Source organism: Dreissena polymorpha, chromosome 1 (genome assembly GCF_020536995.1).
Source record: "Dreissena polymorpha isolate Duluth1 chromosome 1, UMN_Dpol_1.0, whole genome shotgun sequence".
Classification (NCBI taxonomy): domain Eukaryota; kingdom Metazoa; phylum Mollusca; class Bivalvia; order Myida; family Dreissenidae; genus Dreissena; species Dreissena polymorpha.
Genome location: NC_068355.1, coordinates 5649824 through 5783158, shown reverse-complemented (window position 1 = coordinate 5783158; position 133335 = coordinate 5649824). Strand labels below are relative to the sequence as shown.

The 133335-nt window shown below is 36.1% G+C and overlaps 3 protein-coding genes and 1 long non-coding RNA gene across 6 annotated transcripts; 3 read left to right on the top strand and 1 right to left on the bottom strand.

Moving 5' to 3' along the window:
• Positions 1-2890: 2890 nt before the first annotated feature.
• Positions 2891-6189, top strand: LOC127869316 (uncharacterized). 2 transcript variants are annotated; one of them, XR_008044512.1, is made up of 4 exons: positions 2891-3198; positions 3646-3733; positions 3897-3966; positions 4948-6189. It is a non-coding gene; the product is annotated as an uncharacterized LOC127869316 (long non-coding RNA). The 2 variants fall into 2 exon arrangements; XR_008044511.1 differs by having other exon boundaries at positions 2891-3733.
• Positions 6190-24730: 18541 nt separating this feature from the next.
• Positions 24731-80113, top strand: LOC127869301 (GPI ethanolamine phosphate transferase 1-like). 2 transcript variants are annotated; one of them, XM_052411755.1, is made up of 27 exons: positions 24731-24911; positions 45993-46331; positions 53441-53562; positions 53821-53919; positions 54317-54420; positions 54914-55038; positions 57266-57396; positions 58028-58147; positions 58306-58346; positions 58570-58629; positions 60680-60828; positions 61294-61315; positions 61583-61719; positions 63965-64140; positions 64739-64811; positions 64920-65013; positions 65653-65745; positions 66268-66359; positions 67316-67363; positions 67701-67770; positions 72285-72393; positions 73515-73617; positions 73902-74148; positions 74551-74702; positions 77508-77583; positions 77790-77906; positions 78382-80113. In XM_052411755.1, the coding sequence occupies exons 2-27, from the start codon at positions 46102-46104 to the stop codon at positions 78523-78525; spliced, it is 2934 nt and encodes a 977-aa protein (XP_052267715.1). In that variant the 5' UTR covers positions 24731-24911; positions 45993-46101; the 3' UTR covers positions 78526-80113. The 2 variants fall into 2 exon arrangements, with proteins under 2 accessions (XP_052267715.1, XP_052267723.1); XM_052411763.1 differs by lacking the exon at positions 24731-24911 and adding an exon at positions 27601-27747.
• An 11170-nt stretch (positions 80114-91283) lies between these two features.
• LOC127864916 (TWiK family of potassium channels protein 18-like) lies at positions 91284-92937 on the bottom strand. The gene is made up of 2 exons (XM_052404806.1): positions 92289-92937; positions 91284-91943 (listed from the first exon to the last, which is right to left on the bottom strand). Exons 1-2 carry the CDS (start codon positions 92935-92937, stop codon positions 91336-91338), a joined length of 1257 nt encoding a protein of 418 aa, XP_052260766.1. The 3' UTR covers positions 91284-91335.
• A 33061-nt stretch (positions 92938-125998) lies between these two features.
• Positions 125999-129562, top strand: LOC127864915 (mucin-3A-like). The gene is made up of 2 exons (XM_052404805.1): positions 125999-126014; positions 128220-129562. Exons 1-2 carry the CDS (start codon positions 125999-126001, stop codon positions 129560-129562), a joined length of 1359 nt encoding a protein of 452 aa, XP_052260765.1.
• The last annotated feature ends 3773 nt before the right edge of the window (positions 129563-133335 follow it).

The following is a 133335-nucleotide window of genomic DNA, read 5'->3' as shown; positions in this document are numbered from 1 at the left end:
TTTCTTGCAGAAGGACTTCAAAAATTACAAAAAATAATAATGCATCCCATTATATAATTATCAATTATAGGAGTATGAAAATGTGATAAAATAATATGAGTGAAAGAAAAGGGGTGCATTAAAATCTGACATACCGGTACAACAAAGCCCTATTAAAAGCGAAGTGCATGACAGTATTTAAATGTTATGATCATTTTCTTTTAAATTGGATGATTTGTTTTTAAGGCGAATAACACTATAGATGAATCGTAACATACAACTGAAAAACACAACTTCACATGATGTAAATTAACCTGTGAATTCATGTATATTGAAATTTCTTTACTAGTGTATAAGAGTGACACATATCTCACATTTTATAATATATATCTTTATTGCTTTTTATTTTTCGTAAATATTATTTACCCCAGTAGTCATACGTAATTTCTTGTTTTCATGATGTCGTTTGTGCATGGCCGTAACATTCAATCTTCAAACGGAATGACGTAGTTTTAATTAACCGTTACCCGCTAATTACGTTTAATGATTATATGTACATTTACCAATTATTAAATACGTTTTGTTATAAATTACCAGTAAACAGGCTATTATCTTCACAGCGTACATTTTCTGTTAATATATACTGAACAAATTACTATATATTTTTTTACAGTATGTAGCATATCTAATTGAACAGTTAAACTTTGGCGGTATATTACTCAACCCCTAATAACTGCTCAATACTACTAGAAAGAGAAGACATGGTGGTATCATCAATTGTGTTTAATGACCAGACTTTCATATACCACCTGTGGTCAGGGACCTATTGTTTGTATAGGTCCCTGCTGTAGTTTATGACACTTTGCTGTTAGTTAAGTAGGGACAATATCTGATCAAAACGAGATAATCGGCTTGTGCCGAACAAAGGGGCAATCAAACGCTGGAATACAAAGGCTAACACGATTTTAAGATTGATGCAAACAATCAAATCAAACCAATTACATTAATTTATTTAATGTGTCAAAGTGTTAGTTTTCCAAGACAGACAGACAAGACTTTTTTTTCGTAATTTCCTTTTTTATTTCCATCGTCAACATAATATATTTCGTATATAACATATTATGTTTAAAAATACACAAAAGTATGTTGTCTTTTGTCCCGATATTAGTTATGGTACATAGCATCTATAAAGACTATGGATAGTGTGAAAAATATGTTTAAAACAGTGTCAATTTCGATATATATTATATTATATTATATTTTTAAGGGTATATACAATATATTTAATTTATTTTGTGTAGTCGCGATTAATTCCTCTTGTTAAATTATATTATTAAAAGGACACAAGAAAATCTATTTATGGTGTTGTTTTTTTCCTGTTTGCCTGTTTGCATTTAAAAATAAAATATTTTGCCAATAATACTACCGAGTTCATAATGTGTGCATTGATGTAAAAAGCTATGGTCAGATTACAGAATGGTATAATTGCAAAATTTAGTTGAATGTTTTGGATGACTTGTTTTAGTTGACTTGCACTATGTACCTCGTCAACATCACAGTCATGTGCTTGATATCGATACGCGCCATAAAACACATTTCAACAAACACGAGCATGAATAAATCAAATGTATATTGGGGTACATTAGATGAACAATTGGTAAATTACGTTATACGATTTAACAAATTTGATCTGATACTCAAAGATTCCTTTACACATAAACAAAGTGTTATTAGTTCAGACCCTGTTATTTAGTTGCAGCAATTGTACATACTTAATAACAGATGGATTATGGATTATCATAGTGGTAAGTTATTATATGCTGTGTGCATGGAATCGATCTATTTATTGTTTGTTTTAATTCTTATTTGTTTGAGTACAGTACAACAACTTTTGGGATGTTTAAATCTAAAATCTAAAAATGATCGTTTACATATCACAATATATTAAATAATGTATTTAATATAGATATAGTGCGTGAAAAAATATCATGCTCGATATCTTTCCTTTGATCGTGTCTTTCTTTTGCCTACCAGAGTAGCACGGATAAAAACACGCAGGTGCGCGTGACGTCACGCGTGAATTGGTCTATTGCAGAATCTCCACAAAACAGTGTTCTTTAAAAAAACAATTGTCAATCTTGATGTCCTACATTGTTGGTCATTCTGCTTTTCATTCCGGGAAATTATATTAGGATCACAATGCTGTTTCCTACATTCCACTTGAACTGATCGAGTCTTGCAAATATGCTACATGTGTGTATTATTTCGTTTTGTTATACCGCAAAACAGTTTACGGTATAAACAAACATGTATGATTATATGTACGTATATTCATTTATCAATATATAAATAAATACTGAACTGTCATGTTTATAACGAAAATGCTATGCTATATATAAAAATATCCTTTAACAATTGAAATCATGAAAAAATGTGCATGAAACAAAATAAGACCTTTATATTTTCACCAATCCGTATTCCAAACACGATGGCCATCTTGAGCATCGGCAAAAAAATTATTGCTGTCCGATGCAGAAAAATATGACTGGCAATCACTAAACTCTGTCTCATACATGTACAGTTACAGAAATGTATTCTTAATAACCTTAAAATTCCTTATTCATCCATTTTTAAAGTTGCGATAATTGTTACATCCCAAGCCCTATAATGCCGGTTCCTTATTATGGGGGGGGGGGGGGGTGGGGTGGGGGGGGGGGGCGAATGGACACGGGTCAAACCTACGTCACACCACAGGGTGCAGGATCACGTGACTTTGTTGGGTTCACAATTTAACTGTAATGGATGTAAACACAAAGGAAAGCGATGCTCTATTTCAAATCACTTCTTAGCACATTTTTATGCTCCCCAAAATAAAATGTCGGCGGAGCATATAGTTGCCAGTTTACTCCAGTCGGTCTATTTTTAACCTAGAAAAAATTGCAAAAGAATTGATTCCGTATGGGTCGTATTCTCCTATGTCTAATTAATACAAAGTGTTATTTTCAAGTCTCAACTCAATGGGGAAAGTGTTAAAATTAAACGCTAAAAATGGCGAAAAATGCGAATTTTTCTGATGTCAAATAAAGTACACCATACATGGTTTTCCAATAAATATGACGTCATAAAGTGACGTGCAACAGTACAACATGGCGGGCAAAGTCAGTTTGACAGTTCTGCTGATCGATGTGGTATCAACTGTGATTTAAGGTTATAAAGACGGTAAGTAGAAGTTTTGTATTTTAAGTGATGTGAATTGATATTTTTCAATATTGAGCAATACTTAATTGTGCCGATGTTTTAGAAGAAATCTAGTTGAAACAAGATTATAAGAAGGAGCCCTCTTCAAACACATGGCAACATGCAACACGTTATATATTGACTTATTGAGTTGTTTATACTTCTTTGTAGACTTTTATTTACATATAAAAGACAAATGGACAGTTGACACTTACCGAAATCATTGTAAATACATTTTTGGACAACCTGTAAACCGAATTCTGCACAATTGCTAAAAGTACGGAAGCCTGTTTTTGTCAAAATTCGCAAAATTTGTGAAAAATATTATTTCTTATTTTGTCCCTTTCATTCAATTTTTTATTTTAACACGTTTATTATGAACATGAAGTTGCTAAGCATTAAATATTTTCTATATTAACTCCATTTCAGGTCACGTTGATCAATGAAATACAGATTGCGGAAGAAATCAGTTACTCTTGTTTAATGTGGCTTGTTACCTGCAAATATCATTACTATGGTATGTTTACCCTCACATATCTTTAGAATGCAATCGGTAAGCTTTTGAAATTGTTGCAAACATTCTATAGAGAATAATGCAGTACAAAGGCAACAAGTTTTTGATATATAATGAATGAACTATAATGAGGCTAATATAAAGTAATAAACAACTTCTTTTCTAGGTTCATACATCGACGAGGGAAGTTGAAAGAAGGCAGTGGGGGCTGGTCATTGGGAATTTTTTAAGCAAAGGTAATGGTGCATTCACATGCATAGAATGTTTTTATTAAACTATTAAAATTTATGTTAACATCCTTAAAACGAATTGAATGTTCAAATTAATTTATTGAAAAAAAAAAAACACTTTTATTTACACTTTCTCTGAATGTGTAGGGATGTTAATCTGACGATTGGCACAAGTCCCTTTAAAGCATTTCATATACTGCGAAAACATTGAGTCCGATATATAAGGGTGTTACCAGAGGTCAAATATGTAGCATAAAGGTATGTCATATAGTGCTAAAATTAAATTATATGACGCACTGCAATTTGTAAATACATTATGTACCCCTATGATTTGAACTTTAAACATTTATCACAATAAGGCATACACATAGTCCAATAACATAACACATTTTTCAGAAAATAGTAAGAGCGCACAACTCGTTGATTGTCTATAACTCCTGTATACAATTATTACTTTGATGTACAGATTTTAATTTTGAAGCAAATATATATAGTTTCAAGTTTAAAAATCCCATTTCCTTTGTTTGATATTCTGTGTTGCCTTTTGTGAAGACGCAGTAGTGTATAAAGTATGTGACATGACCAAAAGTTCAAGTAGCTTTGGTCATCTTTATCATTCAGCATGGTATGTTATATTTACTGAATAGTCCATTTTAGGAATATGTCATGTATTGTAATAAGAAAAATGATAATTTAAAAAAATAATTATACTGCTAGTCAGTGAAATTTGGATTGCGTCTGTTCACAATTGGTTATCAACATTTTGCAACTCGTACCACCCAGGACGTACTTTATTATACTGAAGTATGCTATTATATAATAAACATATCTTTCAAAATCAAAAAGGACGCAGAAAATGAAACCAACACTGATTCAAAATACTTGGAGGCAACACAAATACTTATTTAACATTATTCTACTTCTGTTACAGTTGTATGTATTTAAAATATATTTATGCAATCAATTATTTCAGCATTTTTGTTGCAGGGCAATGTATGATGGATGACGGGCGAAAAGCAGAAGTTTAAGATCGGATGAGACGTTTGATATTAAGTGTGACTGCTTTTTCAACGCTAAATCGGACAAAAAGTTTAAGATCGGATGAGACGTTTGATATCAAGTGTGACTGCTTTTTCACGCCGACGCTAAATCGTATAAATCAGATATAAGGCGAGCAAATCAGACAAAGAAAGTAGGTGATATCAAGAAGAATGTCCTTGGACCAGAGTTATGCAACATGCTTCCGTTCATGCATGCATACACAGGTTGTGATGCGACTTCTATGATATATGGTATCAGCAAAGAAGCCGTACTGAAGCTTTCAGAACCAGTCCCAAGTTCAGACAGGTCATTGAGAAATTTAATGAAGAAGAACCAGACGTTAACAAGATAACAACTCGTAGAAAAGAGGCAATAATTCTTCTCAACAACGGTGATACTTGAGAAGGGCTCGATATCCTGAGATTCCGGAAGTTTACCAAGAAGGTTTGCACAACTTGTCAAGCAAAACGGCTGCCTTTCGCTTTCAATCACTGCGCACATACCTACAGACACAGATATGGCGTGGGAACAACACACTGGATGCAGTAGATTGGGGCTGGGATATATCCAACAACAAATTAATTCCAGTAAGGAAACATCTTCTGTCTGCTCCTGAACCTCAACTCAAAGTAATAAGCTGTAATTGCCAACAAAGTTGTGACTCACAACGATATACGTGCAGGAAACATGGACTTGATTGTTCACAAGGCTGTGGGAACTGTCGATGAAACTGTTCAAATTCCTCCGACGTCAATGATCATGACGAAATTGTGTCTGAGACCTGAACGTATTATATGTACGACCTGTATAAAGATTTAAAAAATGTAAAAGGATTCAATGCATTTATGAAAATATTTGAAAGCATTCAGTTTTTTCAATAACTATACACATCATTTATTGGCATGTTTCCGTAACAAATGGCATTGACACGTTATAATTGATGCAATATGTATATAAGTACAGAGTATAGATTTAAATAATTATATTTAGTCTTTAGAATGCAGTACGTTTAGTGTGCGCATATATATTTATTGTTTCAAATTAGACAATGCCAGATTTTCCAATGTGTTTATTTGATTGTGGATGTTTATTTTCTATAATACGTATCAAAATAGATCTGTATATGTGAAAAACTTTGAAATACAAAAATATACTTTAATCATTCATTTAATAAATGATTAAACTATACACATGGTTTTTCGACACAAATGAAAAAATTATGCGATAAACCATGAAATTGAGAAAATAGTGCGATAAACCATAAAATTAAGTATTATAAATATGATTATAAGTAACAGAATTAAAATTGCTTTAAAGTGCACGTTCAGGTTTTTTTCTAGCCATTTTGGGAAAAGGAGTCTGGTTAAATTGGGATTGTTTTAATTGATAAAAGTGGCAAATTTGGGACTTATTTATCAACAAAAAGAACTAAATTAAAGTTATATATTTTGTAGGATGTTTAAATAAAAAGTTGAGATCTGGAGTTAAGAAATCATAAGTCATAAGAGGCTTTTTTTGTTTTAGGAAAATGGTCTTTTATTGGGAAATTTTGGTCAGCTTTTTGGGAAAAAAACCCATAGATTTTATCAAAAATCGGCGGTAATTTTTAGCAAAAAAATCACTGTAAATATTTTTCAAGTTGTCTTGTGATTGATAGAACTGGAGCCGAAATTTTAATTTTCTTAAGAGAGAAAAAATTGCTCGCTTAATTAAAATTGTTACAATGTATTCAAACCAATTACTACAATACTATATCATATGTTTTCGCGACCCTACATATCCTTTTACTCTAACATGTTATTCTTATATACAGATAATGATTATCTTAAATGACATCAAATCAGTATATGCTTTTTAATTTCATATTGAACAAATCGAAAATATAGGCTTGGCAAAAATATGGTTTTCGCGAATTTGTGTACAGTTATTTTAATATGTATTTGATATAAAATGGGTGAAGTGAATATATGAAAAGGAATTTTAGTTAGATATAGTGGCTTATTTTTACTTAAATGAGATATCCCTGGGCTGCATAAATGTTTCTGGTTGCAATAAATGATCTTAGGTGAATGATTTTGAGAAAACAATTAATGGACACTGTTGAAAAGAAGAGGGTGGGGTAAATTGACCCTAGACATACGATAAATATAGTCAAAATAAAAAGAGAAGTCGACTTAAAGATCATCACCAGCATCTTGGCATATTTGTATGTCGAATATGCTTCAAAAACAATGAAAACTAATGCTTAATGACCAGATGCATTTCATATATGCATTTTTTGGTAAATTTCCACTGGTTTCAGCTGAAGTTCAAGGCATGTTGTTTCGTTACAAATTTGAGCACTTTCCGCCAAAGATAAATAATTTTAAACCTTTTCATGAGATTCCCCATATATTTAAACACTTAAAAACAAGCAAATCAATTCTTTTGCAATTTTTTCTACCTTTGGCCATTTTAAGGCTAGAATGACTGGAGTAGTTTGTCCTTCCTTCCTTCCTTGCTTCCTTACTTTCTTACTTCCGTCACACTTTTGTTACAGTTTCTCATAGCACCTTCAATACTTAACCGATCTCTTTCATATTTGGCATGTAGGTACCTTGCATGGACCTCTACCTTTTGATGAGGTTTGAGGTCACTGGGGTTATGGTCAAGGTCACTGAGGCTAATAATAGATTCTTCTGTCACACTTTTGTTACAGTTTCTCATAGAACCTTCAATACTTAACCGATCTCTTTCATATTTGGCATGTAGGTACCTTGCATGGACCTCTACCTTTTGATGAGATTTGAGGTCACTGGAGTCAAGGTCAAGGTCACTGAGGCTAATAATAGATTATTCCGTCACTCTTTTGTTACAGTTTCTCATAGCACCGTCAATACTTAACTTATCTCTTTCATATTTGGCATGTAGGTACCTTGCATGGACCTCTACCTTTTGATGAGGTTTGAGGTCACTGGGGTCAAGGTCACTGAGGCTGATAATAGATTTTTCCGTCACTCTTGTGTTACAGTTTCTCAAAGCACCTTCAATACTTAACCGATCTCTTTCATATTTGGCATGTATGTACCTTGCATGGACCTCTACCTTTTGGTGAGGTTTGAGGTCACTGGGGTCAAGGTCAAGGTCACTGAGGCTAATAATATATTTTTCCGTCGCTCTTTTGTTTAAGGTGGTTATTAACACAAAGATTTCAAAGCGCATCATCGGGGAGCATCCATCAGTTTCACTGATATTCTTGTTTCTTTAAAAAGTAAACTCTAGTGCATAAAAGACTTGTTTTTGTTTGCTGCTTCTGGCAATGTGGAATACATCAGAAATACCTGATCTAATAAGCCTTTGTTCTTGCCTCAAAATTCAATGTAGATCTATACTTAATTCATGTACACGGTATGCAGTATGCAACGTGATATTTTGGCACCAATTTCAGACGTATTCGAGCATTTATTCTTTAATCTCAAAATATCAGCCCAAAGTTCATGACAAACTAGTTTTATGCACTAAAGAATTTTGCAAATGTATTTCACTAATTTGAAAACTGTGCAAAAATAAAGGTCTGAAGGAAGTCGCGGCAGTTTTAATGCAAATTTTGCTCCACCTAGAATTTGAAAATGTTTGGTATTTAGGTAGAACCATCTGTTGTGGATAGAAAAATAACAGTAAAATCATGGGTCACCGATGTTGTTCATTTTTTATTCGCTCTTGAACAACAAGCATATTTCAGCACAAGAACATTTCACCAAAAAGGTAATAACATAAAAACTTGAGTAAATTAATGAGAAAAGTGTTGAAAACAACCTCTGTTTATCACAGAACATGTACTACTGATTTAATGTGACTGCAATTAACAAAAATAACATGAATCGATTGATTTTCATCAATTTTTAAACATAAACATAAACAACAGAATTTCACATATGAAAATAAACTTAAAACAAATATAAAAAGAAAACAATATGTCACCGAGGTCGTTTGTTCACAAAAGCGGTTTAATTGCATGTATTAAAATACCATTTAAAACACAGTGAAAACCATGTACATGGTGAAGGTCAAAACACATACTCGTACATATATTGATGTTTGCCAATTCAAAAGTAGATTTAAATGTAAATAAAAACACAGGTTATTTGTAACAAGATCAGTAAAAGTAGGTAAATACAGCATCCAACTAAAAAAAGAGGTAAACAAAACATTAAAGGGAAATATCGACGGTATAAGTTGTTATTCTTGACATGACTTGGTCAATGTTTTTATGTATGACAATGCAAAAGTAGATTTTAATTTAAGTGAAAACACAAATTATGTCTAGCAAGATCAAACAAATAAAAGTTTATACTGAAACAAACAAAAAAGGTAATTGAATACATTTAAAGGGGAATACCACATTGTCTTTTAAATTCTTGATATGACTTTACCATTTAATTGTTGTATGTAATGTATAAATGATGTGTATCGACGTCATTACATTAGTTTAATTAAGTATTCGATTAAAAACAATACGTATACAATACACTTAAAGGGGCATATCAACGGTTTTAATGGTTATTCTTGATATGACTTCACCAATTCACGGCATTATCGGCATATCATTTGTATGAATTAATGTGTCTTAACGCCGTACCATATTATTGGAATTGTTAGGTGTACGTTTGTGTACGATACAAATTCAATCCAACTATTGCATTTTTAGGAAAACGTTAAATACCTTGCCGCATATAGATTTCATGCCAATTTAACCAAATGGCTCGTGGGCTAACTGACGTACGGTCGGACAAAGCCATATCCCTCCGCCTTTAGAGGGGAATATTGACTAAGTCACCAGGCTCTTTTTTTCACAATAACGATTCAAAATGTAACTCGCAGTCAAACAATAAATACTTAGTTACAACACATCACGAATGAAAATGAACTTAATAAATAACTATCCGATTCTGTTTGCTCAATATAATGCGGGTTATTGTTCTGTCAAATGTTAGAAGAATATATCTTATTTAGAATCGAGCATCGATTACATACTTGTATTTTAAAGGCTGTTGTTTTCCCGTTCCAGAATACGGGCCTTATCAAATTCCCCAATGCTACACGTGATCCCATGTCTTGTCTTAAGAAATTAAACGTGTCACAAAAATAAAAAAAGGATTCCACTATATTTAGTTAGAAAGATTTAGATTGCATTGCATTCGTGTAATATGACGTTATGTGTGTAGTATAAATGGGTTGCAGGTGCGGTACCGGCGCACGCTCAATTACTTTGCTTACCGATTGACCAGCCTGTAAATGCCTTAGTGTACATCAATGTGTTTCCTTAAATCATTTGCTTACCAAAAATAAACACAATATTAGTATTTATCCAATCATATTGGTCAGAGAAAAATAAATTAAGCGCAAACAAGTATGCATGTATTATATACACGTGCGGCAAGATGCACCACCATCCACACATGGTTAAGAAGTATCAGAGCGTAGTGGGTGAATAATTTTAATTCATCAGATATTCTATGTAGTAAATTATCTCACACAACACTACATAAAAGTTGATACCTTAAGCCGTTGTTTGAGAAATTAAAGTTTTCCGATTTGTTTTTTTTAAAGCATAAAATGAAACTTGCATACCAATTTTGATGATATTCTTTATATAAAACACATATACTTTGATGGCATGTTTTAAATATATGATGATTCAATTATAAATTGCTTAATTTGAAGGAAAGAAGCTATCCGTCTTAAACAAGTCGTTCTTGCGTCACAAACATTTTCAGTTATAATGAAGAATTGACTGTTTTCCGTAATGTGATTCTTGTTGTTACAAAAACGCGATAAAAAAGGATTTTTAATAGTCGCAGGAATGATTGTCGATTCTTACTGTGTTATTTAGGGGCTGCACATTGTTTATCAATTTTCTAAACTTCATAGTACTTATTTCTTGTCATCATTCCCTTATTGAATATGCATCCCGTTTTTATTCGAATATCCGAAAAAGCACTTATTGCGCAACCGGTGTTACAGTCAAAACAAATTTGCGTAAATCTAAACTGCCGCGTACGTCCTTAATAATGGTGTGTTTACATTCTGTCCGGCTCTTGTGTAAACCTTTGAAACCCCCGTTGATCCTGCACCCTGACCAGTTTGAATGAAAATAGAGTACCGTTGATCTGCAGGTGTGAACATTCGCGATTTTGCCATCGATCGCGCTGATAACACCGTCATTAAATCATTTATGCCTAGTGGACTCTCCCATCCTTATAAATTGGATCAATTAATTTCCGAAATTATGGGTGTAATGGGTGTCTAGTATATTTATTTCTATATTTAGAACATTTAGAAATTCCTTTAAGCAAAAGCGCAGACCCTGATGAGACGCCGCATCATGCGGCGATTCATCTGGGTCTACGCTGTTTGCCAAGGAATACGGATAAAACCCCTCCCGGACAAAACCCTCCGTCATTTTCATAGGGGGCCGACAACCCTCCCATGAAAAAACGGAGGCGGACAAAAGCCCTCCCTTGAAAGCAATTAAACACTTGTAAAAAAATACCTATTGTGTATATTGTGTTTCCATGGGTGTGAAATTGAAAGAAAAAATGTATATCGATTAACTGTATACATACCGCTTTTCTGATGTGCATATACATATCCGTAATCCAATATAATAACAACATCAATTAAAACATAAAATGAGGCCATTTATAGACAAGTGAATTTAAACTTAGATTGAATGCAATACGATACAGAGCAACGTTTAATAGCGTCATAAGCGCATCCATGCAATCAAACTACTTACAGTACTGGTGTGACGATGCTTTTAAAAAGGATGGATATAAAAGCATCAATTTAAGTTTATCTACATCACCACAATTGTGTATGTGGGTACGAACATTTTGGATACGAGAAAAATGGGTACGAAAATTTTAGGTACAAAAATTATGACAAAAAATGGGTACGACAAAAAATTTGGTTACGAAAAAAATTGTGGGTAGGAAAAAAAAATTGGGTAAGACCAATATTTGGTACAAAAAAAATGGGTACGAAAAAAATTGGATACGAACAATTTTGGGTACGAAAAAAAATGGGGGTACGGGGAAGTAGTACCAGCGAAACTGGGAGGCGGGTTACATTCTCGATCAAATATAACAAGAAATATCTTTAAAAAGATATTCGACGTGTATTTTCTGTACCACTTATCTTTAAAAAACAGTTACAGTAAAACGTTTGTGGATTATAACTTTACGTTTCAGCAGATATATTCAAAACTTGACATGCTCTTTAATTACACCATGCTCTTTAATTTCACATGTATATCATACCAAACTTTATATTTCGTTGTTTCCTTTCATAAGTTAATGATGGTATGTGTACCGACGGCATTTCACATGCCCATGTGCATGAACATATAATTTTTCTCTTTTGATTATTGTATTTTCTCTAATTCAAAAAGCTTAGGCGTGTAAATTTGTTCGTTAAATACGGCATGATGATTCCCGAAAAGTAGGCAGGAGCACATAATCGTAAGAGCACTTGAATACATGAGTTCGCCCATGAACACATGGTAAGGTTAACAAAATCTCCGCGATATGACCTAATATGTGTTTAAAACAGCAAACAATATCCAAGAAACGAATGAATTATCAAACATAGTATGTGCACTGATGTGGATCTGTAATTTCTGTTTGAAATATTATTAAGGGGTGTTGCTGCAGTTTTGCTGATTTTTTTCCATCTAATAACTTTTGCTCAAAATTTTTATTCAAGTACTACATACAAATACTATATGAAAAATGAAATAAAAACATAGGGTCATCTGCCTTGTTTTGATTTTATTCACCATTATATAACATGTACTTTTTCATTAAAACTGAAAAATCTCTAATTGCATAAAAATGATTAATAACCTATGAAAATGGCAACATGTAGATATTATATAAGCTAATATATGTCATATACCATTTAATTAAACCACAAACAACCAAAAAAATGGAGAACACAAGTTAAATTTGAAGTAATTTAATTTTTAAAATGTTTATGTCACCCCAAAAAACATCAATTTTTTACTATTTTAACCACAAAAATGGAATAAAAAAAAGTTCTATCTAATAACTTTTTGCGAAACTGCTTAAATATATTCATCTACGTATTTTTATCATAAAACAAAAATAAAAAAGGGGGTCACCGTACTTTTAACAGAGATTATTTTGTTTAACTATCCCTACCGTCTGTGTCAAATTTCATACAATACAGCAATTAGGCGAAACCCAAGTACCGGTACATAGACTGTTAGAGATATGAAAAAAATTATATATAGTTTACAATCTTAATTGGGATCACAACGGCTTACTAAAAAACAACAACACTAATACAATATTTAATCACAAACATAAGACCATACAGTATCAAACTCGACCTTAATCATCAGTAACAGGGACTTGTTGACAGATTTCGGCATGCTTTAAAGTTTCTGATTAAATACTTTAAATTGATTAATGTAAACAACAGGACTAAAGAGCTCAGGGAAAAAAAAAAGAAAAAAAAGAAAAAAAAGAATTAAAAAAAGTTAACCGCACCTGGGATCGAACCACTGAGTACCTATTATGAACCTTCTCGGTCATTAATTTGTGATGATTCTGATAACAAAATTATTGGGTTGTGATAATAGCATCAGTGTTGCTATAAATATATCCTCGGTTAAATAAACTGCCGCAACACCCCTTAAATATGCAAAATGAGAAAGCGCGCAAAAGAGCGAATTTCATAGATGTCGTGTGTGTGTATTTGAGATTTATTTACAGGTCGTCCAGCGTCTTCTCGACTACAGATGTATCGACCTGCCCCTGTGACCCTTCAGGGGAGAAAATAAGGTCATATTATACATCATAGCACGATGGCCAATGAGACCTTAATGTGACTAGATGCTTTTTTTTTTTTTTTTTTTTTTTTTTTTTTAATGGATTATGTAGTGGTTTGCCTTTTATCAAAATGGTTTTTGTAGTATTCCTATTATCTCTAGAGTATCATTATCCTTATTGGCATTAATGTTAATTCCTTAAAGTTTGTGTGTGGTGTTTGTGCTCTCCGCCCCAAGAGGTGTTAGTGGGGGTTCGAGCGGGATACAGAGGGCGCCCCGATTCCAGAGGCGCCCCTGGTTCTTTTAAGTGCCCGGTGTACAGCACCGATACACTGCACCCCCGTTTAACGTCCCTCGCGGAGGACTTGTTAGTACATAAACATTAGTACAGATATTACTCTATTGCCCTGTGTCTTGGTGTAAATTCACATGGGCTCTCTCTGTTGTGCTGTTGGATATTGTCAGGTGTTTAATGGTGTTGCAAGGGTCAGAATAGTTTTGAAGTTTAATATAGTAGAAAAGGGGCTGCGTTTGTGTGGTTGGACCGAGATGACTGATTGGTTGTTGGTGGTACAGGGAGGACAATATCTGGTTCTACACTTTCTTTCTTTGGGAGACAATTTTCACGCGCCTTTTTTTGTTTTTGAGAGAGAGAGAGAGAGCGCGCACGTTCTTCTTCCTGTTTATATTGCTAGTGGTTACACAGATGGTTATTATATGTATTAGTGCATTTTGTTCAGGAGGGAATAGATCTGGGATGTTAATGCTGACCATCCCTCTAATTCGATCTGATCCTCATAGTGACAAGGGTAATACGTGCAGGTTAGCAATACAAGGTTTACAATTCAACGTCAAACGTAACAAGGCACAGGCATGCAAGGAAAAAACTTACACTACTCTACAAGAAAACATCACCGTCGCTACAGTAGGGGAAACAACAACAACAAATACCGTCACCATTCTCTTTTTATTTTTATTTTTGTCATGTTGGGTATGTCATGTCAACGGGGCCAGAGTGCACTGATGTCATGTCAACGGAGCCAGAGTGCACGGGCGAGAGATATCTCTTCAGGCGCGCCCTCTGGCCCAGCCGACACGCTCTACTCAACATGTTTAAGTCTTGTACATATGGGAAAAATGTTAACTAATCACATTTAATTACAACAATATTTACACCTATAGGGGTTGCACTGTGGGTAAATTTGCCCACGTACGCACTTACTGCGTCTTCCGATCCTGCGTGGAAGTATGTTGTCTGTGTCCCCTACCTTCGTCGTTGTTGCTGATTACAGCTTAAGAGAAGGAAAGCGAGGGTCTCGCGGAACCCTGGGTTTTGTTACCTAGAGCGCTATTTGGTTGTAAAAGAAGGCTTAGAGCTTATCCATAGTGGTCGAAAGGGGCCAAGTGACATATGTATTGGGGGGGGGGGGGACGTACCCTTCCGTCGTTTTAGTATTATTAGTCTTTATCTATTTATTTATTGGTGTAATTTTCCTATATATCATAAAGCGCAGACGAGGAAACCGCGAACGTTCGTTATAGACAGCTCCCTCATCTTTGCCTTGTTTATAGTATTGTTTATTTATGTATTGACGTCAACAAGGTGTTATTGGACACTGCATTGTAATGTACTACCAATCCAAAGTACATTTGGACCCCAAATACAATTATAGGTTCTCGGCGTGCACATTACATGCAGTGTTTCTATATCTATTTATTTGTTGATGCAATTTTCCTCTTGTCATAAGTCATTATTAATTGGAATCTTTAAAATTACATATATCATGGATTGTTTTACGGTACAGTTTTAGAACCAAATTAATTAATAATAGTATATAAGTTCGAGCCGGGCCCAGACGAGTGGCCATATGGACAACACCGGAGTGACCATCGTCCGAGACCCACCCGTCATTAGTACATAAAGTTGCCATTATTGATCTGAGTTTTTATTTATTTATTTATTTTAATTTTCCTATAGGGCCGGGATAATAGGGTTAGGTTCAGTTCGGGCCCAGACGAGTGGCCATATGGTGCACACCGAAGTGACCATCGTCCGAGTCCCGCCCGTCATTAGTACATAAGATTGCTATTATTAATTTGAATAAATGAAGCAGTATATAACTGACGGTATGTGTTGTTATTTCTATCTACCGCTAATAGTCCAACGGAATATTATATTTTATCTACGTAGCCCGTGTCGCGCAAAAATTTAAACACGTGCAGTCGCACAACAGGAGCGATTCCGCTTGGAGGCATCAACAGTGAGTCGCGATTAATGATAAGTGGGTTTTTGTATGCCGCTATTACCCCTGCACTTAGTTCTAGTCTCTGTTCAGCGTGTTTAGGGCATATAAAGAAAAGATGTTCAAACGTGTTATGAATGTTGCACTGGGGGCAGAGGACAGTTTTGTAATAGTCGCCGTGCAATCTAGTCACCCTTAGGCGCATGCGCGAGTAAGCCCTGTCCTCCCTTTTAATGGGGCTATAGATGTTAATCTTATGGCTAGGGTTGGTTAATATCGGTAAATTATGATCGGCGCAGTAAATTGACCATTTGTGATCCTGTTCATTATACCCTTTTTGGTTTATGATTGCAATTAGTTCGCGCGCGCTAGGCTTTAAATCAGAGGGTAGACCTTCATGGGAACCTATTCTGGCAAGTTGGTCAGCGTGTTCGTTACCCGGAATGCCTACGTGACTCGGGATCCATACGAATTGGAGAGTGATATTGTTGTTTGCTAGTTTTGTGATTCCCTTTAATGTTGCACATATAAGGTCGGGACGCGTTTTCGATGATCCTGCATTAAGTGCTTGTAAGGCGCTGAGAGAATCGGTTAATATCGCGTAGTTTGGGCGTTCGTGGGTTTCAAGTTCATTAAGCCACTTTATGGCGCTGTTTATTATAGCTAGTTCGCAAGCAAATATAGACAGTTCTTTATTGTATTTTACCTTGCACTGATGTATAATGACATTTTTGGGTTGATACACTACAAAAGCCGCGCCTGCTATTTCAAGTTCCTCATTTTTGCTACCGTCAGTGAAAATCTGGGTGTAATCCACATATTTATCTGTTACATAGTTTTGAGCTATAGAGCCACTGTTTGGGTCGTGGTCGGATTTTTTAATTAATGTTGTTAGATGTAAGTCAATATTTGGTTTTGATAGATTTCTTAAGCTAAAGTATGTAGGTTCCTGAGTTTTAATGTCAATAGTCTCATAATATTTGCCTAGCTCGAGCACGTTCTGCGCGTACGGGAGACCACTCTTCTTTTTCCTTTTTTGGTAGGCCGGGTCTTCAGTAACCCTAAGGTTAATTGGGAGGTGTGGTCCCATAGCTGGCGTGCGCGCGCGGTATTTTAGTTGGTTAATTTGCCTTTGTTGACCCAGTTCTATCATTCCACATTCAGCGTGCAGCAGAACGGTGCTTGTAGATTTACGTGTACCAGTTATAATTTTAAGTGCCGTATTTTGGATTACTTGTAATTTATTGAGTAATGTTTCACTGGCTGAATTGTACGCAATGCTTCCGTAGTTTATTTTTGCCCAGATAGTGGCTTTATAAATACGCATAAGGGCTTTTTTATCCGTACCCCAGTTGTTTCTTTGGATGCATTTTAGAAAGTTGAGGTCCTTTTGGCAGCGTACAACTAGTTTAAGGATGTGGTCTTTCCATGTTAAATATTTGTCAAATGTCATACCCAAAAAAGTAATGTTGTCAAGAAGCGGAAGAGGAGCACCACATAGAGTAAGTTGTGGGGGGTTAGGGGTTTTCTTAGATCGAGTTGCTTTACGTGCATTGGCCGCTACTTTTTGTGCACTGGCAGGGAATAAGATTGCTTGGGTTTTTGTGGGATTTATTTGGAAGCCATACGATGCGCTCCAGTTTTCTATTGCAGTTAGGGCTTTTTGGATTTTAGTAATTGCTAGATTCGGTGATTTAGATGTGGTCCATATTGCACTATCGTCTACAAAAAGTGATAAATTGATTAGATCAGTGTTATTTTGTGAATTATGTGCCTTAATTTCTCTGTCTAGGGTGTTCATAGTCACGGAAAATAATATTGGAGATAGGACACTACCTTGGGGACAGCCGTTTATAGTCTCAACTGATTCTGATGTCGCGTCATGCAGTCTCACTTTTATTTTACGCGTTGTAAGAAAAGCTGCAAGCCAGTTGAGCATTTTACCCTCTATTCCTAACGTATTAAGTGTTTTAATGGCGTTTTCGTTCCATAGTTTATCGAATGCGGCTGTGAGGTCTAAAAATACGGCTGCTACGGTTTGACCGAGATTTTGGGCTCTTTTAATATCAGCTTCAAGGCGTACTAAATGATCTTCGCAAGAGTGGTTAGATCTACAGCCCGATTGGACTTCTGAGATTTTGTTATGTTTTTCTAGATACGCGCAGAGTCTCGGTTTTATCATTTTCTGCATTAGTTTGGTGAACGTAGAGGTTAAAGAGATCGGCCGATATGAGGCTGGAGAGTCTTTAGGCTTATTGATTTTAAGGATCGGAACTATTGTGGCCTCGTGCCATTCATCAGGAAGAGTACCTTCAGACCATGATTTATTATAAAGGGCAAGTAATTCTTGTTTCCCCGAGAGTGGAAGTTGTTTAAGTATCTTATAATGGATGTAATCGTCGCCCGGCGCGCCGTTTTTGCATGTAAGGAGAGCTGATTCGAGCTCGAACAGGCTAAAAGGAGCATTGTACTTGTGAGTTTTTTCCTCGGTAAGAGATTGTAACCAGACAGGAAATTCATTTTTTGTTTTTATTTTCTTTGCAATAAACGTTTCAGAGTATCCTTCGTCACTGCTTACTTTTTGATAATGTTGTACCAGGGCAGAAGCTTTATCAGCGTTAGATACAAGAACTTCGTTGTTAACCCGAAAGATAGGTGTATTAGTAGGGGGTCTGCCTTGCATGCGCTTAACTTGATCCCATAGATCTTTGCTAGTTGTTTTATGTGAGAGATTATTACAGAATTCGTTCCAGCTTTCTAATTTTGCCTTTTTTAATACTTGTTTAGCACTTTTGCGGGCTTCCCTATATTTGTCATACTTAGGTCCGGTTCTGATTCGGATACATTTTCTCCTACATTTTTCACGATATTTAATGGCGTCTGTGCATTCTTGATTCCACCATGGTACAGACCGTTTGAATTTTTTAGGTGTTTTGCTTACAGGGATTGAGTTATCAAGCGCAGTTTTAAGTTTTGTTATATAGGATTTAAAGTAAGAGTTGGTGTCAGTATTATCTACATTAGGAAGGAACTCATTATTACACTGAGTTTTAAAGTTGTTCCATTGTTCAGGTGTGGCTTTGTGTATTTTCCATTTGTGTTGTGTGGACGGAAGGGTATTCTCTATTCTTGTCTTAATGTTTATTATGATTGGAAGATGGTCACTTCCAAACGAGTCGTCAATGACATTGAAATCGCTTATAGCTTGAAGATGGGCTGAGGTAAGAGCTAGATCGATCGCGCTGTCGGGTTGATCTTCGCGATCAGACAATCTCGTTATTTGACCGTCGTTAAGGAAGTTTATGCTGTTATTGTTAATTAATTTTAGGAGATTTTCAGAGTTATCGTCGCATCGTGGATCACCCTCGGGGTTCCAGCAGGGGTGTTTTAGATTGAAATCGCCAACAATAATATTATTCTTTCTATGTTCAACTGAATGGAAAATTTTTGCATAATTTTTACACGTATTATCTTTAGTTTGAGCATATACGCATTGAATGCGGAATGATTGGTGCTTAGTCAAGTACAGTGTGAGGGCACACGATTCAATAGGGCAATCTTGATCAATGTTTATTTTAGTAAATGAAAGGCCCGATTTTACATATATTGCTACCCCAGTGCCTATAAGTTTTTCTCTTTGTTCACCTCGCACAGGTTCTTGATATCCTTTTAAATGAACTTGTCTGTGATTACTTTTGTAGTTCGTTTCCTGGAGACATACTACATGCACTTCGTTGTTATTAACATAATTTTGAAGCTCGTACATTTTTGCATTTGAGTTATGAGTAACCCCTCGGGCGTTCCACGACATAATTGTAAGACTGTTTATATTATGAGTATGAACTGTCGCAGACATTTGGGGTTTGGTGTGTTAAATTGACCTAACGTACGGGCTTGAGGCTACTGGATTAACTTAATATATTCCGTACGCGTGGCGAAAGAAGACCGGAAGCGGCGGTGCAATCGCGTGTCCTTTGCGGAGGCTATGTCGCATGATCGGGGTCGAGCTGTTACGGGCCATGCGTAGCCGGTTTCTATGTATATTGAAGGGAGAATACGCGGGGTGGTCGGATATCCTGTGTCGTTGCTGATGATGGCGTTGTTGCCTAGGTTGTTGCCTTGTTTGTTGCGGTGATGGTATAGGATTGAGCATTTTTTTAGGGTGATCTGAAGTTTGTGAGCTGGAGGGTAGCTTATGCTGTTGTTGTTGCTGATGGCGGAATGTATGTTCAACATTGTTTGTGGCTACATTATTTGTGGTTGATGTTGATGCCGGTTGTTCGGGCGGAGTAGGAGTGGTATGCTCAATATTATATTGCGCCTCATTTTCGGGGAATTTGTTTTTGAGTATGGACAAAATTTCTGTTTCAGATTTACCAACTAACTGTTTAGCTATTTGGGCAAGATTGGGTCGCTTATTTATAGCTTGAAGGTTATTGATGTATTGATTGGTAACCTTTAAGTTTTTGCTGTTGATAGTAGATTGGTATTTGAGATAGATCGGACACCCCTTATACGCCGCGCTGTGCCCGCCGCCACAGTTTGCGCATTTCCTAGCGTGCCTGGTATTGCACGATGCGTGCGAATGATTCCCCGCGCAATGTGGGCACTTCGCGTTATTGTTACAAACATTGGACGCATGGCCGAACATCTGGCATTTAAAGCATCGAAGAGTTGCTAGGAGCGCGGGCTTAACATTGTGGCCTAGTATATTTGTTGGGGCGTTTTCCGTCTTGAATGTGACCGTAATGACATTGTTTTTAAGACCACTATGGACTGCTTCTACATTGGATTTGTTTTTTAGATCGTTTTTTAATTTGTCTATATCCGCGTTTTTGGGAACCTGGATGACACCCCTTGCAAGTTTAGTTTGAGCAATTAGCTTGAAGTCAAATCTATCAAAGGAGAAATGTTTAGCTTGGTTGAGTGCGTCGTCCCTAATTTTGAAGAGGAGACCAGCTTTGGACTCTTTTAGGGGTCTTACTCTCTCAGATCCTAGCAGTTTGATAAAGGCTTCCCCTATTGCCTTAGCCTTCTCTCGCGGGAAGATCACCGCGACAGTGGTAAGGCAAAAGGTAAGCCATATTGCCGGGGCTTGTTTATGGGTTTGGGAGCATGATGGCCCGTTGGCAGGGGGAGTAGTCTGCTTCGTGGTCGATGGGGTTTTGGACATATTGTCATTAATTGTCTGGGGAGTCACGGTTACAGGGACGATTGGGGTTATTGAGGTGTCATCGGTAATACGCGTCGCTGAATACGGAGCGCAAGACTCGGAATCAATTGAGATGTCCCCGGGGCGGAACATTGCGCGCTTGATTTTAGGGGTTTCCGTCATTGAGGTTTCCTTACTGGAGAACGACCTCTTCATTCTCCTGAGAACTTTCTTAAATGGCCCGGACATAGTAATGATAGGAAGTGCGGTAAGGTTTGATTTAGAAAAATACGTGTACGGTAGTCGTTTTTCTTAAGTTTATCTTAATTATTATTTCCCTTGTAAAATCTCAGTCTTGTTTTCCTTAAGCTGTTTGTATGTAATGGAATGAAGCAATTGGGTACTTATGTTTGCGATTTCGCCGCTCGCGCAGTGTTTGGATTTAAGTTGATTGAGGAAAATTCTTTGTTCTTTACGTGCGAGTAGTTAATTATCTATCAATTATTTGCGGTTCGATAGGGACTTCGCGAGTAGTCTAGTAGGTCTTAATTGAGAACTAAATTGGGCCCTTTTGATCTGTTACTTAGTACAGCGGTAATTAGTAGTAAATAGATGGTCCCTGTTTTCGCGTTCTAGTTAGTTTATTTTCAGTTATTAGCGGGTTGATGAATGATTCGCGAGTAGTCGAATAGTAAATGGTATCTACTTCTAATTGGTCTTAGCCTAATAGGGGTCTTTGGGCGCTTAATTGGTAGTCCGATAATTGGTAGTAAACAGAGGGTCCCTGTTTTCGCGACAATTGCAAATTGCAAGTGTTAATTGTTACGCGATCTCTAATCTTAATGAGCGTAGGTTTTTATACTGTAAAGGGTCTTTTTTCATTACACTTAAAGCGCTTATTCTGTATCTTATTTTCTTATCAAGTAGCTTTTCTTGGAAAATTATTGTATGCTGATTAACTGAATACAATATTGAATTGATATAAAACCATGTATTATACTGTTTTCTTTTGTTTAAACTTTAAAAGCACACTCTAATGAAAAACTATTGAAATTGGCGTGATTATCTTTTAAATGTTAAATTGGCTAGATTCTTTATGTCAGATAATTTCACAGTGCTATTACATTAAAGACATTAAAATACTAATCGATTACTATCTTTCGCGTTCTTTTTTTAAAGGATATTACCAAAGATATATAAACTATGTCTTGCTGTTATCAATTAAAATGATCACAGGTAATCTAAACCGAGGAAAGAATTTTATAATATTAAAGTCACTTTTTTTTTCTTTTTTTTTTTTTTTTTTTTTTTTTTTTTTTTTTAGAAAAGGTTGGCGTACTACGCTATAGACTTACTACTTTTCCGTAGCCCTTCTTTTTCCCTGATTCTACCGATTTTATCCACACAATTATCACTTAAATATCACCTTTCCTTTTAACACTGGAGCACTTGCTTTTAAATTAAACACTTAGATTTAATTATATCCCATTAATTAATTAGATAATTTTCCTTCTTGCACTGAAGCACTTTAACGCTAATTACGTTTTTATTTAACTCCACTATTCGCCTTCAAATAGAAGATCTTATTAGACCCTAAATTTGATTTATTATTTCCAAATTAATTTTACTATTAATCCAATTTTATTTTATTAATCCAATATTTCCAAGATAATCCGCTTAATTTCACGACCTAACCTAACGAAACGAAAATGCCGAGGTGCGAAGAATACGTCCGAACACCGCGAGATGAGCGACACGAATGTCATAGATGTCGTACGGCTATTATGCTGTATATATACTATACTCGCAATAACGTTTACAATTGGTTACAGGTCGAACCTCAAAGACCTCGTGAAGAGGCCGGTAGGACCTGTAAATAAACTCTGATTCAAAAAAAAAAAGTTTACAATTGGCAGGTTAAAAATAATTCGTTATCTTCACACTCATGATCACGTTTAACGTTTATTATACACGTTTTCAGTCGCAATTTATTTACAGAATCACAACAAATGTCAAATACAATACAAAAAATGCATACTTGTCTCATTGATCTATAAACATATAATGGATTGAATATAACTGATTAAAAATTAACGTTTTTAAATTATTATTAAATCTTTTTCCCAGAATATGCTGTCCTATTTATAGCTGGGCTTCCTTTACCTTTATCAATGAAAATCAGCGAGGTATGCCGATTAGAAAAATCGAGCTATCTCAATCAGACTAACTCGGTCTTTTACATAGGTTGCCATTGTGAAGAATTTTTTCATGGCATTATATTTTCTCTCTGATAGGCGTTTCTTGTTTGATTTAATTATTTTTAATTTGTTTAGCAGTCACATAAACAACCAAGCTATGTAATATGGAATTTTTACACCCATTATTGCTGCTTCTTCCTGTATTTGCGCGATGATTATCTGAGATATTAACTCTATGATTCTACATTCTCAAATCTTTTCTATAAAGAAGGAATGTAGTTGACAATTGTTAATAGTTTTATTTGATCGTTCGTCAAAAAGTTGTAATTCTGTTACTCTTGTATCTTCAATGCAATTGAGTAATTAAATAGTAATTAAATTGAATGCGTTTTAATTCCCTTTTATTATTGTTTAATTTGAGTTACAATGCTATGACGTTAAATTTTATTTACACTTGAATGTATTATGAATATTGCTGGGCCAAGTGTGAGGTTGAGCGCTCTATAACCAGGTTTAAACCCCCAATGCTTTGCATTGACCGTTCCAAGGCGGTGACCCCAGCTTTATTCATATTTTGTGTTTATGTTGGTTTGTATTGTGCTGTATTGTGCTGTTTTGTACTGTTTGGGCAATCGGTCACTTGCCTTAAATAAAGGACCAACTAATTGTTTTTAATGAAAATTCAATACTGCTCCAGCAGCTGGAGTTTCACTTCTTTATATATATGATAACTTTGACGAGCTGCTTCGCAGCATCGTCAAAAAACGTGCTTCCCAGTGACTTCCTGAAAACCTTGCAAAAATGAAAGTGAAATTCTGTTAACATTTAACAATGCGTTTGCATGTAACTAAATTGTCTTAGAAATGACATTCGGAAATGACTGATTTCGGATTAAAAATGTATAAATAATCGTTGGTACTTGAACTCGTGGCTCAGATTTCGCGGGAGGGCTTTTGTCCGCCCCTGTTTTTTCATGGGAGGGTTTTTGTCCGGCCCCGTTTTTTCATGGTAGAGTTGTTGTCCGGCCCCTATAAAACTGACATTCGTTTGCCAAGGCCATTTTTCTAGACGCTAGGCATACATGGGTTAAATCAGATTTATGTGCGAAAATGTTTATGTTCACTAAATTTGAGATATAAAATTAAGGATTTTAAAAAGCATTTCTCCTTAAACTTTAACAGAAACTTGTGTATGATTCCAATTCATAACAGTTATAGATCGATTGAACTTTGAAGGGAGTTAAATAAGTGAGTGACTCGATAAATGCTATCCACTAGTTACTGCTCCTATATGTTGAGAGGCTAACCAGTTAACCATGACGAACACTGTGCTTTATGGCTATTGATAAATGGTCTTAAGATCATGTTTCATGTATAGTGTTGCCGTACATAGAATGAATTGGCATTTATCACTCAATCTTGGCTTAAACACGTGTAAGCATGTTCCGTTGATCCTATAAGTTTTGGATTTATTGCTGACAGGTAAATGATTTCTTTATTTGAATTCACTGTACAAAATGAAGGTGTTAATCGATTTGTTTACACAACTAGTTACCGGTAACCATCTATGATATGTCCGTGTCACAGGGGTGTTTTATATGATCAACTAAGTCCTGGCGTAGGTTCTTACTTATATTTATCCGTATAAAACGGGCCTATAAAGATATATCATCTAGTTAGAAATATATAAAAACAATCTAACATAAACACACAATACAAAGTTTATACATAACAATATCACAATAAAACTTAATGGGACGCGCTGCGGAAAACAATACATATATATTAATAATAGAAAGTATAAAGAATAATATAAAATAGCTTACCACAGTGTCCGATTATTTAATAATAATAAATCATAACTCTTCTTTATAGGTAATATAAAGAGTACTAGATTTCTAACTTGTGTAAGTTCTGAAGGGTTGTGAGAGACGAAGGAATTTGGCGGGGAAGGAAGAAAAGGGTGAACGAACAACCCAATAGGAACCTTTCTCTCAATCTTTCTTTCATTCAAACATAAAACATAAAGAACAATTGGACGAATACGGTAAACAGTGCTCACACGAAAGCAAGTGCAGCAGTTGGATAGCCTCGGTCGCCTTCGTAGATATACATTCGTGTGAAGTTTATTTAATCTACGGCTAGAAATACCCTGAATATTTAAAACGCACACGCATTGTATCAAGTAAACGTATCTGCGAAACATTGCGAAATAACATGTCAAAAAGAAATGAACAATATCAGTTGATGCTGTTAAGTGCCACATTCATCAGCTTAGTACTGGATTGTGTTAACAACCAAGTGAAGTTACTGCAATAGACAATAGATTTTGATTAATTGATTTATTCGTGTATATAATCAAGCTCAGTTTTTCATAATAACCTGTTTTTCACAATAACCTGACATGGGAAATTTTTAGAATTAATAAACATGTTAGAGTAAAAGACGCACCACACCACAGTGCATCATTTCGACTTACTTTTGTTGTTGTTTCCGCTATGGTTTGAAAAGTAACATAAATTACATTAAGTTCATATTTCAATAAAGACAAAATTGAAATGACCATCGTGAAAATAATTTAAAAGTATTATACATGTAGTAGAAGATCGGTAGGTTTAATTTCCAATAAAGATTTACAAGACGTTCGAAATTTACTTTTCATATTAACATATTAAATTTTTACATATTTTTACTAAAAAGTCTATTATGTTTTGTATAGTTTTAACCCATTTATGCATGATGCGGCGTCTCATCTAGGTCTGCGCTGTTTGCTTAAAGGAATTTCTGTAAGAAATATTCTAAATATAGAAATAAATGTACTAGACATCCATAATTTTGGAAATAAATTGATCCAATTTAGAAAGATGGGAGACTCCACTGCGCCTAAATGGGTTAACTTATTGCAATAGCACGCTGGCCTACACCGGGATTCGAACCCGGGGAGAACACGCTAGTTCATAATGTATAATGTTTATTAGCTCACCTGAGCACAACGTGCTCATGGTGAGCTTTTGTGGTCGCCTTTTGTCCGCCGTGCGTCGTCCGTTGTGCGGCGTCAATATTTGCCTTGTTAACTCTCTAGAGGCCACATTTTTTTGTCCAATCTTCATGAAATTTGGTCAGAAGATTGGTCTCAATGATATCTATGATGAGTTCGAAAATGGTTACGTTTGCTTGAAAAACATGGCTGCCAAGGGGCGGGGCATTTTTCCTTATTCCATTTTTTCCTAGTAAAATCTTGTTAACACTATAGAGGCCACATTTACTGTCCAATCTTCATGAAACTTGGTCAGAACATTCATCTCAATAATATCTTGGACGAGTTAAAAAATGATGCCGGTTGGTTGAAAAACATGGCTGCCAGGGGCGGGGCATTTTTCCTTATATGGCTATAGTAAAACCTTGTTAACACTATAGGGGCCACATTTATTTTCCGATCTTCATGAAACTTGGTCAGAAGATTTGTCCCATTAATATCTTGTTATCTCAGATGAGCGACTTTGGGCATTTCAGGCCCTCTTGTTAATATTTTCGCAGTATGTTTTAATCGCTTATATGTTTACTAATTAATGATGTGTGTATTATGTGCGAAGTGTGTGTGGTTTGTTAATTTTGCACCAAGGTGTTTTAGTGTATGTACTTGCTAAGAGTTTTAGTTAATATGTCCACATTCACCAAGACATGCATGTTAAGGGACGATATCCGTCTTTCACGCAGTAATGTTAATTTGTTAACAATATTAATTGTGGCATCAATCATATTTCCCGAGACGAATTGTTTGAGCGATAGCGATCAATACTGATAAAAGAGATAAGTGAAAAATCGTGTAAAATAAATGACTTCTTAAGAATTTGAAAAGCGTTTACCATGATTCTGATATTGGCCCATAGCGATTTCCACGATTAACCCGCTGTCGGTGTCTATACTGACAATTGACCCGTTCATTTAGTTGTTATTTTACTGAGCGATTACCCAATATCTCCCATACCCAATCACGATCTTAGATAAAAATAGCAAGAGTAACAATACAAAACATTACAAATGCAACCCCCCTCCCCCCACAAAAAAAAACAACAACAACAACAGCACAGCAACTACCTACATGATCAAGCAAACGATTTGTTAGTTTAAGACACATGTAGTTGTCAAGCTTTCTATCGCTTTGGTAAATGTTGATATAAACTTGTTGAATTCTATTGTGTGGGAGTTGACTCGAAACGTCATGTAATCACAAAATAAGAATTTGAAAGGAGATACCTGGAATACTAAAAACATTTAAGGAGTTGAAGTTAGCATTTTAATTTGAAATTCGTAAAAGGTTAGTGAGCTTATTCAATTAATTTCTCTTATATAAGCTTCGAAGTTAAGCAATCTTTGAAATATCTGTCGAACGATTTATAAATACAAATGTAATAAATTGTTGTCGGTTTATGTAATGTTAACTGAATTTCCGCTCTTAAAGTTGAGCAGCTCTCATGAGCACAAATTCCTGTTTGGGCTATTTGTAGGAAACCCCTTAGTGTCGTCATGACGATTTATTATTTGGCACATAATCATGTTCAACAATGTTTCTTTTGCTATTCAAGTATCTTTTTTAACGAATATTCGGGTGAAAAATAGTACGACAGAAACTAAATCCACGACACGTCCACAAAATAGTGGTGTTCAAAACAGTCAATATTGCAGGTTTTGGACGGTTTATTTACATCAATCAATAGCTGATGCATTTAACCCTTTGCATGCTGGGAAATTTGTCGTCTGCTAAAATGTCGTCTGCAGAATTTCTAAAATTAGTATTTTCTTCGATTTTTTTCCAAAGAATACTATCAGAACAGCAAACAGTTTGGATCCTGATGAGACGCCACGTTCTGTGGCGTCTCATCTGGATCCAAACTGTTTGCAAAGGCCTTTAAAATTCGGTTCCCGCACTGAAAGGGTTAACTAAGTGATTGTTTATACATGGCTGTCGGAGTTAACCGTCTCTGACACGGGTATTGAATTTTCGCGATCGATTTTATGGATGTATTATATTTGTCAATTATATTCCAATCTATGCTGTCTGATTTATTACAAAAAAGATGATTGCAAGCTATGCGACTTCTAGTCGGTTTAATTGTTTTGGAATTGAACATTGAAACCAAATATGTACGTAAGTAGATGAACACCTTATTAACATATCTATTTGCCGATGGTTATCAGTTCATGGTAACTGTCAACATGTCCGTTTTTTTCGTTTTCTAAAAGCATTATGGCGATTTTGCAATAACCTCCCGACAATTTGCAATATCTTTTCGCTTTGTCAATCCCCGTCTTTATATATACATTAGTAACAGTTGTTGGTGTCGACTTCGATGTACGAGTTTTTAAGCGCAAGGGCAGACAGCAGACATGTGGTCCATACCTGCTGTTCTTTAACACAATACATATATATTTTATATGAATTTAATGTAGCTCACGAATTTAATTTACACTGGGTTACCTAGGACGGGGCGAATCCAAATAAGACTAAATTATATAATAACATTCTTTTTAGCTCAACTGAGCACAACGTGCTCATGTGAGCTTTTGTGATCGCTTTTTGTTCGTTGTCCGTCGTGCGGCGTCAACATTTGCCTTGTTAACTCTCCAGAGGCCTCATTTATTGTCCAATCTTCATGAAATTTGGTCAGAAGATTGGTCTCAATGATATCTTGGATGATTTAGAAAATGGTTACGTTCTCTTGAAAAACATTACTGCCAAGGGGCGGGGCATTTTTCCTTATCTGGCTGTATATGGCTATAGTAAAATCTTGTTAACACTCTAGAGGCCACATTTATTGTCTTATCTTCATGAAACTTGGTCAGAAGATTTATCCCAATAATATCTTGGACGAGGTCGAAAATGATGCCGGTTGGTTGAAAAACATGGTCGCCAGGAGGCGGGGCATTTTTCCTAATATGGCTACAGAAAACCTTGTTGACACTCTAGAGGCCACATTTATTTTCCGATCTTCATGAAACTTGCTCAGAAGATTTGTCCCAATGATATCTTGGATGAGTTCAGAAATGGTAACCTTTGCTTGAAAAACATGGCTTGCAAGGGGCGGGGCCTTTTCCTTATATGGCTATATATAGCTATAGTAAAATCTTGTTTACACTCTAGAGGCCACATTTATCGTTCAGTCTTCATGAAACTTGGTCAGAAGATTCATCCCAATAATATCTTGGACGAGTTAGAAAATGATGCCGGTTGGTTGAAAAACATGGCCGCCAGGGGGCGGGGCATTTTTCCTTATATTGCTATGGTAAAGCCTTGTTAACACTCTAGAGGCCACATTTATTTTCCGATCTTTATAAAACTTGGTCAGAAGATTTGTCCCAATGCTATCTTGGATGAGTTTGAAAATGGTAAACTTTGCTTGGAAAACATGGCTGCCAAAGGGCGGGCATTTTTACTTACATGGCTATATATGGCTATAATACAATCTTGTTAACACTCTAGATGCCACATTTATTGTCCAATCTTCATGAAACTTGGTCAAAAGATTCATCCCAATAATATCTTGGACGTGTTCAGAATGATGCCCTTTGGTTGAAAAAAAACATGGCCGCCAGAGGGCGGGGCATTTTTCCTTATATGGCTTAAGTAAAACCTTGTTTACACTCTAGATGCCACATTTTTTTGTCCAATCTTCATGAAATATGGTGAGAAGATTTGTCTTATTGATATCATGGATGAGTTCGAAAATGGTTACGTTTGCTTCAAAAACATGGCTGCCAAGGGGCGGGGCATTTTCTTTATATTGCTATATATGGCTATAGTAAAATCTTGTTAACACTCTAGAGTCTAGAGGCCACATTTATAGTCCGATCTTCATGAAACTCGGTCAGAAGAATCATCCCAATAATATCTTGGACGAGGTCAAAAATGATGCCGGTTGGTTGAAAAACATGGCCACCTTGGGGGGCGGGGCATTTTTCCTTATATGGCTATATTAAAACTTTGTTAACACTCTAGGGGTCACATTTATTTTCCGATCATCATGAAATTTGGTCAGAAGATTAGTCTCAATGATATCTTGGATGAGTTCGAAAATAATTATGTTTGCTTGAAAAAAAATGGCTTCCAAGGGGCGGGGCATTTTTCCTTATATGGCTTTAGTAAAATCTTGTTAACACTCTAGAGGCCACATTATCTGTCAGATCTTCATGAAACTTGGTCGGAAGATTCATGCCGATCATATCTTGGAAGAATTTAAAAAAATGCCGGTTGGTTGAAAAACATGGCTGCTAGGGGGCGGGGCATTTTTCCATATGTGGCTATAGTCAAACCTTGTTTACACTCTAGGGGCCACATTTATTTTCCGATCATCATGAAATTTGGTCAGAAGATTAGTCTCAATGATATCTTGGATGAGTTCGAAAATAATTATGTTTGCTTGAAAATAAATGGCTTCCAAGGGGCGGGGCATTTTTCCTTATATGGATGGCTATAGTAAAATCTTGTTAACACTCTAGAGGCCACATTATCTGTCCGATCTTCATGAAACTTGGTCGGAAGATTCATGCCGATCATATCTTGGAAGAATTTTAAAAAATGCCGGTTGGTTGAAAAACATGGCTGCTAGGGGGCGGGGCATTTTTCCATATGTGGCTATAGTCAAACCTTGTTTACACTCTAGGGGCCACATTTATTTTCTGATTTTCATGAAACTTGGTCAGAAGATTTGTCCCAATAATATTATGTTATCTCAGGTGAGCGACTTTGGGCCTTTCAGGCCCTCTTGTTTATATTATGTAAAATATTACAGGTCTTGGATGGTTTGCATGTATAACATTTAGTCAATAGCTAACTAGTGGACTGTTTTACATGGCTATCGGTGTTAACCATCTCTGGCAATGGTACTTTAAAACGGGAATTCCAATTGTATAGGACTAATTTTTCAATGTATTTGTGATATTTTTGCTACTTGTTTAACTTTATACAACTTATTTATGCCACTGCAAAGTTAAGTAATTATTATTTTATTTTTTTCACAGACAACAGACAGTTTATTCAGAATTGTACAACAAATGTATACGTTATTTTCTTTCAAAAAATACGAAAAACAACAAAATATTATATAACATAAACAGTCAATTGAAAATATAAACTTAAATAAACACAATACTAGTATATGACAATAACACGTAATTGCTATCAAGGGGTGATGAACTCGTTTAAACAGCATTATTTGGGATCGTATTTCTTTTAACTAAAGCGTCATTGATGTATCTGCATTCATAATAAGTTATTAATATATCACATGAATCTTATACTAGTAACTTATGAAATTTATATACAGATGGTTTAATAGAATATTTACGGCTTACATATTTTTCTTAGATCAGTAGGGGCCGTCCAACAGAGTTTGGCATGTATTGAAGCTTGTCATTAAATGCTTTAAATGCTTTATATTGATAAATTTAAACATTTGAGCTAAAAATCTCATGTACAAAAAAAACAAGAATAAAAATTTTAAAAAAGGAAAAAAAGTAAACCACAACAGGGCTCGAACCACTGACCCCTGGAGTCCTGGAGTAAAATGGCTCCCGCCTAGACCACTCAACCATCCACGCTCATGTCTTGAGCGGATAGCTGTATAAGCAATCCTCGTAGTTACCCAAAATATCGTTTGACGGCCCCTTTAACAGCGGCATACAAATAAAATTGTATTCGAATTCTAAATCAACGTCATTACAACATTATAAATAAAATTAAAATAATTTCGTGGAATGGTGTTGAAGTACGTTCCTCGGGGCTACATAGAAGCATTAGAAATATAAGTCGACCGTGTATAAATTCATTTCCAAACAAGATGTGTTTGTGAAACACTATGTCCCCGTATATGACATTTGACTTTGAAGGATGACCTTGACCCTTCACCACTCAAAATGTGCAGCTCCATGAGATACTCATGCATGTCAAATATAAAATTGCTAGCTTCAATATTGCAGAAGTGACATTACATGAGCAATTTTGACCCATTTTATAGCTCATCTATTTTCTGAAAAAAAAATGAGCTATTGTCATCACCTTGGCGTCGGCGTTTGCGTCGGAGTCGGCGTCCGGTTAAGTTTTGCGTTTAGGTTCACTTTTCTCAGAAAGTATCAATGCTATTGCATTCAAACTTGGTACACTTACTTACAATCATGAGGGGACTGGGCAGGCAAAGTTAGATAACTCTGGCGTGCATTTTGACAGAATTATGTGCCCTTTTTATACTTAGAAAATTGAAAATTTTGGTTAAGTTTTGCGTTTAGGTCCACTTTTCTCAGAAAGTATCAATGCTATTGCATTCAAACTTGGTACACTTACTTACTATCATGAGGGGACTGGGCAGGCAAAGTTAGATAACTCTGGCGTGCATTTTGACAGAATTATGTGCCCTTTTTATACTTAAAAAATTTAAAATTTTGGTTAAGTTTTGTGTTTAGGTCCATTTTATTCCTGAAGTATCGAAGCTATTGCTTTCATACTTGCAACACTTACTAACTATCATAAGGGGACTGTGCAGGCAAAGTACTGTAACTCTGACTGGCATTTTGACAGAATTATGTGCCCTTTTTATACATAGAAAATTGAATTTGGTTAAGTTTTGTGTTTAGGTCCACTTTATTCCTACAGTATCAAAGCTATTGCTTTCATACTTGCAACACTTATTAACTATCATAAGGGGACTGTGCAGGCAAAGTTATGTAACTCTGACTGGCATTTGGATGGAATTGTGGGCCCTTTATACTTAGAAAATTGAAAATTTGGTTAAGTTTTGTGTTTTGGTCCACTTTACCCCTAAAGTATCATAGATATTGGTTTCATACACTCGCAAACTATCATAAGGGTACAGTAAAAGGACAAGTTGCATAACTCTGGTTGTCATTTTTACGGAATTATGGCCCTTTTTTGACATAGCTACTTTGAATATATGGCTAAATTTTGTGTTTCGATCCACTTTACTTCTTAAGTATCAAGGCTATTGCTTTCAAACTTCAAATACTTTCATGCTATCATGAGGTTACTGTACCTGGTAAGTTGAATTTTACCTTGACCTTTGAATGACATTGACTCTCAAGGTCAAATTATTAAATTTTGCTAAAATTGCCATTACTTCTTTATTTATGATTAGATTTGATTGATACTTTGACAAAATACCACAATAGACTCCACCCAAACCATCCCCCGTGCCCCCCCCCCCGGAATCCCCCCCCTATTTTTTTTTTAAGATTATCTTACAAATTACCACCACACCCTCACACTATTATTTTATGTTTGAAATACCGTCCAACCACCAACCACCATCGCACCCAAGTATCCCTCCCCCCGTTTTTTTTGCATTTTTTTCGCATTTTTGGAAGATAATGTAATAAATGTCCACACACCCACACTATACACCCCTCTACAAATCACCCCTCCCTCCTTTGTGATTGAAAATGAGAGTCCCTTCACCTTTAAAAAGAAAATAGATGAGCGGTCTGCACCCGCAAGGCGGTGCTCTTGTTTACCTTGAAGGATGACCTTGACCTTTCACCACTCAAAATGTGCAGCTCCATGAGATACACATGCATGCCAAATATCAAGTAGCTATCTTCAATATTGCAAAAGAACTCATAAAATGAGCGATTTTGGCCACATATATTTGACCTCTGACCTTGAAGGATGACCTTGACCTTGACCTTTCACCACTCAAAATGTGCAGCTCCATGAGATACACATGCATGCCAAATATCACGTTGCTATCTTGAATATTGAAATATTGCAAAAGTGTACATTAAATGAGCAATTTTGACCCATATATTTGACCGTTGACCTTGAAGGATGACCTTTACCTTACACCACTCAAAAGGGTGTAGCTCCATGAGATATATATGCATGCCAAATATCAAGTTGCTATCTTCAATATTGCAAAAGTTATTTCAAATGTTTAAGTTGGCGCAAACCAACCAACCAACCAACAGACCAACAGACAGGGCAAAAACAATATGTCCCCCACTACTATAGTGGGGACATAAATCAAAGTACTGGCAGTACTGGTGTGACGATGCTTTTGAAGAGGATGGATATAAAACATCAATTTAAGTTTATCTATATCACCACAATTGTGTATGTTGATACGAACATTTGGGTACGATAAAAAATTTGGGTAAGAAAATTTTGGGTACGAAAAAAAATTTGGTACGAAAAAAAATTGCGTACGAAACATTTTTGGTACGAAAAAAAGTTTTGAGTTTGTTGCCTTGTTTGAGTCTATACCCGCCTAGGCTGCACCCAGTGTGTGTATTTGTGTTTTTCCAAGGTAATGAGTTACGTCCGCGCTGAGGCTGCATAATGTTGGGACCCGGAGTGTGTCCAGCACTCCTACCTAATAAGATTATATTGACGACAGTTGGGGCGAATTTTGAATGATAGCTGCAATTTCCAGCTATTTGTTTGTACTGAAATACTTTTTATTTTTTATATGGTCAAATGCTGCTGGGGGGATGAGATTTTCCGGAAAAAAACAACTGTCAGGAATGGTGACCACAAAAGATACAAAATTTAACATTGCGCCGGGAGCGGGAATCGAACCGGTGTCGTAAAGGTGAAAAAGCGAACATCGTTACCACTGCGCTAGCGGGACGGACAATTATGCAAAGAAATGTTGTTTTATCTAGATATATCATAGCAGTGCAGCGTTTACAATTTGCAGGTTCGAATTCGTTCGCATTCTTTAGTTTTGTGATCACGTAAAAAGTTAATTTTACATGTTTTTATTCGCAATTTATTTACTAAATCGAGAACAAATATTGCAATTTCCAGCTATTTGTTTTGTACTGAAATACTTTTTAATTTTTTATATGATCAAATGCTGCGGGGGGGGGGGGGGTGAGATTTTCCGAAAAAAACAACTGTCAGGAATGGTGACCACAAAACATACAAAATATAACATTGCGCCGGGAGCGGGAATCGAACCGGTGTCGTAAAGGTGAAAAAGCGAACGTCCTTACCACTGCGCTAGCGGGACGGACAAGGCCGCATACAAATGTTGTTTTATCTATATATATCATAGCAGTGCAGCGTTTACAATTTGCAGGTTCGAAATCGTTCGCATTCTTTAGTTTTGTGATCACGTAAAAAGTTAATTTTACATGTTTTTATTCGCAATTTATTAACTAAATCGAGAACAAATATCAAACAAAATAGAGAAAATATATAGTTGTTTCATTGGTCCATAAAAATAAAATGGATGTAAAATTACTAATTTGAAATTAACGTTCTGATACACTTATTGAATCTGTTTCCCCACGATATGCTGTTCTATTAATATTTACCTTTATCAACACGAACGACAACTCTGCTAGGAAAATGTTATCAATGAAAATCAACGAGCAATCTCCTACGCAGTGGCGAATGCCAAGGGAAGTAACTGAAAAATCGAGTTATCTCAATCTCGGTCTTTTACATAGGTTGCCATTGTGAAGATTTTTTTTACTGGTTATCAAACCTTGGACGCTGCTGTTCCAGCATCGTCAAAAAGGCGACGCCAGTGATTAACCGCTGTGTAGATCGAAAATCTATACTGGACCGCGTGCTGGTTTTATAATAGGCGTTCTACATTTTAGCTTAGGATCAAAATTTAAAACAGCAGTAGTTACGTGACGAATTTCGGAATATCCCATAATATCGTTGTAAATAATAAGGCAAAAACAATGTGATATATGACCGGTTTGTCAGCTTGTTTAAACCGTCCTGAAAGTATCATTAGTTTTATATCTTGTCGTTAACCATTCCGATTTTTGCGCCTGTTAATAAAGTAGATAAAACAGCTACAAATAAACAGTTGTAACTATGTAAAATAACACGCCCATGACGGTTATGTAAGTCAACTTTTTAAGGCGTGCTGTATTCTAAATACATAAAACTCGAAAAACATATTAGACTCGCTCTGAGAAAACGGAGCGTAATGCATGTGCGAAATGTGTCGTCCCAGAATATCCTGTGAATCCTGCACATTCTAATCAGGTACGACTCTTTCCCCATTTTCTGTATTTGTAGTTAAAAGGAAGTATTTTCTTTTTTTTCTTTTTTTTATTCAATATAATACATACAATGTATACATGTATACGATCATACAACAAAGTGATTGTACAAAGCAATAAAGTTCAGACATCTTATACAAGATATGCTTATATATATACTTTTCTTAGTTTCCTTAAGATTAAAAAAAATAAAAAATGGGTTAATATGTTTTTTCTTTGGTTGTTTGTGATAAGTGTTTTTTTAAAGAGAAAAGAAAAGAACAACAGAAGAATAGTTTTGAAAAATTACGAGTTGTATAAAGTGGGAAGAAAACATATTGGACTTGTGTGTTTTGTTGTATATTCACAATGATGTTATAAGATTGAAAAAAATACACAAAAATATTTTAGAAAGATAAGCGGGGCTTATGTCATGGTCCTGTGTCCGTCGTGTGTGCGTACGTGCGTGCGTGCGTCCGTTCGTTAACTTTTTCTTTAAACATCTTCTTCTCCTAAACTACTGGTCCATTTCTGATTAAATTTGTCATGAATGTTCATGTGGTGAACCTCTTTCAAATTTGTTCAAATTATACCCCTGGGGTCAAATTTGACCCTGCCCCGGGGGGTCAAAAATTGAAAATTTGCTTATATAAGGCCTATTTTGTGCAAACTTTAAAAATCTTCTTGTCCATAACCATTGGGCCTAGGGCTTCCAAATTAAGTATGTAGTGACATCTTATAGTCCTCTACCAAGTTTGTTCAAATTATGCCCCTGGGGTCAAAATTGACCCTGCCCCGGGGGGGGGGGTCAAAAAATTGAAAATTTGATTATATAAGGCCTATTTTGTGCAAACTTTAAAAATCTTCTTGTCCATAACCATTTGGCCTAGGGCTACCAAATTTGCTATGTAGTGACAGCTTATAGTCCTCTACCAAGTTTGTTCAAATTATGCCCCTGGGGTTAAATTTAACCTGCCCCGGGGGTCAAAAAATTGAAAATTTGCTTATATAAGGCCTATTTTGTGCAAACTTTAAAAATCTTCTTGTCCATAACCATTGGGCGTAGGGCTACCAAATTTAGTATGTAGTGACATTTTATAGTCCTCTACCAAGTTTTGTTCAAATTATGCCCCTGGGGTCAAATTTGACCCTGCCCCGGGGGTTAAAAAATTGAAAATTTGCTTATATGAGGCTTATGTTGTGCAAACTTTAAAAATCTTCTTGTCCATAACCATTGGGCCTAGGGCTACCAAATTTGCTATGTAGTGACATCTTATAGTCCTCTACAAAGTTTGTTCAAATTATGCCCCTGGGGTCAAATTTGACCCTGCCCCGGGGGTTTAAAAATTGAAAATTTGCTTATATAAGGCCTATTTTGTGCAAACATTAAAAAATCTTCTTGTCCATAACCATTGGGCCTAGGGCTACCCAATTTGCTATGTAGTGACATCTTATAGTCCTCTACCAAGTTTGTTCAAATTATTCCCCTGGGGTCAAATTTGACCCTGCCCCGGGGGGGTTAAAAAATTGAAAATTTGCTTATATAAGGCCTATTTTGTGCAAACTTTAAAAATTTTGTTGTCCATAACCATTGGGTCTAGGGCTACCAAATTTGCTATGTAGTGACTTCTTATAGTCCTCTATCAAGTTTGTTCAAATTATGATCCCGGAGTCAAATTTGACCCTGCCCCGGGGGGTCAAAAAATTGAACATTTGCTTATATAAGGCCTATTTTGTGAAAACTTTAAAAATCTAACTGTCCATAACCATTTGGCCAAGGGCTACAAAATTTGGTATGCAGTGACATCTTATAGTTCTCTATCAAGTTTGTTCAAATTATGCCGAGCTGGGGTCAAATTTGACCCTGCCTCGGGGGGTCAAACAATAGAAAATTTGCTTATATAAGGCCTATTTTGTGAAAACTTTAAAAATCTTTACTTCCATAACCATTGGGCCTAGGGCTTCCAAATTTGGTATGTAGTGACATCTAATAGTCCTCTACCAAGTTTGTTCAAATTATGCCCCTGGGGTCAAATTTGACCCTGCCCTGGGGGGTCAAAAAATTGAAAATTTGCTTATAAAAGGCCTATTTTGTGCAAACTTTAAAAAATCTTCTTGTCCATAACCGTATGGCATAGGGCTACCAAATTTGGTATGTAATGACATCTTATAGTCCTCTACCAAGTTTGTTCAAATTATGCCCCTGGGATCAAATTTGACCGTTCCCCAGGGGTCACAAAATTGAACATATGCTTATATAAGGCCCATTTTGTGCAAACTAAAAAAATTCTACTGTCCATAACCATTGGGCCTATTTCTACCAAATTCGGTAGGTAGTGACATATAATAGTTCTCTACTTAATGACATCTTATAGTCCTCTACCATGTTTGTTCAAATTATGCCCCTGGGAACAAATTTGACCTTGCCCCATGGGTCACAAAAATGAACATATGCTTAAATAAGGCCTATTGTGTGCAAACTTTAAAAATCTTCTTGTTCTTAATTATAGAGCCTAGGGCTACTAAATTTGGTATGTAGTGATATCTAATAGTCCTCTACCGAATTTGTTCAAATTATTCCCCTTGGCTCAAATTTGACCTGGCCCCGGGGCTCACAAAACTGAACATATGACGTTTACCAGTGGAGATTACTGCGGCCGTTTGGCTGTGACCAACAACAACATCAACATCTTGAAAACATGAGATAAAACCCTGTCATATAGTGCCATTTTAGGTCAGATGGTGACTGCTTACAAAGGCATTGAAGTAAGAACATGTGTTATGAATGTTTTTCTTACAAACTGAAAAAAGTCGGGTTTTATTTAAATATGTCGAAAGTGAATATATATTCGGATGAAAATATTTTGGATGACATGTTAATTTCATGTCTTTTTTGTAGTGTTTAAACCAGTTTAATAATATGTTATTGATTTTAAAAACACAACTTCCATGAACATAATTATTTCAAGAAAAGTCAATATATGATACTGCACGGTAAACTCAAACTTTGTATCCAAGAGAAAGTGTTGAAATTAATGAAGTGCAATGTTCTTAACTATGGTATATGCTGCTTTTTAATAACTTATGATTCATTGTTCCATTTGTGAATCGTGACTCATGTATTGTGGATATGATTGTCAATTTTTCAACAATCCATATATATTTCTGACCATTTTATACTTTTCTTAATATAAGTTATGAATTGATCTTAGAAGTCAAATGTATTACCTAATTAAATACATTTATAAATATAAAGAAATAATCTTTAGATTATCATAATATTCTCAGGCTGTTGGTCTTAGGGATGTGTGGGTTGATGAGCAATTTCTCCTTTTGTCACAATGATTTCTACCCTACCTGATCATTTCCTTCATATTCCATTTTAATTTAATTGACGTCTGCAACCTCTTTCAAATTGGGAAAGTCCAAAATGTGTCGTTTGGTAAAGGGTTAAGGCATTTTGATTCCTATGGGTCTTGTGAATCTGTTTCAAATCAAATGCGTAGATTTGATCTTCAGCATCTAAAAATATGTGACATAGAAAGATCGACAATATCTTTTGGAGAGATAAATGTACCTACGTTATAAGCAAAGGACCTGTGCAACAATTCCCGGGCTTTTAAGTCTGTTTAGTTAACACGGTAGTAACTTTTTCCACGTATAAAAATGCTCACCCTTCCAACTTTAAACCACCAGTGGGACGAGGGAAAGAAAGAAAAAGTCACATGCTTGAGTACATTTCAACCCATGCGCATTGCACGTTTTTTTCGCAAAGAAAAAACAGTGGAGCGATACAGGGCCATTATGGCCCTCTTGTTCTAATCGGCATACTTCGCTGATTATCATTCATAAAGGTATAGGAAGCTCAGCTATAAATAGGACAGCATATTCTGGGAAAAAGATGTAATAATAGTTTGAAAACGTTAATTTTAAATCAGCTATATTCAATCTATTACATGTTTATAGATCAATGAAACAACTATGCAATTTCTGTATTGTATTTGACATTTGTCGAAATTCAGCAAATAAATTGCGAATTAAAACGTGTATTACTGTAAACGTATAGAAATTCGTCGGTATGAAATTTCGTGGTTTAATATCAATAAATTCGTTGACACGTAATTTCGTGGATTTCAAATTTTTTGGGAATACTGACCGTCATAATAATTAAACTTTTATTAAAATAAACAGAGTAATAACGAATCATAATCTGCTAATCTGTGTTGACAGCAAGACTTTGGGTTAATGTGCACTGAAGCATGAAAGTGTTGCCGAATGCCAATAATTGTCGAAAAGATCGATAAAACGGCGCACATGTGGGTCCCTGCTCGCTAATTGCCATCAATGTTGTTTTGACAATATGTGCAATTCTCAGCGCAATCGGTCTCTAAGTAGTAACAATTAAGTAATAAGGTCCCCAAAATACACGTGTGAAAACCGTTATATCTCTTTAAACTTTAATAGGCACTTATTAACATATGTGATAAATCTGCAAACTGTTAATTTGACGACGTCACGTAAAAAAGTATTATTACCCAGACACTTATCAAGAAAACAACATATTGTATTAACTAGCATATCTAAATCAATCAATGTCTCTTTCAAAATGGTTGAAACGGAAACAGTTCAGACATGTTCCCCTACTATAGCAGGATTGCCCGACCTTGCAAAGGCTCAGTCTATGCCTGAAGCATTATTGACACAGGTCGCTAACGATTCAGTGGAAGAAAACATTTTCAATTCGGAAATATTTTAATTAATCAAGAAATTGTGTAATGTGACCTACTGAAGTGAAGTAATTATTACAAAAAACAAATATCTCGGATAACCGAAAACAAAAGAAAATGTCGGAAATGACATTCGGAAATGACCGATTTCGGCTAAAAGAATGTATAAATAATCGTTGGTACTTGAATTCTTGGTCAAGTGGACCAACGAAATCCACGAAAATTCGTACCACACGAAATTTAATGGTTTTACAGTATTAACTTTCAACGCGATCATGAGTGTAAAGAAAACGAATTATTTCGAACATGCCATTTGTAAACGTGTAGCGACTATGGTATATAAACAACATAATAGCAGTAACACATCTGTGAAACTCGCACTTATGCGTGCTTTCTCATTTTGCATATTTAATAAACTTTTCAAACAGAAATTACAGAGCCACATCAGTGCTCATACTATGTTTGGTAATTCATTCGTATGTTGGGTATTGTTTGCTGTTATAAACACATACTAGGTCATATCGCGGAGATTTAGTTAACCTTACCATGTGTTCATGGGCGAACTCACGTATTCAAGTGCTCTTCGACTATGTGCTCATACCTCCTTTCGGGAATCATCATGAAATTATTGCCATACTTACAAAACAAACAAGTCTAAGCTTATTGAATTAGAGAAAACAATAATCAAAAGAGAAAAAATTATATTTCATGCACATGGGCATGTGAAATCACGTCCGTACACATAGCATCATTATCTTAGGAAAGGAAACAACGAAATATAAAGTTTGGTATGATATACATGTGAAATTAAAGAGCATGGTGTAATTAAAGAGCATGTCAAGTTTTGAATTTATATGCTGAAACGTAATGTTATAACCCACAAACGTTTTACTGTAACAGAACGTTTTCAAAGATAAGTGGTACAGAAAATACACGTCGATTATCTTTTTAAAGATATTTCTTGTTATATTTGATCGAGAATGTAACCCGCCTCCCGGGTTTCGTGAAATGGATCAAGCTCCCCACGGGTACTACTTCCCCGTACCCCAATTTTTGTTCGTACCCTACATTTTTCGTACCAAATTTTTTCCGTACCCAATTTTATTTCGTACCTAAATTTTTGCTCGTAACCAAATTTTGTTTCGTACCCAATTGTTTTTGTTACCCAATATTTTTTTCGTATCCAAATCTTTTTTCGTAGGCATTTTTTTGGCATTATTTTTGTATCAAAAATTTTCGTACCCAATTATTTTTCTACCGAAAATTTTCGTACTCACACAATTGTGGTGGTGTAGATAAACTTAAATAGATGCTTTTATACCAATCCTTTCCAAAAGCATCGTCACACCAGTACTGTCAGAACTTTGATTGTTCGAAGATTTTTAACGTGTCATTACTGAGGGCTATTTCTTTCTCAATCTGGATTTTTAGTTTAAGACTATGGACAAAACAATTAAAATTTGGTACTTGTTTTTTGTACTTCATGTTAAAAATAAAATATTTCATCAATATAAGAATAAAATTCATAATATTATTATAGTCTATTGATTTCAATGCAAATGTCCAGATGCAAAATAAGCACTGGGGAGCTTATATCCGACCTGTCATTTCTACTGGGGGGCAATTGTCCATATTTTTTTTTTTCATTGGGGGGGGGGGGGTTTGTCCTGTGGGGCTTATGTCTGGATTCCGTGTGTAGTACTTCAGAAAATTATTTGAAGGTATTCCGTATATGTAGCATATATCATCAAAAGAGTAGAAATCCTTAATTTTGTAGTCATATCATTGGTCGACATATCTAATGCTCTGTTCAAACCAATCTTTATAGAAAAACGTCTTATTGTTTGAAGTTATGTCTTTATTGTTCCATAAAATAGTTTTACTGCTGGTTTGGGTTTTTTTAGGTTATGAGTGACATCACTCCATGCTGATAGAACATCAGATAGAAATACGTTTTCGTTTGCAATTTCATGTAAGATAGTATTGCTGATGTTACATTCAAAGAGTAAGGAGTCGCCATATTTTTTTAGGATTTTCTGATAGAATATTTTCCATGTACTCGTATTGGTAATATCTAGGTATCTTTTAACCCAGCTGCACGTGATTGCATTCAAGAATGAGTCAATGTTCGTTAATTGGATACTTCCATTTTCTACAGATTGAATTAACTGAGTTCGTTTTATTTTATCAGGCTTACCGTCCCATATACAATTAAATATTGCTGATTTTATATTGTAAATAACTTCATTTGGTGGATTTGGGAGAACTTTAAATACATAAATTAATTAAGAAGTGCAAACGTTTTCAATTCTGTGTTTTTTTCCGATTAGTGTAAGTTTACGGTGATGCCAGGATTTTAAGCAGTTTTTAAAATTCTGTAATTTAGGTAGTATGTTTTTAAGAACTGTATCCTTTTCATTATATGTGAAAGTAATTCTTAACGTTGTGGCTTCATCGGATGTCCAATTAAATTTAATTTCTTTTTTATATTGGACATTATTTTGTTTTAATTTACCTACTCGTAGCACAGTACATTTACCAGTGTTTAGTTTAAGACCCGATGTCATTCCGTAAAGGGTTAACGACTCTATTAGGTTATGGAAAGAATCGTAATTGTCGTTTAAAAAATAAGTTGCATCGTCAGCAAATTTATAGGGACTGTTTGATTTCTTCGTCCGGTTCTAGTGATATGCCTTTTATGTGTATATTTGATTGGATGTGTTGTGATAGATACTCGATGCAAATAATAAATAGCGATGATGAGAGTTGACATCCTTGTCTAATCCCTCGTTCGATGTTAACACTGTTTGAAAAGAAGCCATTGTTAATGATTATACTGTTAATATCGGTATAGAATAGTTTGACCCATTGAATGAGACTTTCACCAAAGTTCATATTTTCTAAGCAAGAGAACATAAATGAATGATCAAGCGAATCGAATGCCTTTTCAAAGTCTGCAAAGAATATTAGACCAGGATTATTTGAATTGTTGAAATAGTTTATGCATTCTCGGATAAGACGAATGTTTTCACAATGTAACGTCCTTTTATGAAACCAGATTGAGATTTTGAAATGATTGATGGTAATATTTTTTTTAATCTGTTTGCTATACTTTTAGTTGCAATTTTATAATCATTGTTTAGTAAACTAATTGGGCGCTAGTTCGATAAGGATTCTAAGTTTTTTCCAGGTTTTGGAATGAGTGATATTATACCTTGTTTTTGAAGCGTAGTTAGGTTTTCATTATTATATGAATAGTTTAGTGAATTAATTAAATGTGTTTTGAACTTTTGATATTATTCCAAAATATTTTATAAAACTCAATGGTGATGCCATCAGATCCTGGACTTTTGTTATTTTGCATTTCTTTTAGTGCTTATCCACATTCATATTCATTTAGTAATCCGTCACACAATAGTTTTTCTTCTTGATTTAAAGAGTGATGTGTATTTTTAAAAAGGGTGTTATTTTCAACGTTTTTTCGTTTATAGAGGGTTTCAATAAATAGACGTTGTTCTTCTAGTATTTGAGTTCTGTTTGTTATATCTTTGCCATTGACTACAAATTTGTGTACAATTTTTTGTTCTCTTCTACGCTTTTCAATGTTTGCGAAGGATTTTGTATTTTTTTCATTGTGTTCAACATGCTGTGCACGCGCTCTTAGTATTATTCCATTGAGATGTGTATGATAGATTCCATCTAATATTTGTATTTTAATGTTATTTCATTTTCAATGTCGGTGGTATCATTTGTGTTTTTTTGATGCAATTGTTTTTCAAGTGTTTCAATGGTTTTGATGGTTTCAGTTTCAAGTTTGTGTGTTTCTTTTTGTTTAAATGATGTGTATGTAATTGTTGTGTTACGTATAATTCCTTTAATTACTTCCAAAAAGGTGTTTGGGTTTGCATCTTTATTATTTTGAACTGTATTTAATATTTCTTGTTTTATATGTGTTTGATATTGTGTATCTAATAAGATGCTGTTATTAATTTTAAAGTATCCTGTCCTCTTTCAGGTTGTATATTGTGTAGTTAAAGTTCAACTAGAGAGTGGTCAGTCATAAATCCTGGTTTTATGTTACATGTGTCAATAATGTTGCAAAGAGACTCAGATATTAAAAAATAGTCTAATCTTCAAAATATTGTTGGTTTGTGTTTGAGTGCCAGGTGAATTTGATTTCGTTTGGATATATTGTACGCCAGTAGCCAATTGTATAAATCTGGATATCTCTTATCCAGCGGATAACTTTTGGTTATCTTCAATTTTATGATAGGATAACCAAAAGTTATCCGCTGGATAAGAGTTATCCAGATTTATACAATTGGCTACTGATGTCTATCATATTGTAGTTTTCAATTATGTTATTTAAAATGTTTCTATTTTTAGGATGAGTATAAAGGTTTCCCTTCTTTTTATCTAATAATGGGTTAAAAACAGTATTGAAGTCACCACCGACTATAATGTTTTTATCTTGGTTATTGATTATAAAGGATTGAAATGTTTCGTAAAATTAAGTAATTATTTATATACTTGAAAAAGCATGCAATGTGTTGAGATGTTTTCTGAATACAAGCGTCCCGATTTAACCCATTTATGCCTAGCGTCTAGAAAAAAGGCCTTGGCAAACAGCGTAGACCCAGATCTGGGTCTGCGCTGTTTGCTTTAAGGAATTTCTGTTAGAAATATTCTAAATATATTAATAAATATACTAGACATCCCTAATTTTGGAAATAAATTGATCCAATGTAGAAGGATGGGAGAGTCCACTAGGCATAAATGGGTTAAAAGGGCCCCTCCACGAGATATCATGTTCTGCTGGCAGGGTTCAGCATTGGTGTACACAACATTGACAAAGAAAACACCTAGAAGAGTGCGAGTGCGCGCGGACGCTGAAAATTTGACATTTAGTGTGAGTAGACAAAAAGGGACAGATGGCGGCAGCGTGGGTTTACATTTCCGCAGGCCTTCTTATTCACGGGCTTTTGATGATCAGCATCTTTGACATCTATTTCGTCGTTCCTGTACTTCCGGTGAAAGAGTCCCGGAGTTCTCCACTCCCGCCGCCAGCGAAGCGCGTCGTGTTTATAGTCGCCGACGGACTGCGAGCGGACAAGATGTTAATGCTCCTTCCTGATGGATCCACTCCGGCTCCCTTCATAAGGTAAGAGTATCTGTTTGTGTATAAAGAAGCAGTGAATGCAACTTGTGCACGCTGTAGCTGATTTGGGATGCAATTTCCAAGGGTTAGTTTCTTTTTTGGTGAAAACTCCAAGAAATTTCCTGATGGGATTTTTGGCTACAGCTATATAATAAGTAATAACTACACGCTCAGAACAAATAGAAAAATAAGATAAGAATATCTACATATAAATATGTTTTAGATATGTATGTATGCTTTAACAGATGTTCATCCATGTGAGTTTAGGATTAAGTTCCTTTTTACGGCTCGACGTGAAAGCGTGACTACCGTTAATGGCGGGTGTAGACGTGTTTTTTGTGTCTAGTCTCATAAAATTGATAATGTGATTTAACTCATATCCTCTCAGGTCTATAAAGTGATATGTGTTATTAATAGTGCTAGCAGATCGTGTCAGTGCAAAAAAAAAAATTATGTGGACATTATGGTAAGGATAGTCCTAACTTTTCTTCAAACATAAAACAACAACTATGTTGTGCGATGTGCGAGAAGCGCATTTATTGTGGCAACATGTGCGCAGAGCTTGAATACAAACTCGAATTTTGTAAAGCAAGTACAAAACTTCTAATCTATACTTACACGTATAATTCATGCGCATATTTGTAGTTTGTGCATAAGTGTATGCTAAGGCAAAATATGTAGTAAATTTTTAGTAAATTTTGACTGGTTTAAACTTACAAACTAAAAAATGACTAGTCTAAAATTGAACCGCATTGCCACAAAGTAATTTTCTTTTACGATTAACTACATATTAAACCTTATATATTCATCACATGAATGGTAGTCGCCCACGATTGACTGCCTTTACTTTTTCTGGTGGGAACACCCAACCAAGGAAGAAACATGTGGACCGCTAGTAGCCATGCAGTTTGTCCATTCTTCAGAATATAGGAATGGCGGCCTTTATCAAATAACATCGTAAAATCATAAATCATATGTATAGGCATACACATAATCCTGTTTACAACAACAACAACAACAACATGAATTTGATGATGCCACGTTGACGACTTCGCTTGAACTGAATTCGAACTTACCATATTGGCTACGGCATATTTGCGGGAGCAATGTAATGGGGTCTTTGTCCACTTCCGGGAACCAAATCATACCTTTTTTGCTCACTTCCGGGAGGCATCTTACGGAATCTATGTCCAAGTCCGGGAACCAAAGCATACAATTTTTGCTCACATCCGGGAGCAATCTACTGGTCTCTATGTCCACGTCCGGGGACCACAGCATACAATTTTTTTTCACATCCGGAAGGAATCTACTGGGCTCTATGTCCACTTCCGGGGACCATAGCATACTCTCTCTGCTCACTTCCGGGAGCAATCTTCTGGTCTCTTTGTCCTCCTTCGGGAACAATAGCACACAATTTCCGCTCACTTCCGGGAGGAATCTACTCGGCTCTATGTCCCCATCCGGGGACCATAGAATACTCTTTCTGCTTACTCTCGGGAGCGATAACAAACCTTTTCTCAGAGACCGTGCGTCCATACCTTTACACTGTTCGTCAAGTGCATTAAACAAATTGCAGTTTAATTTTCTCTTTTATTTCCATGAAAACCGTAGATTTGACTATCATTTTGCCTATCTACATGAAAGCTACAACTTTCTTTAAAACCTCCATAACCTGTGGTACTTGAATCAGCAAATACATTAAACAAACACACTTGATTGTGTTTGAAATATTTTTCACTGCTATTTGATTGCCTAGCGTTTTCTTTTTAGAACATAAGTTCGGAAATAGCTTGCTTTGTCACTATTAAGGGAGCTCTCCAACTAGCTCTGGCATTTACGCAATTGAATAAATGTTTTGTTAGCAACCTAACTTTATTACATTCAACACTCTGACAGGATATTATCTGCCCTACAATACTAGTTACGAATCTTATAGGTACTACTTTTTTCTCTATTTTGATGAATTTGATAGATCATCGCATTAATACTTTTTCTAGTCTAGCTACTCTGTTTTCAGTTATGAAAAACTGATTTTATGCATATCGAGCACATGTCCGAGCCATCATTCCATCTGAGAAGAAATCCAAATACATTTTTCTTCGGCCAATTAACTTCCAAACTCATCGAGTCACTTGCATATAATGCTTTTTTTTATTCTACATTGTCATGTATACAAGCATCCAAAACCATAACTATGTAAAGTCCTTTTGACGTAAGGATTGATACTACAACACTTTCTCAAGAAAAATATCGAGTATCGCTTCGTGTGTCTAGTGTCGCGGTCTGAAATTAGACCGCGATACACGAGATTCGGATAATATGGGCGATATTTGAAAATAAGATATCGTGCGTCGCCGCGACTGTCAAGAAAAAGATCAAGTATCGCTTCGTGTGTCTAGTGTCGCCCTTTGACGCGACTCTAGACACACGAAGCGATACTTGATCTTTTTCTTGACATTCGTGGCGATACTTGATATTTTTCTTGACAGTCGCGGCGATACTTGATCTTTTTCTTGACAGTCGCGGCGACGCACGATATATTTAACACGATATATCCCCTTTTTGGCTACCTACACAATGGCGATATATCGTGTTAAATATATCGTGTTTTATAGAATGATGCGGACCCTTACTTCGTTTCTGAAGGGCTGCTAGTTTCGGATTGTCAAAGTATATACAGTAATTCATAACGAATTGGTATGACAATACACTGTTCAATACTTCATTGCTTCCTTATACGGACTCTACATGTCTTTTTGTAGGGGCTGTGCAGCTGAAGTTTGTAATACCATATACAATACTGATAGTCTTTTTCGTTATTTTTTTATGCATTGCATAATCAATCCCTTATAGATCTAAGAATGTATTTTCGAACGGCATTATAACCCATTTATGCCTAGTGGACTCTCCCATCCTTCTACATTGGATCAATTTATTTCCTAAATTAGGGATGTCTAGTATATTTATTTTTATATTTAGAATATTTCTTACAGAAATTTCTTTAAGCAAACAGCGTAGACCCTAATGAGACGCCACATCATGCGGCGTCTCATCTGGGTCTACGCTGTTTGCCAAGACCTTTTTTCTAGACGCTGGGCATAAATGGGTTAATGGATACAACTCTTCTAGAACATATCCTTTCCGTCTATTCATGCGAACAGTTTTGTAAGCTTTTTAGCTCACCTGATTGCTCAGGTGAGTTTTTCTGACCGGTCTTTGTCCGTCGTACGTCCGTCCGTCCGTCCGTAAACATTTGCTCGTAAATACTCTAGAGGCCACATTTCTTGTCCCATTTTCATGAAACTTGGTCAAAAGCTTTGCCCCAATGAAATCTCGGCCGAGTTCGAAACTGGGTTGTGCCGGGTCAAAAACTAGGTCACTAGGTAAAAACAACAACCTTGTTAACACTGTAGAAGTCACATTTCATGTCCAATCTTTATTTAACTTTGTCAAAATGTTTGTCTTAATGATATCTTGGTTGAGTTCAAAAGTGGTTCCGATCCGTTGAAAAACATGACCGCCAGTGGGCGGAGCAGTTTTCCTAATTTGGCTATAGAGAAACCTTGTTAACACTCTAGAAGTCACAATTTTTGCCCAATCATCATGAAAGTTGATCAAAACATCGGTTCAATTGATGTCTCGGACGAGTTCGAAAATGGTCGAGATCGGTGAAAAAACATGGCCGCCATTTTTCTCTATATGTATATAATGGCAGTTTTCCCTATTTGGCTATAGAGAAACCTTAAAAACACTATAGAAGTCACCATTTTTGCCCAATCATCATGACAGTTGGTCTAAACATTGGTTTTACTGATATCTCGGGCGAGTTTGAAAATGGTCGGGATTGGTGAAAAAATATGGCTGCCAGTGGGCGGGGCATTTTTCTCTATATGTATATAGTGAAAACATGTGAACACAGTAGAAGTCACATTTTGGCCCAATTTTCATGAAATTTGCTCAGAACATTTGTTTCCTTGTTTCCAAAAATGGCTCCGGTCAGTTGAATAACATGGCTGCTGGGATGGGGGGAGTTTTCTCATTATGCCCCCCCCCCCTTTCGAAGCAGAGGGGGTATATTGTTTTGTACATGTCGGTCCGTCCGTCCACCAGATTGTTTCCGGATGATAACTCAAGAGCGCTCATGCCAAGGATCATGAAACGTCATGGGTACATTGATCATGACTCGCAGATGACTCCTATTGATTTTTAGATCACTAGGTCAAAGGTCAAGGTCACGGTGACTCGAAATAGTAAAATGGTTTCCGGATGATAACTCAAGAACACTTATGCCTAGGATCATGAAACTTCATAGATATATTGATCATTACTCGCAGATGACCCCTATTTATTTTCAGGTCACTAGGTCAAAGGTCAAGGTCACGGTGACCCAAAGCAGTCAAATGGTTTCCGGGTGATAACTCAAGAACGCTTATACCTAGGATCATGAAACTTCATAGCTACATCGATCATGACTCGCTGATAACCCCTATTGATTTTCGGGTCACTAGATCAAAGGTCAAGGTCACGTTGACCCGAAATAGTAAAATGGTTTCTGGATGATAACTCAAGAACGCTTATGCCTAGGATCACGAAACTTCATAGGTACAATGATCAAGACTCGCAGATGACCCCTATTGATTTTCAGGTCACTAGGTCAAAGGTCAAGGTAACGGTGACCTGAAATAGTAAAATGGTTTCTGGATGATAACTCAAGAACGCTTATACCTAGGGTCATGAAACTTCATAGGTATATTGATTATGACTCGCAGATGACCCCTATTGATTATCAGGTCACTAGGTCAAAGGTCAAGGTCACAGTGCCAAATAACGTATTCACACAATGGCTGTCAAGATCACGGTGACTCAACTTAGAAAAATGGTTTCTGGATGATAACTCAAGAATGCTTACGCCTAGGATCATGAAAAATCAAAGGTATATTGATCATGACTCGCAGATGAAATAATGATGAAACTTGACCAGGATGTTTGTCTGGACAATATCTAGGTCAAGTTTGACATTTGGTAAAGATTGAAAGAGCCGACTTCTCTCAGGTGAGCGAACTAGGGCCATCTTGGCCCTCTTGTTTGTAATCATGTGTATGTCTGAATTGTAAGTTTGTCCTAAACTGTTGTCTAGCATATTGTAAACAACTGTAATATCTTTATAACAGCAGTCGACACCAAATTTATGTCTGAACGGAAGGTTCGTATTACATAGGTGTACTGTATGTTTGATAACACATGTCTTTCTTTTAAATATATGCCAGTTGTGCATTGCCAATAATAATAAATGTGGTTTATAATTATTGAAACTTTTAGGAACAAAAGTCTGGTCATTTAATTCTATATGCTGTTGATAATGCTGTTGTATGTTTGTACAACACATAATTACTGTCGCTTTTTACTATTCACTTTGTACCAAAATCTGTTTTCTATAGCTTTTTACCACGTTGTATTCTCAGTATTCCTATCATGTACTCAAAACATGTGCAGTAACTCGCATACATGAATTTACTTATGCCTTTAATCACATATTTGGGCTTCTCAAGAAGCAGCACTAACGAATTATGTTGCGTGTCCGACCTTTTTGCATTATGCCTAACACTCTCATCTACGTTTTCTCTATTTACATGTATAAGTTTCTTGTATTTCGTGATGAAGGATTTGTTGATGATTCCAAGCTGCCTTTACCTTTATCAATGGCCCTGGGGTGGGTAATGTGGACATGGATGGTCGAGATAGACCGTGTATTCATAAGAAATATTCAGTACTAATTTGATGTCAATTTGTGAGATATGAGCATATGTGCGATGGTGCGCTATTTGGAATTTTGATCAGACCCCTGGGCCAAAAGTTAGTATCATGTGCGTCGCATGTTGTTCGTAAAATTATTTTTTTAAACCCATTTTACCCATTTATTTACCCATAACTTTTGACCCAGTGGTCAGTTAAAAATTCCGTCGCCGTCACCGTCGCACATATGCTCATAACTACCATGTGTGTAAGTTTCAAGGTTTTAGTGCTAATCGTGTAGGAGGAGAAAGTGGCCCAACGGCGGGACAGAAAGATGGAAACCAATACAATACATGTATTTAAAAAGCGTGGGGATAATAAACTGGGAACCGCTGCAAGATCGACGCGATACACACCAACAATTTTTTTTTCTATATAAAAATGCAAAACTCACTTAGCCCTCAGTACTTTTCCGATCTGGTACCCCAACATGTAGAATCTATTTCAATTTATAATTTTCGAAAGGGAACGTTTTACGCACAACCGAATGCAAGTCAATCCATTATTAAAATTCCTTCCTTCCCACCGATATCCGCCAATGGAACACTTTACCAGATGATGTTAAAAATAGTGATTCGCTGAGCATATTTAAATCTTAGCTGAACAGAAGATAAGCTAAAACTCCATCACATTATTACGCAGGTAAACGTTATCATCAATTGTCTCACGCGCGGCTAAGAACAACATTAAACGCGCTAAATGAACATCTGAATGTAGCAATACCATGTCTCTGTGCTCGTGCGGTGCTATTGAATTTAACAACCACTTATTTTTCATATGTCCATGTTTTATAGAAATTCCCCATGTATTAATTAACAACATTTACAGTATAACTATTGATATTAAGCTCGATACACTTCTTTTTGAAAGTAGGTATCTCGACAAAAGTGATAATTCCTAAATATGTGTATATGTCCAACAATATACTTACTAATCCAGGCGCTTTTCTTAAAAATCTGCTGCTGACTAAGTTACGACTTACTGCAGCCTAATGTTCAAGTCTTTGCATGAACAATCATCCTTCGTAATCAATGTTTTCTTTCTACCCTTTTTATATGTATTATGTATAATTTGTTTATATGTATTATGTATAATTTTTATTTCTGGCACATTCAATAAAAATATGTCATAAAGCACACCCATGTAATGTATTGCGTAAATGCTACGGCAAGGAGAGAATCTATATAAACATTATTTCTTTCGTTTTAATCCTTTTGCTATAATGTTTGTATTGTTCATGATTAAACTAAACTACCGAACAGTACACAGTTCTTAGTCCATCTCTCGCTGGAAGTAATTCTTCTTGTGTTTTTGTGCAGGTCCATCTGCGAGGAGACTGGTTCCTGGGGCTTGTCGTTCGCTGGCATCCCGTCGGCAACCAGGCCTGGACACGTCGCAATGACAGCCGGGTTCTTCGAGGATCCTACATCCGTTGGGAAAGGTAGAATGGATTACTTCGCATTGATTTGTTTCATCGATGAATTTCTAGAAGATCAACTTTATTCCATACCATGTTCGTGCACATTGCGTTTAGTATGCCCCAGTTTTGATTAAAAAAAGAGTCTAAATACATGTATTTAGAAATGAGGATAAACACACTTGATCGACTAGTATTTATCGTATTATAATCTTCATATAAATAATTAACCTCCCTTTTGTGCGGGATTACACAACATAAGTTGTTCAATTTATTGTACAGATATCGGCGGAGGATCTATAGATTTCGACACAGTGTTCGCCGAAACTAAGTACACTTGGACTTGGGACACCCCGAAATTCCTGGACCATGTAGCATTAGGTGAGATTAACAGTTTTCCTGGAAACCAGTACAGATTTCGTTGTAACTAATATTAATAAGTATGTTTGGTTCAGACGGCTCTGTCTGCCTTTGAGGTATAAACACTATAATCAAATCAACGCGCGACAGGGTACTCGATAATTTAAAACGAAAAGCCTCAATTTAAGACGTTGCGCAACGTTTGAAAACTTGATCGTCGAATTGTCGCGCTTATATTTGAGTCAGTGTTGTCGTTTGTAGGCTCAAAGTATACGCCATTAGTCCTGTAAAATACGCCATGAGTCCTGTATGATGATGCCACTTCGTAGATTTCAGTGAATATTAAGTTTCCCGGGTTCAAACGCACGTATTACGCAAAGACTGGAACTTGAAAATGTATCCAATACTCGCTTTCCAGATCACCCTGATCGGATCTTCTCTAAGCAGTTCCCGGGGGAGCGGAAGTACCTGGCCGGAATCAACCCGAAAGACATGGACAGCTGGGTGCTCGATGAAGTGTCGGTATGGTTTTGATTTGGCATCAGGGACGTGGATATTTCATATATAATATGCAAATAAATACTAACAGTACTTATGATAACATATTAAATAATGAACGTACATTTTCTTTAACATTATTTGTATATTTGCTTATAAAAGCCATGTATTCAATCCAATATATAGTTATTCAAAACCAGTCACCGTTTGAGCTGCAATTATTCATCCGACCGGTCGACAATGGAATACCAATGACCCGACTCCAGTATCAAGAATAGACCAGCAAATTTCTGTCCTATCACCTTTTTATTCATTGATATTATATAAATTATATATATTTTAATAATCCCATTTAAAGAAATCGTTACAGCACTTAATATTGTACATTTATTATTATGCACTAATTCATTCAAAATCAGAAACTGACTCAGAACAATTTAAAAAGTGTCAAAACTGACATAAACGATAAATTACTAGTAAGCCTCCTTTTTCCGACTCCACGCCTCTTCTCGTTTAGAAATTCCTGAAACGTGCGGAGACGGACGACACTCTGCAGGGGAAGATACGTCAGGACCGCGTGCTGTTCTTCCTGCACCTCGGCGGCATCGACCACGCCGGATACATCGTGCGGCCCCAGTCACCGTACGATCTAATCGAAACGCGCTCAGTTAAAACGGGGCTTTATGTGTGTGCGTGAAGTGTCGCACCGCACAGGCTAATCAGGACCGACATTCTCTGCATAGGCTGAATTTTCATTAAAAAATTAAGATTAAACGAATGATTTTACAAAAGAAGAACGTGTCGCCCTTGATTTACCTGTGTGCAACGCAAAAGCTTATCTGGAACGACACTTTCCGACATGCAATACGAGCTGTTTTCATCGAGCGCGACTCAATAATGCTTATCATACGACCACACTCACTATGGCAATTAACTTAAACCGAATAGCAGGCCCCATCCCCTTCCATTTGTATTGTGAATGGAAAATACAAAATTCAACTCATGCATTGTATTGGTTATTGACAGTTAGTATTAACACAATATTGCACTACAATTGGAAACTGAGCGTACATTTTAGCTCAAAGCCAATGCAAACAATACTTGAACATTGATGATAAACTAGTTGAGTTAATGGATTCTATCTTGTTTATAGTACTATTCAATCAAACATTAATGTTTCTGTATAATTATAACATTGCCTCCACACTAGTGAGACACGAGGTTTACTTACAGTCGCCTAATTCTGTCATTCAAGCGTTCAGATACATAAAGTATTAATGAAAAACTTTGTTTTGGCATGTGCATTTTTCAATAATTGTATACCAGTTTCACGCAAAGACAAAATCATTCCTTTTTTAATAAGAAAGCTGTTAGAAAAATAATTATCAGGAAACATTAATTATGCCGCGGCGAAATGGATATTGTGTCCGCATAGCGAGCGGGTGGATACGCGTCCCCACTTTTGAAGCGTTCTTTAGATCTCTCGAAAAACACAGGGAACGTACTCGATAATCTTTTAAAAAGCATTAGGTTTTTGAGGCTAAAATGATTGACGGTTATTGGTGATTCTACTGCATTGTCTAAGACCACACCGAATCAAAATCAAGGTCATGGGAAAAAATCGCGCTATTGATTGAAATTTCAAATGATTATTAATATTATTTTTTTTGTTTACGTTTAAAGTCCGCACTCATGAAAACGTATGGTAATATTTGATAGGCGCAGACTAATTGTACGTGCTAACTGCGAGCTTTCAGCATGAGAATATTTAATGGTGGGATTTATAGTGCTATGTACTCTTTAAAAAGGTTATTTATCAATGACATTTATAAATCTATCAAATGCACCTTTATAATTTGACAAAATATAATAAAGGACGAGGAAGATATGCAAAAGATTGCAAAGCAGGTTATTTACAATCTCACGATAAATACAGGTAATTGAACCGAGACGATCGGGCGGTGTAGAACGTGGGTAGGTATGATTTCATATTTTATGCAGTAGGAAATGGAGAAACGCGATATAAATTTCATTTTATTTAAAATTCATTATTCTTGGGCGGATGGGGGCTCTTATACCAGGAAAACATACAGTTAATTAAAAAAAAACAGTTTGGCTAGTATGAATATTTAGGAGCACAGCTGCGCATTGGCATATTGCATGCCTCTCAGTCATAAAGGCGTTTCAACATTTCCACGTGCAAACCCCCCAGATTAAACCATACCTACCACATGTGCTTAAGCGTCTGATCGTAGTAGTCAAATGATCAGATTTACCATTTTAACTCAGCTTTACCCATAACTCATATATTCAAACTGTAAAGTTTTGCTTTGTAAATCTTCTAGTGTAGACATGCTGACCAATATTTTACCCTTTGTCATATATTTCTTGAGCATTGTTTGACACATTTGAATGGCACCTTCTAAATTGGATCAATTTATTTCCAAAATTAGGGGCGACTAGTATATTTATTTCTATATTTAGAAAATACACATAGAAATTCATTTAAGAAAACAGCGCAGACCCTGATGAGACGCCGCATCATGCAGCGTCTCATCAGGGTCTACGCTGTTTGCCAAGGCCTTTTTTCTAGACGCTAGGCATAAATGGGTTAATGTAGATTTACATGTATACAATGAAATATAATTTCAGTTATCCGTGCACGATATTCTTAAAATAATATTATATTAATTTTGTATTATTTTACTATGCACATTGGAACGTTTTCTGTAACCGATGTTTGCTATGCGTGTACGTCCTTCTCGTACGGCATATTTTAATAGCGTTGCTAAAGTCCTAATTTTTGTCACCAAAGTCAACGGGTCGTATTTGGCAAACTTCTAGTAAAGCTGTTTACTTCTTGTTACAGGGAGTATCTACGTCACGTGACCTTCATTGACAACGGCATTAAGAAGACTGTGAAGCTGTTTGAAGACTTCTTCAATAATGACGGCCAGACAGCTTACATCTTTACGTCCGACCACGGCATGACAGACTGGGGTAGGAACAAACGGGCTGGCAGGAGGCGGGAGTAGCATACACATACTTGCCTTTGCCGTCCATCTGGGTTTAGAAGAGACAACCGTTGATATAGAAATTCAATACAAGCTGAAAGAGTCGTCCCAGATAAGCATGTTCCGGCTAATCTGGGACTACTCTTAACACGCATGTATTAATCCTAATTTTGCCAGATCGCTGCTACTTTGGAAAACCGCCATTGTGGTGGCAACTCATCTTTACCAGTTCGAATGTTCACTGCTGGACAAACCACATTGATACAATGATCAATAAGGGGGAATTGTGGCTGAAAGCATTCATCCTTACAACATTATATTAGGATTTTTTCTTATTTTGAATCCATAGATATATTGCAATTTTTATATAAAATTGTCATCAATGTCAATCACCGGTCGCATAATTAAATGTACACTTACTTGTGTTTAATAACACCATATATTCAAGTAAATTAAACAACCTCATTTAACCACGAAGCTAAATGTTTGAATTTCAAAAAGAAATGTTAGAATTAAGTAGTTTATTATAAAGTTGTTATGATATAATGACATCTGTCTCACATGTTATTAAGAAACTAGTAATAGAAGCTGTGAAACAACGTAACTTATCTGTGCAGGTGCGCATGGAGATGGTTCCCTGGACGAGGTACAGTGTCCTCTGGTCGTCTGGGGTGCTGGAATACAGAAGGCAAAGCCAGAAACCAGACTTAACTCCTTCAAAGACAAAATATCACAAGGTAAACTAACACGTGTGATATTGTTACGAACATACACTATTTGTAGTAAAATAAATACTAATCTAAGTTTCATGTGTATTTATGGAGTCCATGTAAGTATATGTTAACAATTTTATAGTCATTATTGACTTTAAAATAATGTCAATTTCCACTTTCAGACTGGGGCCTGGATAAGTGGGCAAGGAAAGATATTGATCAGGTAAAACAAATGACGTAAAATATTGCCCAACCACAAGACGTTGTTTACTGAGCTGTGTATATATGTGTTATTAATACAAGTCTTTATAAAAACAACAATTAGTAGTAACTATGTTGACATTCATAGTTTATATGTGTGACTTTTCAGTTTACATTAACCAAGAAGCACATAATAACAACACAATAACTTGATATGATTAACAACATGATTGTTTATGTTTCAGCGGAGCATGGCGCCTCTGATGGCCGCCCTCCTCGGAGTTCCGTATCCTAAGAACGCTGTGGTATGTAACAATGTCGGATCAGTTATCACCAATGAACGAGTGAACTAGGGACGCTCATTACGTAAATACTTTCGTATCTGAATGTATCATATGGTATCACTGTCAAATTTGTGATATATCTCTGTTTTAATATCGACTAAAATAAAATGTACGATTAAAACAAGATTATATGATTAATCTGTTCACAACCGGAATCGCACTTGCGGTGGCACGTTCATGTCCCGTTTTTTAGCTCGACCATTATATATGATATATATATATAGTCGAGCTATCCTACTCACCCTGGCGTCGGCGTTCCCGTTACCGTGAGCGTTGGAGTGTTAAAATTTGCGTACCACCTCAAATATTTCCTTGACATATTGCTTTTATATTTTGCATACTTCTTTACCAACATGACCCCAACCTGTAAACAAGAGCAGACAACTGTATCAAGTATTTCGTAAGAATAATGGCCCTTTTTCACTTAATATATGCATATTATTGATAAATCGATGTTAAAGTTTGCGTACAACCTCAAATATTTTCTATGTCCCTTGATATATTGCTTTCATATTTTGCATACTTCTTAACCAACATGACCCCAATCTATAAACAGGAGCAGACAACTGTAACAAGCATTTTGTAAGAATTATGGCCCTTTTCCCACGTAGAATATGCATATTATTGATAAATCTATGTTAAAGTTTGCGTACCACCTCGAATATTTTTTATAAACACTGTCATATTGCTTTTATATTTTGCATACTTCTTTACCAACATGACCACAATCTATAAACAAGAGCAGACAACTGTACCAATCATTTTGTAAAAATTATGTTCCCTTTTTATTCTTATAAATATTGGGTAAGTTTTGTGTTTAGGCTCACTTTATTCCTAAAGTATCAAAGCTATTGCTTTCATACTTGCAACACTTACTAACTATCATAAGAGGTCTGTGCAGGCAAAGTTATGTAACCCTGACTGGCATTTTGACAGAATTATGGCCCCTTTTATACTTAGATAATTTAACATTTGGTTAAGTTTTGTGTTTGGGTCCATTTTACTCATAAAGTTTCATAGCTATTACTTTCAGACTTGGAAAAAACGCTAACTATCGTAAGGAGACTGTACAGGGCAAGTTGCTTAACTCTGGTTGGTATTTGAACGGAATGATGGTCCTTTTTTGTCTAAGTAACTTTGAATATTTTGTTAAATGTTGTGTTTAGATCCACTTTACTTCTTAAGTATCAAGGCTATTGCTTTCAAACTTCAAATACTTTCTATCTATCATGAGGGTACTGTACATGGCAAGTTAAATTTGACCTTGACCTTTGAATGACATTGACTCTCAAGGTCAAATTAATAAATTTTAATTTAATTGCCAAAACTTCTTTATTTATGATCAGATTTGATTCATACTTTGACATGACAACACTTACCTGACATACCACAATGGACTTCACCCAAACCATCCCCCACGCCCCACCTCAGAATCCCCCCCCCCCCAAATAAAAGAGAAGATTTTTTAATTTTTTTTCCTTTATTTTTATTTTTGAAAGATCATCTTATAAATGATCATACCCCCACATTTTACCCCCCTCTCCACCCCACCCCACATTATAACCTCCTCTCCACCCCCCCCCCACATTATACCCCCTCTCCGTCCCTACCCCCACCCCCTTCCAAAAAGATTGTTTTCTTTGAAACATGGTAAAAAAAATCCACAAATATTTATTTACTTTATTTTTGAAGGATTTTCAAACCATCCCACCCAAGCTATTGCTATAAAACTTGAAATACAATCTTATTAGTTTGTTTAATGTCTTTACAAATGTTCAAGAGATAGTGGAAAATATACATGAACTCAGAATCGTCTATAAAGTAAAACTTCTTTAAAACATAACTGATCAATATGTTTCAATTATGGTCCTCTTCGACTTAGAAAATGACTATATTACCTTGACCTTATTGAATATGAACAATTTCCCCATGATGGCTTACGTTATACTGTCAAGCACTCGAATAGTCGAGCGCGCTGTCCTCTGACAGCTCTTGTTCCGTTTCCTCCCAGATGCCCGTACCCGATGAGTACTTGGATGTATCGGAGGAACAGAGGGCTCATATCCGGTATGCCAATCTGCTGCAGCTGCTGGACAACTTCCGGCTCACAGAGGAAAACGTCTTCCATGGGGTGCTTGCCTTCGACTTCCGCAAATACAGGTACACGTGTACTAGTAACACAGAGGGGTATATGATTCAGACACGTGGACTAAACAAACCCATACAATGATTTATAAATTAGTAAGCTTTTGGTTTTGCCTCCTTTATACTACTATGGCAAACCTTACATGTATTCTAGAAGCAGATCGGCTCATGAAATAAAAGTAATCTGGCGATTTGATATCTGTTTCGTAAAATAATACATGTATTTTGCAATTTTATAGAATTCTACTATTTTATTTCCCTTTGTTTAGCATTTGCCATTTAAAATAATTAATGACATCTCTTTTGCGAATATTCTTTTGTTCTGACAGACAATCGAGATTAGAAATTTCTTGAAGCCATAATATTTTACATGTCCATACATTTATCATCTTTAATAATGATTTAAAAAAAATTGACGCTGTTGTGTTATGTTCATGATACCTTGTCATATCTTATTTTATTGTTCTTGTTTCTTTGTAGAAAACTGTCAAAAGACATAACTGTAAGTATGGCAATGCTACTTTAGGTATGATGACCGAAAGCATACGTTTTTAACTACATGTTATTAAAGAATTAATAATTTGAGAAACATTTCATATTGAGCAGATTTAGGTACATACATAAACATGGATTATATTTAACTTGATTTTAACTGTTTTTTTTTTCAATACAGACCAAATACATCAGCAACTATTTTTACTATACACGTAATGTAAATTTCACCATTGAAATACTGGTAATGCATGTATTTATATGTGTATGTCCGTAGGACTCCATCAAGACGGACATAGAGGCATTGATATTCCGCAAGGACTTTCAGCAGGCCATCTCTATGACTCGTGAGAAGATTGAGCTAGTAGTGGAGGGCCTTCGACACTACCAGCATTACAACACCAACACCCTCTGGTAAGTACTCCAGCGTTATACACATCGATATTTGCTTCAACACGATGCTGGAAGTACCCACACGGCACAGCATTGTACACATCAAAGTATTACCCAACATTTTATGAAGAACGTAGCCAAATAGTGCACATTCAAGTATGTTCCAACATTTTGTGTATCTTTTTTTGCTTTTTGCGCAATATTGTAATCAGGACATTTTATTGCATTTTATTTGTATGCTCCCCAAATTATTTTTTTTTTGGGGGGGGGGGGCATATAGTCGCCGCTTTGTCTGTCCGTGCGTGTGTCTGTCCGTGCACAATTTTTGTCCGGGCTATTTTTCAGCAATTAATGACCGGAATTCAATTAAACTTTATGGGAAGCTTCACAACAAAGAGGAGATGCGCATATTATCAGCCGGTTCTGGTCGGATTTTACACAGAGTTATGGCCCTTTGAAATTTTCCATTAACTGTACATATGGTGCGATTCTTGTCCGGGCGTTTTCTCAGCAACTAATGACCGGAATTCAATGAAACTTCATGCAAAATGAGATATGCATATTATCAGCCAGTTCTGGTCGGATGATTTTTCACAGAGTTATAGCCCTTTGAAATTTTCCATTAACTGTTCATATGGTGCAATTCTTGTCCGGGCTATTTCTAAGCAATTACTGACCGAAATTCAATTAAACTTTATGAGAAGCTTCACTACCAAGAGGAGATGTGCATATTATGATTATCAGCCGGTTCTGGTCGGATGATTTTACACAGAGTTATGGCCCTTTGAAATTTTCCATTTACTGTATATATAGTGCAATTCTTGTCCGGGCTATTTCTCTTTTGGGGGGAGCATATAGTCGCCGCTTCGTCTGTCCGTGCGTGTGTCAGTCCGTGCACAATTTTTGTCCGGGCTATTTCTAAGCAATTACTGACCGGAATTCAATTAAACTTTATGGGAAGCTTCACTACGAAGAGGAGATGTGCATATTATGATTATCAGCCGGTTCTGGTCGGATGATTTTACACAGAGTTATGGCCCTTTGAAATTTTCCATTAACTGTACATATGGTGCGATTCTTGTCCGGGCGTTTTCTCAGCAACTAATGACCGGAATTCAATGAAACTTCATGCAAAATGAGATATGCATATTATCAGCCAGTTCTGGTCGGATGATTTTTCACAGAGTTATAGCCCTTTGAAATTTTCCATTAACTGTTCATATGGTGCAATTCTTGTCCGGGCTATTTCTCAGCAATTAATGACCGGAATTCAGTGAAACTTTATGAGAAGCTTCACTACCAAAAGGAGATGTGCATATTATCAGCCAGTTCTGGTCGGATGATTTTTCACAGAGTTATAGCCATTTGAAATTTTCCATTAACTGTACATATAGTGCAATTCTTGTCCTGGCTATTTCTCAGCAACTAATGACCGGAATTCAATGAAACTTTATGGGAAGCTTCACTACCAAAAGGAGATGTGCATATTATCAGCCGGTTCTCGTCGGATGATTTTTCACAGAGGTATGGCCCTTTGAAATTTTCCATTGTACATATAGTGCAATTCTTGTCCTAGCTATTTCTCAGCAACTTATTACGGGAATTCAATGAAACTTTTTGGGAAGCTTCACTACCAACAGGAGATGTGCATATTATCAGCCGGTTATGGTCGGATGATTTTTCACAGAGTTATGGCTCTTTGAAATTTTCTATAAACTGTACATATAGTGCAATTCTTGTCCGGGCTATTTCTCCCCAACTACTGACTGGAATTTAATGAAGCTTTATGGGAAGCTTAACTACCTTGAGGAGATGCGCATGTTATTTGTGTGTTCTGGTTAGATGATTTATTTAGAGAGTTATGGCCCTTTGAAATTTTTAAGTTGCTAAACCATCCATCGTATTATTTTGTCCAAATTTATGCCCCTCAAGACGTTTCCTTTTATCTGAATATAAAGTGCAATATTGTGACGAAAAAAACCTTTGGGAAGCGTCACCCGTCTTCGACGGTTTCTTGTTTCAGTTGGAACGTTTTCATCCCGCAAACAAGATTTTAAAGTCTGTTCAGCATTATGTTTTACAGATTTTCCAGCGATTAATTGCATGGGTTACTGTAAAAACATTATTACCTTGAACATTTCATACATGCAGAATCTATTAAATGACCTGTGTATATTTCAATCTTCTTTCTCTAGATATTTTCATTGAGATCAAATACTCATGTTAAGTGCCTCTCTCAATGCTGTGGATGCCCACCTATGCTCAGGTACTCTGTGTCGGCTAGTATGGTGGGCTGGGTCGTGCTACTGGTGCTGGTGCTTCTGCAGTCGCAGATACACTGGGAGGAATCGTCCACCCGCAGTCCACTCGTACAGAACACGAAGCACATCATCCGACAGTGTGCCGCCGCCCTCGTGGCCTTTCAGCTCATCTTCCTGTATTGTAGGTCGCATTATTGAATAGTTGTTATATTTTTATACATCTAAGACTTCCTTTAAAGGAAAAATGCCACGACATTGCAAAGAAACGGCCTTGATTTGCCTGATAGGTTAGTTTGGGAAAATAGTTTTCGCACATTCATGAAACTCAGTTTTTACAGTGGAAGGCTGTAGTGTGTTCTCTAGGTCGCTATCTATAATTATTTTGTATAATATGTCTACGTCTGTATTTTACATTTTAGTGTTACGTAGATATCATTGTTTCCTTCTTAAAAAATACCGAAGGCTTACTGTGTGCTATGTCTGTAATGTATTTTTACTAAACACCATCTGAACACTGGTAGAAATTGAACATTTTTCCTCAAATACCTTTTTTGTACATAAAGTCATGTTTATACATTTTATAGAAAATATTACTATGTTGTATTTTGGTTTTAATAAAACATTTGATACTAAATAAGAAAACCTTTGGTTCCAAATAAATCTCACATTATTTTTTGTGAATTGTATAATAAACATGTTTGTTGTTGAAACAACTGTTGAGTAAATGATCATGTTCAACCCTGACAAGATAATATAAACACTGACATTCAATGTTTCAGCACAATCCACAAGAATCACCCATTGTTTACAGTACATTCTACCTGTTCCAATTTGGACCGAGGCAATTTTAAAGTAAGTTCTTGTTCTTGTTCCTCACGAATTCCTTGCACACAACATTTAGGATTGTGTCCATTGTGTACACTTGTTTTGCTATTTTCTAAATCTCGTGTGCGCTCACAGGTGGTACGAGATAGGTGATATTCGTCCTGTGCTGAGACAGCAGGCGGAACTGGCAGGTGTGGCGGCGCTGTCCTTCATTACCGTCATCTTAACGGTAGGTGTCGGTTTCTTGGTATATAAAAGAATGCAGATTTGTATCATAAACAATATTGCTATTGTCAAATATTTAAATAGTTAATTATTGTCATAGTACAATCCCATGTTAAGCTCAGTGATTGCATGTATGTCAATGCACACGTGTTGCTAGTCGGCTTGTTCTCTCTGATCACGAGACAATATACTTTTTTAATTTCTTCTAAGAACTTTGCATGTTTTGGTCACTCATTACCTCTTATTCAATTAATCAAACCTCACGAAAGCATCACAATTAATGCGACGTCTTAAAACATCTTTCACAGCAGCCATAGACTTCATCGTAAGATGCATGTTTTCCTGAATCGTTATTTAAGAAATATTTACATTTGTATCGTGTTCTATTGTTGAATATGCGGAGCTGGGTTAAGAGTTGTGTGAAATAAGTCGCGAAGTCGGTAGCTCTTATTTATAGTTTGGCATAAACGACAAAGAGTTGAAAATTGATAAAAAATGATGCATGTTGTACGAAGATGTACACATTTATTAGATTTTTAAATGATTATATAGAGCTTGTTTATACTCAATTGACACGATACCTTTGTTAATTTGCTGTGCTCAGCAATTGTGTTTATACGTGTGCGGTGTATATGTCTGACAGACGTATGGCCTGCACTACCGGTCCGTCCTGGCATGCTGCATGTTTGGGTTTGCTGCATGGACCCTCAAGGGTAACACCGCACGGCTTCACAAGGTAATCGCTCGTACCTTAGTTGGCATGGGTACATCGGCAGATCTGTTCTGACTTAAGTTTGCATGACTAGAATTAGTCATTGAAATTTCACAAAAGATGCTATATCAACATAATTCATGCACATCAAAATGTATTGGAACTTAAAGCCCCCCCCCCCTTCCAAAATGGTAATATTGGTGTCCCATTTTCCCAAATTCGAACTGTTCTTTTCTAGTTTATGCAAATGTTTGAATTATTGCATAATGTAGCAAATCATGTATAACAATCCAATGCCTTTCACTTCTCTTTAAATTGTTACTTGTGTAATTTGTAACATCAAACTGCGGCTACAGTTGCATGACGAATGTTTTGAGATATTTATAATCTTGAAATTTCAGAAAATTATCATGTATACTTGCTTATTTTTTAAAGATATTTTTTATCTGTGTATTTAGAACGTCTATAAGTGTTGATGATGATGCACATAAATATTAAACACTACCATCCATATAGTACTCATAAATACTGGCTCTGTGGTTTTAGGGTCTGTGGATGCAGTGGGTTGGGTCGATAGCGCTAATGTCTCTACTGGTCGCGAGGCCCGTCGGCATCAGGGACCTTAACTATGAGCTTGTGTGAGTAGATTACCAGCACAACAATCCTTGTAGTCTTCCTTTACAACTTTGCCTGCCTTTATATGCCCCTACCACAGAACAGAATATTAAGTTAACAAATACATTCAACTCAGTTTGTTACACTTTATGGAATGATGAAAACACCAACAAATATTGTTACATGTAAAAGTGTGTTGTTATGTAAATACTGCTGGTAATGAATATATTAATTCAGTTATAAAATTTCCATGTTGATAATTTGCTTAACCCATTTATGCCTAGCGTCTAGAAAAAAGGCCTTGGAAAACAGCGTAGACCCAGATGAGACGCCGCATCACGGGTCTGCGCTGTTTGCTTAAAGGAATTTCTCTAAGAAGTATTCTAAATATAGAAATAATTATACTAGACATCCCTAATTTTGGAAATAAATTGATCCAATTCCGAAGGATGGGAGAGTCCACTAGGCATAAATGGGTTAATAATATAAAATAAATTCCCTATCTAGTAAGTCAACTTCTGTGGTAATCAAACCTTAAACAGGAAACTATCAAACATTGCCGGGTCGTATGCATTTTGTCTTAATCATTTATAATGTCATTTGAATGCATGTCTTATTAACATCTTTCAGGGTTATTTTTGCTAAAATTTTCATTTTTCATGCATATGCTATTTTAATTATTTTATTTCTTTCTGTGTTTGTTTAATATATATTCACGTACGCCTTTTGATTCATGTATTATTTTAATGGTATGTCTTTCAGAAAATCGTTTAGTACAGAGATGTTGTTTACATTTTCCAAAATAAAATTTTGCATGTATGTCACTGAATTCGTATATAAGTTCATGGGTGTAACGTTATCTTTTATATTAACAGTTAACAAAATATATAGTTTGTCGTAAAATTAAGGTTTATTTTCTACAATGGAAATTCTACTCCAAGAATTGTATATGGACGTTGTTCTGATTGGATATTTCCAGGCTGTTCAGCGGTCTGCTCGCTATTGCAGTTGCCATGGTGCTCAGGGTGTAAGTACAAACCTCTGTTTCTATGGTAACTGCAATTCTCATATTGATAAACATTTACATGCATTCCATTACTATTAATTCTTAACTGTATATAAATCTACTCATGTTAAATATCAGTATGTCTCTAGATGATGCTCTTTATTGCATATTCTGTCAATCTACATGTAGTTAACATTCATGCATGAATAAAATAATAACTTGAACAGTTAAACAATGTTGAAACTGGATGATGACAAAAGTTTTACCATAATTAAGGCTTACCACACTCCTCGCAAAGTAAATTAGTATATATACTAGTATATAATACAAAGTTTATACGTTGTTTCTTGCTCTTTAGGAAAGTGCCCGATATGACAGTGAAAGCAAGAAGATTGAAAAACATCGCAAGTAAATTCACAATTATACAGGTACTGAAAGTAAATTTACATTTTGTTTTAAGTTCTGAAAGTATGTTCATGCTCCCGGTAGGGTGGCATATAGAAGTCGCACTGTCTGTTCGTATGTGCGACTGCGTCCGGTATTCTGTTGTCCAAAGTTTTTTTTATGCAACGCTTTAAGATATTGAGTTGATTTTGGGTATGTGAGTCCAACGACATGGCCCTCAGATGAAGTGTAAAATTCGTTCCGGTCCGTTGATTTTTGACGAAGATACGGGCCTTTGACTGATCTGAATGTTTGCCAAGGGAAGAAAGATGCTTTAAAGGGAGATAATTATGGTATAAAATAGGTAGGTACAGGTCATTTTTGACAGGGGAAGTTATATTTTTCCTATTTTCCATATAGGAGTCGCACTGTCGGTCTGTCCGTCCGTCCGTCTGGTATTCTGTTATCCGGAGGTTTTTTACGCAACCCTTTAAGATAAGGAGCTGATTTTCGGAATGTGTGTCTACCTTAATGACCTACATGAAGTTTACAATTCGTTCCGGTAGGTAAATTTTTGACGAAGATACTGGCCTGCGACTGATCTAAATGTTTGCTAAAGAAAGTAATAAGCTTTAAAGGGACATAATTTTAAGCTCGGCGTTTTCGGAGAAAACCCGAGGTATTGTCATAGCCAGCTCGTCGTGTCGTCCGCCGTCCGTCGGCGTCGTGCTAAAACCTTGACATTTTGCTCTAAAATCAAAGTGCGTCCAACTACAATTTTGAAACTTCATATGTAGATGCACATTGATGAGTTCTACACGCCACACACATTTTGTGGTCACTAGGTCAAAGGTCAAGGTCACTGTGACCTCTAAACATTATTCTGACAAGCTTTCATTTATTAAAAACTGCACACGCAGCCGAGCGTTCGCACCCGTTATGCGGTGCTCTTGTTATTATTTGTGTATATCATTTGGCAGGTTCAATGTTATTTTTGACAAGGAAATTAATTTTTTAACAAGATAATCCAAGGTATGAACTTCTATGAATAGATTTAGTTACGGCATGGAGATTTGAGACAAAAGTGGATACATATATTTGCTCTATGATAACCGTTTTTCCGATGACGCTCAGAAATTGAGCTGATTTTTGGCACGTCAGTCTAACTTTAAGATATACACATGAAGACTGAAATTCGTTCCGGCCCTTTAATATTTGGCGAAGTTATGGGCCTTGGACTTTAATCTTTTATTTACTATAACCGTTTTCCGGAGGGGTTTTCCGCAAAGCTTTCAGATATGGTGCTGATTTTTGGTATGTGAGTCTACCTATAAGACCCTCATATGAAGTTTGAAATTCGTTTCGATCCATTGATTTTTTTCGAAGTTACTGGCATTGGACTAAGAAGTAATCTGTGCTATAACCTTTTTCCGGATTTCTTTTTACGCAAAGCGTTCATATATTGAGCTGATTTTTGACGATGCTGGAACAGCAGCATCCAAGGTTTGATAACCAGTAAAAAAATTCTTCACAATTGCGACCTATGTAAAATACCGAGCCAGTCCGATTGAGATAACTCGATTTTTCAGTTACTTCCCTTGGCATTCGCCACTGCGTAGGAGATTGCTCGTTAATTTTCATTGATAACATTCTCCTAGCAGAGTTGTCGTTCGTGTTGATAAAGGTAAATATTAATAGAACAGCATGTCCTGGGGAAACAGATTCAATAAGTGTATCAGAACGTTAATTTCAAATTAGTAATTTTACATCCATTTTATTTTTATAGACCAATGAAACAACTATACATTTTCTCTATTTTGTTTGATATTTGTGCTCGATTTAGTAAATAAATTGCGAATAAAAACATGTAAAATTAACTTTTTACGTGATCACAAAACTAAAGAATGCGAACGATTTCGAACTTGCAAATTGTAAACACTGCACTGCTATGATATATATAGATAAAACAACATTCCATTGCGTAATAGTCCGTCCCGCTAGCGCAGTGGTAAGGACGTTCGCTTTTTCACCTTAACAACACCGGTTCGATTCCCGCTCCCGGCGCAATGTTATATTTTGTATCTTTTGTGGTCACCATTCCTGACAGTTGTATTTTCCGGAAAATCTCATCCCCCCCCCCCCGCAGCATTTGACCATACAAAAAATTAAAAAGTATTTCAGTACAAAACAAATAGCTGGAAATTGCATCTATCATTCAAAATTCGTCTCAACTGTCGTCAATCTAATCTTATTAGGTAGGAGTGCTGGACACACTCCGGGTCCCAACATTATGCAGCCTCAGCGCGGAGGTAACTCATTACCTTGGAAAAACACGAATACACACACTGGGTGCAGCCTAGGCGCGTATAGACTCAAACAAGGCTACAAACTCAAGTGCGGGCACAATCATTTAAAATTTACATATTGAATACGATATTCTAACAGAAATTACACAACCACCTAAGTGTACATACCATGTTTGATATTTCGTTCGATTGTTAGATTTCAGCATATACATGTATAAGGTCATTTCGCTATTAGTTAACTTATCCATATTTTCGTGGGCGAACTCGGATAGTCAAGTGCTCATACGATTGAGCTCACATGGTCCGGCTATGTGCTCATACCTACTTTCGAGAATCATCATGAATGTATTACCATACTTAATGAACAAGAATGTGACGCGCCTCCCAGTTTCGCTCAATGGATCAAGTTACCCACGGGTACTACTTCCCCGTACCCCCAAACTTTTTTTCGTACCGAATTTTTTTTCGTTCCCAAAATTGTCGTACCCAAATTTTTTATCGTACCCAAATGGTTGTATCAACATACACAATTGTGGTGATATAGATAAACTTATATTGATGTTTTATATCCATCCTCTTCAAAAGCATCGTAACACCAGTACTGCCAGTAAGTTGATTGGTATTTGAGTCTACCTATACGACTTAGAAATGAAGTGTTTGCTTCTTTTCGGTCCAGTGATTTTGGCTAACTTATGGGCCTTGTTTCCTTTAAAATAGCGACTGTGGGACTTTAAAGGGGGCATTGTGTTTCACAAACGCAGCTCTTGTTCCAATTGTACAAGAACTAAAAGTAACTTTGCTCTGTGAAGAGTATATCGAAACTACATGCATGAACATTTAAATCATACAAATATTTAATATTTCATACAATAAACACTGCTATGTGTTTGTGACTTAATATTATTTAGTCCAAAATCTTACAGCTTACATGCATTTTCTGCGAAAATGACAGTAGCACACACTTGAACGTATACGTGAGTTTTCTAATATTATCTGCCCTCTCTAAACAGCTGATTAAACAGCCTGGGTAACTAACTGAATATGCTTCCAAAATACTTTTATGCATTATCAATATCGTCAACACGTTTGACAATGGCACAACACTCAACCGTTTTTTTTAGAGTGTAATTTCATTACCAAATCAAACCTCCAATAAACGTTTGATTATTGCATGCAAACATTTCAGTTTCCCTTGTTGTCGGACGTTGTGTTACCCTTGCCGTTGAAGCGTGGTACAACCATGCATTTTCATTTGAAGTCCCCACGGTTGTCTTACTAATTTCTGTCTGTCTTTTCGAATCCCGATCCTGCGATAACTAAAATATATCTTATGCTGGGTTGATGAAATGTGGTTTATGGATAAAGGGCTTTATAACAAATATGCATGTAATTTCAGTACTTTTTGTGTCAGACAAATTTTGCGGAATTTTTCACAGAAATAAGCGATGAATGTCTGAAAAAAATGGGATCGGCAATACATGTATGTCAAAAAGTATTTTATCTAGGCTTTGTAAAAACTGTAATATAAAATCTAGATAGTACTTCAACCCAAAAAGTACTGAAGCAAGGTGTAGGATACTCAGTGTGTTGACAGAGGGTCGAATGGGGTATAGAAACATTATTTGAACATTGATATGGTTATAGAATTAAATGAACACTCTCCAAAAAAAGCTGGATCCTGCATCAACTCAATAATGACTTCAGTTAGGTTGAAAACAATTATGCACGTTGATAGAGAGCCTAATGGGGAGTGTTTTTAAATACAAAAAAGGCGGTTACTATGGTTATAATAATATCTAAAGTAATAACTTTAATCTGGATCCTGCGACAACTAAATTTTTTATAAGCTAGGTTGATTTGAAACTGGGTTCGTGGAAAGAGGGCCACATGAGCAATGTTAACGTTATCTCAGATTTTTCTTCACACCAAACGTGTCTTTATTATGATGACATTAAAAATTGAAAACCAAACGTGTGATACTAGCATAACTTAAAAGTACTCATGCTAGATAAATGGAACTAATGGACATGGTTGTCTAACCCTGACAACATTCATCACTTAGGACAATGCTTTCTTTATCTGACAAAGCTCTTGTTGTTTATATTGATTTGCATTTTGACACCCAGAAGAAAGCATTCAAGCATCATAAACATCATTAATTTTTCCAACATATGTATCCTGTGTTGTTGTTTCTTTTCCATGACACATACAAACAAACTTCTTTTACTGAACTGGACATGTTCTATTTTCAGATCAGCATTATGTGTCTGTCTACTGTGGTGCTGTATTACACCGCGCACCTCACCTCGCAGGATATCCGGACACCGCTCCTCAACCAGGTCACCAGCTGGGCCATATTCAGTGAGTGCGCCGTTGTCAGACGATCACGCGCACTGATCATGTGACCATTTGAGTCGCGTTCTGAGGAAACTGGGCATAATACATGTGCGTAAAGTGTCGTCCCAGATTAGCCTGTGCAGTGCGCACAGGCTAATCAGGGACGACACTTTCCGCCTAAACTTGATTTTGCTAAGAAAAGACTTCAATTAAACGAAAAATGTCATAAAAGCAGAAAGTGTCGTCCCTGATTAGCCAGTGCGACTGCATTATCCCCAGTTTTCTCAGAACGTGACCCATTCAATCCTTCACCACTTAGATACGCACTTAGAAGTCCTGTAGAAAATCAAATTCAATCTTAGTCCTTTCTTAATATATTCAAGTTTGATAGGTTTTATTTCAAACACTAAAATACGGATGAGAAGCAAACAGCATAAAACCTGCTTTTTATGCTGTTTGCTCACAGCCATTTTTACTTTGCTTCTGAGTGGGAAAGCGTTTAGCGCGCATTAATACTTTTAATAACGTAACGGAACACTATAATGGTTTTGACTTTGTTATTAAATTATACTATTCATGATAACTTGTTGAGTGTTTATAAAATATAGGTTAGTTTATAAATCTTAATAATCTTTATAGGAACTAACAAGTCAGTAATAATCTGGAATGCAAAATAAGTTAAACCAATATTGTTGCTCTGATTGTCTGATAAAAAAGAGAAATATTTTATTTAATTGGAGCAGCGAACTTTATTGAACCACATATTTGTTCCCAAATGTTGTTTTAATTTGAAATTCATCATTGGTGTATTAATTATTATATATATATATATATATATATATATATATATATATATATATATATATATATATATATATATATATATATATTTATATATATATAATAATTAATATATATGTTATTGTATATTGTGTATTTAGATGCATTAATATATATTTATTTATTTATGCAACTTAGTATTTTATTTACATAGCTATAAATCAATAGCATTTATTGGTTACATTCACATAATGATTTCGCCCCAAACTATGAGAACATGTCGATATCCCTTACCCACTAATGTCCAGATTAATAACAATGAAACCCATCTCTCAGTGTCGCTGTTAGCCCATGTCTGGTTTCAGTTGTGTCCCTGGTGGAGCCCCTGATTGTGAACACGGACGTACAGAGCCGTCTCGTGACCATCTCTCTCGCCTTCATCTCGCCATACATCCTCCTCTCCATTGGATATCCTTTGGCAAATAACTAAAGTTTAAATTTGTTTAAAACAATTTATATTAATTTGCGTTTTGAAAAGGTAACCAAGGTATGTAACATACGTAGTGCCAAGTGTTGTTTCATGGTGAAGCTTGCTTTTTGTCCAGCGCGATTTTACTTTTAGCCTTGTAATCTATTTATATTCACGGTCTACTCATTTCTACCCTTTCTGTGTCTTGATCAAAATAAATAGAACGGTATGTAAGGAAGTGTCATATAAACGACCGCGTTGCCCTTAACAATCCGGTGTCCACCTGGGAGACGATCTACTACATCATTCTGGTCTGGAACGCCTGGCTGCTCATTGAGGTGGAGCGTAACCTCACCAAGTCCCAGCCAATCTTCCTGCCCCGGTCCGGCCCTGACTCCAAGCCCAACCGGGTGCCGGGCAAGGCCATCTCGACCGGAGGCAAGGGGGCGGTGAACGGACACAGCTCCGTCAAGCAGCACAAACACACGCGCTCCAACGACATCCTTATAATGGAGCCTACAGTCACTGAGGCAAGAATACATAGCGGGGCTAGTCTAGAAAAGTTCTCTGTATCAGTACATCTGCTCTGCATGATATAACTGAGCCTATATTTAATGTGAAAATTATACATATTGATCATGTCTTATATAAATCATATAGGCAGTTTACAATTTCCTAAGCAAATTTATCAAAATAAGTACTAGACAAACTTTAACGAAGTCACTGACGAAGTATACATGTATTACTATTGTGATCCGGCTTGATTCCAACTGTAACTGGTATGTTAAACACAGAGAATACGCCCCAAAATTGCATTAAAAAGTTGACAATTTATAAAAGCAAATAAAACTGATCACTTTTATAATATTGAAAGAAAAACTTGAATACCTTCATACACTTTGTTCCCGCTGTAACTGCACTCATTATTTCAGTGGATGAGTCTGGACTTCAGTCCGGCCGCAAGCGAGTCTGAGATGCAGTGTAAGCGCAAGGTCACATCAGGCGACATAAGGCGCGCGCTCTTTTTCTTCACATTCTCCATCGCAAACGTCATGGGCACCGGGAACATCTGTAGCGTTGCAAGGTAAGCACTTGTAGTGTGCGGCACATGTGAGGTACATTCATTATCCCGCACCACTCCTGTATATGTGTGTTCATGTTTATTATACCCCCACAAACGAAGTTTAGGGGGATATATAGGAGTGAACTTGTCGGTCGGTCTGTCTGTCGGTCCGTATTAAGTGTCCGCTCTCTAATTCAAGTAGTTTTCATCCGATCTTCACCAAACTTGGCCAGAAGTTGTTTCTACATGATGTCTTGGCCAAGTTCGAACATGGGCCTTGCCGGGTCAAAAACTCGGTCACGGGGTCACTTAGTGCGTTTTAAACATTCAGCATGTTGTCCGCTCTCTAATTCAAGTAGTTTTCATCCGATCTTCACCAAACTTGGTCAGAAGTTGTATCTAGATGATCTTAAGGCCAAGTTTGAACATGGGCCTTGCCGGGTCAAAAACTAGGTCACGGGGTCACTTAGTGCGTTTTTTAACATTCAGCATGGTGTCCTCTTTCTTATTCAAGAAGTTTTCATCTGATCTTCACCAAACTTAATCAGAAGATTTATTTAGATGATCTGAAGGCCAAGTTCGAACATGGGCCATGCCAGATCAAAAACTAGGTCACAGGGTCATTTAGTGCATTTTACACATTGATCATGGTGGCCGCTCTCTATTTCAAGTAGTTTAAATCCAATCTTCACCACACTTGGTCAGAAGTAACTAGATGATGTGTAGGTCAAGTTCGAACATGGGTCATGCCGGGTCAAAAACTAGGTCACGGGGTCACTTAGTGTGTTTTAAACCTCACCATGTTGCCCGCTCTCTAATTCAAGTAGTTTTTATCCAATCTTCACCAAAATTGGTCAGAAGTTGTATCTTGATAATGTCTAGGGCACGTTTGAATATGGGTCATGCCATGTCAAAAACAAGGTCACGGGGTCACTTAGTGCGTTTTAAACATCATAATGTTGTCCGCTCTTTTATTCAAGTAGTTTTCATCCAATCTTCACCAAACTTGGTCAGAAGTTGTATCTAGATGATGTCTAGGTCAAGTTTGAATATGGGTCATGCCGGGTCAAAAACTAGGTCACGGGGTATCTTAGTGCGTTTTAAACCTCACCATGTTGTCCGCTCTCTAATTCAAGTAGTTTTCATACAATCCTCACCAAACTTGGTCACAAGTTTTATCTAAATGATCTCTAGGACAAGTTTTAACATGGGCCATTCTGGGCCTAAAACTAGGTCACGGGGTCACTTAGTTTAACATTCAGCATGGTGTCCGCTCTCTAATTCAAGTAGTTTATATCCGATCTACACCAAACTTGGTCAGAAGTTTTATGGAGATGATCTTACGGCCAAGTTAGAACATGGGCCTTTCTGGGTCAAAAACTAGGTCAAGGGGTCACTTTGTGCGTTTTAAAAAATGAGCATGGTGTGCGCTGTTTTTTGTGAAGACGACATGCAAAATATTATGTGTTAATGCAGCATGTGGATTCGTCACGTCTGTGACAAAGCTCGAGATTGTTTTCAAGTCATTGTTTGAATTATATTTTGAATGAATTTTATTAAGGGCATTTATTTTATTTCATTTGTTACCAGTTCTTCCTTGTGTACTTTTGGATTACGCTTTAACCCGAATAAACCCTGTCGGAGTTGACATTTGAATTGAATTTTAAACTAGCAGGAAATTTTTACCCAGCCTTTGGAGACTATTGAGTCACTAAGCTGAGCGTCTTAACTTTCTAGCAATGTGTTATATGCAACAGGGATTATGGATCCTATCGTCGGTTTTTAAATCAGATAACCCAACATAAAAAAGCTTTGAATATTGTGTCTGATTTATTTGACATTTAAAATAAAGCCATAGATCAAGAAAGGAGAGTTGGGGCATTTCATCATTAGGACACACCATAAGCTTCAGTTAATTAGTCTGGATCGAGTACAGGCATTCATTTACTTTTAGCGATTTATGGGAATTTATGTTCACCGGAAGTGAAATGATTTGACATGGTGTTTTAACTACAGAAAAAAGGACTGCGATGTTTGCATGCGTATTTATAACAGCAGTGCAACTTCTTACTGATAAAAGTTAAGATTAATCTGTCATTATTGCTGGGAAATTATCATTAAGTATGACTGGTAAGTTTAACGAATTACGAAATTTATATTTGAAGACAAATTCAAATTTTATGAATGAGTTAAATTTACTAGTAATAATATTACCCTCTTCCTCGTCTGTAATTTATATTCAGGGATTTTTAAAATTGTTTTCACATTTTCAGTAATACTGTTCTAGCTCACAGGTGGTTAGCGTGTGGCTATGATATTAATTAGTGAAAACATCATTTTGAATGATAAATAATCATATTATAACGAAAAATTAACTTTTCTGAAAAAAAATATTTCACTATCAAATATATATATATTTGATAGTGAAATTATTTTTTCCAGAAAAGTTAATTTTTCGTTATAATATGATTATTTATCATTCAAAATGATGTTTTCACTAATTAATATCATAGCCACACGCTACCCACCTGTGTTCTAGCTCGTGCATATTCGCTCTGAAAGTGTTCAGGCACACGCCTGCTGATGTAAGTCTGTTCAATATTTAAGCCCTTATGAGAGTCTGAGCTTAGTCCCAGACATAAAATCCTGAATGTAAACAAGGAATGGCTGGTTAGTTTAACTTATTCAAATTTATGGATTTCTGTCTCAAATCCCGGTCATGGCTTATAGCTGTACTTACAAATATCTGTGTGTATGCGAGTGGTATAATTTGTAATTATATTGTAATTTTCAAGTGTAACTACAATCACAATTTTATACCTGCAGTTTTGACGTACAGGACGTGTTCTGCTTCATCACGATATCCGACCCCCCAAAGATGGGACCTCTCATGGTGTTTAAGGTGCATGTCAATTTTACAACAGTATTGCATTTTCTTCTTTTAATAAATTAGCAGACTCGGCGCAAACTAGTATGCCAGACGCATCTTTTCAAGTCTTTGGTACTTAAAAGATTACTACAATTGAAAACGAAACTGTCACTAGATTGTTAGTATGCTTATTATGAAACAAATGATGCTTACTTTTACAGCTATGGTATGTATTTCAGCTGATGATGCCCGGGCTGGTTATGGGCTGCTTCCTGCGGGTGGTCAACATGGTGACCTTTACATCCATCAAGAACTGCAGCATTCTCATCATGATGAACCTCTGTGTATTCAGTATTGTAAGTGACTCGCGTGTGTTCTTTTGTTTATTACCGGTATATGAGCTGCGTCGTTCGAAAATGGGTCTAAACCAAACACGGCCAGCTGCGTCGTGCGAAAATGGGTCTAAACCAAATACGACCAGCTGCGTCGTGCGAAAATGGGTCTTAACCGTAGACGACCAGCTGCGTCGTGCGAAAATGGGTCTGAACCATAGACGACCAGCTGCGTCGTGCGAAAATGGGTTTAAACCATATACGACCAGCTGCGTCGTGCGAAAATGGGTCTAAACCAAATACGACCAGCTGCGTCGTGCGAAAATGGGTCTGAACCATAGACGACCAGCTGCGTCGTGCGAAAATGGGTTTAAACCAAATACGACCAGCTGCGTCGTGCGAAAATGGGTCTAAACCATATACGACCAGCGTAGCTCTAGACCAGCCTCTACAGTTTGAGTGATGTTTCTCTTTTAATGAATGCCTGTTTTGTGTGCAGGTAAACTTCGTCTGGGTGACGGATGTTGGTAACTGGACCACCATAGGAGAGAGCGTCAGTCATCACGTGATCGGTCAGTGTATCTGCATGTTCTGTTGCCTTCAGTTCGGAATCGTCCATCTCATCACGTCCGTGAAAGTTTAGATGCTACCTGTCGCCATATTTATGCACTTTTGTAATAATATTATGCCATATTGTTTTTAAATAAGTTATTTACTTGCTTGGTAATTTGATTTGTAGTCACTATGCATTTTTTACAAGTTTTCCTTTGGGTACCCTGCTTCCCGCCGGGAGTTTAATACCCCGCCAAAATTGTATATCTTCCAGTAGCAACTAAGACATTTCAGCGCTAGCTGAAAATTTAACCCGACTTCCCGATGCCTAATACGTTAAACCATTTTTGTCTAGCGTCAAGAAAAAAGGCCTTGGCAAACAGCGAGGACCCATAAGAGGCGCCGCATGATGCGGCGTCTCATCAGGGTCTGCGCTGTTTGCTTAAAGGAATTTCGGTAAGAAATATTCTAAATATAGAAATAAATATACTAGACATCCCTAATTTTGGAAATAAATTGATCCAATTTAGAAGGATGGAAGAGTCCACTGGGCGTAAATGGGTTAAGCAAGTAAGGGTGCTGGGACACACTCCTCAGATAATACAGCCTTTGCTGTTGTTAAAAAGAAACAATCTGCGTTATATTTTTCTTCAAGCAAGCTTTGATTAAGTTCAATCCTTCTTCGTTATTTTGCAACTATGCGTAATTTATGACCTGTATTACTGTTTCAATTATACAGATTAACAAAGCCCATTTTTGTCCCCTACCGTTTTCACTGGAGGGGACTTATGGTTTGCGCTCTGTGCGTCTGTCTGTGAGTCGGTCTGTATGTCACACTTTTCTGGATCCTGCGATAACTTTAAAAGTTCTTCATATTTTTTCATGAAACTTAAAACATGTTTAGATGGCAATATGGAGATTATGCACGTCTTTTCATTTTGTTCCTTCGTCAAGAATTCTGGTTGCTATGGCAACAAATATAAAAAAAATATAAAAATCTGACAATGGTGGAGCCGGTAGGGGACATATATTGCTTGGCATTAGTCTTGTTCAATTGATGTTTTTACTTAAATACGTGCATGTGTGCTCAACTGCAAAAATGTTTCTATTTTATATTGGTTAATAGTTGTATAATGTACGATCCACGGGGAGATACATCCGAAATGTGGTCGTCTCTTTGACTGCATGATGACTAACTTAAAAGTCTGAATGGTCATATACGTTGATGTCTGAATGGTCATATAAGTTGATATTAAGTCTGCAATAAGACACACCTCTGCATAAAATGAACGATATGCATGTGCAACCATATCAACACATGGAAATTAACTTGTGTTTGAAAAAATATACAACCTTAAAGAATGTATTAAACAACAAAATATATTTTTCATTTTAAACATTAAGAGAAATTGTTTCCGGCTTTGGCCCACAGAAAGCTATGTTAGGAGATTCTTAAGTTTTACGTTTTTGGAAGACTGTTTCGAAATTTTATGATAACTACAACATGTTTTTATTTCTGTATCGTTTTATGATTGGCAAAGTATTGTTTGCCATAATTATTTGAAGAAGAAACATGTAGTAACTTTTCAAAATAGGAAGGGTTAGAAAAATATATTCGTTCTAGATTTATTTGTTCTTGATAAATAAACATTCTTCTTTGACCGGCAGTGGAACTTAAACTAATGTGTGTGTGTTTTTCATTACCATGTGTCCCTCCTTCGTCGTCGGTAAACTTTACTTTCACACACACGCCACAGAGATCACGTGATTTATATAGAGTTCTTTAGCTACATAATCACTAAATCGATGAAACCCCATGGCACGGAGCTTTTATATTCGGCATGTTAGCATCTCCAAGTGGTCTTCTACAATGTTTGTTCAAATGATGCCCTAGTGGGCAAAACTGACCAATCCTTGGGATCATAAAATTTATCAGAAAAATCACTGTTCAAAATCGTCTTTTAAAAAACAACAAATCCGAGAGCTTTGATATTTGGTATATAACATCTTATAGTTTTATTTTACCCAATAGGTTAAAACCATACACAATTTCACATTTTTACTACAAAACTTTTAACAAAATTAAATCTTTCCTCTCTGGAACCGCAAACCCCAAATGTGTATGTAATATCGTATAATGGAACTCTTCAAGGTTTGTTCAAATGATGCTTTGAAATTGAAACTTGGTTTATATGGTAAATATAAACGTTCGGAGCAATGTTACGCTTTTGCACGGCAGATGAGCGATCTAGAACCATATTGGCCCCCTTGTTCTAAATAGCCACCATTGCGGTTTTGTTTGTCAGTGTAAGGCGTAATGTTACTTTGTAATTGCCCGATAATACAAGAATCAGTGCATGTAAATTTAGAGGAAAGGAGTCAATAAAAAATAGTTTGATGTCATAATAATTGAAAAAGTGATACTAGTAATTTATACAATAAGTCAGCAATCGTTAAAATTATTCAGATTTTACATTTAGGAAAATAAAACCGCAAGACGTGAAGAAAATCTTGAATAAAAAGTAAATAATTTTGAGTTCATGTTTCAGAAAAATAATCCCCTGTGAGTTGCCTAGGAAAAGCTGTGAATTACATTTTAAATGTCGGCTGTTATCCTGTGGACCTTCGTGATACGTGTGTTATAGGCGTTGTTTCATTGAGCTTCTTTCTCGATCAGATCATAAAATGGTCGTTAAATAGCTATAACTTTAAAACGTGTTAATAGTGAGTTAAGCAAGTTCAGATACTGGTTTACAGAAAAGATCGAGTCAATTCACGGCGTTATGTTTCTGTATATTACAGTCAAAGGGATTGCGATGATAGAGTAAGATTTTTTGTGCGTGTTTGCGTTTTGGCTGCTGTTCACCGACTGTTCCGTTTTGAACTTAGTTCAGAGTATCATGAAGTATGTAACGTTAGGCATGTTGTATTGTCCACATGCTTTTTTATTGGAAGCTTTGCCATGTTTGAGGTTGCTCAGATGTCGTTGCAATCCTTTAAAAGCTGAAGATTGCGTAAATCACGTGAATGGTATGCCAATTTTCTTTATATTTGCTTTCTTTACGTCCATGTTCAAATAGGAGATTACAACTAATTCATTTTGATGTCGATTTCACTTTCATCTACCAGCGTAAAATAGCCCGTTATGTGTCGATAGGATGCGCGTTTTTTATTGCCATGTACAAGCGGCATGAATGCAGTGCTTACAAATCGGTGTAACAAGATCAAGATTCGGGAACACAAAATACGGAACCGATACACTGAGCAGTTTTGAGAGTTTGTTTTCGTTAAATTTATTACCATGTATTAAATGGGCATATGTTCATTTGTTTTACGTAAAACACTATTAGCTTGTCGCGATATGTATTAGCGAAAGGTAGTTGTTCGCTTGTGAACATTTAAGGTTAATACCACCTTTTCAAGCCAGATTTCTTAAGTTCTGAACACCTGATAACTCACTCAAAAATCGAGAACCCGCATTCGCGCCGAAAAACAGTTCGCTGTGCTGCGAAAGAGTATACTTTACTTAACATTTTTGCATCATGAAAGAAGTCCACTGCGTGTGACGTCAAACTCGCGTATCATCATTGTGTACACATAGGTCTAACTGATCTGTGTACTAACGCGCAAGGAATTTTGGGTAGCACTTCTTTTACAAGTGAAAAGTAAAAGCGAAAGTAAGTCAAGTAATCGTGCTTCTGAAAATCGCTATCAGTCTTACTAGAGATTCAAAATCGCATTTTAACATATTAAATAACATTTCTTTAAACATCATTCCTTTTTAAACATATATTAAACACCGTTTTTCTCATTATAAAAAAATATTCATTCCTGCGCAGACCTATTTTGGCGGAAGCACAAATCCCCAAATCAGGGGAATGTGATGCGTCCTAGCATAGAGGTGACAATAACGTAGTGACGTCACCATCTATGTATAGAATGCGCGTAACATAGATCTCCTTAAAGGTCACATGGACAGGTCAGCTAATAGATGCATACGCGGAGACGCAGCGGAAGCTCTAAATGACAAGACAGGACAAATATGTATTCACACTTGCACAGTGTACAGCGTCTAAATACTAGATATCTCACAATCAATTATGTCACAGAGATAAACATAGTAATAATATAAACATTAGCAGCATCGTATACGGTTACAAAATACTAGGTAAAATACTTGTTCTATATGGAAGATAACTATTTGAAGTTAAGTTACAACATTAGAAATAATATTTCTTACAATAATGATCTCGAAAATACACAAATACACGCGCGAAGCACAGCAGCTGAGGCTATTAAAACTGTTTTATTTTTAAATGAATATAAATTCGTTTTCATTATTGTTTCATAATGATAAGTAATACGCTATTAATTGAGGCAAATCCTGATAATCGGAAATAAACTGCCCATATTCGCTTAAACTCATAACACACATTTCATGCGGTGAATATGCGACAAACAAGTGACAAAAACAACAACAATTTAAACCTGTTTTCTTAATGTAATTTTTTTAAAACTTATTTTCCTAACTTTATTTTGAAGTCAGGATATTATATCTAAGCGTTTCCGCTCGCCGAAATCGCCTATTCGGGATTTTCGTAACTAAGAAGTTGTCTCCCATTCGGGTAGGTATCACGAGTATCCCGGGTTAAAAAGCGGTCCGTCTAAAATGCATATATGACTCATATCCGCGGATATGACCGAAAAGTGCGGATATAGACGAATATTAGCAATATTGAAACTTTTTCTGCAATGTTTATTTCAATGTTTAATGAAAAATACACAATATGTATTAAATATGCAAGGTAATAAACTCTTATATTTGATTGTTACTATATATTATAGTTATTGGTACGTAAAAATATGCACGTTATTTTATTTATTCAAATGAACACAGGTAATCGTAGTGCTACATTTAAATGTTTCAAGAATGATTATAACCATTATAGTTGCGCTGTTATTGAAAAGCAATGCATGTCCCGGTAAATTTTTAGATTTTTCGTTAATATTTCAACAGTTCATATCCAATATCCCGATAAGTTAAATACGAAGCCTATATGTTTAAGATTAATATTACAGCTGTTACAATCACTTATAAAACATAATATTTACAGTAGCCTCTTTCACTGTTTATTTGACCTGACTTTAAATATTACTTTTTATACTGAATGAAAATAATTTTGACTAGTCCTCAAATCCCCCCACCCCCATGTAGTTATGTAAAATTTGTTATTAAATAGTCCATGTTATGCATTTTATCCTTTTAAAGTGGGTGCCATATTTAAAGACAATACTATATTTTGAGTTCAGTAAACCCTTTCCCCATCAGAAGTAAACTGAAAAAGCGTTTCTATTAAAGATTTTAATTTTCACTTTTCTTTTAAGGAACTACGAACTCATCAAAAAGAGTTTATAACTATAAGGGATAAATCAAAATAAGGTACACCTATCCTCGCATGATCTCTAATGTTCATTATTTGTTCTCGTCATGTTGATTCTTAATTTCCAAAAATGGCCTTGTGAAGGAATGCAAATAGAGAAATCATATATCATTGCCTTGATTTTCGCGTGAGATTTTTTTATTTAACTTTTTATCTTTATATACATTTATTGATGTTTTATGAAGAACATTTTATCATTAATGTATTCATTGCTATAAAAGTTTTCTTATTCTACAGAAATAACTTACTTTGTGTGTTAATTAAGCCTTATTACAAAAACCTTTATTTTTCAGTATCTCATATTTAAAAATTTAAAGAAAAAATAAATGTTCAATATTAATTAACCACTGTTTTTTAAATCAATTTTTTTAATCTAGCAAGCCTTATTTGTATGTATATATCACACCAATCTGTTCAGTTATCATTTTGATTAGAAACCACTTGATGTTTGTAAGAATTTTGATAAAATTCTTCATATAAATTATATAATTGATTAAGATACTATAGAATATTTAATATTTGCAAAATTAGACATTGATACAACTTGTATAATTTTGCTTATTTTTTTTTACCAAATATTGTTATTTCAAAACAAAATCTGACATGTATGTATTCTAAACCAAAAAAACGAGACATTTGTAATGGAATGATAAACACTAGGCAATAGAAAATAAATAACTAGATTTTCATCCAAATTTTGGGGAAAGTTAGGGCGGTTGGGTGTGTTTATTTTTTTATTTTTCATTTTATGTGTCGGACATATTATTAATTATAAGTAATGAAATGTTCATGAATTTGTTGGTTTATATGCATAATGCTTACATGTATGTATGTATGTATGTATGTATTATGTAAAATTATATAGAATAAAAGAAATACATTATCAAAATTTGACTAGATCTATTGTGCTTTATTTTACCCTTTATATATAATGTTAAACTTTTTCTGACAAAAATCAGATAAATACCTCATGTTTATCCAAATATGTCTTACATTTGGTGGCTGAATTCATATGAATGGATGAAACTATAGGGGAAAGTTGGTTCCTTTTTCCTAGTTCCTTATTCCTTATTCGAATAAGGAATAAGGAACTGTTCCTTATTCCTTATTCACGCGTTACATATTTGTTTTAGTGTTTTAAAGAAAAATAATTTAATTATTTCTGATGTAAATAAAAACAAATTAACTAGAATACATTTACGTTATGTATTACGTTACATATTCACGTTTCTTCGTTGCGCTTGCATAGGATTTCTTGTATAAGCCGAACCGATATTTTCTAATTCGAATACTAACTTCACACCAACAAAACCTTAAGCATATACTATTATTTTACATGTATGTAATATAAAAGCGAAATATTGTACATTTAAACATGTTTGCCTTTATTTATAATCCAGTTCCTTATTCGTGGCTGAATAAGGAAAAAGGAACTGGTTCCTTATTCCTTTTTCAAGCCGAATAAGGAACTGGTATTTTCTTACTTAAAACATCAATGAAATTGATCCAAATTTAACCACATATAAATGAACATATTATTTATATATTGGTTGCACATGTAAAATACTAATATATTTCTACTAAGTTTTAAGTGATGATAATCCAGTACCATATTCAGTTTGAATAAGGAATAAGGATCTGGTTCCTTATTCCTTATTCAATTCGAATAAGGAAATGGCATTTTCATACTTAATAAAATATTAAAATGAACCAAAGAGACCAATAAATCAATGAAAATCGTTGTAAATTTTTTGCAGCACATCTCTATTAAGTTTCATTTATTCGTCCTTATTCGTATTCACACTGAATAAGGAACCGTGTTATTGTTTAATAAAACTAGGTAGAAATATATTGTAATTCATATTTTTAACTACGAACCTACGCATAACATGATTTTCATTGACATTTAGTGTTCTTTGGTTAATGTTTGTTTTTGTTTGAGTAAGGCAATACCATTTCCTTATTATGGTCTTCATAATAATTGTTTTCAGGTCTCTTTGGTTCATCTTAATAGTTTGTTAAGTATGAAAATGCCAGTTCCTTATTCGATTTGAACAAGGAATAAGGAACGAGTTCCTTATTCCTTTTTCAATTCGAATAAGGAACTAGGTTATCATTAAATGAAACATAGTAGAGATGTACTGCAATTAATTGTTTGATACCCAACATAAATTAACAATGATTGTCATTGATTAATTGGTCTCTTTGGTTCATTTAATATCGTTTGTTAAGTATGAAAATGCCAGTTCCTTATTCGATTTGAATAAGGAATAAGGAACCAGTTCGCTATTCCTTCTTCAATCCGAATAAGGAACTAGGTCGTGATTAAATGAAAGTTTAACATAGTAGAGATGAACTGCAATTCATGTTTTGCCCCAAACTGAATTTACAATTATTTTCATTGATTTATTAGTCTCATTTGTTCATTTTAATAGCTTGGTTATTATGAAAATGTCAATTCCTTATTCGATTTGAATAAGGAATAAGCAACCAGTTCCTTATCCTTTTTCAATCCGAATAAGGAAATAGGTTATCATTATATGAAACATAGTAGAGATGTACTGCAATTAATGTTTGTTGATACCCAACCTAAATTTACAATGACTTTCATTGATTTATTGGTCTCTTTGGTTCTTTTTAATAGTTTGTATAGTATGAAAATGGCAGTTCCTTATTCGATTTGAGTAAGGAATAATTAACCAGTTCTTTATTCCTTTTTTAATCCGAATAAGGAACAAGGTTATCAATACATTAAACATAGTTGAGATGTACTGCAATTAATGTTGTTGATACCCAACCTAAATGTACAATTATTTTCATTGATTTATTGGTCTCTTTGGTTCATTTTAATAGTTTGTTTAGTATGAAAAAGCCAGGCTCTTATTCGATTTGAATAAGGAACCAGTGCTTTATTCCTCATTCGCACTGTTTTTCCTTATTCAGCCTCGAATAAGGAACTGGATTATAAATAATAAAAAAAACACATGTTTAAATGTACAAGTTTGATATTTGTTTATCACATACATGTAAAATAATTGTATATTATTTAGGTTGTGTTGATGTGAAGTTAGTTTTCGAATTAGAAAATATCGGTTCGGTTTATACAAGAAATCCTACGCAAGCGCGAAGAAGAAACATAAATATGTAACGTAATACATTAAGTAAATGTATTTTGTTTTAATTTACCTCAGAAATGTTTGCATTATTGTTCTTTAAAACCTCATAACAAATATGTTACGCGTGAATAAGGAATAAGGAACAGTTCCTTATTCCTTATTCGAATAAGGAATAAGGAACTAGGAAAAAGGAACCAACTTATCACCCATAGGGGAAACGCATATTTTCATTAACCCTTTGAACATGATGTGGACAATATGGATTATGACTACAAAACATGCTACCTGTCTGGTACTTACAAATGGAAATGTAAGGCAAAGGCGACATGGATATTTTCTGGAAGTGGCTGTCTTAATGTACGCTGCTTTCTTTCATGTTTTGGTACTACTTTGCGCTGAGGTAAATTTTCAGTAGGAATTTTGTTTCGGTCAACAGAGTTTGGACCGATTCCGTCTCGAAAGTGGTCGGAACAAACGCGAGTATACGCCGTTGGAAACCATTTTTTCCGGCTAATTGCTATCATCCATTCTTTTCTTGTACATGAGTCTTTAGGCAATTTATGTAATGTTACTTTTTTGAAAATTTACCGATTATACCGCTAAAATTGTGGCATTTAACGATGGAACAGTAGTATTTCTCCATTGTTTTCCTTAACACCGGAAGTAGGTATACCTACCCGCACGAACGACACCTCTGTCAAGACGGAATTACGAAAATCGGTACACGTTGTTTAAGAGTTTAACTAAAGATTTTCGCTGGGATAATGACGTCATTTCGTCAAAAAAATGTCGTCATTTCACAGTTAAAAGTGAAAATTATCGATAATTTTCACTGTTAATTTTCACTGTTTGAAACCGTTAAATTATCAGTTTTCATTCACTGATATTTCTCAATATACCACCGGAAATCATAAAATAAATAGTAACAATCAAACATAAGATATTTTGACCTTGCATAAAGTTATTATAGCACTACAAATATAGAGCCTTTATTGGATAAACCACATTCGTCGATTTTATCATATTCGCGCATTTGAAATCATCATTTATTTGCAAATGAAAAATACCACTTGAAACAGTGACATTTCAGACAATATTTACTGCATTCATAACATTCAGTATATTTAAATAAATTCAACATTTTGTGTTAAAATAAAAATATAACCAGGTAAAAGTAACATCATTAATTACTTGTCGTCTGGCGATAATCGGTCCAAAAATACTTTACTATTTTCTAAAGCATATTGTATATCTAAATACTAAAGTTTTGAGACGACATCAATAATAATAATATATTCAGTATATTATATAAACATTATGTAAACGTATAAAACAAAACATATGTGGTGTCGGCGTGGTTATATTGTATATGGTGTGTAGCCCTAAAACAATCTTCTGGCACTTCGTCATGTTCGCGGATATGAATTAAGAGTTGGAAAAAGAAATGTCTATTAAATTGTTATATTTTGAGACAATACTAACATATTTAACACATATTGTGTATTTTTTTATATTAAACATTGCAGAAAAAGTGTCGATTTTGCCTGTATTCGTCCATCCGCAGATATGAGTCATATACGCATTTTAGACGGACCGCTTTTTACCCGGGATACTCGTGATACCTACTCGAATGGGAGACAACTTCTTAGTTACGAAAATCCCGAATTGCGATTGATTCTTTCAGCTTGCGTTTAAAGTTGCAAATGTAAAAATGAATTGGAGTTTGTAAAATAAATCAAGGTTTCTCTATAAATGTATCAGTATTCCCTACTTTAAAAGAGCACTCGGTCCCTTCTTCTACGCGCAATCGCCATTTTCAATATAAATAATCAACTGATAGGAGAAAGCTTGACGTGCGTATCGAATATTAAAGCCACATTACACAGTCATGTGTGCTGACACAGAAGCGTCACGTGAAATTCTCAGATAACTTTCTAGGCGAGCAATTGAACCCGTATGGTGGGTAAGTTGTGAAAACAATAACCTTTACAAACTTTACGCGAAGGCACATTAATTCCAGTCCATGAATAGTCCATCATGTCTTTTATAAAACTGATTAACTTATTAAAACCGGTTTTCTATCACCATGTGATATTAGTTGCTGCTTCAAGTCCCTGAGTACGCATCTACATGGTATACCATTCACTATACATGGCGTTGTGGAGAGTAGAGGAGCTACACGTTACTGTCAGTACATGAAAATGAATAAAAAGAAATGTAAATAAATTAAATGAAGCATTTATTTCAGGCGAAAATATTTAATATTTGTAATGAAGTTTCCTTGAGAATTTAATACAATACTTGTTGATATCAATACATTATACGTCTAATATGTTTGTAAAAGATATTTTATTGTTTAAACTAAGCTTAATGTTTGTTGTCACAAGTGGATCCGAGTTTGTTTTTTTAATCCTGTATTAAATTATGTGAGATTGTAAATCAATGTCATTTTCCTACTTGATGATCTTGCAAAACATCACTGTAGACAATTAAAAGTAAATTACATTGGTGTTTGCATTTTCGCGGCCGTCCGATTGGCCTAGGTTAAAGTCGAACTTCATGCCCAGTGACAGAAGTATAAAATACAACCGAAGAGCGAACAACGGTAGTGCCTTCAACTCTTTTTTCTACTGGTGATGTCTGTGTTTTAAAACATTATAATAGTAAGTATATTGCTTATATAGTTACAGCGCGTAGTAACATGCCGGCACACAGGTACTTGAAAAACTTGTGTTTTTTTGTCCTTATTACAAATGTATATATATATAAGAACCAAAAAAAAAATTCTAGTACCTGTGTGCCGGCATATTCCAGAAGCATTTTGATACTCTATGCCAACCTTCAAGTATGTTTATTTCCCGGACGAGAATTCTTCCAGTCTCACATCGATATTCAAAGGTTAATTCATCCCCAAGCTAGGCCATGCAGGATGAACGATGTTGCGATACATGGCTGCATTTTGTCTAGACATTTAAATAAAATGTATAGCACACTTTACGCCCGTGTATGTTTGTATAGCATTTGCATACATTCAAAAGATGAAATTTACTGCAAGTTCAGTCCCCGGAGAGGTTGAATGCCAGGCTGTGTGATATTGTACGCTTTTGCAATAATGGTATATATGCTTTGAAGTCTGAAATCCGGTCCGTAAAGCGAGGTTTTGTGTGAGGCACTTGCAGCATGGAAAATCGTATATTTGACACGATTTTTAATTTTTTTTTATAAATAAATACAAAGTGTATTTTTTTAAATAATATTTGGCTAATTGTCCACGACGATATGCTCCTTTGGGTCTATAGCGTGCAAAATGCAGCGATGATTTGTATCCATTATTCCCTGTGTAATCAGGCGCGTTTGTATAAAAAGACACTATGAGCTGCGTCATTCTCTACTGCCTAACAGGCACGCTCGTGACACTGAAAAAAGCGATTGAAGTTGGAATCTTATTCAAATGTACGGTAGATGTGTGTTTAAATTAAACGTCGGCTCTAAGCCCGTACGTGAACCTTGATTGTATTTAGGTGAAGCATGATAAACGAGATTGTGTGCAGTGTATCAGTCAAAATACATTTAAAGTTTTGTTCAACAGCTTTCACTTCAAGTACACTTGTATACGCATTATTATTATAATAATAATAATAATAATAATAATAATTATTATTATTATTATTATTATTATTATTATTATTATTATTATTATTATTATTATTATTATTATAAGTAGTAGTAGTAGTAGTAGTAGTAGTAGTAGTAGTAGTAGTAGAAGTAGTAGTAGTAGTAGTAGTAGTAGTAGTAGTAGTAGTAGTAGTAGTAGTAGTAGTAGTAGTAGTAGTAGTAGTAGTAGTAGTAGTAGTAGTAGTATAACATTGGCTCGTCACTCTAAAATTAAACCAGGGATTGATATGTAAGATCAGTTACCACTAAGTTATATTGTGCAAGATCTGCGCCTGTTCATAATGATAAACGCGACATAACGAATCAAAACCAAGAAACATCACAAAATATTGCCCGCTTCTTTTAAGAAAGACTTCAACATTATAAAAGTCGTATAAAGCATGCATATAGTGTATTAGGTAATAATAATGTATACATGTACATGTAATGATATTACAAAATCACATACAAACACTGTACATCGTTTCAAGCAATTACATATTAAAATCGAAATGTGTTGGTATGAATAATAAGTTCAGCAAATATTCATAGATAAAGCAAGGGCGTATAATTACAAAACACATTTCATTGAAAAGTCAGTTTCAATTACAACACAAAGTTAATGAGCAATATCTGCTCTTGAAAGCTATAATGCCATATACTACTCAAAAATGTATTTAAAAACTGCTATTATTTCTTGACCAGTCCAATGAAAGCCCCAAACCTGTTGGCTAGAGCGACAGCCCGTTGTTGCATTAGGTCGAAGCACATGGCGAGAGTGGAGAGGCCGATCAGGAGGTAGAGCGAGCAGACTACCTGTTTCACCTCATCGTCCCAGTCCTTGTGTGAAAAGCCGGGAACAATATCGCCGAACCCGATCGTACTGAGCGTAATAAAACAAAAGTATGCGCCGACAAAGTAGTCCCAGTCCTTCTCCCAGATAGTAAACAAAATCGCGCCAAAAACGATGTACCAGACGACAAGCAGAAGACATATGATGATGGGAACTTCCGTGTTATTATGTGAGTGGTTTGTGTAGTCCGTTATTGACGCTAATTCATCCGCGTCTTCGGTGACCTTCTCTAGTTCTATATTTTCGGCTCGAGTTATTTTAACTGTGTGTAAGAACTGCTGTCGACATTCTACACAAAACGTGCCGCCATACAACGAACGGAATAGAGAGGCCAAGCCACGGCCTATGTTTGAAATACAAAGGACTGTCAGGGGAATTCCAATTAGGGCATACACCATTGTTACAGCCCGGCCGGCGACAGTCTTTGGTGTAAATGAACCATACCCTGAAAAAGAATGTCATGTAACAAACGTTAAGAAGATAAAAAAGAGAAGATTATCTGTTTGTACTCTTATATTCGAGTGATAAGAATGTACGGGTCCCAATAGTGTTCGTGCGTTCGAGTGTTGGAATGTTCAAATATTCCATTTTTTAATAGTTGCTTAATTATGGCATTAATGAAAATCGGTACAAAAGGCATCAATGGTTCACACAGAAAACGCCGAGCTAATGTGTACATTTATATACAGTTATGCGACCCGAGGTCATAATTAAATAGAAGGACAGTTTTGCGTATGACATCATTAAACGTAAATACTTAACATCGACTGATTACCGTTGGTATACTGACCTATGGTGGTGATAACGGTGACAGAGTACAGGAGACCGCCGGCGATCGTCCACTTGTTGTTGTGGACCGTTGTGTTGTTTGACTCCACTTCACCGTAGTCATCACCGCCGGACCAGCCCTCTTTGTTCACAAGTTCGTACGTCCTCAGCTGGAACGCCTTCAGACGCTGTCGGATGAAATCGGCAATGCTTGCCTGGGCTCTTTCGTTAGTAATATTGAACTGTTGCGCCAGCATTTCGCGGAAGGCGAGCTCGAGCGCTGAGGTAAAGTTGTTCTGAATGTCAAGCGCCACTTTGTTGACACGTTCCTCGTTCGAGCTTTCCAGTTGGACGAATACAAATCCCCCTAGAATGGAATAAGCTACCACGATACAGGTAAGGCCAACGTACGACAGCATATACACGCAAAAGCGTTTAATGCAAACGGCGGTCTGTGCTCTGCACGTTATCTCTTTCCGTCTGTGATACACCACGTGGCGTTTCACCGGACGTGGCGGTTTAATTGACCCGTATTCATCGAGGCCCTCTTCCGGTCTGGCCGTAGCGATGGCAACTGTTGAGTAGTCAACTAATGCATCAATCGCCTCCGTCTTGGAATCAATGACGTCATGTATATCATCGATGTCCTCCGGCTTCGCAAGATGAGCCATTTTATGCCAAATTGATCGTTAACTAGGTTAGAACTGAAACTAGTGTAAAGGGCTATATCCTCTTTTCGCTGTGGTTCCAAGTTTCGTTTACAAGTAACTCGTTGATGTGTAATGCCTTAAACAAAAAAGTTATAAGCTCTTTTGAATAGCCATATTGGCTAATATATCAATAATAACTACGTATTATTATAGCTTTACAGATGTTTGATTTTGCAAATTGATATTAACCTCTCATCGACCGGATGAGACTCATTATTTAACACTTTGCATGCTGGGAAATTTGTCGTCTGCTAAAATGTCTTCTGCTGAATTTCTAAAATTAGCATTTTCTTCGATTTTTTTCAAAGAATATTATCAGAATAGCAAACAGTTTGGATCCTGATGAGACGCCACGTTCTGTGGCGTCTCATCTGGATCCAAACTGTTTGCAAAGGCCTTCAAAATTCGGTTCCCGCACTGAAGGGGTTAATATTTTATTATGCTTTGCGCTATCAGATCGTTTATCTAAAACAAGCAAATTATTTCCATATCCGTATTATCGAACAGGGACTAATTTAGATATAATATAATTTATCACACTTTGCGATTATTACATATGCTTGCATGCACATCGCTTAAAGCTAACTAAATGCAATTTTCCATTTACCAGTTCATTACAGTCATCTTAGCGGGGTTTTTATTAACTCAAAACACACTGGTTCTACTTAAACTATACTATCTACATTAATGAAAGCTCCGTAGGCGGTTAATATTTTTACAATGTCTGATCGTAAGAAGGTCGTGCGGATATTGCACAAAAAGCGCAAAACACGAAGGGTATACGCGACGTGACTCGGTACGGCGTTCTAGAGATATACGAGACGTGACTCGGTACGGCGTTCTAGAGAATCTTGCGGAAAATCAGAACTGTTGAACAAAAATGCATTGAATATAAGTAACAACAAAAATTCCATATCCGGCAACCTGCTTGGCTACACAGGTGGTTAGCATGTGGTTATGATTTGAATAAGTAAAACATTATTTTGAATGAAAAATAATCAAATTATAACGAAAAATCAATTTCTTTGAAGAAAAAAAAATGTATAAATTAATATTAAATAGTGATTTTTTTTCCAGAGAAGTTGATTTTTCGTTATGATTTGATTAGTTTTCATTCAAAACGATGTTTTTAATAATTAAAATCAAAGTCACACCCTAACCACCTGTGCTTGGCCACATTTTCATAAAACTATTGAGTTGTAAAAAACCGAAAAAAACTAGACTCTATCCGATATTTGAGATAATTCTATGCGTGATATTATTTCCATGATTTTGACCTTCTATACTTTTATGAAAGGCATACGTTGTTATTGAAAGGACTTGTTTTCTGTCGGTGATGCGATACATTGAATGGCATTATATTAAAAATAGATCAGGACCATATGATCTCATGTACAAACAAAATATTGTCGATGAAAGACACCGAAACAACTGCGGTCTTTTGATATATAAAAACTGTTTCGCCGCTGATGTTTTTCCGTCACTTCTAACCATCTGAATCTTCCAAAAAAATTATTTATCCGGTACAATTACATTTTGCTTGATATTAAAACGAAAAAAACAACCTTTGTCTCCTGTTACTTAATCATCAAAAATTGATTATTACAGTGAACGTTTGACGTTAACAAAACATAGTAGTAAAATCTTCATACTTATGTTTCTTTATAGATATTTTGCCAAAAGCATACTGTGTCAAAATAAAAATAAAATTAACAAACAAAACAGAAGCCTAACACAACTGCGTCACTATGCAGTTGTGTTTTACCTTACAAGATCACATGGAAAGTTTAACCCATTTATGCCTAGTGGACTCTTCTATCCTTCTAAATTGGATCAATTCATTTCCAAAATTAGGGATGTCAAGTATATTTATTACTTTATTTCTAATATTTCTTACAGAAATTCCTTTAAGCAAACAGCGCAGACCCTGATGAGACGCCTCATCACGCCACGTCTCATCTGTGTCTAAGCTGTTTGCCAATGCCTTTTTTTTCTAGACGCTATGAATAAATGGGTTAATCTTAGCGGCAGAACTATTTTTCTTCAATAATATTTAAAGTACATGTAATTTAAACTTTAATATAGCAGATAAGACAGTATCTTCAATGTTTATTGATTTTTGTTGAGGATCCTCTTATGATATGATGGGTATGTTCTATTCAACAAGGTCATCAAAACATTCATTACAGAGGAAATTTCATTCCCATCAATGAAGCAGGTCAATCAGGTTGAACGTAATGCATTTTAGACCATTCAATGGGAAATCATTGCTGGATAAAGGCGAAGGAAAGAAGCCTTTAATTGGAAAATCATCGATTTCGTGTCCTACAATTGCACTACAATTGTCCGACGTGCGGTATTGTAACCCCAGCCCTAGAGGCCGGTATGTTCATTTCCTACATTTTGGTTCATTTCGAAAAAAATTCTATGGTATTATTTCATTGTTTTTCCCGATAAATTGGTTCTAATGAATAGCCAGGGAATCTGATCAGTCAGTGAAGCGGAAGTTTCATGACATTCATGAAAATTAAGCCCCGCAATCAAATCCGATGAATGGATCTATAATCTCGAAAACGGTGACCGTCATGACAGATCAACAATTCACTGAACTTACTATTGACGGCGTCACATCAGTAATAATCAGTTTTAGCTCGGAGAGAGAAGGGTATGCGGTGGTTTTCAATAGTGTTTCCTTTGAAAAACTTTAAGGGGCCTTTTCACTTTTTGGTAAATTGACAGAATTAAAAAAGTTTTTTTCATATTCGCACATTTTCGTTGAAAATATGATATTTGTGAGGAAATGGTAACACTGAACATTTACCATGCTCTAAAATACCCATTTTATGCATCTTTTGACCTGAAAATTATAAAGCGTTGCAACGCGAAACGATTGAATAATTTGGCAAGTTCTGGTGTTTTCATCATATTTTTTTAACTACGTGGATTGCTTATATAGAGTAAAAAAACACATGCCTTCATAACATGAGCACGGATGGCCGAATGGTCTATGAGGAACACTTTTTACTCCAGGGGTCAGTGGTTCGAGCCCAATTGAGGTTTTCTTTTTTTTGTTTTTACTGGAGATTTGTATGTACAATGTTTAGATTTATCAATATAAAGCATTTAATGACAAACTTCAATACATGCCAAAATCTGTGAAAAGGCCCCTTTAAAGCCTCCTCACACATAGGCGAAAGTCTCCCGACGTCAACTTGCGTGTACTGGCGAATAAGACTTCAGCAAATTTCGTTCTCATTAGTATATGTACGTTGCACATCGTTGGTGGTTTTCGTATGGATGCGTTTGTGAGCTTTTGCGTCCGTTGCGATTATAGTTCTGTTCGTCGGAAAATTTTAAACATGTTGAAAAATTGTTGGCGAATAAAAGTTTCGTCTATCGTTCGTTCAAATTCGTTTTACTACGTTAGCCGACTGGAAAGTCTTCGCATAGCGTTCGTCAACTGGCGTTAGATGTCGCAGCTCTCAGCTAATTTGCATATTTGCATTACTTCATCAAGCGAAAGAGGACGATCCGAAAACGAATCTTTGCGAAAGCTTGTGAACTTTTGCGAACAATAGCGAGGATTTGCGTATTGTAGCGAATTGAATCCGACGCATTTAAGCGATTTATAACGATAATTTAACGTTCAGAAAACGAACGGTATACGCTCGTATACGAATCAATCCGAAGGGTAACTACGATAAGCGAATCTATGCGAATCCATCCGAATAATAGCACTCCTAATTGTTTTAAAAGTTTGTGCAGACATATGCCTATATTTCATATATATAATGTTAAAGTTATCATTATTTCTTCGTCAAAATGGAAGATATACAACGCCTGAAACTGCAGTATTTTGCTGCTATGGCCAATCAAGAAGTAGTCCAGCAACAACTAAACATACACCGGTTTATTAGAGGCCGACTTAGGTGGAGAAGAGAAGCCAGAGCACGTAATATCTGGAGAAGACCATGGCTGCATCCCGGGAGACGGCGCCAATTTGGCATCTTTGATCAGCTCATGGTTGAGCTCAGAAGAGAAGAACCTGGAACATTTAAGAAATTCCTACGCATGCCTACTGAAATGTACGATGAAATTTTGGGAAGGGTTCGTCATCGCCTCGTTAAGCAACACGCTCGGTACAGGGAGTCAGGGCTAAAGTTAGCTGCCACACTACGTCACCTGGTTTATGGTGTCAAGTACTCAGACATGCAGTATTCCTGGCGAATACCCTCTCTGTAGTGGTCAGAGACGTGTGTCATATTATATGTGAAGAATATGTTGATGAGGTTATGACAGCAACCTCCACACCTAAAGAATGGAGACAACTGGCTGATGGTTTCCTCAAGAATTGGAACTTTCCGAATTGCGTTGCTGCTATTGATGACAAGCACATAGCTATCAGAAAGCCTTCCAGCTCTGGTTCCTTATATTATAATTATAAGGGATTCTTCAGCATCATCTTACTGGCCATTGTCGACTCGGACTACGAGTTCGTATGGTGTGATCTGGGTGGTGAGTATGAGTCTACATAAATGTAACTGGAAATGGTGCAGGATGGTTCCATTGGATTTCCAGACCCACAGTCCTTTCAAAATAACACCGTCGACATGCCCTATTTCTTGGTTGGAGATGACGCTTTCAGCCTTAGCGAGAACATGCAGAAACCCTAATGATAACTTACACGGATGGAATACTTGGTATTTTCTCCTCGGCATTACCAGGCTTTTCATTTGACTGGATATGTGATTACTTAAGTTCCCGTGGCCGCTCTACAGCAACAGCCTTCCTCGCTCTAGATCCTCTTTCTCTCCCTCTTCCCATAAGCGGCATACTTTTGCCTTACAGAATCAGTAGTCACGGCAATACTGTCGTGTCAGAAAAAAATTAGTCTAAGACTATATCAAAACAACCGGATACAGAAACACCGTTTTGGAAATATTCGGCGGTATGCGCAAGTATGCGCAAGGCTGCGCTTACATTCGTATCTTTACGCTCTTAAAGGGGCCTTTTCACGCTTGGCTAAATTGACAAAATTGATTTTTTTTTCAGATTTGCAAATTTCCTTGAAGTTATGATATTTGTGAGGAAACAGTAATACTGAACATTTACCATGCCCTACAATATCCATTATGTGCATCTTTTGACGATTTAAAAACCTGAAAATTATAAAGTGTCGCTACGCGAAACGATTGAATAGTTTCGAAAATTCTGTTGTTGTCGTTGTATTTTTTTCATACTACGAGAATTGCATATACAAAGTAAAAACTTCTTGCGTTATGGCATGAGAGCGGATGGTCTAGTGGATAGAGCGGTAGACTTTTGCTCCATTGCTCTAGGGGTCAGTGGTTCGAGCCTTGTTGAGGGTTACTTTAAAAAAAATGTTTTCTTGTTTTTCTTTTTAACTGGAGATTTTTAGACCCAATGTTAACATTTATCGATATAAAGCATTTATTGACAAACTTCAATGCATGCCAAAATCTGTGAAAAGGCCTCTTTAATAGCTCCTAAGCGCTAACCGAAAGAACGAATATTATTTGCGCGACCTAAAGCTTTCTAGCAAATTGCAGTAACTGTTCGTCACACTTCGTATATCATTCGCACCAAATAGTTCCTCAACGTTCACCTTTCGTTATAATATAACACAATGCAACAAATGTTCAAACAATTTCGTCAAGAATTCGCCTGAATTAATAAATTTACCCTGTTCGCCAGGCTTCGTCATATGGACTCCTATGTGTGAGGAGGCCTTTAAGCTAAAATAGTTTGAAAAAAAAACTTTTTCGAAACGCTTAAAGATCCCTTTTTGGATGATGTCCGCGAAGTAAACACTACTCTTTTGAAACATTGTAGAAATATGAAGTTGACATGGATTTCAAAAGCACGTTGGAATTAAAATAGTGTTATAGTAATCAAAAACATGCATTTCTTATGACGTAGTTAGTGTTTTCATCGCCATCTTTCCACAAAAATCACAACTATCCGTACACCATATATCCGTTTATATAAATATATTAATAGGACAGGAATTTTAAAATGATAAACAGCTCTATCTATTCCACTTTATATATAGTGATACTAAATTAATAGTAGCCATGGCAACAAGTGGATTGTCTCAATCTTCCGACTCAGCAGTTTTAAATTGGTGAAAATACTTAGTTGTACTGTTAACATATGTATTAATATTACGGATTATAAAAAAAATGATTTATTATATGATTATATTTATACGAACAGTACATAGTACTGCTGAAACATTTTTTTTGGTTAAGAAGTACACATGTTCAATCGTACTTTGTTTTAAAATAGCACATGATATGAGTTATATTTGAAATAATTGTTTAAAATAATAATAAAAACGGATCTTAAAGTATAAGCGCTATGAAGATTAAGGAATTAATAACAAACTATTTTTTTACCTGACTATGGGAACAAACAAACTGCAGTTATTCTAAATCCGACTTAACATGTTCTTAATAAAAAATATATGATACTTTCTATAATTACGTGTACTTAAATAACTATCATTGCCTGGACATACATTAAATATTCTTCCTTAGATTTAAATTTTACATATCCGTATACATTTCTTATGTTTTAATTTCTATTTGTTTAATATTAAGAGCACAACAAATATGACACACAAGTACAACAGTCCATGACGAATAAACATTTTTAGAGATGCTATAGCTAGGCGCGGTATTACTCTTATATTGAAACGCGCATTCAGCAACTGCGAATTATTGGCAATTATGATGGGGCAAGGCGCACGAAAGGAATTGGACGTATGTGCTTCTATTTCGCTTGATTTCATGGTCAATGGACTGGGTGTTTCGAAATTAACACGTTAGCGAATATCCCGTCATACGGGAATTAACAGGAGATCGTAATCGCATTTAACTGAGAAGTGGGACCACGGCTCAAAACACTGCAAATGTCACAGAAGGTTACAAGTACTACAATCCTATCAACTCGTATTAACACATTGGTCAAACGGGAGATCCTTAAATGTCATTTATATATAAAACAAATTGAATGGTTTAGTATGAAGCCTTAACTTGATCACGTTGTCGTTACGGACATTTCAGGATAAGAATCAAAACGCGCATTAACTGCCGTTCAATACATACTGTACGGAGTGACTCCCTGTTGTACAATACATACTGCACACAGTAACTCCTGTTGTAAAATACATTTTGTACGCAGTGACTCCACTGTTGTGCAAAACATATTGTACACAGTGACTCCCCTTGTTGTACAATACATACTGTACGAAGTGACTCTCCTTTTGTACAATACATTATGTACGCAGTGACTAACCTGTTGTACAATTCATACTGGACACAGTGACTCCCTGTTGTATAATTCATACTGTACGCAGTGACTCCCCTGTTGTACAATGCATTCTGTACGCAGTGACTCCCCTGTTGTACAATTCATACTGTACGCAGTGACTCCCTGTTGTATAATTCATACTGTACGCAGTGACTCCCTGTTGTATAATTCATACTGTACGCAGTGACTCCCCTGTTGTACAATACATTCTGTACGCAGTGACTCCCCTGTTGTACAATTCATACTGTACGCAGTGACTCCCTGTTGTATAATTCATACTGTACGCAGTGACTCCCCTGTTGTACAATACATACTGAACGCAGTGACTCCCGTGTTGTACAATACATACTGTACGCAGTGATAACCCTGGTGTACAATACATTCTGTACGCAGTGACTCCCCTGTTGTACAATACATACTGTACGCAGTGGCTACCCTGTTGTGCAATACATAGTGTATACAGTGACTCCCCTTGTTGTACAATACATACTGTACGCAGTGGCTACCCTGTTGTGCAATACATAGTGTACGCAGTGACTCCCCTTGTTGTACAATACATACTGTACGCAGTGACTCCCCTTGTTGTACAATACATACTGTACGCAGTGACTCTCCTTTTGTACAATACATACTGTACGAAGTGACTCTCCTTTTGTACAATACATACTGTACGCAGTGACTCCCCTGTTGTACAATACATACTGCACACAGTGACTACCCTGTTGTACAATACATACTGCGCACAGTGACTAACCTGTTGTACAATATATTCTGTACACAGTGACTCCCCTGTTGTACAATACATACTGTACACAGTGACTCCCCTTTTTGTACAATACATACTAAACCATGTGACTCTCCTTTTGTACAATACATTATGCACGCAGTGACTCCCCAGTTGTATAATTCATACTGTACGCAATGACTATACTGTTGTACAATACATTTGTACGCAGTGACTCCCTGTGGTACAATTTATACTGCACGCAGTGACTCCATTGTTGTACAATACATACTGTACGCAGTGACTACCCTGTTGTACAATATATTCTGTACACAGTGACTTTCCTGTTGTACAATCCATACTGTACGCAGTTACTCCCCAGTTGTACAATACATACTGCACACAGTGACTACCCTGTTGTACAATATATTCTGTACACAGTGATTCCCCTGTTGTACAGTACATACTGTACACAGTGACTCCCATGTTGTACAATACATGCTATACAAAGTGACTCTCCTTTTGTACAATACATTATGTACGCAGTGACTCCCTTGTTGTATAATTCATAATGTACGCAGTGACTATCCTGTTGTACAATACATTTGTACGCAGTGATTCCCTGTTGTACAATTCATACTGCATGCAGTGACTCCATTGTTGTACAATACATACTGTACGCAGTGACTCCCCTGTTGTACAATACATACTGCACGCAATGTCTCCCCTGTTGTACAATGCATTCTGTACGCAGTGACTACCCTGTTGTACAATACATACTGTACGCAGTGACTCCCCCATTGTACAATACATACTGCACGAAGTGACTACCCTGTTGTACAATACATTCTGTACGCAGTGACTCCCTGTTGTACAAACATTATGTACGCTGTGACTACCTGTTGTACAATACATACTGCACACAGTAACTCCTGTTGTAAAATACATTTTGTACGCAGTGACTCCCCTGTTGTGCAAAACATATTGTACACAGTGACTCCCCTTGTTGTACAATACATACTGTACGAAGTGACTCTCCTTTTGTACAATACATTATGTACGCAGTGACTAACCTGTTGTACAATTCATACTGTACACAGTGACTCCCTGTTGTATAATTCATACTGTACGCAGTGACTCCCCTGTTGTACAATACATTCTGTACGCAGTGACTCCGTGTTGTATAATTCATACTGGACGCAGTGATTCCCTGTTGTATAATTCATACTGTACGCAGTGACTCCCCTGTTGTACAATACATTCTGTACGCAGTGACTCCCCTGTTGTACAATTCATACTGTACGCAGTGACTCCCTGTTGTATAATTCATACTGTACGCAGTGACTCCCCTGTTGTACAATACATACTGTACGCAGTGACTCCCCTGTTGTACAATACATACTGTACGCAATGACTCCCCTGTTGTACAATACATACTGTACGCAGTGACTCCCTTGTTGTACAATACATGCTATACGAAGTGATTCTCCTGTTGTACAATACATACTGCACGCAGTGACTCCCTGTTGTACAATACATGTGTACGCAGTGACTCCCTGTTGTACAATACATACTGTACGCAGTGACTCCCCTGTTGTAAAATTCATACCGTACGCAGTGACTACCCTGTTGTACAATACATACTGTACGCAGTGCCTCCCCTGTTGTACAATTCATACTGTACACCGTGACTCTCCTGTTGTAGAATACATTCTGTACGCAGTGACTCCCCTGTTGTACAATTCATACTGTAAGCAGTGACTCCCTGTTGTATAATTCATACTGTACGCAGTGACTCCCCTGTTGTACAATACATACTGTACGCAGTGACTCCCCTGTTGTACAATACATACTGTACGCAATGACTCCCCTGTTGTACAATACATACTGTACGCAGTGACTTCCTTGTTGTACAATACATGCTATACGAAGTGATTCTCCTGTTGTACAATACATACTGCACGCAGTGACTCCCTGTTGTACAATACATGTGTACGCAGTGACTCCCTGTTGTACAATACATACTGTACGCAGTGACTCCCCTGTTGTACAATTCATACCGTACGCAGTGACTACCCTGTTGTACAATACATACTGTACGCAGTGCCTCCCCTGTTGTACAATTCATACTGTACACCGTGACTCTCCTGTTGTACAATACATTCTGTACGCAGTGACTCCCCTGTTGCACAATTCATACTGTAAGCAGTGACTCCCCTGTTGTACAATACATATTGCACGCAGTGAATACCCTGCTGTACAATACATTTTGTACGCAGTGACTCCCTGGTGTACAATACATACTGTACACAGTGACTTTCTTGTTGTACAATACATTCTGTACGCAGTGACTCCCCTGTTGTACAATTCATACTGTACGCAGTGACTCCCCTGTTGTACAATACATACTGTACGCAGTGACTCCCCTGTTGTACAATACATACTGTACGCAGTGACTCCCCTTGTTGTACAAAACATACTGTACGTGTTGACTCCCCTGTTGTACAATACATACTGTACGCATTAACTCCACTGTTGTACAATACAATCTGTACGCAGTGACTCCCCTGTTGTACAATACATACTATACGAAGTGACTCTCCTGTTGTACAATACATACTGTACGCAGTGACTCCCATGATGTACAATACATACTGTACGCAGTGACTCCCCATGTTATACAATACATACTATATGAAGTGACTACCCTGTTGTACAATACATCGTGTACACAGTGACTCCCCCTGTTGCACAATACATACTATACGAAGTAACTACCCTATTGTACAATACATACTGTACTCAGTGACTCCCCTTGTTGTACAATACATACAATACGAAGTGACTCTCCTATTGTACAATACATTCTGTACGCATTGACTCCCCTGTTGTACAATTCATCCTGTACGCAGTGACTCCCCTGTTGTACAATACATACTGTACGCAGTGACCCCCCTGTTGTACAATACATACTGTACGCAGTGACTACCCTATTGTACAATACATACTGTACGCAGTGACTACCCTGTTGTGCAATACATTATGCACGCAGTGACTCCCTGTTGTACAATACATACTATACGAACAGACTCTCCTGTTGTACAGTACATACTGTACGCAATGATAACCCTGTTGTACAATACATACTGCACTCAGTGACTCCCCTTGTTGTACAATACATAAAATACGAAGTGACTCTCCTATTGTACAATACATTCTGTACGCATTGACTTCCCTGTTGTACAATTCATCCTGTACGCAGTGACTCCCCTGTTATACAATTCATACTGTACGCAGTAACTCCACTGTTGTACAATAATACTATACGAAGTGACTTTCCTTTTGTACAATACATACTGTATGCAGTGACTCCCTGTTGTACAATACATACTGTACGCAGTGACTACCCTGTTGTACAATACATACTGTACGCAGTGACTCCCCTGTTGTACAGTACATACTGTACGCAGTGATAACCCTGTTGTACAATACATACTGCACACAGTTACTCCCTGTTGTACAATACATACTGTACGCAGTGACTGCCCTGTTGTACAATAATACTGTACGCAGTGACTACCCTGTTGTACAATACATACTGTACGCAGTGACTACCCTGTTGTACAATAAATTCTGTACGCAGTGACTACCCTGTTGTACAATACATACCGTACGCAGTGACTACCCTGTTGTACAATACATACTGTTCGCAGTGACTCCCCTGTTGTACAATACATACTGTACGCAGTGACTCCCCTGTTGTACAATACATTATGTACGCAGTGAATCCATGTTGTACAATACATACTATACGAACAGACTCTCCTGTTGTACAATACATACTGTACACAGTGAATCTCCTGTTGTATAATACATACAGTACGCAGTGACTCCCCTGGTGTACAATACATAATGTACACAGTTACTCCCGTGTTGTACAATACATACCGTACGCAGTGACTCCCCTGTTGTACAATACATAATGTACGCAGTGACTCCCGTGTTGTACAATACATACTGTACGCAGTGACTCCCCTGTTGCACGATACATACTGTACGCAGTGACTCCCCTGTTGTACAATACATAATGTACACAGTTACTCCCGTGTTGTACAATACATACCGTACGCAGTGACTCCCCTGGTGTATAATACATACTGTACGCAGTGACTCCCCTGTTGCACGATACATACTGTATGCAGTGACTCCCTGTTGTACAATACATACTGTACGCAGTGACTACCCTGTTGTACAATACATACTGTACGCAGTGACTTCCTGTTATACAATACATACTGTACGCAGTGACTCCCCTGTTGTACAGTACATACTGTACGCAGTGACGACCCTGTTGTACAATACATACTGTTCGCAGTGACTCCCCTGTTGTACAATACATACTGTACGCAGTGACTCCCCTGTTGTACAATACATACTGTACGCAGTGACTCCCCTTGTTGTACAATACATACTGTACGCAGTGACTCCCCTGTTGTACAATACATACTGTACACAGTGACTACCCTATTGTACAAAACATACTGTACACAGTGACTCCCCTGTTGTTCAATACATACTGTACACAGTGACTCCCCTGTTGTACAATACATACTGTACACAGTGACTCCCCTGTTGTACAATACATACTGTACACAGTGACTACCCTATTGTACATAGGGAATACTAGGTTAGCGTTGAATACAGAGAAGTTTATGTTGCGAGGCTTAGAACGCCGGGAGCGCGAGCCTTGGCGAGCGCTTTCGGTGTTCGAGCCGAGCAACATAAACTTCTCTGTATTCAACGCTAATCCTAGTATTCTATTTATCCCATATGATTTTTTTCAACGTGACATTTAACATAAATAGATCTAATGACCTCAACAATAATTTTAATTAAGTCTTTAAAGCGCTTAAAATCTAACAAATGTAACCATGCGAAGTGATATACATGTATTTGTTCTGGTACGCAAAAAAGTCTTTAAAAAATTCACACACAAACTGTAAAACAAGTAAAAATATCACCATATGCCTCGATTCAATTTTACGCAGTATGCGAATTGTAACACATTACGACCGCGAAAAGAAGATTTTACTTTACTATAATTCATTTTATTTTCGAAAGAAAATGATCAAAATCCAATATGGCGGCGATTGCTCCTGACAAAATTATGTCGATGTCAACATACATGTACACCATCGACGACCTAGTTCTGGCTACGATAACTTTAAATGTCGCTTTTTATGATTTTTGACTGGCCCGACTTTGTACAGGTCTGTCAATACTATTAAATTGTACGCTTAAGTTTCTTTAGCTATCGACGACCTTGACAATTTTGACGAGTAAACAGACAATTGCAGCGACTGACACTTTATTTGACTTAATATACCACTCTGGATCAGCAGACGATTTATTTCATAAATCAATCTCTGGGTTAATGGTCGCCATCTTTCGAACTACTTTCAAAAGTACAACAACAACAATAACAGTAGGAGACAATTTTAATTGCGAAAAATTCAAAAATTGAGTACATGTGTCACGGTTGTTGAGTGGAGTAGTGTTATTTTCAACTGTGTACGAAGCATTTGAACTGGTAGTGGAGTAACCGAATTGTTGGTGGAAATGGAATTTATAAATATCATATATCTAGTAACTCATCATCGTCTAGAATTATCATCAGCATCATTTCTGTGGAACATTGCAATATTCATAATACAAGTGTTTCATAGCTATGGTGCTTTTGACATAGTTCACTAACCATCAAGACTGAAATGATTCATGCACACAGGTAAAGTAAATAATTGAATTTGTGCAGAATGTTTATTTTTTACAAATTATTCTTTTATTTGACCAATTTATTTTAGATAGATTGCACTGAAACTCAAAGTATAAAGCTTAGTAAGACACTTAAGCCAGTTTTCTGAGAAGAAACAATACTTGTTCAGAGTATAGCAGGCTCATGCGGCCTCTGGTTTATTTATTTTGCCTCGGCCTTTAACCTGGGTCGCTTTGATTTCAGGTGTTTAGCCCCCATATCAAAAAGGCTCTCGACCCTATATGTAGTTATTCATATTGTTTAAAGATTTTGAGAACCCTCACTCGGTGCCAGTGGGGATAAAACAGGGACCTTCTTATAGCTAGATGAATGCATCAAATATGCCAGCAACACTTTATAATCAATAACTTTATAATTGATGATTCTGTTCTTTTAACTACATGTTTGTACATTAATAACTTACCAAAACAATGTGAAACACATTTTTATGCCCCCAAAGGAGGGCATATAGTGATAACACTGTCCGTCTGTCTATCCGTCACACTTTGCATTTAGGTTTCGAAAAAATGCTCATAACTTCTATGTCGCTTCAGATGTAACATTCATATTTGATATGCAAATGTATATGGACAAGGCCTTTCCATACACACACAAATTTTGACCCCTTTGACCTTGAACTTAGGGTCAGCGTTTAGGTTTTGAAAAATGCTCATAACTTCTATTAAAGCGTTTATCGGGGGCGTGTGTCATCCTACGGAGACAGCTCTTGTTTTTGCTACTGTCCTCTGCACAAACCATGATATATCTGCATATATGCATCCAACCAAATCAGTAAAACTATTTGACACTTAATTACAGTAAACTTATTGCATGTTAACTTTTCAACAATATATATATATATATATATATATATATATATATATATATATATATATATATATATATATATATATATATATATATATATATATATATATAACAGATCTTGAAAAAACACACATCAAACTTCAAATTGTTTTAGTAAATTATAGGCTTTAATTGGTATTGTGACATTGACACCACTCATGCATGCGACTGTACAATTATACAACTATGGGACACATTATTTATGAGAAATTCCAATACATCAACATATCGTCTCAGATTTAAGGCAGATAATCTGGTGCTTTTTTGCTGCCATTTTTACTATTACACATTTTTTCATTTTATGTTATGATGCATTGATCTTGTTTCTAAATTAACCAAGCAATCATGTTAAACTTTTGAAGAAAGATGTTGTCTGATAAATATAGAAAATATAATCACTACAAAGTGAACAAAATTCAGTTGAATACTGTGACCAACGAAGATTTGCCAAAGAGCAATTCAGATCATTATTTAAATTAAATACAAGTAATATGAAAGTCTGCCTATTGGATCCCAGTTAAGACTTATTTGTCAAATCTTCACATTAATTTTCCCTTAGCCATTAATTTTCCGCTTATATCTTGCTTATTTTGTGAAAACTTTAAAAATATTCTTGTCCTTAACTCTAGGACATAGGGCTACCACATTCTGTATGTAGTGAGATATAGTAGTCCTCTACAAAGTTTGCTCAAATTATGCCCCTGGGGTTAAATTTGACCCAGCCCAGAAGGTCACAAAAGTGTACATGTGCTTAAATAGGGCCTATATTTAAGTATTTGCACATGCAGAGAAATTTGTTTCAGCCTTTTTTTTCAGCAGTGGAGCGATACAGGGCCATCATGGCCCTCTTGTTTAAATACTAAAAAAATAAAACCGTGTTCATGCTTGCATGAACACAGTTTATAAATGCTGTCAGAATTATAAAATATGCAATTACTATAAATACAAATGCCAGGGAAAAGTGTTTTTTGTACTAAAAAATTCGAATGAATATTACAATAATACATTCTGAATACTTTAGTATGTAATTAACAGTTTTGTCTGAGAAAATCACTAAATTTTATATATTTATTCAAATTCACACAAATCATATTTCAAAAACACATAATTACTTCAAATCCTTTCACACAATACTGAAAAAAATGCACAGTTTCTGATTGTTATTGATTCTTTATCTATTTATACATGTACCATTTTTTAATCTTGATGCATCCTCAATTGTATTATGCACATCTTAATCTGTTTTAACAATTATAATATAAAGATTACGGCTGACTCAGTAAAATAATAATCCATGATTTCTGCAGTACTTGCAGACAAACTAGGAATACTGCTGTGATATTATCTATCTATCTAATGGGATATTAATTTGGCTTCAATAGAAAAAAATCAAAGCATACACATGTATATAATGTGTATGTATATATTAGTTAAACTTAAATTGATTGACCATCAATAAAAAGATATAATAATATATGTATATATATATATATATATATATATATATATATATATATATATATATATATATATATATATATATATATATATATATATCCTTGTAAAACTAAAAATTAAATAAGTATGTTTCTATTACATCATTTTGGACTTTTATTTTCAGACAAAGTAGAGTGAAGCTTAAAACCGTATCCAATTGTAACAGTCAATTTTGGGAAAATCAACCTTATAATTATTTTCTGTGTTGGTCAATGTCATAATTGGTATAAAATGTATATTGAACTGGAAGTTTTCTTTATTTTAAATGATAACATTTGCTTGGTCAGCCATAATTGTCACAATCAAGTGGTCTTTTTACACTGTAGTTTTCTCACTGACTATGGGTTTGTTCTGAGAATGAGCCACACAAAGTATCGTTGGGGAGATGAGTTGTCAATTTTATGTAAAAAGTCTTTCATAATCCAGTATACCTGTAAAAAGTGAATTTGTAACTAATAAGCACACAATATACACAATTAAAATTGTATGCATTTAGATTTATTTAGTACTGCACATTAATCATTTTCCAAAATTATGTAGCAACATTATATTATATAATGCTGCAATACTAAAGTAATTTACTAATTAAAGGTCGCTGATGTGTAATGGATGTGGTGCCCTCTAATGTTCTGGAGGTCACTGGTTTGATCCCCAGTGTGGGAGCATTATTAAGAAATCTCCAAGAGACACCCAAGTACTGGTTCTAGGCCCAGGAAACGAACTCAAGAGCATTTCACATACATGTATGTAGTTAGTACTTTAAATTTAATCGAACTAAAATTGGATAAAAATTAAAAACTGAAACCCTTATTAATACATTTTATTTTGAATCAAGCAAATGTGGAAATTCATTAAAAATAATGAGAAATTTTTTTAAATTCTACTTTAAAGTAATCATGATAATTTAGATTATTTTCAGAATATTTAATGATGATAATGATACAATTATATATTACCTAAATGATAAAAATAAAACATGTTATGTTAATTTATGAAAAAAACGTTTTAATTTTATCAATATCATGGTAATTACAACTAGATACAGGCAATTAGATCAGAAACGTGCATTAATTATATTAATGATCAACCCAGACATTTGTAGTGATATATGGTCACTATTTTGATTTACGTTCTATACATGTCCTGTCATAAAAGGTATTTTTTAGCCAGTACTACAATCGGCAATGATAGTCTGTATTGCATACATATTCCACCGTCTATTATCGATTCGCTTCCTCAAACTGAACAAATATTTAATGTTTACATCGCGAAACGTAATGCATCTAGTTTCACTTTCGGTTTGGTTGGTTTTGTAAACACCGTAATTTCATCTTAAAAATTGGATGATAGGGTGATTAAATAATAATGGAAAAGTAAATCCCTTGGATAATAGGTCAAAATGCAACACAAATGAACGTTAATAGTGCTCTTAATATCAAAGTTTCGGTAAAAAGTTTGGCGCTAGTTCAACGCGCATCGTATACAGCCTCATAACAATAGACTGACAACCTTTTGGGTAGTAAAGTAGTAATACAAGGCAATATGGCGACCGTTAGCCACGAGGCCTATCTTACGGAGGAATCCGAGATAGCCGATGTATCACGATTGTTAATATACAGGGCAATACGTTTTCCGACTTCGGACGACGAATTTAAGGTAGTGCACCTCTAATGATTTCCCGCGATTTATTTTACGATCATTGTCGATCTTCAATGATCGGTTATTTCCGAGAGATGCATTTTATTTTTTTCAAAGTTCGAATTGTGTTATATGTTTACGTAATTCCTTTAGAATACATTATTTTCACAATAAATATTGACTTTGATCCAAATATCATCTGAAAAAATACGATTTCGCGATTTCTTTAAAGATTGGCGAGCCTTTTTACCTGTTTACGTATGCATATCTAATTTAAGCTTGCGCCAATGTGAAGTTGTAGTGGCCTAGTGGTTAAGGCGATGGACTATAAATCTTTTGGGATCTTCCCGCGCAGGTTCGAATCCTACCGACATCGCATAGTTTTTGCGACACGTTTTATTTCTTTTCTAACGTAATTTGATTTAATGATGCATATATGCTATGTTTTGTTGTTAATATGTTGAAATTTTTATGCACATCCTTCAATTTTTTAAATTAAAACAACGTTATGGCTAAATTGGGTGATTTACTGCTGAAAATACGGATGATGCATGTTGAATTTTTATTTTTATTTCAAAAAGTAAACGGTAAATTTGTCTATTTCTTGGTATTTTTGCTGTATTTAGTGTTTCTATAAAAACTATGTTTAAAATATAACTTAAATGGTACTATTTTGAATTTTATGACACTTTGTTTTTAACCGACCCAATTTTTACTTGGCTGAAATCACTTACATTTCATGGCGCTCTTCCATAGATAAAAATTTGTAAAAAATAAATGTCTGTAAAAGAATACTTATTTAATCTTGTTTAAATTTTAAACACCTTTACTGCATCTATACACACCAACAGCATGTCCATATTTAGAAATTTGAATGAATTATGGAACTTTTATATACCCCAGGGGTGAAAATAAACTGTACAAAAGCTGAGCGTGGGGGTGGTTTTGAAAAAAACGGTATATTTTTTTTAAAAGCACGGAAAGCCTACCTACAAATTTGCATGTAGTTCAGTGAAATGATGCTGATTAAGAAAATAATTAATTAGATTATATTTGGATATGTGCCCATTAGAGGTGCACTACCTTAAGGACGCGCAGAACGTGTTTTTTTATATAATGTTATGGGTATGCCGTGTGTGATCCGATGCATCTATGGCGCCCATGTTAAAATCATTTTCCCGATAACAGGGAACGAAAAAAGTACAAACAAAAACCAAAACACGTTAGAACTAGAATCTTACCTTTAATTATCCTTTAAAGTCCATCTAATAATCCATTAAACTCAATAATTGACGATTTTGCATCTAGGGTCTTTATTAATTATTTTAGCATACCGGTAGTTAAATAAAGACCCTTATGCCATCCTATCACTTTATTCAAATGAGTTTATGAACTCAATAAACTTTCTTCTTCGTAACACGCTACGTCATGTACTCTACATTACTGATGTTCAAATGAACCGGAGCAGTTTATCTAATAATAGCCGTTGATAAACTCGGTTGCATTTGCAGATTTCTGCATACAAACATAATTATGTTTAAACTTGCACAATGTTTTATTTATCTGTGGTAAATGCCCTTATTGTACAAGAAAATAATGTAATATATAAATACACAAAGAATGGAAAACATTCCAGTACACAACAGATAAATGAGGTTCCCAATTCCAGTGTGATGCTATTTTTACCATCTTATGCTTTACACAGCTCTATGCCTAACGTGAATTAAATAGGAGAGCAAACATTGCAGATTTTTTATGAATTGTGCGATATGTGTATAGCTTGTTGTACATTCTTAATTTTTAAGTTAAAATTCGATCAATGAACCAAACAATATCGACCTAATTTTAGCGCATATCGCATGACGTCATTTGAAAAGTAGTCCGTGCACGCGACAGGTATATTCCACAGTGTTGAAGACAGGCTAGTATATTTCACAACGTGTAACACCGTCAATGTCGCGTTGAAAATGGGATAAAAAACATACTGTACACAGTGACTCCCCTGTTGTTCAATACATATTATTATACCTCACTTTTATTTACAATGCTAAACTCCCATAGGCCATCGTGACATAGAAATACTGTCAGACCCAGCGGGAATAAATTTACTGTCCAAAATATACTGTATCCCGCTGCCATAGCAATCACGTGCCACCAGCGGGAAAAAATTTACTGACAAAAAATACTGTATCCCGCTGCCTTAGCAATCACGTGCGGAATGTTCGAAAATTATACTGTCCCATTCGCGCATGCGCAGTACGCAGTTTTGCGTGTCCGTTGTATTTGGATAATTAAAATATCGATTGCAACTGAAACTGTGCTGTAGAATAGATTAATGCCATTATTTAAGCTTTGACAGGAATCAAAAAGAAAATCAATTTAGTATAAACGACACGCTTACCTAAAAGGGACTCCCTTTTCATAGAGCTCTTTTTTTTGAAACCGTGAAATTAGAAAAAAACAACACATGTGAACGTGGCTATTTTGTGCACACAATAATTATGATTTTGAAACAATCCTCACTTAGATTCCTCTCAGTTGAGGTAAAAAGCCAAAATCTTTTAGGGGACTTGTTCAGACATTTGAGCGTTCGTCAACGCCGATATATATAATAGGTGAGTAGATATGTGTGGAGGCGGGACCTCATTGAAGACATTGGGATACTAGGCCTCAGCTGGGGAGAAATTGAAGAGAGGGCACAGGACCGGAGACGATGGAGAGCAGTTGTTGGCGGCCTATGCCCTGATAGGGTTAACAGGTTTAAGTAAGTAAGTAAGATGACCACTAGGAAAGCATTTGTGAACAATACCTCCGTAGTGACTTATTGGGCAATACCCGGTATAAGGTCTAGTGCAATTTCAGCAATTATTTCGAAATGCTAACAACAGCATTTTAAAGTTGATCTTGTCGCAAACCTCTCTTAGGCGATATACTGGTATATCTTGAGCTAAATATTATGCTTATTTCAGTTCCTTGTGGAAAAAACCCTGCGGTTCTAAACTTGAAACGACACATTATAGAGGTATTTCATTGATAAATGTAAGGTATAAAGTATTTGGAAATATTGTAAATTCACGAGCGTGCACTTGGTCCGAAGATTTTTGCAAAAAAGAAGAGTCGCAATCAGGTTCACGAAAAGGTTATTCTACAATTTATAACATATTCGTCTTCAAAAGTAGGTTTTAAACATATATAGCTAAACCAGTAGGAAGGCTATATCGGTATGTCTTATACGATGATTTTCAAAAAGCCTATGATGGGATATTGAACTATAAAATATTTAACATATTGCTAAAAAAATAGGTTTAAAAGGAAAACTATATAATGTCAGTGTCTCTATGTACTCAAATGTCGCGTGCGTGTCATAAATAACAATGTCACCATTGATCTGAAGTATCTCAATGGTACATTGGGCAAGGGGACGCAACTAGCACGATCATCTGTAATTCATTCATAAATGAGTCATCCTTTTGCCTATGGGACCGGGGCCATCAATGAATTTTCATAACTAAAGATATACCAAATATTCCAAATATACAATGTATACTATTTGCGGATGATGTTGCGAGTTGCTCTGAAACGGCTTTTGAACTACAGCGTCAATTGAATAGTATTTTTTTTATTTTTGCCAAATAAGTGGCATGTCTGTAAATGAAAAGAAAACTGAAATAATTGTATTCAGGATGGAGGCCCATAGCGGCCATATGTATGTTGGGTCTTTAATGAAAATCGTTTAAAAAAGTTACATCAGGTTAAAAAAACATTTGTTTACTGTTTACTCCGAAGTTAAGTTGATCCAAGGCTAAAGCTAAGTTGACAGTGCAAGCTAAAAACCTATTTATGCGATAACAATTTACCAGGGCTGTTTAAGAATTTGACATTCGAGAGTATTGTCAATTCAATGGTTTAGCCAATCCTTGCATACAAGGTGGACATTTGGGGTCATATCTTTTCTGAAAATAAAGAACAAATCCAGGCTCCATTTTGCAAAGATTTACTTGGTCTACATAGGTCAGCCAACAATTGTATGGCTCTAGGGAAGGTTGATAGGTAAGACTTTTGTGTAGAATATCATTTCAAGTGTAATAAATACTGGTGTATACGGTGGCATAGAGGTGGCATCCACTCTTCTTTTTTTAAAGTGCGCTCCTCTTTTTCTCTATCTTGTGGCCATGACTTACTATCTTGTGGCCACGAGTTGTCGTGGCCTCGAGTTACTAAGTTGAGGCCACGATATACAAAAAGAGGAGTGCAAAACTAAATTAAAGAGGAGTGCAATAAAAAAAAAGAGCGGTGCAGTAAATAAGAGAAGGGTGCATTAAACAAAAGAGGAGAGAATTTTAACTATCTCGTGGCCACGGGTTAGTCAGCCAATCAAATTTTGCGTAACATGTGCAAATATTCTGTACGCAGTGACTACCCTGTATATATATATATATATATATATATATATATATATATATATATATATACATGTATATATATAGCTGGCCAATACTTCCCTTTGTATAAAGATCACCATGAACACCCATATGAAATAATGTGATTGGCTGACTTACTCGTGGCCACGAGTTAGCTAAGTCGGGATCTCGATAAAGCTAAAATTCTCTCCTCTGTTGTTTAAATCACCCTTCCTTTATTTACTTTACCGCTCTTTTTTTTAATTGCACTCCTCTTTTATTTAGTTTTTCACTCTTCTTCTTTTTTATCTCGTGGCCATGACATAGCTTAGTCGTGGCCACGAGTGGGTAAGTCGTGGCCTCGAGTTACTAACTCGAGGCCACGATATAGAAAAAAAGAGTGCAATTTTAAAAAAGGAGTGAATGTCACCTCTATGCCACCGTAGGTGTAAACCTATTCACATGCCATTTATAGATACCCCAAAAACTGTTTTTTTAAACGCCATGATGAAATCGGAAAAATACAAATTTGGCTACTTCTGTTAAAAATATGGTTTTTGTTATATCTGGGTTGATCATGATGTCGGTAATGTTGATGTATTTTTACAACTGTTTCAGATCGCCGTATTTGTTGTTACACGCAAAAATGGTCAGGGAGTTTATTCGACTCCTCTAGATTTGAAACATATTTGATATATAAATCATTGATTGAACGAAAAAATCTTTCGCTTGAAATACTATTTCACTATAGAAAAGCTTTGCAAAATTTAGATCTTCCAACCACAAGTTTCTTATTCATACTGAACGACATGCATGTATAATGTGACATGTCTGTACTTTATTTTTATTTTTGGGCCGGTGGCCTTTATTTACGAAACAAATGATATTGTCTTGTAATGGTAAATGCACAGCATTGCGACGCACGAATAGCCCAGCACCGGCACCGAATACTACCAGCTTTATACCGTACATTACATTGCAACAATCATGAAAGTCGACGTAACTACAATTACTTGCAACGATCTCAAGGGTTTTCGCAAATAAGATAATATGCAACATTTATATTGGTCGACGTCACTGCGATTACTTGACGCAATAATAAAACTCTATCCCACTACGATAACTTGCAACAACCATAAACACATTTATGCCTAGCGTCTAGAAAAAAGGCCTTGGCAAATAGCGAAAACCCAGATGAGACGCCGCATGATGCGGCGTCTCATCTGGGTCTCCGCTGTTTGCTTAAAAGAATTTCTGTGAGAAATATTCTAAGTATAGAAATAAATATACTAGACATCACTAATTTTGGAAAATTAATTGATCCAATTTAGAAGGATTGGAGAATCCACTTCGCATAAATGGGTTAAAATAAACGCCACATACATAACCTGCAACAATCATAAAGGTAAACACCAGACGACCAATAGGATAACTTGCAACAATCATACAGGTGAATCTCACTACAATAACTTGCACAAATCGAAAAGGTCGACGCCATTAGGATTTCATGAAGCAATCATAAAGGTCGACGCCTAAACGAAGATATGCAACATTAATACAGGTCGACAATACAACGATAATTGACAGCAATCAGCAAGCTCGACGCAAGTGCGATAACTTGCAGCAATCATTATGGCCGACGCCACAGCAATAACTTTCAATGTAGGGATAATACACGTTTTTGAGGGCATGCTCATCTGCGGGCGCTCTAAAAATCCGTTCCTGCCCGAGTGCACAGCACAGCTCACATATCTCACACTCTATCTCTCGAGAGCGCTATATAACAATGACCTGTGCCTCTGTTATTGTCGTCTAGATGGAAATGCAGCCACGCAACAGTTAAATGGTAACATCCCAACGTGTAATCTTTCATGATATACCAAATTGCGTCTGTACTTATATCCTCTTGCGCATATAGCACATATATATAGCGCTTCTGCCATCATGTTGTGTATCTGAAAACATCAAATATGTTAAATCTATTTATACATATGCATTTATTATTCTGTATTCACCGTGCTGTCACCATTAGAGTATTATAATCATATACATGTAATGTATGTGTCATGTGTGTTACTGCTTCAAAGTGTTCATCCACTTAACCATATATAAATACAATACAACGGGCATTACTAAATCTACATGTTAAAGCAATTTAAATCAACGTTTACAACAGTACATTTCAATTCTTGCAATGGCCTTAACAGTTGGAAAGAACATGGCCATTATGGAAGGGAATATCCGCCAGTCCATTCATGTTGCCAAATGACAATTACGTATTGCTAAATGACAATTGCATACTGCTAAATGACAATTGCAGTTTGCTTTATTTTATTTGTTACAAAATAACTGCGTCTTCCTTGCGTCTTTATGCTTGTTTCTATCAGTTAGTGAAATATTGCTTGCATACTTCTTTTTAATGTTTACTCGATGTATGTTAATCATGTATTCTTGCGAGTAAATGACAAATGCATCATTTATGTAAACATGTCCATGTGGCTATCTTCTTGTTGCTGAACTATTATCATTTCAATACTTGGTAATGCTAGAAAATGGCATATTGATTGTAAGTTCTACTAAGCGAAATGAATACGCACAAGGCAGCAGCTCACATGAAGCAGGGAAGCCGAACCCCGAATGCATTAAGACGAATGCATTAGTAATACTGAATTCATACACGACGGAGAACCAGAGTTTTCAGTAGTTTTCGGTAGTTTTCGTAAAAGGTTAATATTTATATCTACCAGATGAACTACTTTACCGCGTCGTTTCGAACGTATTTTCCACTGTTCTTATTAAGGTAAAGTTTACTTGTTTATTATTGTTTTATATATTGTTTATTATTTATTATTGTTTATTATTGTTTATTTATTGTTTATAAGGTAAATTGCATACGATTACAAGTAATCCCCATTTCGAAAGTTGAGTTGTCATTTGGTTTGTGATTAATGTCTATTTGAAGTTAATGGACGTAATATTGTTTCCAATTACTTGTCAAACGTCCCATATAGTATCATTGTAACGAAGGTGGGTTACGATGATCAAAACGTCTTACTGTTGGCATGTTTGAATTTAACTTTTACTTTCATACTATTTTCATCGCATATCTTCGTAACACTGTCTTTATCTAATCAAATCGTACCTAGGTTAGTAAAATTGTATCTTATTATTCATTTTAATTGTTTTTTTACTAGTTTATCCCCAATACGGCATGGAAATTCATATATAGAGCTTATTAAAATGGAAAGCAACGTGAGAAAATAAGTATGCACAGTTACCTCATTAACGAACACAAATAATTATGTACTTTTGAATTCAATGGTTTCTCTTTTTCATTTCAAATGACTATATTTCTCATACTGTTTTATACTATTATCAATATATGTTGACCATCTTACACCTATTTCTGTATATTGGGTAAGCGATGACTTTGGATAGGTACCAGTTGACCAAAAAACGGATATAAGTTGACCAAAATGTGTTTGAGTTGACCACAGTACGGGTTGAACAGTTACCTAACAGGTGTCTTCAAACAGACACATCTAATGAAGATTTTTCTTTTATACGCTTAAATGGCAGATCGATCTTGTTTTTCTTTGCATCTAAAATGTGTAGCTCAGTGACTCAGTTAATGTTTACGGTTTGTAACTAAGGGGTCTTGGGTTCGATTCTCACATGCGGTGCTGATTTTTTTCATAGGAGTTTCCTCTGGCGAGACTGCAGAGCCCAAGCATAGTACTGGTGAAACCCAGGAAGCATAATTAAGTGAATCTTTGCCTTAATGTAAGTTAAATACACGGGCATAAACACCATACAAACAAACACATATAGATGTTAGTACATGTAGGACAATAGTGAAGATTTCCCATAAAGATGGTACTTAGATGATCAAAGCAGACAAGATCATATTTCTGTGAAAAAAGTGTAGAAACTTAGATCAGCAAGTGTAATATCTGACTACGTAACAGTTATTATCTCTCGAATCTATCATTATTCTACATATTGGTGACTTGTTTTTATAAATAAAAAATTATTCACATGAATATATTTTCAGATATGAGCTAACAGCAAAGAGCAGCTGCTCTTTTAAGGGAGGCAGCAGAATTGTTGAATGTCAACACAAGTGAAAGGAGTACACAATACCAGCACCTGCATCAGTAACCTCTGTCAGAAGCACTAGTGCTGCAAAGGCAATTTTTGCTCCCGACAGTAAAAGAAGGAGGCATGGACATGCAAACACAGGAACTGTGGCAGTGCCAGCACTAGACTATTATACCCAGGAGTAATAAGGTAGGCATCACTAAAGAGGCCCTGGCATGTGCTAGATATTTTGGAACTACTGTTTATACCACACTAATTCTTTTTTAATGTAAAGATGTCTATTGTTTCATAATATTCATGCATTTACATCTTATTTGACTGTGTTAACTTAAAGAAGCCATTTATTATTGAATACTTCCTAATTATTGTTTACAAGACCTATCTGTACTTTCAATTTGTTCTGGAAACCCCCTACATAATAAATGATGAGGAAAAAATGCTTTTAGCAGTTAACTCTAAAAATGTTTATGGTTTGAGTTCCAAAGTTGAGGATATTTCAAACAATTTCGATTTAAAAAAATTAATTCCCAAGTGTACCCGTCCATTGCTGCAATATAGAAAATCAGATTCCACAACACGGCACTTATAAGTACTGTATACAAATGAACATGTGTATCGAGTTGAGTCAGATTCAAACTGCAAAGGTTATACCGGTAACTCTGATGGTATCAGTTATAGAATAAAAATGTACTTTTGCCCTTTAATTCAAGGCCAATGACTATAATAAGTTATCAGTTATAGAATTGCATATACTTCATGTTTCTTAATAAGGCCTAAGCTCTTGCATAAGTCAAGCTAAATATTAAATGATTTCAACCTTAACAAGACAAATGTTTGCATTCACTTCCCTACTGTAAATGCAGGTCCCTGGTTACTACTAATGACCACCTGTTGAAGGAGCTAGATGAGATCCGGGAGAGACAGCAGCACAGAGGTGAATCAGATTAACTGGAGCTACAAACAGCTCAAGAAAAACCTTCAGAGACAAGTCTAAATGTTCTGATAATGATAATAGAGTGTGCTTTGTGTTTTATTGCTAAGAATTTGGCTGCTCTGTATCCAATATCTGAAGTGGTATTTTATTAAGATTAAGAAAAAATAAGGCTTTATGCATGTGTGTGAAGTGTCGTCCCAGATAAGCTTATGTTGTCCACACGTGATTATCTGGGACAACACTTTCGGCCTAGACTGGATTAAAAAAAATACTTTCTTTAAACGAAAATTCTCATAAAACCAGAAAGTGTCTTCCCTGATTAGCCTGTGCGGACCGTACAAGTTAATCTGCGACGACACTTTAGGAACATGCATTAAACCCTATTTAGAATATGTCTTACAGAAATTATTTTAAGCAAACAGCGCAGACCCTGATGAGACGCCGCATCATGCGGTGTCTCATCTGGGTCTACGCTGTTTGCCAATTAAGGCCTTTTTTCTAGACGCTAGGCATAAATGGGTTAAGTATGTCCTTAAAATTTCATGTATGGAATTGTTTGTTACCCACGGCGTGTCGTTTCATCAATTTAAGAAGTCGTTTAAATATTGCACGATGAATGTAATATATGTAATTACTTTTCGGACAAATTGTTGTATAGCCTACTTAACAATACACCTCTAATCGTGACCATGACATTATAGGTATGGACATGGTTGATACATACGATATTTGATATCCCTATGGTGATTATTTTATTAAGCTGTTTTAAAATTACACAATGAATAACAACGTTACAGTCTAGTCAAACTATCGTATGACCATAATTAACATTTAACCTCCAAGTTTGCACTTGAGTGAAGAAAGACAGTGTTACACATGACATGTCGAAATATGTCGGTATATATTTGTGTTGTATAAGTGTTCAATTTGAAGATAAGTAACTAAATCTCTTAACAAACTCACACTCAAAAACGCACATACACTTAACCGATGAAAAATATATAGCAAGCTTTCCGCAAGTGGGCTAGAAAAAAAACTAGAAATACATGTAGTTCAACCTTTGACCAATAACAAACTAGAATCACAAATCAAAATCACAACACATTAAGTGGAAATATAGTCGAGTTTGATTCAAAATGCAAACAAGATTTCTTTGAGAAACACAATGCCCCCCGGTAAGCCAAATATGAAGTTGCTATGTAGTTTATCAGGGTTGCCACCAACCTGATGAAATAAAATTCCCTGACTTTTCACTGACTTTTCCTTGACCAAATCTTGGTTTTCACTGACTAATTTCGGGACATATCCAGCCTCCTCCTCCCAATACAACTTACCAAATCCACACATTTAATGTTTCTTTTATTCTTTAACATATAATATTTAACAACTAACAAAGCAGTACTACGCGTACACTAATCTATGCATGATGCAAGGCTATATAGTACAAAATCAATAGGGGTCACCTGTAAGTCATGATAAATGTACCTATGAAGTTTCATGATCCTAGGCCTAAGTATTCTTGAGTTATCACCCGGAAACCATTTTACAGTTTCGAGTCACTGTGGCCTTGACCTTTGACCTAGTGACCTGAAAATCAATAGGGGTCTTCTGCCAGTCATGATCAATGTACCTATGAAATTCCATGATCCTAGGCAGGTTTTTTTGGCCCGATTTTATAGCCGAAATTCGGCTATATTCCCAATCGCAAAAAGTATACTTTTTTCTAAACCAAATTTTAAATTTTCTAAGTATGAAAAGGGCAAATAATTCTGTCAAAATGCACGCCAGAGTTATCTAACTTTGCCTGCACAGTCCCCTCATGATAGTTAGTAAGTGTACCAAGTTTGAATGCAAAAGCTTTGATACTTTATGAGAAAAGTGGACCTTAACACAAAACTTAACCAGACTCCGAAGCCAAGGTGATGACAATAGCTCATTACTTTTTTTTAAAAAGACCTTGACCTTTGACCTAGTGACCTGAAAATCAATAGGGGTCATCTTCGAGTCATGATCAATGTACCTATGAAGTTTCATGATCCTAGGCATATGCGTTCTTGAGTTATCATCCGGAAACCATTTTACTATTTCGGGTCACCGTGACCTTGACCTTTGACCTAGCGACCTGAAAATCAGAAGAGGTCATCTGCGAGTCATGATCAATGTAACTATGAAGTTTCATGATCCTAGGCATAAGCGTTCTTGAGTTATCATCCGAGAACCATTTTACTATTTCGGGTCACCGTGACCTTGACCTTTGACCTAGTGACCTACCTGAAAATCAATAGGGGTCATCTGCGAGTCATGATCAATGTACCTATTAAGTTTCATGATCCTAGGCATAAGCGTTCTTGAGTTATCATCCGGAAACCATTTTACTATTTCGGGTCACCGTGTCCTTGACCTTTGACCTAGTAACCTGAAAATCGATAGGGGTCATCTGCGAGTCATGATCAATGTACCTATGAAGTTTCATGATCCTAGGCGTAAGCGTTCTTGAGTATCATCCGGAAACCATCTGGAGGACGAACCGACCGACCGACCGACGGACCGACCGACTTGAGCAAAACAATATACCCCCTCTTCTTCGAAGGGGGGCATAATAATATTTGTTCGCACGATCAAAGGCTAACTGGATAATTTTATAAATTCCTACGTTTTAATATGTGCAAATGTGTTCACAAGACACCATGTTTCGTTCTGCTACAAAGCGAATAAACGTATCAGATTCGGATTGTGAGAACAACAAACCGGTCCACCCCAGGAAACCCGAAACCTTGTGAGATGTGTACAACCATTGGAGCAGTGTTCGGTATTTTACCATGAACCTCATGGGGTAGTAAATTGGAAAAATCAAAATTTTCCAAGTTCAATTTGAAACAAGTGTGTTTAATCATTGATAACAAAAGTATTGGCCTACACGTAGAAAACATCCTGACAAATATTCTTAAACAAGAAATATCTTTAAAAAAGATATACGGCGTTGATTGTGGTTTGAGTTTGTGAAAGGTAAAGAGTTAAAAAAATGAGACCAAGGATAGCGAATGTCTTTTTCTGTGCAGTTCTTAGCTGGATCACACGCAATACGGGATGTTACGCGGAGTTTTCGCGGCTTATTTTACATAATGACAAATTGCTGGTCATAAACCTATAGATACAAAACAGAAAACCAAATGAAGAATGGAAGTGAAATTTAAACATATGAGTCAACCGGCTACACGCGAAGTATCCGTACATATTTTAAATATTTATACGCGCGTTCTTCGAACAAACCTGTTTTAGTGGTTTGTCGGGCATTGCTTTTTGATTCGATTATTAACAGTATCGAGAATCATCGCGCTCATGCTTAATACATTAGGCAATATGGTGGAATAATTCTTGTTAAATTAATTAAAAATAATATTTATCATGGTATTGTTAAAAACACATAAAGACTCTATTATTGACATACCATAATTATATCGCCGAATATCTTCATTTAACATCTTTTGTGGTCTAAAGAAAATCTCAGTTCACCTAGTTCACGGATAGGGTCTATATTATATAACAAACTGGCCGCGAACTCAGGTCAGCACATAAGCGTCTTCGGACGCAGCGATGACCTGTAAATAAACCCTGATAACTCGCGGGTTGAAATGCAATGCATTAAAGTGAGGCCACGCTTCCACTGCTTTTTATTCTTTTACATGTTAACATGTTGATAGGAATATGAAAGTCAGTACTAAAATGAGAACATAGCCTTTAAGTAAAAACGCTGTTGCCTCTGAAAATAAAAGGTGGACGCACAAACTGTATTGATGTCGAGATTGAGTGTAAAATTGTTCTATCTTTTAAGCCTTTTCATTAGAGATAAAATTGTTTCATGCTGAACACGCACTAAAACAGTGTTACAAAGACGCGGACATGTTTCCAATGTTCTGATGGTATGCTCATATCAGCCTATGGGATAACTGAAGTGTATTCATTCTGAACTAGCCGCGGGAAATTCTATTTGAATTTTATTGGACAGTTACAAAGGTCAGGTAAGGTGAAAAGCTGGCGTATACAGCTAACGCCGAAAAATGAGCGAAATGTCGCTCCCTGAAGTTGAAGATCGGGCGAAATGGGTCATGTTCAGGCATTTAGGGGAGAACAACTGTTTTAATTTGCAAGTCACTACCATAACTAAAGGATTTATACAAACTTAAACATGTCTGCCATAACCTCTCAGCAGGGTTTCTCTATAAAACTTTTTCTTGTGGAGAAATTTGAAATTTGCGTTTTTTGTGATCATGTTGGGAAAACATGGATTCCATCTGGAGAAGACCGAAACCTTATATGAGCAGCGACTTTATAAATCTGTTTGGCGACAAAAAAAACCACCTAATTTCCAGCTACTTTGATGGAAACTGAATTTTAAAGTGGTTCGACATGCGAATTAATTTTGATTTAATTTTTTTTACAGTAAGCCAAATCCCGTGGGTGCCAAGAGATTTTATTGGAACGTAAAATGTTATATCCATAGACAATGTACTACATAAAAAGCAACAATAAAAAAGTAAGCAGTTACGTAAACGGGAAATGCAAATAATGTTGACACAGTAAAACTCGACTAAAGTAAACTGCATAATTATAACAAGTTGGTTTCCGTTAAATAATGTCAATCAAAATATCGAATAACGTTTACTTTGTAATTCAATTGCGAGTATTATTGTTGTTCCCAATTTGGTTTTAAAACGGCAAATTAAAAACAAAACAAAACATGTATCAATCTTCCCATCGTCGAAACTCATGCTTCAGATTCCGTCACTGTTATATCCGCATGATTGACACTGTGTTGTTGGAATTTTTTCTAAAATATAAATAAAATATCCGTAAATTTAAAACTGTTTTAATAACCATACAGAGACTTACCAGACACAATTTAAGGGGAATTTGTCATAACGTTGGTAATAAGTGAGCGGTTTTTGACGTTAACAAAAACTGACATTACGAAAAAAACTTTTTAACACGTTTTAATCATGAATGGAATAATGTACTCCTAAATTGTGTCGGTTTCTTGTTCTACAAAACCAAACAAAATTTCGTGAATGTGTCCTATGGACGAATCGGCACATACTAATAGGTCTTTCCCAACAATATACATGCATTGAAGACATAAAGGAGTTAATCATTAGTGTACAATAGAACACTACAGCTTGAAATTTAATCAAATTCTATTGTCGTTATTCTTTTTTTTTACTCTCCAGTTGTTTATCTGTCATAAACCATAAGATTGTAAATACGAAGAGCATGTTTTGCGGTGAAGTAGGAGGTATATAAATAATTCAAGAAATTAAATACATGTATACGAAGTGGTGTCGTTAAAATAACGTAGTTTGTTTATATTGCTATATTCCCAATATTCTTCAAAGAGGCGTAGCTCCTCAACAAGATATTCACATTATTACATAAGTAATTCATTGTTGTATGAGTAAAGATAATGGACAAACCTTTTCACAAAGAAGTCATCATAGTAAAATTTTCCAATGGTTTCGTAACCCTTACTGCGCATGACGGCCAAAATCTCGTTTCTAAATTGGAATGTCTCGATGGAAAACACATCGATCGTGATTTTAGACCAATCAATCGATTCCAAAATTTGAATTTCCCCTCCTTCGACGTCAAGGGAAAAGTAGTCCACGTGGTCGCGTCCAAGAGAAGCCATGATATCTTGGAAAGAATGGCACTGCACCGTAATGACGGCCATTGACTGTACGTTGGAAATGCGCTGCCGATGCTCTTTCGTCATGGAAACGTTCGAGCTCGTCAACTGATCTGCAATAGTGAAGTCCATGGCGCGGTATTTGTTGCTGACGCAGCTGTTCAACATGAAGCATTTCCGATCCTTTGTTACCATGACGCCGTACGAAGTTGGGTCGGCTTCAATAAGAATTCCGGACCACCCTCTATACTTCTCAAAGAAGAGCGTATTCGAAGATGTTTCCCCGTTGTAGCCACCCAATTCGACGAAGAAACCGTCACGGCGCTGCTTAAGTAGGTCGTCGACCCGCTTGTCCTGCCCAAACTCGGACCAGGAGCCATCCCCGCGATTTCCGTTTTTGTTATTCAGATTGTATCTACCTGTCCCTTCGAATAGCCGAATGTTTCGAAGAGCAGTAGAAGTATTAGCAACGGTGGTTTTACTTTGTTCTTCGCCAAATATAAATGAAGACAATTGTGGTAAATAAGAAATATTCTTAATTTTATTTTCAAAATCAATGTTTGCTTGTCCAGAAAGCGCGCTTTTATACCCATAAAGCAATATATACACGGCCACAACGCTCGTCACAAGACCAAACACAATGCATCCTCTTTGTCGAAACATTTTGAAATGACTTTGCTCTGATTGATTTTATTCAAGTGAAACAACTGTGGGTAAAATATAAGTATGGTTGGCCATTATGGTATGGAATGCCTCGGCACATTTCTGGTTACCGTGGTTAAAACATATTTGTTTTAGAAGATAAGGCGAAGGTAAACGCACACAGACACAAACACTTATTGGTTTGCATAAACGGAACAAATGACTAAACCCGTATACATAAAACACATTTTTGAACGGCAGAATAGAAAACCTTTGATGATATGAATCGCGTTGAATATTTCCGGAACTATATGATCTGGTTTTCTGAATATTCAACACGACAAAACATTATATCATATCTTTTTCTGACAGTAGCTTCATGATGAATGGAAACGCCGGATAGATCAGTTTAAAATTCTTGTAAAACCGAGTACAAGTAGTATTTATAAATATTTTTTAATAAAACAAAAATGTAGTTACCGATCAAGAAGAAAATGATTAAACACTAAACACATTTTAAAGCGTACAATGATCTAAATGTACTGCGCGCTTCTTGTTGGTCTGCGTCTGAAAACGATAAAATGACTTAAAGCTTTTGTCTGGAAATAATGAAATAAATAAATGAATATAGAATATGTATGGAAAGCAGTTAATGGCACAAATTATATTTGACACACGATATTCAACACCACACACCTCGGCACACAACACTCAACACCACACAGCTCGACACAAGAAACCACACTGCTCTACACACAACACTCATCACCACACTGATCTACACACGACACTAAACACCACACTGCTCTACATACGACACTCAACACCGCATAGCAATACACACGACACTCAACACCACAAAGCTCTACAAACGACATTCAACACCACACAGCTCTACACACGACACTAAACACCACAAAGCTCTACAAACGACATTCAACACCACACAGCTCTACACACGACACTCAACACCACACAGCTCTACACACGACACTCAACACCACAAAGCTCTACACAAGACACTCAACACCACACTGCTCTACACACGCCACTAAACACCATACTGCTCTACACACGACGTTAAACATCACACAGCTCTACACACGACACAAACATCACACAGCTTTACACACGACACTAAACACCACACTGCTCTACACACGACCCTAAACACCACACAGCTCTACACACGACACTAAACATCACACAGCCTTACACACGACACTCTATATCACAAAGCTCTACACAACATACTCAACATCACACTGCTCTACACAAGACACTCAACACAAAAAGCTCTACACAAGACACTCAATACCACACAGCTCTACACACGACACTCAACACCACAAAGCTCTCCACAAAACACTCAACAGCACAAAGCTCTACACAAGACACTCAATACCACAAAGCACTACACACGACACTCAACACAATAAAGCTCTACACACGACACTCAAAAACACACAGCTCGACACACGACACTCATCACCACACAGCTCTTCACACGACACTCATCACCACACAGCTCTACACACGACACTAAACACCACACTGCTCTACACACGACACTCAACACCACACGGCTCTACACACAACACTATATCACAAAGCTCTACGCAAGATACTCATCACGGCACAGCTCTTCACACGCCACTCAACACCACGCTGCTCTACACACGACGCTAAACATCACACAGCTCTACACACTACACTTAACACCACACTGCTCTACACAAGACACTCAACACCAAACAACTCTGCAAAAGACACACACCAATACATTGCTCTACACACGACACTCAACACCACAAAGCTCTACACTCGACACTCAACACCACAAAGCTCTACACACGACACTCAACACCACAAAGCTCTACACAAGACACTCAATACCACAAAGCTCTACACACGACACTCAACACCACACAGCTCTACACATGACACTCAGCACTACAAAGCTCTCCACAAGACACTCAACACCACAAAGCTCCACACAAGACACTCAATACCACAAAGCTCTACACACGACACTCAAAAACACACGGCTCAACACACGACACGGATGCAGTTAATGGCACAAATTATATTCGACACACGATATTCAACACCACACACCTCGGCACACAACACTCAACACCACACAGCTCGACACAAGAAACCACACAGCTATACACATGACACTCAACACCACACAGCTATACACACGACACTCGACATCACACAGCTCTACACACGACACTCAACACCACACAGCTCTACAAACGACACTCAACACCACACAGCTCTACACACGACACTCAACACCACACAGCTCTACACAAGACACTCAACACAACACAGCTCTGCACAAGACACTCACCACAACACAGCTCTACGCACGACACTCAACACCACACTGCTCTACACAAGACACTCAACACCACACAGCTCTAAACACGACAGTCAACACCACACAGCTCTACACACGACACTGAACACCACACAGCTCTACACACGACACTCAACACAACACAGCTCTGCACAAGACACTGACCACAACAAAGCTCTACACACGACACTCAACACCACACAGCTCTACACACGACACTCAACACCACACAGCTCTACACACGACACTCAACACCACATAGCTCTACACACGACACGCAACACCACACAGCTCTACAAAAGACACACACCACAACACAGCTCTGCACACGACACTCAAAACCACAAAGCTCTACACACGACACTCAACACCACACAGCTCTACACACGACACTCAACACAACACAGCTCTGCACACGACACTCAATACCACACAGCTCTACACATGACACTCAACACCACACAGCTCTACACACGACACTTAACACGACAAAGCTCGAAACACAACACTCAACATAAAACAACTCGATACATGAGACTCAACACCACGCATTCGCGTCACGACACTCAGCATCACACAACTTGACATTCACTCAAAGTCACACAACAGGCAACATTACACAGCTCGACACACGACATATATTGCATGCCAGTTATTAATTTTGACTGGACATCTTCCCTTACGATATTTAAATTAAAATTTAGAAACTTAAATACTCCACCATACGCGGTTCAAGCTGATGCAGTGATTTTTCTTGATCAATTTAGATAACGAGCTGTGAGCACTCGGTCACATATGTTTCGCGAAAATTTCAATAGCGAACTGCGGTGAGTAGGGGCTTTAAGCGAAGACGCAATTGATACGTTTATCAAGCTCGTGATAAAATTCAGTTCAGACATTGGGTGGCTTATTTGATGTTTTGTCATATTCTTTTACGCAGGAAAAATAAATACAATATGTAGCAAACATTTACAAAATTATTAAAATAAATGTTACAATACATTTTATTTAGAAAAAGACATGGTATCAAGGCAAGCGATCACACATTACTTTCGTTTCTATAGAGAGTAAAGGTACGAGCGGTATGGCATTGTTTACGTATACTTTTAACTACTAAGGGTGTTTCGGTTAACCGGTTACTAACGGGTTAAGGCACAAATTTAACCGGTTAATAATTTCTGTAACTTCTTGCATCCCTAATTGGTATACACATGTTTGTTATTTATGATTATTTTATTTTTATTTGTTGCAGGGAGTTCCTTTAAGCAACGTAAAATACACGGATGGACCGTTCTTGTAAAATATTAATCCATAGGAAATTGTTGTGTTCTTACCACGGAGCGTTATTGACAGGAGGTGAAACGAGTATTTGACCCTTACTGCAGTCATTTCAAATTTATGCAAAAACTAATCATCCGATTTTATTGGTTTATACGTTATCTTGTTGCTTATTAATTCCTCTTTCAAAAAAATATAACTTTTAGTATATTTCCGTTGTTATTAATGGGTGTATAGCGAGTTAAACACGAGAAAAACACATTTTATGTTTTACCCACGCGCGTTTAACCTTGTCGATACTTTGTTACGTAACCAGTAGCTATCGATTAGCGTACATCGAAGCGCCTAGGTTATACATTTTGATGTACCCACTAACGTCTTTTTTCTAATTTTACTTTTATATCTCGGCCGATTTTGACAAATTATATATCATTAGAAAGCCTACATTTCGTAGTTTTCAGATATATAAATATATATGAAGTTTAACTTCTAATTTGGGCAGCCCGGCGTGTTATAACTTTAACTTTTGCAAATATCATACCGTTTTAGAATCTATATTTACGGTAAACATGGTCGTACTTTATACAGATTTGTAACGTTTATATTAGGAGTTCAGTTTTTAAAACTACATCTTGCTTATGCCTCAGTCACAAATAACCCGGTCGCCGGCCGATGTGTCCGATCTCCAGGCATCGGGAAGACTGGACACGTCGGAGCCGTCCGCCGTCCGATGAGTGACAAAGTTTAAAACCTCAGTCACAAATAGACACCGATCACCGTCCGATCAGCGGCCGACGTTTTTTTCCCGCTCATCGGGCATGCGCCGGCCGATAATCGCACGTACATCGGGTCATTTTGTAGCATCGGGCGGCGTCCGGATTAATTTTTTATATCACAGTTTGTTTTACCCGACAACGGTTATCGACCGGCGTGCGCCCGACATCGGATTCATTGTATGTGTATTATAACGAGCATCGTCCGGCGTCCGTCGGGCATCATGCGGAGGCCCTCCGGCAATCAAACGGTCGCCGGCCGATGTATATGCAAATGGGAAATACCTTTACTTTTGCCGATACACGTTCAATGAATCCGTTGTCGGGCGATCGACGGGCGATACCCGTGCGTTGATCGTCCGATCTTGTTTCGATATCAACTCGATTCCTTCCCGGGCCCGACGTCGGGTTAAATTTTAAGTGATACATAAAATTAATCCGGACGCCGCCCGATTCTACAAATTGGCCCGGTTTCTGTGCGATCATCGGCCGGTCGCTAGCGCGATGAGCGGAAAAATACGTCGGCCGCTGATCGGACGGTGATCGGTGTCTATTTGTGACTGAGGTATTACGAGAATAAAATTCTGTATACGATAGAAAAAATGGGTTTACAAATGAAATTAAATAAGGAATGACTTTGTACGAAAGTTGCTCGCGGTCATAACGCTCCGAACTGATGCTACGGTCTTGGCGATTATGCTTTTGTTTAGATACCGACCATTTAAAATCCGTTGCCAGGATTATTATTTTTTTATCGGATATATTGTTCACGAAACATATCAATAAATCTTACTATCATTTTTGTTTTTGTTTTTTTTAACAGAATAGTTTATTTCGACTTAAGCATATACAGCTCTTCTTCATAAACATACATAATCAATAACCGCATTCGTTAAATTAAATACAAAACATACATCATTTCGAAGAAATATCAATTTAAAGGAATGAAATAAATGTTTAAGTGAGGATGTCACATGGATGAGGTTACTACATAGCGATTACAAAATGTAAAAATGTAGTTTATTAATTGCAACACGTATAACATAATTATAAGCATATTGTTTTTGTGAAAAATATATAATTTATCCTACATATATAAGACATTTTCTCGCATTTTCTCGCATTTTAAACAAAACATGGCTAGTTTTCTTAGCACTATTTTATTTGAATTATTAAGTAGTTCTATAAACTTGAACATATTTGGGCGAGATCTATAATACTTTGGAATTAATGAATTCCTAACATCAGCATAGTAAGGACATTTAATAACAAAGTGATATTCATACATACATTTGTAAGCAATAGGGGATGTAGCGTGGTGGACTATTTGTAATGCAAATATGCTATGTTCAAGAATATTTCCATATTTGATATCGATGTTCCAAATATTGTCTCATACCACTGTTTAATTAGCGTAACATATACATTAGACTCAGTAATCAGTAAAAATACAAGTGATAGGTGTGATACAAAAGTGTTTGAAAGTGTAAACTAGAAATATGTATGGAAGCCCGACTTGAAAAATACTTATATTGAAAATTTAGAGAGTGAAGAATGTTTAGAAAGCTTAGATGTTTTGACGAATAATATAAGGGCTAGCATGACATGTGATGATATAGATGTGTGTATAAATAATTTCGAAACTTTTTTAGACAATGTTGCCTCACCTTTTGTAAAAATATATGTACAGAAAATAGTAATTATGTTGTTAACTCGGAAAGTTCACAGCCATGGTTTAACGAGGAGTGTTTTGAGAAAAGGAATATTTTCTTCAGATGTCTTAATCAGAATAGAATTAGTCAAAATTAAAACACAAGAGTGAATATGGTGAAATCTAGGTCGGATTATAAGTTGACAATAAGAAAATGTAGATACAATTATGATAAAGAAAATAACAAATAGACTGTTGAGTAACAGGCACAAAAATGCTCGTATAATTGGAATATGTGAAAGGAATCTGCTGGTATCAAAAAGTCAAATATATCAATGTAAATGTTTGAAAATTATTTTAAAGCTGTTAATAATCCAGATGATAGGTATTTTACACCTGATGAAGATATTATGTATTTTATTGATAGGTACGAAAATGATGAATTTAAAATTATGTTCAGTGAATTAAACACATGTATAGCTATTACGGAAATAACAGCAGCCATTAACCAGTTGAAAACCAACAGGTCAGGTGGTCCTGATTGTTTAATAAACGAAATGTTTACTGTCGGTAAATGCATTGATTCACGTTTTTTATACATTGTTTAATAAGATTTTTGAAAACGCATATTTCCCTAAGCGATGGTCGAAAGGCTC

Coding starts and splice junctions, on each gene's coding strand:
- LOC127869301 (XM_052411755.1), top strand. CDS start 46,102: ATGGCGGCAGCGTGGGTTTACATTTCCGCAGGCCTTCTTATTCACGGG. Junction 67,771..72,284: donor GTAAATTCACAATTATACAG/GTACTGAAAGTA, acceptor TTCTATTTTCAG/ATCAGCATTATGTGTCTGTC. Junction 72,394..73,514: donor CACCAGCTGGGCCATATTCA/GTGAGTGCGCCG, acceptor GTCTGGTTTCAG/TTGTGTCCCTGGTGGAGCCC.
- LOC127864916 (XM_052404806.1), bottom strand. CDS start 92,937: ATGGCTCATCTTGCGAAGCCGGAGGACATCGATGATATACATGACGTC. Junction 91,944..92,288: donor CACCGTTATCACCACCATAG/GTCAGTATACCA, acceptor ATTCTTTTTCAG/GGTATGGTTCATTTACACCA.